General features: G+C 44.9%; 2 protein-coding genes across 15 annotated transcripts; one reads left to right on the plus strand and one right to left on the minus strand.

Moving 5' to 3' along the window:
• The first annotated feature begins 7,168 nt into the window (after window positions 1-7,168).
• FN1 (fibronectin 1) lies at window positions 7,169-80,181 on the plus strand. Of its 14 annotated transcripts, XM_075530063.1 has the most exons (47): window positions 7,234-7,545; window positions 8,517-8,651; window positions 9,784-9,921; window positions 11,559-11,690; window positions 12,800-12,937; window positions 15,401-15,559; window positions 18,138-18,323; window positions 19,333-19,512; window positions 20,091-20,267; window positions 21,493-21,645; window positions 23,004-23,132; window positions 25,059-25,202; window positions 29,548-29,669; window positions 33,079-33,259; window positions 33,418-33,594; window positions 35,126-35,254; window positions 35,356-35,445; window positions 36,639-36,833; window positions 37,823-38,095; window positions 39,955-40,221; window positions 44,998-45,092; window positions 47,021-47,189; window positions 47,661-47,747; window positions 48,491-48,682; window positions 50,003-50,275; window positions 51,367-51,549; window positions 54,781-54,870; window positions 56,116-56,385; window positions 56,950-57,066; window positions 58,303-58,467; window positions 59,023-59,178; window positions 59,869-59,982; window positions 61,924-62,193; window positions 63,676-63,863; window positions 65,310-65,397; window positions 66,245-66,421; window positions 66,922-67,011; window positions 67,246-67,425; window positions 68,862-68,951; window positions 69,967-70,230; window positions 70,321-70,427; window positions 71,366-71,504; window positions 73,773-73,937; window positions 76,027-76,152; window positions 76,829-76,935; window positions 78,814-78,921; window positions 79,441-80,181. In XM_075530063.1, exons 1-47 carry the CDS (start codon window positions 7,398-7,400, stop codon window positions 79,510-79,512), a joined length of 7,335 nt encoding a protein of 2,444 aa, XP_075386178.1. In that variant the 5' UTR covers window positions 7,234-7,397; the 3' UTR covers window positions 79,513-80,181. The 14 variants fall into 14 exon arrangements, with proteins under 14 accessions (XP_075386176.1, XP_075386178.1, XP_075386177.1 ...); XM_075530062.1 differs by having other exon boundaries at window positions 69,967-70,427; XM_075530066.1 differs by lacking the exon at window positions 61,924-62,193.
• A 13,929-nt stretch (window positions 80,182-94,110) lies between these two features.
• ATIC (5-aminoimidazole-4-carboxamide ribonucleotide formyltransferase/IMP cyclohydrolase) lies at window positions 94,111-115,909 on the minus strand. The gene is made up of 16 exons (XM_075529351.1): window positions 115,762-115,909; window positions 115,361-115,487; window positions 111,824-111,900; window positions 111,026-111,092; window positions 109,585-109,673; window positions 108,945-109,096; window positions 108,417-108,573; window positions 106,925-107,050; window positions 106,059-106,166; window positions 105,222-105,307; window positions 103,158-103,247; window positions 101,561-101,689; window positions 98,112-98,204; window positions 96,011-96,193; window positions 94,570-94,725; window positions 94,111-94,349 (listed from the first exon to the last, which is right to left on the minus strand). The coding sequence occupies exons 1-16, from the start codon at window positions 115,778-115,780 to the stop codon at window positions 94,230-94,232; spliced, it is 1,779 nt and encodes a 592-aa protein (XP_075385466.1). The 5' UTR covers window positions 115,781-115,909; the 3' UTR covers window positions 94,111-94,229.
• Between the last annotated feature and the right edge of the window lie 28,270 nt (window positions 115,910-144,179).

Genomic DNA, 144,179 nt, shown 5'->3' on the forward strand with positions numbered 1-144,179 from the left:
GGGAGTTACATCACTCTAATGAGAAAAGAGGTCTCCTGTTATAAAGCAGAGGGCACAGATTAAGACTTTTAAAAGTGCTGATTAAAAAAATAAAGTATCTTATAATATAAACAAAATGCTGATTAGGTAAAAACTGCCTATTCTCTCTAAGCATAATTTAATGCCCTCGTCACCGCGCCCTGTCAATTCTAGATAAGCTGCTCAGACATTTCTACCCACAAGAGTACCCCACGGGGCAGTTTATTTTTACTTCTCACGCTTGTGCTCAAAGAGTTGCAGTTTTGCAAGCTTGGCCATTTTCTCGAAAGGGAGATGGGAAAGATGTCAAGGTAAAGGGACATCTGTACTCAAGACCTCTTTAAAGTGTTGAAGCGCAAGGATGTTTCTTTGAAGACTAAGGTGCGCCTGATCCAAGCTACGGGAATTGAATTAACAACAAACAAACCCAAACTCACTACAATCAAGTCAATTCCAACTCATAGTGAGACCTGGTAGTACAGAGAAGAATAATCCCTGTGGGTTTTGAAGACTCTTTACGGGAATAGAACACCTGATCATTCTCCCAAGTCACCGCTAGCCATGCAGTTAGCACCTCAGTGTGACCGACTATGTCATCCAGGCTCCTGACACTGAATAAGGAAGACCAAAGAAGAATCCAGGTATTTGACTTCAGTGCTAAGAATATTGAAAGGATCACTGGCTGCCAGAAGAACAAACAAATCTCTGCTGGAACAAAAACCAAGTCAGCCACCGACCAAACTTACTGTCACTGAGTAAATTCTGACTCATGATGACCAACCACATAGGGCAGGGTAGAAGTGTCCATGTGGGTTTCTGAGACTGTAACACTTTATGAAAAGTAGAAAGTGCCATCTTTCTTCCCCAGAACAGCTGGTGGTTTTGAACTGCTGACCTTGAGGTTAGCAACCCAACAACTGACCGATGTCGCTGGAATGCTCCTTGGGAATAAGGATGAGATTTAGTCTCACCTACTCTGGACATGTGGTCAGGAGAGACCAGTCCCTGGAGAAGGACGTCATGCTTGGTAAAGTAGAGGGGCAGCAAAAAGGAGAGGGCCCCCCGTGAAATGGTTTGACACAGTGGCTTACACAATGGGCTCAAACATCATAACTGAGCAGTGTTTCATTCTGTTGTACATAGAGTCCCTGTGAGTCAGAACTGACTGGACAATACTTATCTATTGAATTGGAAAAAATACTGTGAGAAAGCTATTCCTTTGGATTCTGTAAGGGAGATAAAAGGCCTGGTGATGGGACTGGTAGAGCAACATTTATCAGACTTGGTTTCATTTCCTCCTGCTTCATCAGAGGCAGGTCTCTTCCCATATTTTAGTTTCTCCATTATTATTACTTTTTATCGTTTTACTGGGGGATCTTACAGATCTGAAATAATCCATACATCAATTGTATCAAGCATATTCATACATATGTAGCCATCATTACTTTCTAGACACTTACTTCCTATTGAGCCCTTGGTATCAGCTCTTTTTCCCCCTCCCTCCCCACCCCCACCCTTGTGACCCCTTGATAAATTATTATTTTCATATCTCACACTGACTACTGCCTCCCTTCCCCCATGGTTTCTGGTGTTCCTCCCCATGGAGGGGGTAGTGGTAGTTATGTGTTGATCATTGCAATTGCTTCCCCCTTCCTCCCCTCCGCTCCCAACTTTCCCCCCACCCTTCTGGTATCACTATTCCCTTTCCTGTTCCTGGATTCCCTACATTGTGAACTCTTATCTCTCTTTTTTAAAAATCATTTTATTGGGAGCTCGTACAACTCTTATCACAATCCATACATCCATCCATTGTGTCAAGCACATTTGTACATTTGTTGCCATCATCATTCTCAAAATATTTGCTTTCTACTTGAACCCTTACTATTAGCTCCTCATTTTCCTCCTCCCTCCCCACCTCCCCCAATGAACCCTTGATAATTTATAAATTATTATTATTTTGTCATGTCTTACACTGTCTGACATCTTCCTTCACCCACTTTTCTGTTGTCCGTGCCCCAGGGGAGCTCTTATCTCTTATCTGTACCTGTGCACATGCTCCGGTCTAGCCCACAGTGAAAGGAAGGACTGGGGTCATGGTAGTGAGGTGGGGATGGAGGTCGTGAGGAATCCTCAAGGAACCAGAGGAATATTGTGTGTTTCATCGGTGCTTTACTGTACCCTGGTTGACTCATCCAATTAATTAGCCACTTCAGTTTTCTCTTTGTTCCTTGCCCCCTGTTGCTTACCTATTTTTGTTTGAAAATTTATCATAAAGGAAATATATTATCAATCCAAAAAGCAAAAATTGTCTTTTTAAATGTATCTCTTAAATTTTTTTAATTGCTATTCTTTCTAAATGGCTGTATCTGATCAATTCTTTGTGTGCTTAGCCATAATTATCAACTCCAATGAAGTCAATTCAATTCAGAGCCCCATAATTGCCCACGCTCTTCATTAACCTACATCAATTACAAAACAGCAGATAAACATCCCGGCACCCCCCTCCCCATAGCAATATATGTGCTTCTTTTTTTTTAAAGTGAAAAAATGAAATTTTCTGAAGCTCTTGGAAAATCCTATGATGGAGACAATTCCAGAAAGAAGCAGGACACAGCACTAAGGGTAGATTTGTTCTCCTACATATGTGTCCTCATGCAGTCACTGGATCTCAGGACATCTGGTGAAGGAAAACCACCGCGGTATTAACGGCAAAGCTCCCCTCTATAAATGTAGATGTGAGGACTGCTGGTGTGTGCTAGGGACACTCTGGAGAGTATCCTTGAACAAAATCAGGAAATAGCCAAAATGAAAGGGAATCATGAAATATTACTCTTTAAATCAACTTAGAAAAGAATCTCACTGAGGTAAAATTTAATACCACAAAGCTGGCCCATTTAATAAGATACCTGACATGATTTTTAGTCACTTTGCCGGGTTGCTCGGCCATGATCACAACCTACCATATATACTCGTGCATAAGCTGAGGTTTTCAGCATGAAAAATGTGCTGAAAAACTAGGGTTCGGCTTATACATAGGTCAGTGGTAACCCAGTGAGGTGCAACATCTCACTGTCCCCACCCCACCTACCCCCCTCCCCCGGCCAAGGTAACTGGAGGAGCACCTGACACTGCAGGGTTTTGAATGTTTGTTTACTCACATCTAGCCAATCAGAGCCATTACCGTATGTAATTCCAGTCCTTTTTTATAAAACAAAGAAGGATTTATAATTATGACCTGGCAGATATTGGGAATATGGATGAAACTGCCATGACTTTTGATCTTCCAAGCAACAGAACTGTGGCAAGTTTAGGAGAAAAACCATTTTTCTCAAAACCACAGGAAATGAAAAAAACCACTTTATAGTTATTCTATTATGTTTGCTTAATGGAACTAAGCTGCATCCTGTCATTATTTTTAAAAGAAAGACCTTGCCTAAAAAGATCAATTTCCAACCAAGAATTACTGTGCATGCACATGTTAAAGGCTGGATGGATGAAGACAGAACAAAAAAAATGGCTGGAAGAAATTTGGAACCGACCAACAGGAGCAGCCTTCAAGAAAAAGCCAGCGTTACTTGTTTGGGATATGTTCAGAGCCCACCTATCGGATGACATAAAAAAATGGCAAAATCTAGTAAAGTTACTTTAGCCATTATTCCAAGTGGGCTTACATTTGTACTGCAGCCTCTGGATGTATCTTTGAATAAGGCTTTTAAAGACCGTGTGCAAAGGATGTGGCATGAATGGACGTCATCTGGTCAAGGCCAACTAACAAAAGGAGGAAATCTCATGAAGCCTGATATAGAGTTAATAGCAAAGTGGGTTCGAGATGCATGGGAAGACATTCCAGAAGGCATGGTGCAACGTGCCTTCCAGAAATGTAGCATTAGTACTGCTATGGATGGCAGTGAAAACTGCTTTGTATGAAAATGACAGCAGTGATGTACACCAGCTGAAGCTCTGCATTGGGATAATGATGATGATGAGGAATCCAGTTTTGAAGGATTTTAACTCTTTCCATTTTAGCTTGGTTGCTGATTGAGCTCAGGGAATAGTACTCTTAAGGTATCATTGTTGATACCTTATTGTTTTTGTTGAACTTAATTTCCACTTACTGTGCTGGTTTACTAATGTTAAATGACTTGTCCTTTTGTTTATGTTTCTTTTTAAAATCAATATTTAAATACATTACCCACTGATGTCTCAATTTTTATTAATTTTATTTTCATTTGTTTTGACTATTGAAACTCACCAATAGCTTCTGCAGTTTCCACCCTAGGCTTATACTCGAGTTAATCAGTTTTTCTGGTTTCCCAGGTAATAATTAGGTACCTCGGCTTTTGGTCGGCTTATATTTGAGTACATACGGTAGTTCAAAACACTTCTCACACTAACAAGGGCTTTTGTCCTGACTCCCAGACCCACCAACCACAGCCAGATTGGTCTTTTTTGATTGATTTGCCTTTTCTTTCAGGTCAATTTTTTTAATTGATATTTTTAAAAAATTAATAATTTGAGGATATTTCCTATTAGAGGGTATGATTTCCTAAGAATCCACCCTCTCAAAGAGTCTCTGGAATTCCCATGGCACTCCAAGGCACTCTCTGGACACAGAGTCAGTGTGCTTTCAGAGATTGCTATCTCCCCAAGTTAAAGGTAAATACGTCGTGACAGGAGATTTTTTTTACAATGAAACAGTACGATAAGCCCTATTATCTTAACTAAGGAAATGTCTCCAGCTTCAACATTTCTAACAACAAAAATAACCTTTCAAGTAAAAGGGTAAACACCCAAGAATTTTTACCAAATATAATCAAAGATCATTATATTTTGGCTGGTGATACATTACAGACATGCTAGTTCTTTAAACTTAGAGAATGATGAGGCTTTGACTCCTGTAAAGAGTACCGGTCTGGCAAACACCCCTATGGTGTCATTCTGAGTCAGCATGGACTCAATGACAGTGGTTTTTGTTCATTTTTGAGACCTTTGGACAATATTGTATTTCAGTGGAATTAAAATATAGAAGCTCCTTCTGAAGGGGAAGGTGAGCTTTCCCTCGCCCAACATTCTCATATGTATATTATTCTAATGTATTTTGAGTTCAGCAAATAGAGCCAGCGATCATGCTTTGGGTTGACAGAATACTTTTCTGACCACACTATTTCCTTCCTTCAGCATCCCTGTATTTTAAGAAAGTTTTGGCTTCGGGTTTATCTTCCTTTAAACTATGATTTCCAGGTATCCTTCCCTTTACAAGGAACACCCAGCTTCCCAGAAATTTGGTAGATATTTTACAAGGGCTCCTTTTATATATGAAAGAGAAAGCTGTTTTGTCAAGTGATGTTGAGAAGTTGAAAAAGCACAAGAGGGGGAATAGAAAACGACTCCACACGGGATTCTAAATTTGGGGAAACCCACAGCCCTCTTTCAACTTGAAATGTTGGTCACCAAGATCCCTCAAAAGGTTATTTTAAGCTACTTGTAGGAAATTGATATTTGCTGTGGTGTGCATGTGTATTTAACTCTTTGCATCCCTTTAAACAAATGTTAGTTTTCATGTGTAGGATATTTTTCAAAGGATGTTGCAGGGCCAGACAACATTTCAATCTTTTTAAAATAGGGGATGGGGGTCAGGAGTCAGAACTGATTTCCACCCACCTTATCAATTTAGCCAGGAGACTTCAAACTTCACCATGGCAGTTTCCTTAAGGCGGAGCTTATTTATTCGAAGGAAACAAACCCTTGGAGAGATAAACACATTTGTCTAGTAGCTTTCCAAGTTGTCAAAGTAACAGTCGACAAGGCAGAGCCTGCGTTTGGTTCGCTCAGGAGTTCCTGAGGAAGATGATCAGCCTCCTCCCTTGGAAAGATCTTTAAAGGCAAGTTAGACTTGCTTTTGCCTGGGGGAAGGTCTGACGTGCTGAGTTGCTGGATCCCACCGGCTGCTTGATTCCCTTTCCCACCTGAGTTTTGAGGGGGGGTCAGGCGAATGTTAAATGGGATCACCCCCAAGTTTTTGGAGTACATAACCGGGGAAGTGTTTTCAAAGGCTGACGAGGGAAGGGTTGGAGAAGGGCTTCTGAGGCCAAATAAATGCATTTGAAAGAAACTCAAGGCAGCAAGTGGTCTGTCCCCCTCCCCCTCCCCCACCCCCACCAAGAGCTCCTCCGATGTGTGTGCTTAAGGAGGACGGCGACCAGGGCCAGAGACCGGAATCCCTATCTCTCCAGGGAGCCGGCCTAACTTTCCAGCACCGCTTTCAGATCGTCTGCTAAACGGACTCTAACGTCTTGGGGGAAAGGGCACCCCATCTCCACTTCGTAAGAATGCATTCCTGCAAGTTAAAAAAGAAAAAACCCACAGCGGCTTTGCCCCTTCCAAAGACCTCATCCTTCCACCGTCCTAGAGCTCCGCCGAGCGCCCCGGCGCTCCTGGCTCTTAGGATGTTGGGGGGTGGTTCATAAAGGGGCGCCCTGGTCCCCTGGCCCCCCTTCCCCGGAGCGCGTCCGGCGGCAGGTATGCAGCGGGGAGGAAGTTTGAAGGGAAGCTAGGGAGCCCCAGAAAGTGAGCCCCAGACACCGCAACTTTGGAGCCAAGAGAAAGAGTCCGGAGCCCGGGCGGCCCCGCCCTGGGGCTGCCAGTCTGGGGTCGCGCAGCTGCAAGCTGGTGGCTATTTTACGAGGTTCTTTTTTTCGGACCTTCTCCCCAAAATACAACCCAGTGAGCGGAGGGTTTTTTCCCCCCAAGTAACGCCACGTCCTCGAACAACCCTCACCCCCATAAAAAGCAGGGGCGGGGGGCTTGGTGAAGGACACTTGCCACCCCTGGGCTCCTCACCACCACCCCCGCCCCTCCGTCCCAACCGCTCCCCATCCCCCGCCGCCTCCGCCAAACAAAGTTGGTCGACTGCAAAGGAAACCGAAAAAAGTTCTCTCGCCCCAAGCCTGGCGGCCGCTCAGCATCTCTTTTGTTCGCCGCGAACCCACAGTCCCCCGTGACGTCACCCCGCGCCCGGGCCAATGGGCGCGCGGTCGGCGGCGGCTGGGGGCGGAGGGGTGGCTCGGGCGGGTCCCCAGTCCCCTCCCCGGCGCCCGGGGCCTCGTGGGGGGCGGTCGAGGACTGGCCCATATAAGCCCCGGCGCCCGACGCCCGGCCGCTCGCACCGCCTGCGCTGGGCAAGTGGAAGCGAGGGCGCCCCGCGAGCCGCGACGTCGCTCTCCCGCTCTTGACCCTCTGTCCCTCGGGCCCCTTCCCGGTCCTCTGCCTCCAGCCTTCTTGCAGGCAAAACCTCCGGTAGGCACTGGCAGGGGCTTTGCCCGCAGGTTGCAAAGGGAACCCAACTTGGCGGCCACTTGCGCCTCCCCAGCCCCTCTGTCATGATGCTTAGCGGTCCGGGGCCCGGGCTGCTGCTGCTGGCCGTCCTGTGCCTGGGGCCCGCGGTGCCCCCCACCGGAGCCTCGAAGAGCAAGAGGCAGGCTCAGCAAATCATCCAGCCCCACCTCCCGCCCATCGGCCAGAACAGGGGTGAGTACCGACCCGTGGGCGCGCACCGGGATGGGACCCTAAAGTTGTGGCAGAAGTTCTGCGCGCGCCTGCCTCTGAGTGCGTGCGTGCGTGCGCGCGCGCGCGATGATGAGGAAACTTCGGGGGCTGGGGCCACAAAAGGCGCTCCGTTAGGGCAGGCGTGAGAGCAGGCTGGTTGGCAAGCCTGGGATACGATCATGCATGTGGGAGTGTGGGGAGGGGGGCTCTCTGATCCCTGGCGGGGGTCTTCTCCATAGTTCGAGTTCACAAGACCCTTCGATGAATTAATAAAAACTTACCTTTCGAGAAAAAAACCAACCCTGCTCCTTACCTGCTGTCCTTATTCCCAAAAGAATGGGTTGGTGATGTTGAAAATGAGGGAGCGAGCTAGCCGTGTTGACACTAAGTAGAAAGTGGAGGGTTTGATTCCAGTGGACCCTTCACGGGGCCCAGAGGTCGGAATTCCTCTTCTAGTTTTTCTCTCTTTTTAAAATTCATTTTATTGGGGGCTCATACAACTCTTCTCATCATCCATCCATACAAGACGCACCCTCCGGAGCTATGGGAAGCTGTTCCCAGGGGTTCTGTTTGGGCCAATTACTACCAAAGGCCATTGAAATTCTTTGCATGTCTTAGAATGTGAATCCTATTGCCCGCTTTTCAAAAAGTCCCCACTCCTTTGATGCAGACCTCTGGCCAGATGGAAATGGCATTGTGTAACATCTAGCTGAGGGTTGGTTTTCTTTTTCAAAGGCAATTCCTCAGTGTCCATGTGCACAATTCGGCGTTGGCACTGTTTGTAGTGAGTTTCTGTGTTTTAATATAGCGTTGCTTTCAATACTCCCGGAAGGCTGATTGTTTGGTTTATTAAGTTTGATATTCAAGCTCATCACTTACTGTGTAAGCAAATTCCCTAATTTGGGGGTGGGGAAAGGGATGGAAACAGCAATTTTTTTTCCCCTTTCCGTTAGCTTCAACTGGCTGTTATGACAATGGGAAACACTATCAAATCAACCAACAATGGGAGCGAACTTACCTGGGCAATGCTTTGGTTTGTACCTGTTATGGAGGAAGCCGAGGTTTTAACTGTGAGAGTAAACCTGAAGGTAAGTATTGGGAGCCAGCTCCTACGTTTGTTTTAATAGACCTAGACTTGGCGCTTGTTAGTGAAACAATATTAGCAAGTAAAAAACATTTGCACTATTCTTCAGTCAACATTATTTGTGATTTCATCATTGTAAACATTTAATAGGTGCCTATCGTTATTTTCAAACGACTTATCTTTAAATCCAGAAAATACCAAACCCATTGCCACTGAGTCGAATCCAACTCATAGCAGTTCTATGTAGGGTTTCCGTTATAGGTAAACCTTTATGAGAACAGACAGCTGCGTCCCTTTCCCTTCGAGTGGCTAGTGGGTTTAAAGGACCAACCTATGCTTGGCAGTCCAATGGTTAACTCACAGCAACACTATTAAAACAAGCCAAAAGATCTATCCCAGATGATTTCTTAGTCTCTCTAAATTTGTCATGAGAAAATGAATAGATTTGTGTGTCCTTCTTCGTAAACAAAGGTGCTTATATAATATTTTATTACACATTCATAGCAAACCTTCATCATTAAAATGATAGGCCAGAAAGCCTTTGGGCACCACATTTCAGAGCGATTTGTCAGCTGCAGTTCAGCATAAAACCAGTCAGGATCTCAAAGTATGGCATCCCTTCGGGCAGGTTTCTGGTAGACTCTAGCAGCTCCCGCAGAGAAGCTCTGATAAGGCTAAAATCAAAGAAGTAGGATTAACAAAGTTGGTTCCTGGTAGGCGGTGGGGGATCTTCCTTAGGATTGTTTGCTTTTTATGTGGACCTTGGTTTGACTTCCTGAATCAGAGATCAGAATCTGAAACCCTTTATTAAGCAAGCTGTTAAGAGTGTAGTACCTTATATGGCTTTTTTTTTCTAAGGAGGGGGCAGGGGGGAGGGGGGAGTTCTATTCTTCCTTACAATAGACATGAGTTTACAAGCACTTTGAGAATGTGTCCAGAGGTTGAAAATGGAAGCCTTCCCAGAATGTAGGATCCAGCCTAGTTTTCTAACCTCTGTTTTTAAACCTTTTAGATGTACCATACTCCCTCCTAAAATGGCTAAAGTGGGTCCCCCCACCCCCACCTTTGGATGGGCTTAGTGAAATAGAAAAGGTTTTACATGTGTGAGGGTCACGTGGGCTTCCGTTTCCCTCCAGCTGAAGAGACCTGCTTTGACAAGTACACCGGGAACACCTACCGAGTGGGGAACACCTATGAACGCCCTAAAGACTCCATGATCTGGGACTGTACCTGCATCGGGGCCGGGCGTGGGAGAATCAGCTGCACCATTGCAAGTAAGGACCTCTGGTATCTTCCTAAGTCCACAGGCGTCCTGCTAAGTGGCGCTTGCCCGACGCAAACGCAAACCCAGTCTGTTGCCATCGAGTCCATTCTCATTTAAAGCAAGTCTGTAGAATGGCATCAATCTCTAATCTTTTTTTTTTTTTAATTATAATCTTTTAAAAAATCATTTTATTAGGGGTTCATACAACTCATCACAATCCATCCATACATCAATTGTGTAAAGCACATTTTTACATTCATTGCCCTTACCATTCTCTAATCTTGACGGAAACCAACTGCCCCAACTTTCTTGGATCGGCCAGCCAAGTGCCTAGCCGTTTTGCCAGCAGGGCTCCTCAAAGTGACACTAACATATCATTAATATGAAAGTCGCCGTTGCCATGCTGGCCACTAGCAATTATCCACAACGGTACATCCCAAATGTTAGTGTTTGTCTCGGGGGAGCTGATGGATATTCTTTTTGGTTACCCTGTGCTCTTGGAACATAGATGTGAGTACAAGTGGAGCAGTGTTTAATCTCTCTGTCTCTGTCTGTCTCTCTGTGTGTGCAATTTGTCCAAGATCTCTTGGGTTTCTTTCCATCCAGTAAAAATAAAAATGCTCAGGGAGAATTAATCTTTTAAAATTACCTGGGGATCTTCAAGCCTGGTGGTTGAGCTTGTGGTTGCTGACTAATTGGGAAGATGGTTATGGACACTGAATCAACCCTGGTGTGGTCTGGTCTTCTTTCTTGTAACTTAGAGACCTCTTGGATCTCAACAAACAAACCAGGGGTCCTTTATGACGGACTCGTAGGTGCAACACCAAATTCTGATCTCCCGATTCTTTTGAAAAATATGAAATGCTTAACTGAATCGCTGTTTCCAAAGTCTCTTAGGGACTAGGCTGGTGCTCTTCAATTCTAGTTTCACAAATGCAGTATTTCTAGTATGACTCAATAGATTCTATTAACATAGCTTTTTTGGTTAATTTTTAAATGTATTCTGTCAGTATAAGTCACTTTAAAGGCTTCTCTCCAAAAGACCAAGTTAAATCTTTAGTGAATGTGCCCAACCATTTTGCTTCACCCACATTGCATGTTAACAATTATCTACGTTATTAGCAAATCTCATGTGTTTACAACTTATTGGGTAATTCAGTCTTTATGTCTTTAACAGCCTAGAAAAATACCAGGAATTTCACATTTGAAACACAAATGCCTATTTGCAATCCCCTCATGAGATTTCTCTGTTAAGATAAAGCATGGGCTCCCCATATACCTGAAAACAGGAGTGTCAGACCAGTGTGGCTGGTTTATTGGCTCAGTCTCAGGTCCACCCCTGAGGCTAGGCTGGGTGGCCATGCCACACAGCCTTTCTTTCCTGGTTAAGGACCCAATTTCCTGTGATCCCTCTTAAGGCTCAGGATTTATGACCTCTTCTCTGCCTTCCGGACATTCTCTGCCTTTTCCCTGTCTTGCTTAAGCAAGACATTTTATTGAACCAACCCAGAGTGACCAGACCACATCACATCTTCCCATATCCCTGTTGAAGAAAATCTGCAACCAAACTGGACGCAACAGGCCACTGTTATTTCCAGTGTTTTCCATCCCGTTTTCTCTTAACGTTTGCTTTTTTATCTTGACCAGACCGATGTCACGAAGGGGGCCAGTCCTACAAAATCGGTGACACTTGGAGGAGACCGCATGAGAGTGGCAGTTACATGTTAGAGTGCGTGTGCCTTGGAAACGGCAAAGGAGAGTGGACCTGCAAGCCCATAGGTGTGTGACTTCTGAGGGCCACTGGTGTGTGAGGACATAGATTTGTCATACTGGATTGAGCTACAGTCAGATCGACGTGGGCAAGAGGTCTGAATTCCAATAAAAAAGAGTGAAGCTATCAGCTCACGTCAAATAATGAGCTACTATGTAGGATTTGTTACAACACTAGTTTAAAATGTGACCAGGTATAGAAATCCCAAACCAAACCCATGGCCATGGGGTCCCTCCTGACTCCTGGCAAGCCCATGTGTATGAGAGAAGACGTGCCACCCCACCCCCACCCCCCGGTCTTCGATCCCGTCACCCTTTGGAAGTAGATGGGCCAGGCCTTTCTTCCAAGGCCCTCTGGGTGGGTTCAAAATGCCAACCTTTTGGGTTAGTACCCAAGCCTGTAAGCATTTGTGCCACCTAGGGGACCGTGCTGGCCATGTCTTTTGTGGCAAAAGCATCAGATGAGGTGGAGAAATCTAGGAAAAAGTCCATTGTATTGTTCAGTAAGTGCTCTCAGATGCCTTCTCGGTCGACGTAGAAGTGATGGAACAGGACAAAGTGGCATATATCTTTATTGGAGTACACTGGACTGAGAAAGTGGTGTGTTCTGTGCGCAATTTCCCTGGAAATAAATGTTGCGTTTCTTTAGGTCTCCATCCTCTGTTGCCCTTACCAGGGGCACGTTTTCTGAAGCGTTTCCGGCTCTAAATTCCACCTTGTTTTCTTATTGTAGCGCATTTTCTTGTCCTGTTAGGCAATGGCCATTCATAAATGAAATCTGGAACATTGCCTATTCGGTCCTCCCCCAGAGTGCCTACATACATCGTTCTGGTCACTGGAAATGCTGGTATGGAACATGGTACCAGCTGAGCCTGCAGCCCGGTGCTTGTTAGGCAAGCAGCCCATCTGCCTGCCAACTCAGCTGGGGCTCCCTTTTGCTCTGGTGTCTTGCTGGGTGCTTAGTTATAGGGCGTGCCTTTCCTTTTGAACAGAGTACCATTTAAAAAAATGTGGCTGGATATTTGCTTACACACTGCTCTTTAAATTACAGGGAGACAGTCCAATTCAAAATAACTTTTTCCCCCCCTTTTCTGTTTTCCCTTCCAATTTTCCTATAGCGGAGAAATGTTTTGATCATGCTGCTGGGACTTCCTATGCTGTTGGGGAGACCTGGGAAAAGCCCTACCAGGGCTGGATGATGGTGGACTGTACTTGTCTGGGGGAAGGCAGTGGGCGCATCACCTGTACCTCTCGAAGTACGTATGAGAGCTTTACCTTGAACGTCTCGTGAGGTAGTGTTCACTCGATTCCTAGATGTACACCACTCGAGTGTGCTTCGGTAATCTGAATGTCAAGGAAATTCCATATCCAATTCTCCTCCATTATTTAAAACTCTTCTAATAATATACTGGGAAAGGGCATTCAAAAAGAGTTCTTTATTCCACAGACATTTGTAAGCACTTCCTTTGGAGAGCAGTGATGTGATGGTGATTTGGAAATTAGCTCAGCCTTCCAAGAGCTCTTAGTAGGTTGTGGAAATGAGAAAGGCTTCGATTTATGATTGACAGAAGTCATTGTCAAGGGCTTTCTTCAGGAGAAATGATGAAAATAGTGCTGTGTGGGGCTCAGGGCCACCACAAGCTGGCAATTTGGGGGGGGAGACTGTGACCAACACCAGCACCCTCATTCAGTCGTGGCAGATCAGATGTGTGTACATGTTTGTTTTTTGTGAGTCTATAGTCACTGCCCGATTCCCTCTAAACCAGTGATTAGAGAGACCAGTGGCAGCCCTTCGGTTCTCCAGTAGTCCGTCAGTTGCGGCAAATGGGCAAAGACCATCGATGTCAAGAATCGATGTGCCAGATACTTAAACTCATAGTATGATGGCATTCAAATGACACATTAGCATTTGACATTAAGAGGGCTACATCTGCCATTGAAAGGTTAGCATTGAACAATTCAAAAGAAGCTGTTTTGTTAGGGAGTTTTAAATGGGAGTTTTGGGGGAATGGGGTAGGGGGAGCGAGAAGGGACCCTTGAAGTCAAAGGAGCTCCCCATTTCCTGATTGTTTTTCTTAATAATTGAGACTTTAATGTATTCTAAATTCTATGCATCTATTCAGTGCCATGCCCTAGTCATTGGATCAGAGGCAGACCCTTCAAAAGGTCGTGGAAAGGTGGAATTAAAAGATGCTAGAATTTTCCACTGGCTTTTTGATGCTTCCTTTAATAAGTAAATGCGGACAGCCATAGATAGCTGTTGTCGTTGAGCAAACCTGAATCATTGTCTTTTCCTTTCGCGTTTGCATCTTAGACCCTTGTGGTTACGGAGCGTGGACGCCGGTGCCACCCTGTCTCAATGAGGCTAGCCCTGGGACTTTTTTTTTAATTGCAGTTTGGGACAAAGCTCACAGAGCAAAGTTCCCAGAGCAAATTAGTTCTCCCTTCAACCATTCAGACACTTTTTCAAACAGTTTTATTGGCATTGAATCCACATAGCACACAATTTAATAGTTCAATCATAGCAAGAAGAGTTGTACAATCATTACCACAACCAATGTTAGCACATTTGCTCTCTCCCCCCATGGTCACAGCACTTTTGAAATGAGTTGTGTAATCATCTGTTGGTTCTAGAGAGTGCTCCCTCCCCCGCTTCCAAGGACATTGCTCCCTCAACCCCCTCACCCTCCCTATCTGCCCTACCCCTGCTTCCCCTGTAAACCCTTGCCTCAGTTCTCTGTGCCTCTACTCCTGTGCTTCACAAACTAGAAAACCCAATAGAAGCAGGAGAAAAAAAGTGATAAGGAAAAAATAGTAATACAGAGATGAAAATACAAATAATGGATACGAAAGAAAAGGCCACTGTGAATATTTAAAAGGCCAGGGAAGAAATTTTTGTCATGGAACAAGCCAAGAAAGCACCCAGAAGAATCCTGTGGGGATCTGACAGCGTCTTAATCAGACTGGACACTGCAGATGGGTTTGGGCTCCCACTGTCCTCCACGGCCTTCTATGAATTGGGTGCTGTGCAGTTTAGGCTCTGATATTTTCCTCTTTGTCATTTCGGATTTTGACATTTTTTAGACACATTTTTAATGTGTGTGACACTAGAACAGCCCTCCTCTCCGCTCCTCCCCAGCTTCCCCACTCACATTCCTCCTCTGCCTTCTTTCCTGCCCCTCCAGTGAGCTTCGTTTGTTTTCCAAATGACCAAAGAGGAACTGCTATGTTTTCATCCCTTCTTTAGGGCAACTGGGGAGAGAGACCCTTGGAGACCTGTGTGCCTTTATTGTTTCTAGTTTTCTAAACAAAGTTCTCTATTCAAAGACAGCCTGTATCCAGAATGATGGAGGGAAAGTGGGAGAGCCTGAGAAAGAAGACAGAGCCCTTTGCCCCAGAATGAATATGGTCCAAAAGAAGAGTAGGAAATTCTTTGTTAAGGAAAAAAAAAAGAGAAGATAGTTGAAGAGGATTTTGACAACGAGTAGTGGAACTATAGGAAGTCAGGCAACTCCCTTTCCAGGTTCCCCAACGTAAGTCCCATCTCCCAGAAGTGTGACACCCAGCAGCACCTGCTGCCAATGTGCACAGACTCATAGGGCGCCTCCCTCTATGCCTTGAGTTGGGTTACCAAGTACAACAATGCTCTGTAGGTTTCGTTTGAGCCCTTGCCAAGCTCAACTTGACTTACAGCTTTCAATGCTACCTTTCTGACACAGACAGATGCAATGATCAGGACACCAGCACATCCTACAGGATTGGAGAAACCTGGACCAAGAGGGACCACCGGGGCTTCCTGCTGCAGTGCATCTGCACAGGCAATGGCCGAGGAGAGTGGAAGTGTGAGCGGCACGCATCGGTGCAGACCGCATCCTCAGGTGAGGCACAGGGCCACTGCTGCAGAACTGGGGCGCGCATTTTGAAACCTGCTTCTGACGCCATTGTTCATTTGAAATACCATTTGAAGATGGTGTTTCCAGATGGCTTTGTGTATAGATTGTTAGAGGTGAAATCGTTTTAAAATGTCAAATCCTACATAGTCGATGAAATGGAATGGGTCTGTGGGTAGAAACAGCTTTAGCTCCAAGACATAAACGTGAGCTCTAATTGAATGCTAATATCATAAGATCAGCACAATTACATACATATGTATGTATGTGTACATAGAAATAACATATGCCTTATGGTTAGGCTCCATCAAATGGATCAGGACTCATCGTGATGTCACGTGATGGACTAGACCTGCTCTGTGGAGTTTTCTTAACAATAATCTTTATGGATTTCCTGGGTGGGTTTGAAATGCTAACCTTTCAGTTAGTTGCTGAACTTTGGAGCATTGAGCCACCAGGGCCGAAGATTATGTAAATATTATCCAAAGTGCACTGTAGTGGAAATGAGAGTTATGCAGAGTTATGATTAATTACACGACTACTTGATTCTTCTAAGAAAGAGAGGGGAAATTCTTCTGTTCTTTTTCCTTGTTCTGACATTCAGCTTTCTCTGGAGTGGAAACAAGCCTTTCTCTGTGGTTTTCTATGCTCTGGCAAACGTTTTTTGCATTCCATAAAATACTGTGTAATAATCTTCTCATGCATTGGCATTCAAAATAGGAGACATTCAGAGGGGACACAGAGATGAGGATGAGTGACAGAGTGAGCCTTCTTTGTTTAAGAGATGCTTTCAGCTGTGGTGTCAGTTAAAAAAAAATCTTTACATCATGACTTGTCTTTTAAGATTCTAAAGAAAGCATGATGAGAGTCAAGGGGGAGCATGTCTGCACTATTCTTCCAGAACAGACCAAGTTTTCTCTGTGAGGTGCAAACATTAGGGCTGAAAAAAAAAATTGAAGAAAAAAAAATCTCACAGCCATGGAGCGGATGCCAACTCAAAGAGACCCGAGAGGGCAGGGTCGAGCTGTCCCCATGTGTTTCTGAGCCTGGAACTCTTCGCAGGAGTCGATAGACTCCTCTCTCTCCCTGTTGGCTTCAAACGGCTGGCTGACCTTGTGGACGATGGCTTCATGTGTCACCACTGACTAATGAATACTTTGTGCTTGGTAGGGTTGGGTGCAGGACTGCTGACCGCAAGCCACCAGTCCCAAGCCTCCTTAGAAAGATGACACTTTCTCCTCTCAGAAAGAGTCAGCATCTTGCAAACTCACAGGGGGCAGTTCCAGCCTGTCCTGTAAGGTCCGCTAGGAATCAGAATTAACTCCATGGCAGTGAGTGAATGAGTGAATCAATCATTTAGTGCGGAATACCCCTTAATGGCTTAGATTTCTCATCTCCTGATGAATTTCCAACTTGCTCTTAGCCCGTCGAACGTGAGCAAAATCAAATTGGATAATACTTTGGAGATCTTTGGCTGACATCCCCGCCATCATAGATCTCAATTTTTTGGAATTATCTCAATTCAAAGGGTTGTCTGGAGTTGAGTATAGATGTTTAGGAATTGTTTGCTATTTTTGTTAAGTCTTTACTAGAAAAGGTTTCCGTCATCAAGGAAGCTTGGGCAATGTTGGTTGAAAGTGGATGGAATTTACTTCTCTAGGGTCTGGATGGTGCTTTCATTGGGACATTCTCAGTTGAACGGTGTAGAGATGGGTGCTGTGGATTTGACCTTGAGATCCCATGTCTGGAAACGATCTTTGGGTTCTGTTGCTCTGCAGCACTTCCAGGCTGAATCCAGTCAAGCAGCCATTCTAGAGACCAGTAATGACTCTGCTCCAACAGGGGTCTTGAGCGTCAAGGGAACGTAATTTTGAAAATGGAAATTAGAGATCAACTTTCTGTTGTCTTACACTGGAAGGGAAGAGGTTTTAAGAGAATTGGCACCCTTTGGAATAAGTTCAACAGAATCATGAATAATTCTGGGGAGAGACAAAAGCACAGAAAGAGCAGGTGTCTAGAGAAGTCGACATGGCTGCCCAAACCACCCTCGGACGAGGTCAGAGTTGACAAAAGAGCCAGGAGGGCTGCTGATGAGAAGTGTCGGGAAGATGAAGGCCCAGATATATTGAGTTTATGGACGCCACTCAGGAGGAGCCAGCAAGACCCTTCATGACCAGAGGGAAAACAAGGCCAGCATGGACACCTGGCCCGGGGCACTTGCAAAAATGACCAGTCCTTCCGTGAGCCTGAGGCACAGTGGTCCGAAATGAAGCTGGAAGGAAGTTGAGTGTTGAGGGTGGTGGAGGCACCAGACCATGAGCTTCCTGAAGGAAGGCTGCCTACTCCGCCCAGGGGCGGCGCTTCTGTGTGCTTGAGAACTAGGATCCCCGTGTTTTCTGACGAGCTGGCAGGTAGAATTCATTTGACAGTGTTTTGTGGATGCTTTTCCACGCTGGAAACGAAAGCTCTCCTGAAATGGGAGACTTCTGTCTTTCCATTTCTGCATGACCCTGAGCTCCTGGCTCCCGAAGTGCAGCTCGGTGACTTCCCTTTCTCATGTCCTTAGGCACCGGAGGCTCCATCACCGATGCCGTTTACCAGCCCCCACCGCACTCGCAGCCCACGCCCTACGGTCACTGCATCACGGACAGCGGCATGGTGTACTCCTTGGGGATGCAGTGGCTAAAGGCCCAAGGAAATAAGCGAATGCTTTGTACTTGTCTGGGCAATGGTGTTAGCTGCCAAGAGACAGGTAGGCATTCGATTTTAAAAGGACTATGGTTGCTGATGTGTTTATGATTTCTTTTTAAAAGATGATATATCCATTTACTACAAAATATGAAACAATGACACACATAAGAAACGTTCATTCTACTTATACCATTACCAACCTGAAATAGCAAGTGGGGTTAGCATTCGAGGGAGCTATTTTTCCCCAGTCTTCTTAGTTTATGCTTTCTCTTTCCCAACCAAAGCCATATATCCAAATGCATTTCCATTCATTTCATTCTGACTCCCAGCAACCCCCTCTAGGAAAGAATAGAATTGCCCCCACAGGCTTTCCTGGGCTGCCAGTCTTTCTGGACACAGTGGAGTAGCTGGTGGGTGCGAACCACCAACTTTCTGGTTAGTAGGCATGCCCTTAAGCCATCCTGCTGCCTTGAATTCCTGTCTTTCCCATGGTGAAGATTAATCTGCTGTGTTTTAGCTTCACTTTTTCTAAAAGGTCAATGCAGGAGGGCTGCTTTCTGAGCAAGCTCATCTGTTATGCATCCTCTAAATATCAAATTTCAGGAGACTCCTGATGGAACCTTTCCATCCCCTAACCCATCTTGCCCGCCGCCCCCCAACCCCCCAAGGTAGTCGTCATTGTGGCATTAATAACTGTCACACTTGCGCTTTCCCCAAGCCTGCCCTCGTGTATTAATAAGCATCATGGCACACACCTAGGCATGCCTCTCCCTCCAGTACCCGGTGAGCTTAGTTTATGGCAATTAAGAAAACTTTATAAATGGAGAAACTGAGACATGGAACCAGAAGTGGTAAGAATAAAAGTCAACCAAACTGAAATGTATCCACCAAAAAACAGTAATCATTCCCGGGACGCATTTTGACTGACTTGAGCTGACTCGTCTCTGTTCACACCGTCCTCTTCCTGGGAGGGCACAAGCTCAGCCTCATTGAGACTGCAAATAGGCAGCTGCTGGGAGGTGATACATGCCGTTCTATTGACTGACACTGCTTTTGGGGTGTGCTCGCAGCGGTCACGCAGACGTACGGCGGCAATTCCAACGGGGACCCGTGTGTCTTGCCATTCACCTACAATGGCAGGACTTTCTACTCCTGCACCACGGAGGGGCGTCAGGATGGCCATCTCTGGTGCAGCACCACTTCAAACTATGAGCAGGACCAGAAGTACTCTTTCTGTACCGACCACACTGGTGAGTAGGGAAACCCGGCTCTACTGCAGCTGGGAAAACTCCCCTCTTCTGCCCTTTTTAGAAGGTTAACCATCTAGCCATTCATGTGGAGGCTGCACAAGCGGTCTCCCCTTTTTTTTCCAGAATGCAGGGTGGACCCAAGGGAGGTGATGTAGGCTTAGTGGCTAGAGGGTCTTTCCAAGATCCCCAGGAAAAGACTTCCCATCTATGTAGTTGGACACATTGGAAGTATGTGATTTTAGACACTGAAACAGCATTGGGAAGTTCCGCAGTGCTGGCTGGAGAAGTCACGGGGTACATGCAGATGCCTGGGTGGCTTTGCTTTATCTTCTGATTGAAATGGTGTTTTATGCAAAGCTGTCATTTCTTTATTTGCCTGGGGAAATGACAAGAGGGTTTCGATCTATTTTGAAGGCGATTGAACATACCCGGGAAGCGCAGCACTCTTCCAGAGAGAGACCCTCTGAATTTCTCTGCAGAGACGTGGCTCTCTCTGGTCCTTTCTGCACTCACCTCCTTCTGACCTCTGGGAAGCCCAGTGCTAACCCTGTTCTCTCTGTTTGTGTCGTGCTGGGCAGTCTTGGTTCAGACTCGAGGTGGAAACTCCAATGGTGCCCTGTGTCATTTCCCTTTCCTGTACAACAACCACAACTACACCGACTGTACCTCCGAGGGCAGGAGGGACAACATGAAGTGGTGTGGGACCACGCAGAACTATGATGCTGACCAGAAGTTCGGATTCTGCCCCATGGCTGGTGAGATGAAGTCCTCCCGGGCAATCATTTAGGGAGGGGATCCAGAAGGAAGGATAATGTCCATTTTTGCTCCCTCTCCCATTGAGACTTCATTCAGAAATAATATAAAATCATATCTGATATATGTTTAAACATATACACTTATCCATGAATATATTTGTATGTATATAGGAATAATGTAATTAAAATTCCACTAAAATAATTTAATGTCCAACCAGCTATATTGTTATAAACCTCACATGTGACCGAGTAGAACAGTTGTGTATATGCTTTTCTTGTTCTGTAACCTTTTGGACACGGCACTCCAGAGCTTACTTCCGCTGAGCTGTTGGGTGGCGTTGAGCACTTGGCCTTTGGGTGAGCGCCCCAACACAAACTGCTTCTGTTATTGACATCCCAAACGACACATAAATGCAGTAAAACATATTTGTAGTGTTTGACGGTATAAATCTTTCAGTAGCTAAATACATTTACTGTAGAACAAATGGACCATACTGACACCGCATTTGGGCCTGGCCAACTCTGTCACTTATTAAATAGCAAAATGACCCAAACACTATGTTTTATCACAGGTACAGGCTGAAGGAGGTAGGGGGTTGGGGAGGGGAGGAAGGTGCTCAAGTTGGTATGACTGGAGAAAAAGGAGCCAATACCTTTTAATCCCAAGAGCGGAGAGTGCTTTTTATTTCCCAGCTCTAGAACCAAAAGCCTCCATTGTCAAGTGTGTCCCTGGGGCACGCAAATACTTAACACTTACCTTTGTTTCTCTCAGTTTAACCCAAGGGGAGGTTGGGTCTCAAAGGACAGCTGGCTCTTGCGTGTACTTCTCTCCCATACCTGCAGTCTCCCTCTGAACCCGAGTCCACGGGGGTGATGAGAAGTTATGGGGCAAATGTGGGGACCCGGGTCCTAGAACAATGTGCGTCCTTTGGGTGACGATGTAGACATTATTATAGTTTAACATCCCCTAATCCTCCCTGTGATGGTTCCTTACAGCATGTCTTGCCTTTGGGCTCGGTTTTCTTCCCCTGGGACTCAACACTCGCACCTCCACCTAGCAACCCCTTAATTCCTCAGAGACACACAAGGCTCCTTTCTCCCAAGTCAGGGTTTTTAAAAGGAGGGCCAACCGGAACTACTAGGCGTACTTGAACTGATAGGCATACTTGCCATTTCACCCACTGCGATCCCCCGTTGAGTAGGTCCCTCTCCTGTTTCCCAACAGCTCACGAGGAAATCTGCACGACCAGCGAAGGGGTCATGTATCGCATTGGGGACCAGTGGGATAAACAGCACGACATGGGCCACATGATGAAGTGCACCTGCATCGGAAATGGTCGTGGGGAATGGACGTGTGTCGCCTACTCCCAGCTCCGAGGTACGCTCGCCGGCGTGCAGTAAAAACATCTGAGCAGGCGAAGGATCCAGAGGCTTTTATTCAGAAACTGGTACTTTGCCAAAGGCAGGGGGAGAAAATGCCATGCTACTCCGTAGGTCTACTGTGCTGGAGGAAGGTCCCATGCCAGGCAGCCCGTGCGAAAGGCTGGCCCAGCAGTTCTAAGATTCACACATGACCAGGGTGTAAGTGCTTAGGCTGAGGCAAAAAAGATGACCCCACAGGTGAGAACACACACATTTCATCCTTGGGATGACATCTGGAAAAGCAGGGCTCCTTTCTGCGCAGAAGAGGGGTGTTCCTATTCTGAAGGGAGAACCTGGAAGGTCCAAGTTTAAGGTCACGAATATCAGGAGAGACCCACCCGCTTTGTTCAGCTCTGTTGTTCCTTTTGGAATGCAAATGTCTAAGACAAGGGAGAGATTGCTTTTGAAAACAACAAACACTTGGGTCTCATCTTTGGGGATTGAGAAGTGAGATTTACATTGAGCTCTGAGCTAGTAAGAAGTCCAGGTAGTTGGAGTGTAGGCATGGAGCCAAATGCGTTCTGTAGGGGAGTGGGCGGCGAGGGTGCCGTTCCGGAGGCGGCAGCACTGGCACAGCTGAGTGGCAAGGCCACGGGGAAGGCCCATGACCAATCACCTCGTCACCCAGCAAGGAACAGAGACCCCGAGGAGCAAAGCCATTTGCTTCAGATCCCCCCCCCGCCTGCCCCCCAGCGTTTTCAGATCAGAATTAGCATACATGCTATGTAGATATGTGAGAGGGCTTCACAAAGTTCCTGAAAAATTGAATGAAAAGATCATGGATTTCCATCCTCCCCAAACTTCTGGAAGCCCCCACATGTCTGCTCAGGCATTTTTACTTAAAAAGCCCATAGATGATGTCATTTTATTACTCAAATGCAAATATCTCCTGACGCATCCAGACGCCAAAGCGCCATGGAGCGCACCTTGAGTGCTTTGTACCGTCTGTGCCTGGGGGTCGGGCCCTCGAGGAAATCTCAAAGCAGGTCCTTTTCCACACGTCTCATGTGTACCGCATCAAGAGTGGCCTTTCCCAAGAAGGTAGATCTTACCACATTCTTCAGACGCAGGCACTCCAGCCTCTACCAGACATTTATTATGAGAGGCTTTGGGGTTTTGGTTTTTAAATAGCAGTGTTCTCACTGACAAAGCCCTGAAAAGCTCTCTGTTCTTGGCCAGTGGAAACGTTACCTCGGTGGCAAGAGGTAGTAATTAGTTGGGAACCACTGCATGCTTTGAGAGAAAGGATCGTCTTTGGTCTCATCACTGAAACTTTACATCGTTCTCCGTCCTTCCCACAATTTCCCCCCACAGATCAGTGCATTGTGGACGACATCACGTACAATGTGAACGACACCTTCCACAAGCGTCATGAGGAGGGCCACATGCTGAACTGCACCTGCTTCGGCCAGGGCCGAGGCAGATGGAAGTGCGATCCCATTGGTGAGTGGCTGCCCTTCCCCCTCCAGATTGGGTTGGACACTAAGGATTGCTAACAGCAAGTTTCTTACAAGGAGAACAACTTGCTTTGCATGTCTCCACTTGGTTCCAGGCTGATCCATGGCTTGCAGACAGCTTAGCAAAGTCTTATTTCTAATCAGGGACCAATTTATAATCTTTGTAAAGATTGTCATCTTTTGTTCACTTACTCATTTCTTTGTGTACTTACTCATTTATGTAGCAAGTACCGATTAGATTATCTTTTAACTCTCTGTCTTCCTGAACTGTTAGAAGCTCCCTGGTTTGTTCGTGCATTCGTGGTAGTTTGTGTTAGAGATACAAACCTCACCCGAAGAATGCAGAAATCCCTGCGCTCACACAAAGCATCCTGGTGGGGAAGGAAGGGCAGGGCTGATAACGGAAAGGTTGGTGCTTCAAAACCACCAGCCACTTCTCGTGACAAGAGGAGGCTGACTGCTCCCAGAGTCTTGAAAACCCTGTCCTTCGGTTCTACTCTGTCCTGTACAGGTGCCGGGAGTCAGAATGAATCAACAGAGAGATTGGACTCTCAGACACTTTACTTTTTTCTTTTTTTGCGAACGGGGAGCTATCTATTATGCTGAATTTTGGTGACCAACACAGCACAGGTTTATTTTAACCGAAAAGAGTTCGTTCTTTGGTTCTGAATCTTAAGGATAGTTCATGTTATGAAAGAGAAGTTTCCTTTGCTGACTGAGCAATACCAGTGGCAAAGGATTCTGTCAGTAAATACCTCCCTCCAAAAATGCTCTATTTTCCTTGGCTGCCCTTTATGCTAGATTTGAGCAAATAGTGAAGGTTGAGCCTTTAAAAAGCTGTGCGCCCAGCACTCGAAGTTTAAGGTAATCCATTAATAGTCTTCCACTGAAAGAGGCAGTTTGGCCACTCAGAAAACAAGTCCTGCCCCCTGATAAGAGCAGTTAGTTTGCCCTGTGATTGCCAAATCTGGGGGGAGAAGCCAGCGAGGTTTTCTTAGCAGTGGCTCAGTAGGTCCTCATAGTTAAAATCTAGTCTATTCAGTTTGATTTAAAATTACTACCACATTAATAGATACGAATGAAATGCTGGCAATATTTTATCCTTAGCATCAACATTGAAAACCACCTCCATTTATGTGGGCTAAAGTATATCTGATTTACCCTTCTCACAAATTCAATTTATTGAGATTTAGCTCTAGGTGGATTCATGTCTAGAAATGATTCGCTGCTTCCTGTTTGAAAAGACTTCTAAAAGCTTGTGGGGGGGGGGGGGAATGGAATTAAAAGATAATGGATTGTTAGAATATCTGTAAGAGCCCCCAATAAAGTGATTTTGAAAGATAAGAAAAAGAAAAGATAATGGAAATATTCTAGAAGCATTGTAAAGTCCCTTGATATATATATATCAATATATATATATATATAAATTAACAAAATAGTTATATTTTTACTTGGAGAACTATATATTAGCATTTTTTAGAAAACAAGTAGCACTTCAAATGAATAGGTTTTTCATAAATACTAATTTCCCTGTAAGATAGGAATATATGTGAATTAAATGCATTTTCAACTGCACCGCATTTCAAGGAGAGATGTATGTTTTTGTTCAAACTAAGAATGAACGTTTTTGCCCACTGCCACTGAATCAAGGCTGACCCAAAGCAACACCACAGCGCAGTACGACAGCTCCACGGTGTTTCTGAAGCTGTGACTCGTTATGGGAACAGACAGCCTCATCTTTCTCCCACTAGATGGTTGCTGGGTTTGAACTGGCCTTGCAGTTTGCAGCACAGTTTTTTACCCACTGCACCACCAGGATGCCTCTGCCTGCTCTAGCATCCAGAAATCAATTCTGTAGCTTTAAGTCTTCAAGGCTGCTTATGTGGTTATTTTTTACTTGTGTACCTTCTAGATCAATGCCAGGATTCGGAATCTCGGACATTCTATCAAATTGGAGACTCATGGGCGAAACACGTGCACGGTATCAGGTACCAGTGCTTCTGCTATGGCCACGGCATTGGGGAGTGGCATTGCCAGCCTATGCAGGCCCATCCAGGTATGTAGTTCCATAGCCGCCAATTAAGAGCTGTCCCCACAGGGTATCAACAGAGCCAGATCGTTGTTTGCCAACGCTGTGATCTTTAACTGGGAGCCTCCTGTCCTTTCCCTGCTTTCTCCTGAGCCAAACAGGCTTTCAACTAGCATGGCATTTCTTCCTCCACAATCAAGTCAAAGGCTGGAGACCATGTCATTTTGTTTCTAACACGGAAGAACATTCCATTCAGTTAAACTACTCTGGCTAATTTCATTTAGAGAAAGTTCCATGAAACATCCATTTAGACCCTTCCTGATTATTGGAATTCCCTTTTGTTTGGTCAGTTGCATCTGGAACAAAGTACACTGGGAAAGAGTTGAGTAATTGGATCAGTTCTCTGCCCCCACACAGTTTAAACACCATCAAATGCTTAGTATTGGATTTTTTTGAGGGGGAGGGGGTTCAGGTCATCGACATAATGCCTAGCTGTAGGTGTTTTTAGTTCGTTTTAAGAAAACGAAGTTGAGCTGGGGGTCTGCTTCGTGCGTCTACTGGAACCTTTGTACAACCACCATCCAAGGGCAGCGTTTCCTAGGGGTCGGTTAACTCAGACTTACAGCGCCGTCTGTATTCAGAGATAGAACGAGAGTTTGAGAGTATCAGAATCTACCTGGGACAGAAACTAAGATGAAGTTACCTAAGCCCCTCCAAAATGTCATAAAAGGGATTTGGTGTCACAGAGACTAAGCAGTTGACCACTCACCAAAGACAGTGTAAAGCAGGGTCCTGGCTCCAGAGTTACATGTGAGGCTCACTTCTTCATTTCCTCATCTGCAAAATGGGGAGATGATGGTTTATTCTCCCCAAGCTCATCCCGGCGTTAACCATCTCACAGCTGTGATCCTCGACACCCACTGCCCTCATGCACCCTTTCTCTGCCTGCCCAGTAGTGGGGTTCCTGCTCGCCTCACCCCTCAGGCACTGCCATGACTGCTGAAGGTGACTGCTTCAGCGGGCTCACGAACAGGGTGGCCTGGCTCTTCAATGGAACTTCTAGGTGTTAGCACTTAGGATAATGTTTTAAGTGTAAGAATATTTGTCTTAGATTTGACTGCAGAAATATTATAAGCTCATAAAAGTATACATATACTCTGTTTTTCTTTTTAAAACGATGCAACCAAAGAATTAGAAACTTCTAAAGACGTGCTGGCCAATTTCTATGTTTATGATTGTTAACAGCCTGGTGCGTTACTGAAAATAAACTCAGTGATTTAGAGACTCTCTTCCCGAGTCCCCCTTCAAACGATGACACCTTCATGGTCCTTGGTGGAAGCCTTTAGATGGACATGCCGTAGATGCCCTCTGGATCGGAGTCATCCTCCAGTGCTGTCATTCATACATCCATAGCACCCTTTTTACACAGTGCCACTGGGCTAAGAGGGGATTTGAGGATCCGGAATTGGCATTTGCTCTCAGATAGGTTGCTTATCTGTGTATCTGACTTGCTTAATGGGTCCCGCCTAGCATGTGGGACTTTGAGAGCGGGGGCGGGGGGGGGGGGGGGGGATAAATAAAGGAACCACGGGTAACCAATAGATTGTCTCCGAGCCCTGTCCTGTTTGTTCCTCCTAAAAAGGACTTGGTAGAGTTGTTCAAACGAACAGAAGATAAGAGGCATTTGGTTTGTCAATAAGCAAACCAGGAAAGCACAGTTCTCAGCAAATTAAATAGAGGAAAAAAGAACTGAGCTGGAAAACTCATAAATGTTTAACTTCTCCAGGGTCACTGTTACTGGAAGTCACTCCTTTTGGTCTTGTTTTTGCCTAATTTTAAAAGTATAGACATTGCTTCCAATCTTTATTTAATCACTATAATTATTACTCTGACCACCTTGAATACGAGGGAGTATGCAGGTTAAAATTGAGAGGCATCACAAGCTGAAACTATAAAGATTTTATAATGGTAAGTGCTAGCATATGCTAGTCGGGTTAATTTTTAAAAGTTATACCAATTAAGCCATCTCAAAAGGGATTATCAAATATGTCAATCTAAATGAAGTAAATGACTTCAGAAATTTCAGCTTTTTTAACCTTTAAATTATACGCAGTGTAAGGTAGATGACATGAAGTGACAATAGGAATGCTTGCAGGTGACTGACAAAGTCTCTTCACTCTTAGGGGAACACTGTGCTAGTTGCATGACATCCCTATTACTGTTCAATAAAGTTCCCTGAAGATGGGCATCTTACAGCGTCCAGTTGCAGTGCTTGAAAGTCTTTAAGAAAGAACAGAAACCTACGGCATTCTGCTTCATCATTTTTGACTGGGCTAAAGTGCATGGCTGAAAGACAAACAGCCAGTGCTGAGCCAGTTGCTGCCTCACCCATTTTGAATCATGGCGGTCCCCCACGTGCAGAGTAAAACTGCTCTACAGAGTTTTCAAGGTTGTGACCTTTTAGAAAGCAGATTGCCAGATCTTTGTTCGTAAACCATCTCTGGGTGAGCTCCAGCAGCCAGCCTTCTTGAGTCCATTCTGCCACCCAGGGACACCTGACGCCCCTAGAAGTCATCTGTTTCTTTTTTCTCCCTCCCCTGTACTCTTCTCCCTGTGGACATGTGAGCATGATTAGATTTACAAATGGAGAGTAAAGGTCCTTTGTGTAGAATTTTTTAAACTTAATAGGCATTTAATCATTTTAAACTTTTTCCTCCCAAAATCCTGACTGACAAACTAAATGAGGTATGTCTCCGGTTTCTCTCTACCTGAGGAAATTAGAGTAGGATTTCTTAAAAGGATCAAATTCTTAAACTTTATGCCAATGACCATACGTAATTTAAGAGACCATACATACTATTCCTGCCTATGTGCTGATTCACGTGGACGAACTTAAAACAGTTATATCTCTGCTAAGTTTGATTGAATATATGTCTTTAAAACATACTTAACATGGGTTAGGGGGCGCAGGGATGGAAGAGATGATTTAAAGAGGGACATGCAATTGAGTTCTGCCAATTGACTAAAGCAAGAACATCTTGCTTTGTTCCGTGCCGTATGTGCCACGTTGGAATGGAAAAATGGGAATTGTATACATGAATTTTGATATTCGTGCAGCTGGGAAAAATGTGTGTGAAGTGAAATTTAGATGCAAAGAATATTTCTGTTAGTCTCCTACCTACTTTGGATTATTCCCTGTGTGGAAACAAGCTTATTATTCTAGAACTTTTGAATTCACACAGATAGGCAAGTTATATATTTGTTCTGCTAGAGAAAATGTTGGTTCCAAGGAGAATTTAATAGCTAAGATAATAAATTAGTCTGAAAACTCTGTAATTTTTTTCTGAACGGTCTCAGGAAATTTCAATCTGTTAGTAATCTGGTGGTGTGCTCTATTAAAAATGTAAATTTGGCTCTATTTGACAGAAATTCCTGGGAGATTATCTCAAAGAGCTTTATTTTTATTTCTAGTAAGTTGGAAGCTTGGTTGATTTGAAAAAAAAGACGGTGTTTAGGTAACAGACAGTCTTCTGCGCTGCAAGCATGAATTTTCCAGCTATTACACTACTATGCTAAGTGAATTCTACACTATTAAGAGATTGGTTCCCCTTCTCATAGTTTACTAAAAAAATTCCAATTATACTTTAAATGATGTTGGTAACAACCATGTACATTAAGATGTGGAAATATTGGATTTACTATATAGCCCAGTATATCATTACAGTTGGTAACTGCTTTTGAAAAAGAAAAAGTTGACCTATTAATTGTTTGACCAATCAGTGGTGTCATTTAGAAGTAGACTTCTGTCATCATTTACCCCAAACTGATAGGATGGTTATGCTGTTGAGAAACGAATAAAGGTCCGTAATAATTGCCTTTATCTTTGTGTGTAAATTTTTACCTAACGTAGAGTTTTGTCTTACATCTTGCTTTGTGGCCTTTGGGATGTTGTTTCATTCTTAGATTCAGTTCTTGATGAGAGTCTTCACAGAGCAGAATTTATTTGGGAAGACTCTCAATAAGTAAATGAAGTTGTCGTCTGGATTGCGTTATTTGCATTAGGGTGGTTTCTTTTTTCATAATTCTTGGAAAATGGAGAAGAGGACAGGAGGAAGGGCATTCTTTTCACATTTGACTTTTGTTTGCTGTGCACAAAGTATACTTGCTTTCTCACATGAAGGGCAATAACTCAGCAGCTGAAAAGACGGTGTTGCTTTGTTTTCTGATGTCAGTACGTAAAAGTATGAATTAACCCAGGTCATTTCTACTATACTCATGATTTTTGACAAGTAAGTCCGTCTCTGGAATGGTGGCCGTCTAGTAGAAGTGAACAAGTGCTCAAAATAACCAACTCCTACCTCTCTGTTTCCAGACTCAAGTGGCCCTGTCCAAGTAATCATCACTGAGGGCCCCAGTCAGCCCAACTCTCACCCCATCCAGTGGAACGCACCAGAATCATCTCATATTACCAAGTACATTCTCAGGTGGAGACCCGTGAGTATCCCACTCAGGAGACACCATCTAAACTTAACAAACCTTAAGGACTATTTCTGTTTTTTTTCTTTTTGATCCGGCTTTTGAGCCTATAGATCTGATCAGCCATTCATATAGCTGGTATACTTGTTTGGTGACCAGCCAATACATGGCCAATCTAATAAACACATAGACTTAGCTTTTTCAGCATTTAGAAGATTTTACTCTTTACGAAAGAAAGACCTCTTTCAAAATGGACTTAGAGATAATGATGTTTACCATTATTCTTTCACAACATGGGAAGAAACGCTAAGGATTTTTTTATAGCTTGCAATCCTATTGAAGGAAATCATTTCCACGTTTTGAAAATTAAAAAATTGGATTGGCATCTCTTTCATTCGACTCACTTTTTGAAGTGATTGTTTTATAAAACCTAAGTCTTGATCCTTTTAAAACAGAGTTATTGAGGTACATGGAGAAGAGACGCATAGATGAAAAGCACAGATGAAAGAATAATCAGTTTCCTTAAAGAATGAGCCTCATGATTTTCTATTGCGTCTTGAAAATGAAGAAATCTTATTACGGAGGCTGCTGTCCTCTGTCTTTTAAGTTTCAGTTTCTCTTACCCTTTACATCCCAACCTGTTATATCCCCCCACATCATGTCTCACTATTTAGAAACAATGTTTTTAACACAGGCAGGAGATGGCTCCTTTGGATCCCAGCTGTTGGAGTAGAGCATTTAAAGAGTTTTAAGTGTTGACAAGCCATGCTGCTATACATAAAGTCTAGGGAAAAGCCAAGCTATTGGAATCATGCCTCTTTGGCAATGTCTGTGATACAGTGTGAGTGGTCGTCTGCAGATTTTGAGTAGCTGGTAGTTTTCTTTCAGGTACCTCTTTGTTTATCAGCTTCTTATCTCCTCACCAATTTGTTTTTACTGTAAACTTAACTTGGAAGTATTGACGGAACCATTAGAATTGGGAGCATTATCACTGATGCGTGTTGATGTCGTGAGATACGGTGAACCACACTCGACTCATACTGGCCACGTGTGAGAGAGTAGAACTCCCCCATAGGGCTTTCTCCGTTGGAGTCTTTCCAGGAACCGATTGCCAGGTGTAGGTCCTGCAGAGCTCCTATAGTGGGTTTGAACCAACAACCTTTCAGTTCGCAGTCAAGTGCTTCATCACTGAACTGAAAGTCTTCAAAGCACAGGATTTCTTTGAGATTTTTAACAATTAAAAGTATTAATTTTCCCTTGATGTATGTTTATTTTCTAGTATTGCTAGTTCCTAACTAATCCAAAGAGTTCACATTTAATAAAATGTGCAGATGATCACTGAATCTGAGCGAATTGTTATGACTATTTTCAGGATCTCTTCTCATATTGGACTCGAGTTAAAATTCCAATTTAAAGACTACTGAGACCACTAACACTTAATCAAAAAATGTAAATGGGTACTTGAATATTTCAGTTACTGAGAAACTGGTTGATTAAACCAAAACCAGATACCGCCATCACATCAATGCCGACTCATATGTTTTTTAAAAAATCATTGGGAATTCAAAATATAGTTTGGCTTACACTGTTTACACTTAGAAGACTCTCCTATTTGAGGTAAGGGCATATCCCTTCCACACACTTGATGCCAGTCAGTTTTATTATTCATGACATATTAAGGACGTTGAACAAGATTAATGTAAACCAGAAGCAAAAGATTAAATAAACAGAAATCCTCTTCTGTAGTCTTGCCCAAAGTTGGTTACCCGCTTCTATGGGGTCAAGAATGAGTCATACAGCCAGAGCAGTTGAACTTTGCATGTGATAGTCTCAGGAACTGATTCACAAAGCAATCTGATGCCTTTGAATGTTCCAACAGGCCAGGAACTTGAACTTTATTATTCCGAAGCTAAGAGATTGGATAGGTGGCCTTTTCCTGCTTCCAACAGGAATATATTTCTCTTCATGGTAGACATGGAAAAAAAAGTTGGGAAAGAGGAGATTTGGGTTTATCGTATAAAGTTACTGATATTAATAATTGATTTGGCAAAAAAGGAGGTGCTCACTGCCAGCATATTCTAACTTTAGATAGCAATAATATATTTGCCTCAGCGGGAAGATGAAGTTTAAGTGGGAAGACGCATATAAAACAGCACAGGGTGGCACATGGTGAGCTCTCAATATATAGTCATTATAATAATAATAATTAATTAATATTTAACATGAACAGTGACTGTTAATGGAAAGCAGGAGAAAGACAAGGCTTTCTATTCCTGTAAAGAGTTAGTCTTTGCTTAAAGTCTTGTCTTCGAACAAGCAGCCATCTGAGTGAGACTTCAACCAAATCCTCATGAAAGAAGCATATCCGTGTGATCCGAGGATTGGCAGTAATAAAATCCAAGTCCAAAGGAGGGAATGGTAGCAGAGATTAAATTCTGAACAGCGGGCTTGTGTAGGACTACTGATGAATTGTGGAATTCCATCATTCATTTGCAGGGCTCACACATGGATGAAACCTCTGATGAATCCCCTTTGGCCCTAGGGAAGTGAACAGCTTTGTTATCAGACTGCGTTGTAAAGTCAATTATGGCCGATGAATTATGACGGGTTAAAATGTATTATCTTGTCATTTGATCTCCTTTTTGACCCGTTTTAAAGTTGTTCAAGGTTAAAAAAAAAAGGAAGGGGAAATCCACGTGGATTAAGTCTTTGGTGACTCCCCCTTGTCACAGAACAGAGATGTGAATAACCTTGCTATTATGCAGTGTGCGTTGGGAATGAATTATTGCAGGTGCAGTTGGGTTAAAATGGAGCACCTTGTAATGTTGTCTCCCTTTTTACCCTTTGTCATTATGTTCTAGTTTTTAATATTTTCTTCTGTCCTTTTGATTGACGTTTTTCTCTTGCTTTGTTATTGTTGTTGTTTGTTTGTTTTATATGTTTTTCTGTATATGAAATCTAGGATCAATCAATTCATAGACAGTAACTGGGTTAATGGTCTTTTATGGGTGTGGCAAGGGATGTAGGGGAAGAGGGAGCTAATAACAATGAGTACTAGACATTAGAAAATGTTCCAGAATTGATTGCGGTGATGGTTGTGTAACTCTTTTAACAAGATGGAGCAATTGTATGATAGGTGAGTTATATGCTCATGAAATTTTTTTTATAATTAAACAATTAGTCTTAGAAATCCAGTGGGGGCAGTTCTACCATGTCCTATAGCGTCACTCTGAGTCAGAATCGATTCAAAGACAGAGTTTTTTGGATTAATATTCACAAAACCCTGTTACAGGCCCAATCCCAAATCCCCATGATTTTCCTACAGAAAGAAGTTCCTGAGTTTTCTCACTCGTCTTTGAAGACAACTAAATTACATCTCTGAATTATGTGGGATTAAAAAGAATCATTTTCTATTTTAAATACTTAGAAAAATACACAAACCCGTTGGAAGGAGGCAACCATTCCTGGCCACTTAAACTCCTATGTCATCAAAGGTCTGAGGCCAGGTGTCATCTACGAGGGGCAGCTCATCAGTGTCCAGACATATGGCCAAAGAGATGTCACTAGCTTTGACTTCACCACCACCAGCACAAGCTCACCTACGACCAGTACGTACCCACATCCTCCAGTTTGCCCAGGTTGGCTCTCTCTTTAGAGAGTGCGTTCCCCGGTCACCCACCATCTTCCCTCTTCGATGCATAGTGCTCGCCTTCCTAAATGTCCTAGGTGGTCCAGAGCTCACTCTCCCCTTCCTGCGGCTCTCTAGGCAACACTGTGACCGGAGAGACGACACCCTTCTCTCCGTATGTGACCACTTCTGAATCTGTGACTGAAATCACCTCCAGCAGCTTTGTGGTCTCGTGGGTCTCGGCTTCAGACACCGTGTCGGGCTTCCGGGTGGAATACGAGCTGAGCGAGGAGGGCGACGAGCCGCAGTACCTGGGTAAGCTGTGGGGGTGGTGCCTCGGGGGCAGGGGGTTGTGGTCGTTCTCAACCTCCCGCCCGGGTGGTGGAGCTGGGGAGGTCAGGGGCATCCAGAAAGGTGGTCACGGCGGTTGAGAATGACTTCCCAGTTCAGACTGTGTACCGCCGGAGGCCTGTGGAAGGGAAGGAATGGACCTTTTCTGGATTCCTGTGGCTTGTTCCTGAGCCGCCCTCACGCGTTCTGGCCCCTGCTGTGAGCGTAGCATGGCTTTGCCTGGGCTCAGGCCCATCCATCCAAAACGACTTCCTTTATAGAACCAGTGGCCAGTAGGACGGATGCAGCTGGCAGGTTCCTCTGTGCCGTCCGTGGTGGTGGGAAGGAGTGCTTTCGTGCATGCTTTCCAAATCCTTATGGTTAGGGAACCTTTTAAAACCTCATTAAAATGTAAATACTGGATACAGCTTGATGAATTTTTATATAAAATAAACCCATATGACCAACACTCAAAGGTCTACGGTCTTGGAAGCCCAAAGGAGCAGGTCTGTTCTGTCCTATCGAGTCACCGAGTTGGAAAGTGACACAGTGGCAGTGGGTGTGCTTTGGTTTGGTTTATGGACAGATGGGATAAGCGCCCTGGAGAAACTGTGGTTGAGTACTGAGCTGCTAATGGAAAGGTTGGCAGTTCGAACTTCACAACCACTCTGCTGGAAAATGATACAAAACACTTCTGTAAAGAGTTAGAGGAGGGATGGGGGGAACCTCTTTTCTGCAAAGGACCCAAAGGATGTTTATGGCATCATTTGCAGGCCACACTGGTCAGACATCTAAGTAGCTCACTCCCAATGCCTGGAACGGCTTCTCTATGGTGACGCGCAGGATGTCAGCCAGTACTTAGGATTTTATAGGCCTTATATGGCCTTAAGCTGCGATGTACCCACCCCTGCTTCGAAACCCTGTGGGATAGTTTTATTCCATCCTACGATGTGTCGGAATTAACGCGAAAGCCAGGGCGTTGGTATGAACATAGAGTTTTAAAAATAATCCTCTGTAGGCCAGAATTAACGTGAAAGCCAGGGGGTTGGTATGAACATAGAGTTCTTAAAATAATCCTTCTGTAGGCTGTGGAGTCTTTTGAGGGGCTGATTAATTCTACCGTGTTTCCCCAAAAAGTTAGACATCTCCTGAAAATAAGACCTACTTGCAGTTTTGCCTCTCGCTGAAATATAAGGCATCCCCCTGAAAATAAGACCTCCCAGAAAATAAGCCCCCCCCCCCCGAAGCTACCTGGACTCTGGACTGTAGCGGCTGGCACCGCCACGCAGCTCACTGTTGGCCACAGTGAAGCTGGAGCAGACAGGAAGTGCGAGGTCTCTTTTAATAAAAAAATAACTGTTACCATATTCTTCTTCATGGGAAAATAAGATATAAAAAAAAAGATATCCCCTGAAAATAAGACCTAGCGCATCTTTGGGAGCAAAAACTAATATAAGACACTGTCTTATTTGGGGGGAAACAGGGTAGTTGGTAATCTTTCCTTTCTCTTTTCAAGATCTACCGAGCACCGCCACTTCTGTGAACATCCCTGACCTGCTCCCCGGCCGGAAGTACATCGTCAATGTCTATCAGATCTCTGAAGAAGGGGAACAGAGTTTGATCCTGTCTACCTCACAGACAACAGGTACACGTGTCCTGCATGTTCTCTGAAGACTGGTTTTCTAGAGAACACAGATCTTCGAAGGTTTCCTGTCTGGTCTCCTCATCTTTCCCTTTCTTCCTTAGCTCCTGATGCACCTCCTGAACCTTCTGTGGGCCAGGTGAACGATACCTCGATTGTTATTCACTGGAGCCGGCCTCAGGCACCCATTACAGGTCAGTGTGTCTGCTCTCCTGTGGATGCCATGTTGATTTTGATGGGGTGGGCAGCGAGGGAGCCGATTCTGACGTGTGGACTAACAGATCACTTAAAATCTCCCACATAATTATTAGACTAGGAAATGTGTGTGCGGGAGAGAGAGATAGTAATGAAGAATGTGATTATTTTTAAGTCTACAGCCCTACAATCCTGTGGCACACACACCCCCTTGGAATCGATTTTACTCTTGAGCCCACGCAGGCACACAGAACAGGAGACCCAGAGTCTCCAAAGCTAGCTCATTGACTTGTGAAACCAGACCTGCCATGAATATTACTTCCTGGTCCTGCACATCAACCCCGTGGTCCCCTGGCGACCAGAACATTGTGAAGTACAGGACTTTTATTGACTGACCTTTAGGAGTCCATCTCCAGACCTTCCTCCTTAGACCATCGTAGTCTGGAAACACGGTTGAAACCTCGGCGACGTTCTAGAACAGCGGTTCTCAACCTGTGGGTCTCGACCCCTTGGGGGGGGTGGTCGAATGACCCTTTCACAGGGGTCACCCAATTCATAACAGTAGCAAAATTACAGTGATGAAGGAGCAATGAAAATAATTTTATGGTTGGGGGGGGGTCACCACAACACAAGGAACTGTATTAAAGGGTCGCAGCATTAGGAAGGTTGAGAGCCACTGTTCTAGAAGATGCAATGAATGAACGGATGGGTGGTGGCTGTGCCCGTCATGCATCGACCAGAACTCATTTTCCTGACAACCTTGTTGTTAGTGTTATTCCTTGAGAGTGAGTGAACGTGCTTTGCTCGTGACCTCGACGGCTTCATCTTAGAGGAGGAGAAACGAGCACTCAGTTAGTTCGTTCCTCACTGGCTTTCATTGTCCGGAGCTCAGAGTTCACATCAGTTACCATGAATCCGCTCACCAGATAGCTTCTCCTGTCAGCACTGACTCAGGATCTTGGATCTCCAGGGGTTACATTTACTGTTAAAATCATCTGCTTGGCCATTCTTACATTTATCTTTATTTTAAGAACTGACAACACAAACAGAGTCTCCAGAATCACCAGTTCTTTCCTCGTTAGCAAGGGCTGAAGTTAGCTAGAAATGATGGGATCTATGATTTTTTTTCCATTTGTTTCATGAAGCACTATATCTTTATTTACCCCCTCACCCCCACCCCATCAATCTGCAGGATACAGGATCGTCTATTCACCATCAATTGAAGGGAGCAGCACAGAACTGAACCTTCCCAACACGGCCAGTTCCGTCACCCTCAGTGACCTGGAGCCTGGTATTCAGTATAACATCACTATCTTTGCAGTAGAAGAAAATCAAGAAAGTACCCCGGTGTTCATCCAACAGGAAACCACTGGAGTCCCACGTTCAGGTAGCAAAGACACCCAAACCACTCTGCCATTGATAGAATTGGTCTCATTGAATTATACAATGGAAGGAAAAAAACGCAGTTGAATGGACAAAAATTGTGTGAGCTATAATTTAACAAAAACTGAAAATTGGTTGACCATTCCTTATCTTACCTCTTTAAGTTCCCTTTAAGAACAAACCTTGTATTTCTTTTAAGATTCTTGTGCCTGATGGCAGCCTCGGGGAGGCCTGGATGAAAGATGAAATTGCTGGGTACCCAAGGAATGTTGTTTTGTCTGTGTCCACATTCCTGTATGCAAAGAATCTCCCAGATTACTCAATCACTGAATGTCTGAACTCTGCTGGCATGAAGTAACTCATCCAAACCCGCTAGGGGGTCTTCCCGATGGAAAGCGCTTCACAGGAAGGTGTCTTTCTGTTTCCCCAGAGATGTAAGCTTCCTTCCTCTGGTGGTCTTCACTTACAAAACATGCCCGTAAAATGATAAACCACAACATCCTTGCCCGGAGTCATTGAAATGGCCTTTCCTGGAGCACCTTTAGGGGCTCTGGTGGCACAGTGGTTAAGTCTAGGACTGCCAACCACGAGGGCAAGAGTTCAAAACCACCAGCTGCTCCTCAGGAGAGAGACAAGGCTTTCTACTCCCATAGAGTTGTAGTCTCAGAGATTCACAGGGGCAGGTGTACCTGTCCTCTAAGGTCGCTGAGTTGGCAGCCACTCCATGGCAGTGAATTTGGTTTGTTGCTTTTCTAGACATAACATTGTATTTGCTGAAATTCGTCTGCTTCCCTCTATCTTCCAAGTCCAAACGTCAAAGCTGTGTAAATGGAGATACAGAACTGTGTGACATGAAGCATGCTCTGTGGTTAAGAGACAAAATGTAGCATTTTCCTGGAACGAAGACTCTGAACTGGCTCACGCATCCAGGACACTGGCTTTTCAAAAATAAGCTTCCGTCAGAGTGATGAGTGAATATCTCTTATCTGGCAGGTCAAGTCCCCCCTCCCCAGGACCTGCAGTTTGTGGAAGTGACAGACGTGAAGATCACCATCATGTGGACACCCCCGGCGAGCCCGGTGACTGGCTACCGCGTGGAAGTGCTCCCCACCAATCTCCCTGGGCAACATGGGCAGCAGCTCCCCATCAGCAGGAACACCTTTGCTGAGGTCACCGGTCTGTCCCCTGGGGTCACCTATTACTTCAAAGTCTTTGCGGTGAATCAAGGCAGGGAGAGTAAGCCTCTGACTGCCCAACAGATGACCAGTAAGTCCTACTGACTTAACCTCTCCCCTTAAATCCTCCACCTGCCCACCCAACCGGGGATGTATAGACACCAGACAGCAACTCCTGGGTCTGCATCTTGTTGTCAGTTTCCGCTGCATTGGTTCCCACTGCTGTCAACTCCACGCAGAGCAGAACGAGATGCTTCCCAGCCCTGCCTCGGCTTCACGGTCATCGTGAAGCCATCCTCAACTCGATGGTTGTGGCTATTGTATGTCTTGCTCGCCTTCCAACTGAAGGGCTCATCTCCCAGCTCCACGTCAGATACTGTTCCCTGCTGGTCCAAAGGGTTTTCGCTGAGCAATTTTCAGAAGAAGATTGCTGGGCCTTCCTTCCTGCACTGTCTTTGTTCAGAAGTTCTACTCCAGCCTGTCCACTGGCAGTGACCCTGCTGCTCTTTGACATACCAGTGGCATGGCCTTCAGCATCATAGCTCACCAAGCCACCACGGTGGGACAGACTGACAGTTGCCTGGGGTGGTTTATGTCTACGAAAAAGGAAACCACTCAGCCAAGTGCACAGTAGCCAAGTTAAGTGTAAAATAAAATCTGCAGGTAGGCTAAGTGGGAACCAGTAAAAGCACCAGGTAGATTGAGTGGGAACCAATTCATTTCTACAATACACCTAGAAGGGGAAGGCACGGAGAGAAAAGTTAATTAAGAGAATCTAATTATATACAGACATAGTATATCTTACACAAAAGTTAAGTTTTTGGTTCCTAACATGGCACATTAGAATTGTTCATGAGAAATCATTGCTCAGATATTTAGTGTTTATTGGGCATCGGGTTCTTACATGAATTGTTTCTAATTCATTCTCATTTTGACCTTAGGCGGGGGTGGGGGGCGGCGGGTAGGTCATATTATTATCCCTGTCGGACCTGTGAAGAGATGGGAGCTTATTGAGAATGTCTGCAGCTTGCCTCGGGTCAGAGAGCAGGAAGTGGCAGATCTGGCTCTGATGGTCTCGATTCTTATCCTACAGTACATTTGGAGCGTTTTCTGGGCCACGTTTTAAATTCCTGCCGGGAAACTGCTAGGTAGCAGGCTCAAGAAGAAAACCTCCTCTTGACATTCTTTCTGATCGTTCTGGCTGATTAGTGTGTGTGTCTCCGTGGAGCTGCGTTTCAGAATATGTTACAATCCTTGTCAACCCTGAGTCCCCAGGTGACACCATAGGTTAAATATTGGACTGATTACCGAAAGGTTAGCAGTTCAGACTATCCCCAAGGTGCTCGGGGATGCGGGGATGGGGCCTGGGGGTTTTTGGAAAAGTCACAGCCTTGCGATGGCTGCGGATCGCGGTTCGACTCCGCACATTTGAGAAGCCACAAATTGGACTCAAGTCAACGACAACAAACAACAAATCTGAGTCATCTGAAGGCATCGGTCACTTCTCTAAGCAAAGGTTCACTCATTCCATAACATTCCTTCCATTCCGATTGGAGCGATTCACGCTCCGTGGGCTCCCTTTTCTGCGGGGTGTGGGCCTCTTAACCTATTTGGTTGGGAGCAGAGTAAGGTTGTTATTTGTTTATAAGGTTCTTGCTAAAGTGTAAGAATAATTGCTCAGGAATGGCGGGAAAGTCATCCTGGAAAATTAGACTTCTTAAAGGATCCTAGTCAAGCAAAACGGGTCAGAGGGTTCTCCTGGTTGATACGGAGTTCTAGCAGAATTCGGTGTGGAGCTCAACTTCATGGCTCAGTGTTCCTGGTCTTTCACTCTCACTGGGTTTTAACGTGGAAGAGGGAACACTTAGAAAATGTCATCAAACTTGAGCATTCCGGTGCCCTAATTACTGATCTGAATAATTCTTGTTATGTTTTATCCTTCATTTCTAGAACTGGATGCTCCCACGCGCCTTCAATTTACCAATGAAACGGACTCAAGTGTCCTGGTAACTTGGGTCCCACCCCGGGCGCAGATAAATGGATACAGACTGACCTTGGGCCAGACTCGGGGAGGCCAACCCACCCAGTACAAGGTGGGCCCGTCAGCCAGGCAGTACCCACTGAGGAATCTGCAGCCCGGCACTGAGTACACGGTAAACCTCGTAGCTGTCAAAGGCAACCAGCAGAGCCCCCAAGCTACTGGAGTCTTTACTACTCGTAAGTTGACTTTTGCGTGTTACTGTTTGGTAATGCCATATACTCCCGACTCAATGTGTGTTCTTCATGAAAAGGTAGCTTGAAAAACCTATTACATGATGGAGAGCTACACTCCCTCGTAAAACTGGATCGTGGCCTCTCAATTGTCTGTTACTGAAACACAAGATGCGGGGTTGGTGGGGAAGCATAAACAACGAAGCATGCTAGTTAGTTCCGTGGAGAGTTTCTTTGAAGCCAGGCTTTATCGCTGAAGGAAGCAGGGTTTTATACCTTGTTAAGCTCTGGGTGTACTTTGCGGCCCAGTACATTGACCAGTACCATACATTTAAAGTATCTAGATTTCTGAAAATAAGATTCTGGGTATTAAATGAGTTTCCCAAATAATCGATAAAGAAATGTTTCCCAACGTGGGTGGTAAGATAGAACGATGCAGGAAGCAGATAGCTAGCCCTTTCTCGTGGACCGTGGGCTCCAATAGAAAGCTGTGAATGACGAGGTGGGGGCTCTGAGTAATTTTTTCCCCTGAAAAGTGGGTGGTAGACCAAATGTGTTTGGGAATTTATGAGACAAAAATCAGCACCTGTGCCTACAGCTTACTAGTTTGAGCCTCAGGTGATAGGCATGACATGTAAGACAGAACGTCTACGGAATGACTGCAAGCCGGGAGATAAAACACGAACAAGGAAATGACTTAGGGATTCCTGAGCCAAGCTGCAGGGAAGCCACTTACTTGCAGCACAGACTAGCTCCCCATCCCCTCCGCATACGCGCAGTTTTCTTAAATGACTCTTTACCATTCCACAGAGGGAATAAACACTGACAATATTTTTTGGTCCTGTGTTTCCTTTTGCCCATTATTTTTGAGAACGTGGTCTTTAATCTCATACACAGCTCAGTAAAGGTCTGTATTTACAAACAGCTTCCTGTTGTGTTCGTTCACATTTACATTACCAAGAATTATGAGACCGCGTATTTCGAGCGAAACGTCATCTGTTATTTTGAACTCCACATTTGGAATTCGAGAAACGCCTAATAGAAACACTTTTTTTCCAGCCTGTACCGCAACTGTAAACTAGGGCTTGTCATTTTCCAAAAGCTCTCATCAAATCTTGCACTTGATTAACATAAAAACACATGTTCAAAGGCATTTGGTATGTGAATGCAATGTAGCTGGTAAACTATGAGATTCATGGCGTTTTAAAAACTAATTTCCTTTCATTTGTAGGAAGGCACAATTTATTTTTTTTAATTCTACTTAAATTTGCTGTAGGAAGTTTGCCAATGAAGGCTTTTCTTAATTAAATTTGTTTAAACTACTTTTTAATCAGAGGCAAATAAAATATGCCTTTAATGTCTAAGAATGTTTACATTAAAACCTTGCAATTTTAGTTACTTTAGTGTTAAGATATTCTAAAACCTTATTAATATTGAGACCAATGTCTTTGTGTTTTTTTAATAAAAATGTATTTGTTATATATGCCCATCACTGCATTATAATGGAGGTTTCAGTCAATGTACCCTTTTAGTGGGTGTAAAGTTTTACCACAACAGATTTATATAGTTGTTAGTTTTTTGCTTTTTTTTTAATACCTTAACATAAAATGAGAACTCCTGGTAGCACAGTAGATTAAGCAGACAACTAACCTCAAGAGTCGCAGTTCAAACCCACCAGCCTGCCTGTGGGAGAAAGATGAGGCTGTCTGCCCAGATAAGATTTACAGAAACCCTATGGATCAGTTCTGCTCTCAACTCAGTGGAGTGGGTTTAACATAAGACATCTCTGATGCGGGTTTTATTGTTGAGTAACAGAAGTTAAAAAATCACCTGTGGGTGTTAACAATAGAGAGGGGTGAAGGCAGGTTCTTTGTAGACATTATAGTTTTGAAGATGTTATTTTATACTGTAGAAAATGTCCTTGTACAACTATGAATACCTTGGAATGAAAGTAGTGATCATCAGAAGTAGGTTTATTAGTGAAAGTTAACACAGTGCCTTGCACATAGTCTATTTTCAAAAAGATATGTGTCGCATATGTGTTGTTTGACTCAGCAAAGACTGATGAAGGAAGCAACAGCTCAGCCACGCTGAGCTCTGAATGAACGGACATATTCAGGGAGTTCTATAACTTCATTTAAGCTTCAAGTCCTCCTTTAGGTTGCAAGCGTCAGGAGGGCCTGCATGTGTTTTCATTGTTTTACGTTTCTATCACTTTTTACTGCCTTACCAGGCTGAATTCTGGGGATAACTCTTCTGGCTTTTATAAGCCGTGCTAAATTCTTCAGAGTCTATGTGATAGGGAAGAGGAACAGGAGGGAGGTTGTTTCTGAGAAAAATCCAGCTTACTGCTTTATAAATAAGGCTCATTGTTAATTTTTTTACTAGCTAGACCAGGCGTCCTCAAACTACGCCGAAGACATTTATCTGGCGCACCGGGTGTTTTTTCCCCATTTGTTTTTTTACTTCAAAATAAGATCTGTGCAGTGTGCACAGGAATTTATTTATAGTTATTTTTCTTTTAAAACTGTAGTCTGGCCCTCCAATGGGTCTGAGGGACAGTGAACTGGCCCCCTATTTCAAAAGTTTGAGGACCCCTGAGCTAGCCCGTTCTTCACCCAGCAAGAGCTGCCAGAAGCCATAGCTCATCCTTACAGTCACATGCTTTGTTTGACTTCAGTTTGTGGGTTTGTGGTTTGGAGATTTTCCTGTCATGGTCTTCCCAGGCAGAGAACACCATCTTAAATCTGCAGAGTCTAGCTGGTTGGCTCAAGCAATAGGAAATAACCAGTGGTAAAACCCCGGGCAGCTGAGGAGAATATTATTGTCAAAAGGTGTGGCTTCCACACATGTTGGGCAAAAGGAACTCATTGCTCCCTGCATTGTTCCTCTCAGGCGGACAGCATCATCACACAGGCGTGGCCTGGGCATGTGGGCAAAGCAGCCCAGTGCTACATGACTTCAAGACACGGGGAAGGCACCCCTCGTCCCCGTTCCTATTCCCCCCGCAAACATCGTTGAAGCAACAGGCGACTTAGGAAGCAGCTCCTTAAGCCGGTAGAACTTTAATTCAGGCATTAGGACATTTCAAAGTGATCCACACACATATTTGATCCCGCACAGTGTTTTAAAAAGAAAGAATGACGCGCATTAAGATCCAGACTGAAAATGCTGTAAGAGTTGCCGTCATGCATCTGAATTCCCACCACTGGGGTGAAACAATTGTGTGGAGCTGAATAGCCACCAGAGTCTCAGTACTTTAAAAACTCCCAGTTCCTATCACTCGCATCCTCCTTTAGAATAAAAGCCTGTACAGAAGCTGCTGCTGGGAGAGTGGAATTTGGAGTGTAAAGAGGAAAGGCTTGCGAGGGCGTCAGACATGTGCCTGGGACGGCTAGCGCCCTTGGAAAGTTTGCATCGGCTCCGCTAACGCACTGTGCCCTTTACAGATGTTAAGTGTCTCGCGAGGCTGGCAAAGCGATTGGAAATGTCTGGCTTAACCCTGTGTGTGCATGCTCTTTTTGCTCCCTTTGTTTTCTTTTATTGACTTTTCAAGGTAATATTTTCACTTAGAGAAAGAATAGTACTGTTCAGAAGCTACCAACCTACTGCCATCAAGTCAATTCCAATCCCAGCAACCCGACCCAGGGCGTCCAGGCCTGTACATCTTGATGGGAGCAAAGCCCAATCTTCCTCCCATCGAGCGCCTGTGGGTTTGAGCTGCCAGCCTCGCTATGATGCATTCCCAGGCTTTCTGGATAGCACCACCATCCCTTTTTGATATTTTTCTAATTCCAGTGCCAGAATGCTAAATTTCTGAATTACTATCAGTTATTCAACATAAATAACACATAGTTAGGGAGTGAATCTTTATAATGTCAATAGGGGCAGATGTTTAGCTTTAGTGTGGCAGCTCTCACCCTAATGAAAAGTAAGTGGCCATTAGTGTGAATTAATTTATCATAAAGCTATTTTTAGACTGCCATATATAATTTGACCTCTACCTCTTGTTCTCAAATTAATGATTAAGAAATAAATGTTAATCGGCATGTGTTGACCAGGTTTTGTCTTCTTAATGGGCTTTGCTGCTAAAGATGTAAGTAAATATTGGTCAATTCCCAACCATGATTAAAAGACACAACTCATAGAATCGAAGCAATTAAAAGGGACCCCCTTAAAAGTGATGCAGCCCCTTCGGGAGCCAGCAGCACCCATATTACTTGTGAGGGGATTAGAAATGCAGACCGCCTATCCTCCCCTTAAATCAACTAAACAGACTAAGCCAGTTGCTTTCAAGTTGATTCCAACTCAGGCTGCACAGGGGTTAACCTCTGGCCTGCTATCTGAAAGGCTGGCAGTTCGAGTCCTCCCAACCACTCCACTGGAGAAAGATGCGGCAGTATACTTCTGTAGAGGTTTCCGACTTAGGAAGCGCAGTAAAGCAGTTCCACTCTATCCTGTAGGGTCACCATGCATCAAACTAAACGCAACAGCACCGGGTGGTGTTCGACTAGATCGCTGGGTATTAATGTCGAGGCGTCTCTGGCCACCTAACCTGGAGCACCGAACCCAGAGACTCATGTCCCCACGTAACCTCTCCAGACTCAGGTCTCCAGATGACTTGAGTGGCTCATCCAGGATAGAGACTCGCTCATGGACTCAGTTCTCACGCAGCGAAGGAGCCCCACTGATAACATTAATTCTCAAGACAAGTACTTGTTTCCTACATTCTGTGCGGTTGTCTGGGGCCCAAGGTTTGAACGCCTTCCTTATGTCTTCCAGTGCAGCCTCAAAGCTCTATTCCACATTACACCACGGAGGTGACTGAGACGAGCATTGTGATCACCTGGACGCCTGCACCGAGGATTGGTTTCAAGGTAAATTGAAGGTGTTTGAAATCTGTTCTGCTATGGCCCTCGGTGGGGAGGGCGGGGTGTAACAGGAAATGGATGCTCAGGAACCAGATGCTTGAGTGTTATTACCTGCGTCATTCGTTTTAAACCCTCTGAGCCCAGTTTGTGTAGAGACAGGACCTAACAATTCCATGACTTACTGGAAAGAGGACAAGAGGCAGTAGCAGGGCATGTGCTTTGCCAGGGATAAAACAAAAGTAGGGTACTTTCCGTTTTTGTTGTTATCTTATTTTCTCTATCCTTTTCCCGGGGAAATCCCAGAATCACACTTGAAAATTTGGGAGACATGTATTTGATACGTTCTTCCTGGTGGCTATCAACAAGTTCCCCAAGAAACCCTCCTGGGACACCAATTAAACTCAGACTCATTTAAAAATCACATTTCCATCCAGTCAGTTTCATCTCAACCCGTTAAAACCCCAGATAGGTGATTCTCACAATCCAAGTGTAAATGTAAGGTCGCCCACTTGATGTCTTGGTTCGTGTTCCTCAGAGCAATACCATAGGAGACGTTGATGACTGCAAAACCATAGAATGCTGCCTCTCCAGGGTACAGCACCCGTGAAACACACAACTTCCCTCTAGCGCTTTGGTGCTTCCCTCCTCCCACTATCATGACCTCAATTCTACCTTACAATTAGCATTAGACCAGAGCATGCACACTGCTACAGATAAGAGCCCAAAACACAGGGTATCGAGGATAGATAACCCCCCCCCCCAGGGCGAACAGTGAGAGTAGAGATATTAGGAGAATTAGAGGCGGGTGGGGGGTGGGGGATTGATCACAAGGATCAGCCTATAACCCCCTCTCAGGGGGACGAACAACAGAAAAGTGGGTGAAGGGCGACGAGGGACGATGTAAGATATGGAAAAAATAATCTGTAACATATCAAGCGTTAGTGAGGGAGGTCGGGGGAAGAAATGGGGAGCTGACATCAAGGGCTCAAGTGGGAAGAGAATGCTTTGAAAATGATCATGGTCATATATGTGCAAATGTGCTGACACACTGGATGAATGCATGGGTTGTGATAAGAGATGTAAGAGCCCCCAATAAAATTATTTGATAATAATATAAAAGAATGCTGCCTCTCTTTGGCATTCAGAATGTAGGAGAGGGAAATCTTTATCATAACCTGAAATCGAGACAAAATCTTCGTGGTGGTTTTCAAAAATAATATCGAAGGACATTTCCTGTTTGAGATAGGCTAAAGGCTACATTGATAATTAAGATAATTTTAATATAGCAAATCCTTTTGTAGATTGTCACTATACCGTTTAAACTGCTGTTAAAACAACATCCTTCTGACCTTCGGAAGCTTTATAACACAGGAAGGATGTTTCTGCAACGCCCTGACAATGTAATGGTAGCAAGAATCTTAACATGATTTACAATTATGGATGCGTTCGTTTTAATTCTTCTGTCGTGCGTCACCTTCCAGTTGAAGCTATGAATACATTTCTTTAAAAGGAATGTCTTTCCAGTATAAAGTGCTAGAGGGGCTGACGCCACTAAATCACAACCCAAAAAATGGAATCAGATGTGAATATCTAATTAAAAGAGTGAGCTAGCAGACTGCTTCTCCCACAAAGCAACTAGAAATGAACCGCCAGGTGGTCCCAGCTCCCCTCTTGACTCCCAGTTTGTCCCCTGAGATGATTTAGCAAGTAGAATGGTATGCAATGCCATTTTCGCTGGAACCACGCCACCCTTTGGAATAGGGCAGGCCCGACCCCAGCCCCCTAGAACTGGGAATTTCCAGCTAACATCAGGCCTTGCTCTCATTCCTTACTACGAGAAACCGCGCTACTCCTATGAAGCAGAGAACCCCCACCTGTCAACAGGGACTTAGCTCTGGGAATATTTGCCATTGGTGTTTCGGTTCCTCTCCTAGCTGGGTGTACGGCCGAGCCTGGGAGGGGAAGCGCCACGAGAGGTGACCTCAGACTCAGGAAGCATCGTGGTGTCTGGCCTGACCCCCGGCGTGGAATACATTTACAGCATCTCCGTCCTGAGAGATGGGAGAGAAGGGGAGAAACCTGTAGTCAATACAGTCGTGACACGTAAGGACCTTCTCCCCAACCCCACCCTTTCGTTCGCTTCTCCTTTTAGCATCACGTTTTAAAATTGGCTTATAGCCCACAATCATCTTTTACTTAGGGTAGCAGCGCAGCCTTTTTTCCCTCCTTCTATTTCTATGTCTACTTCTCAGCTGAAGCAGCGGGTTCGCCTTCTGCTGTGTATTCCGGGCACCAGAAGTGCTCTGCTCTTGCTTCGATGGTTTTAGAACTCTGATAAACCAGACAGAAAGAAGCGCGATCACGTTGCAGACTCGCTCGTGCTTATGCACTCTGTCGGAGAGCCCGTCTCCTCTCCCCCACCGGGCTGCCAGGATACCACCTCTGTTATTGTTACTGATGCTGAAAAGTTAAACCAAAGAGAAATGGAAAGGAAGGAAGGGCAGCAGAGAATCAACAAGTCGATGCTTTGTGTTCTCGGTAAAGACGAATTTCATGTTTCTTCTTTCTGCCTAGCATTGTCTCCACCAACCAACTTGCACTTGGAGGCAAACCCCGACAATGGGGTCCTCACTGTCTCCTGGGAGAGGAGTACTACACCAGGTAAGCTCGAGCCGCATCGCAGGGCAAGTATGTACAATTGCTTCCCAAGACAAGGGATTTTTCTTACCAGAGAAATCAAGGTCAAGGTTATGGATACTCAAGTCTTAAAAAAAAAAACAACAAACCCAACACTTTTTTTTCAATGCCGCATGCATCATCAAGACACATTTAAAGAGTTTTAAAATATGCTTGTTTAAGTCAAAGGAAAGTGAATGATCCTGTGTTCAGCGGGGGGAAAGAAATGACAGAAGCTATCCAAGCCCTAAGGAGCATGAAGCTGGAGGGAAAAACCGCTCTGACAGGTGCCTTTTACTCAGTGATGCTCGGCACTGTCAAACAAATCCTTTTGTGAGCTATTTTCGTACATTATAAGTTTATTTCGTGACGTTTCACAAATCTTTTTTAATGTGCTGCACCTAGGTGGGGAAAATGAACCTTCCCCCGGCCCCCCAGGTGCGGGAAAAGGCCGACGTAGAGCAGAGGAAGGAGATGGTATTTGGAGACGGGAAAGACTTTGGTGGCTCCTTCCACTTTCTGGAACTTTCTTTAAGCTGAGGATAAAAAGAACACCCCCCTCCCCCCCCACACACACATGGTCTACCTGCCTGCAAACCTCGAGTGGCAGTCGAAAAACCAAACATGTTGCCAGGAGTCCATTTTGACTCCGGAGCACCTCCGTCCCTATCCAGTCCTCTCGCTGCTTCCTCCTGGGAGTCTAGTTTCATGTGCTCTGTTTCCCGTAGGCATTTCTGGTTATCGAATCACCGCGACTCCCACCAACGGCCAGCAGGGCTATTCTTTGGAAGAAATCGTCCACGAAGATCAGAGTTCCTGGACTTTCGACAACCTGAACCCTGGTCTAGAGTACAACATCAGTGTGTACACTGTCAAAGATAACAAGGAAAGTGCTCCTATCTCTGATACCGTCACCCCAGGTAATGGAAACGTAAGCCCTTCTCCTCCCGTCGTTTTGATAAGAGCAGGGATTGCCATCTTAATCCCCAGCTCTTTGAGAGTGTGTCGAATGTTTGTAGAGTTTAAGTCTGATCTCCCAAGCACACTCTCCCAAACCCTGATTTCTGACCTGCTAGCTGGAGACATGCTTGCTGTTCGCGCCACTTGACTGTGCTGCACTGGGTGCTTTCTGCTGCGATGGGTGTGTGACGAATGGATGGAGTAGCACCGTGACATTAAGTCTGTCCTGCCCGCTCACGTGGAAACACTACTAAAAACGTGTCATGTGTGTACGCAATACTGACAGGCTCAAAGCAATGTGGTAAATGCATCCCACCGGTACGTGTGTGCCTGATGTTACTGTTCTTGTTAGCGATCAACAGCTCTCTACGCAAGAGCATTTGCTTGTCTCCACAGGTGAGCACTGAAAGGGCGCTAGCACTTGGTTGACATAGACCGTCTTCGCCTTGTGGTTCCAAACCTTTCTTTGTAAAAATTGGGAGGAGGAAAGCCACAGGGTGTCCTTCTTGGGGACTGAGAGACCACCCTGAGGAGACCCAGCTTGAGATTCGCTTTCTCCAAAGGAAGCACGTAACAGCTTGTGCTTCCATGGCACTCTTTGGTAGGATGCATTAACTAATGCTGATTCGTTAACTCTGATTATGAATTTAACAAGACGTTAGCAGGAGCCGTGTACGCAGGCTGAGCTCTCCCCCACCTGACTATGTTTCCGAAAGGTACATTTCACCCCGAACGTTCATCATGCCTAGCTAGCATTAGGATCATGAGATGGTGATGAGTTTTTATAGGAAACTAAAAATTTAGAAAACAACAACAAAAAAATTCATCAGACCTTTAAAAAAATGTTTAACCTTTTCCATGCAAGCTTTATTTTCCTTCTAAAAATCTGGGTGTTTTTTTTTTAAGACACTCAAAACTGGAGATACACCATCAGAGTTATGGGTGTGGGGTGGGCGTTCCTAAACAGGCCTTTGACTTTTAGGAGCCTGAGCAGTTCACCTGGTGTGCGCTGTGGCGGGCCAGCTTCAGAGCGCAAGAAGATCCCGAAAGGAGTCTTGTCACTGTCGGTACTAGACGCAAACTCTTCCTGGTGCCTAGGACGTCTTTTTTTGGATCGTTTGAAACAGAGTGCATATTACCATCATTGCTTTAACAATCCGTTTTTACTACTTATAACCTGATATACACTGCTTTTATTTCCCCCCTCCCACCCTCTGTTTTGCCTCTGTTTTCCTTTTGTCCACCCCCTCCCCACCCCTCTTTGCTTTGTAACTCAATAGAAGTGCCCCAACTCACTGACCTAAGCTTTGTCGATATAACCGATTCGAGCATCGGCCTGAGGTGGACCCCGCTAAACTCTTCCACCATTATTGGGTACCGCATCACAGTAGTTGCGGCGGGAGAAGGCACCCCCATTTTTGAAGATTTTGTGGACTCCTCAGTAGGATACTACACAGTTACAGGGCTGGAGCCGGGCATTGACTATGACATCAGCGTCATCACGCTCATTAATGGCGCAGAGAGTGCCCCTACTACACTGACACAGCAAACGGGTGAATTTTGAAAACTTCTGTGTTTGAGACGTGGATAGTGTTGCATGCTGCCCACCAGCCGCTCTGGTGAAAGTGGATGTTTCCAGGGAGAACCCAACGCTTGCCAAAGATTGCACATCAGGGATGAGGAAGCACATGCGCATGCTAAACTGATTGCATGGTGCCATGGGCAACTGGTCCTGAGTGCACCGCAGGGCCGCCACTATGAGGAGCAGCTTAACAACATAGATATCCTATCAGCTCCACACAAGATGGCAACAGTAACTCAATGGGCAGCCCTCGGGCACTTTCAGTATCGCACATTCATCTTGAATTGTATCGAGCGCCAGTTAGCAGCAAGAAGAAATATGATTCCAGAATGTACCCTTGTGTCCTTCCTTCTCCCTTGGATGAGCTGGGCCAAGATCCTGCTCTGTGGCGGACTGAAAGCCCGCGGAGCCTTAGCTAGAGGGGTGGAAGTTGGCCTGAGGCAAGAGCGAACTCTGCTTTGGAGTCTCCTTGCCGTCTCGCAGTATGATAAGAAACACCTCTTTCACCGCGGTCCGGGGGCAAACATGCAGCATTATAAAGGTTCTCTGCCCTGCATGGTAAGAAACATGCCGAGAACCCATTGCATGAACCCTTTGCATTGGGGAGTAGAAAACCCTGAATGGACTTGTAGTTCTCCCAGTAGCTGTAGACCTACTACCTCAGGGGGGACTTAGGACCGACTGTGTGCATGTGTCTGTTTGAAAAGTAGCGCTATGTTTGTCTGCTGTGTGGCAACTTAAGCCTCTCCAGCCTCGGGTTCAAATCGCCTTTGGTTGCGATTGACGATGTACTTGCTGTTAATGCATTGGAAACTAGCTGTAAATTTTTCTTGTACAATTGAGAGAGGGTGGCAGAAAGGTGAAAGTAGCCTAACAGTACGGTGCGTGGTGTTTACTTTTTAACAGTAGTGGACCATGGTTTAGATTAGAGTTTGATCATTTGCATGATCCATGACTCTTCCTTTCATGCATGACATACTGGTTAACTTTCCAGTTATTCTTGTTGTTAGCTTTCCTTTTTAAACGACATTCACTCAAGTCCTCCTTCACATTTGAACGCAGCCGTCCCTCCGCCCACCGACTTGAAATTCACCAACATCGGTCCAGACACCATGCGCGTCACCTGGGCGCCCCCTTCGTCTATCGAGCTGACCAGCTTCCTGGTGCGCTACTCTCCCGTGAGAAACGAGGACGATGCCGCGGAGCTCTCCATCTCTCCTTCAGACAATGCGGTGGTCTTAACAAGTAAGCAGGCAGATGCATCTGTTCACGCATCGCAACTTCGAGCGTGCTGAAGGGAGCCCCGGGGGCTGCTGGGGATTGGGCGTGGGGCTGCAGACTGCAAGGTGGACAGTTGGAACGCACACTCTCATGGGAGCAAGACGAGGCTGCCGGGTCCTGGAAAGAAAGCCCCTGTAGCAGGGATGGGGAACCGTCTTCTGCAAGACACCATTTGGATAGTCACAGGATCCTGTGTGGGCCGTGTTCGTCAAACATTTAATTACGTAGCTCACACGAAGGGTGATGGCACTAGGAGTCCCAGTAATGTAGGGGTTACGTTGCACTACAATCTGCAGGGTCAGCGGTTCGAAACCACCAGCGGCTCCTTGGGAGAAAGACGGGACTTTCTCCTCCCGTAAAAAGTTATAGTCCCCAAAACTCACAGGGGCAGCTCTACTCTGTCCTTTAGGGTCCCAGTGAGTCAGCATCGACTCGATGGCAGGAGGGGGCAGAATGTGGTGATGGCCGGAGCCGCTTCTCTCGGGTGAAGTGTGCGACGTTAACTGGTGTTGGTGATTTTCAGGCCTTAGCTAGCCCAAGGGCTGGGCATTCTCCACCCCCTGCTGTGAGTTGGCATTCACTTGATGGCAATGGATTTTAAGCTTAAGGAAGAGAATTCTGAGTTCTCAATTAGCAGCAACTGAGCAAGTGGATACAGCAGAGACACCCACGTCGCGCTCAGGTCACGTGTTAGTGCTGCACTTTTGAACGCGTGGGCTGCGGAAGTAACAGGCAGGCGCCCTTCGATGTGAGTATGGAGAGATTTTTGTCTTGCTCGCTCTGGCCACGTGATCCTCCCTGGAGAAGGACATCATGTTTGGAAAAGTAGAGGGTCCGTGAGAAAGAGGAAGATGCTCAAGGAAGTAAGCTGAAACAAGGGGCTCCAACAGACCTCCTCTCCTCTTGCGAGAATGGTCCCGGACCAAGCGATGTTTCATTATTGAACTCGGGTAGCTGTGAGTACAGACAGCCCCAGACAGCAGCTAACAAACAAAGTCACATTTTGAAAGATGCTATACTGGTGGCCACGTTAGTAACTTTGTTATTTTCTACACCGCTTAAAAAAATCAGTGATGAAAATAACCCGCAGTGAAGTTCAAAGACTTCGAATCCATCTTTCAAAGACACACAGGAAAAAAATTAATGTCAAGCGGAATACTATGACTAATAGTTAGTGAGAGAAAAATAAATCAAGATTTGGAACTTGCTATGCCACCGTATCTGTTTTATTCTCATTTTTTTTATTAAGTGGCTGCAGGTAATCTTTTTACCATTTGAACACTTACACATTTGATTGCTTGGGATGGTTCTGGGTGTTGTTTTGAAGAAAGAGCCAGAAGTTTCACTTGTACTTCAGAAAGAATCTATTAGCAGGATTTCTCAGAGGGCTAAGGATGTGAAAACCACTCACATTAAAAAGCAACAACAGTAATTTATGGAAATTGTCTCTTTCTAGTTCCTGCCCTTTCAGGCACTTTTTATTAAGGCAAGTCACTTTCCCGCAACAAAGTGTCATGTTCCGCTTCAGTGTTGTTCCCAGTTTCTCTCACTGGACAATCTATAGGGACAGCAAATCATTCCGCGTAAGGGAAAAATGACTCACACTTATTTGTGTTACCAAACAATGACCTTAAAACATCTACCTTTCAAACAGATTTTAGAAGATAAGACTCAGAGGCAGGCAGCAGAAAACATTCAGTACAATATACTTACTGTTTTGCTCAGCCCTTCACATGGTAAGAACTGGAAACCCTGTGGGTAGCTGATCCAAGCTGTGGTATGTTCAACGGTCTCGTCTGCATTTGAAAGTTGGACATCGAATAAGGAAGACCAAAGAAAAATTGAGGCGTTTGAACTACGGCGTTGGGAAAACTATTGACTGGGCGATGGGCTGGCTGCCTAAAGAACAAACAGATCTGTCTTAGAAGAAGGACAGCCAGAATGCTCTTTAGCACCAAGGATGGTAAGACTACGCCTCATTTTTTTGGACATGTTGTCCGGAGAGACCAGTCCCTGGAGAAAGACAACATACTTGGGAAAGTAGAAAGGCGGTGGAAAAGAGGAAGACCCGCTACAAGATGGATGGACACAGCAGCTACAAGGTGGATGGACACAGCAGCTACAAGGTGGATGGACACAGCAGCTACAAGGTGGATGGACACAGCAGCTACAAGGTGGATGGACACAGCAGCTACAAGGTGGATGGACACAGCAGCTACAAGGTGGATGGACACAGCAGCTACAAGATGGATGGACACAGCAGCTACAAGGTGGATGGACACAGCAGCTACAAGGTGGATGGACACAGCAGCTACAAGGTGGATGGACACAGCAACGGGGCTTCCGCCTGAGAAGAGTTGGGAGGCTGGCACAGTGCCAGGCAGTGTTTTGTTCCTTGTTCGTGTAAGGTCTCAGTGAGCCAGTTCCGACCCTAGGGCACCTAATAGCAGTAGCAATGACCTGAGCATGCAGAACTGCTTCTTGGCTGGGGGGAGTGGCATTCTTTCCGCAGTGAAAGTTAAGAGTGACAAGCACCAATCTCGGCCTGAAATAAGCACTGTGTGATGATTTTGGACAAGTCTTTTATAAATTGTGCCTTCGTTTTCTCATTTGTAACATGAGTGTAACTGAAGTGAACTCACACTCCCGGAACTAATGGATAGCTTCGCTGCCTTGAATATGGCTGGGGTTTCCTGAGAGTATGCTGATATCAGACCTGTCACATTTACACTTTCAATTTATTACGTCATTATATGTGGGGAAAACTGCTCAACAAAATGAATGAAACTACCTCAGAAGGCTGTCATAAAAAATAAATGGCAACCCACAAAACAGTCATGATGGATCCTCAACAGTCTAGCACCAAGTGAGTGGTAGAAATATAACTTTTAGGCTACAACAGTGTTTTATTTATTTTTACGACAAATGGAATCAGCTGCCTATACATGATGCCGGGTCTCAGTCACGTTCATAGAGTGGGCCAGGTGACAGGACTTTGAGATGAGGATGGGCAAGGCCACCCCTTCCTCACCTCCTAATTCCAGATCACCTGGAGGGACAAGCACTGCCCCAGGCATAAGCAGGCCAATGGACTGGACACGTGGTCATTCCCTCAGGAGCCGTAGTGCTGGGAGTGTTTTGATTGTTTCTGCTTGCACGTGCGAGGTTAACAGAAGTCCCACTTGCCTCTCTCAGATCTCCTGCCTGGGACAGAATATTCAGTCAGTGTCTCCAGCGTCTATGAGCTGCACGAGAGCACTCCTCTGAAAGGAAGGCAGAAGACAGGTGAGTCATGGCAGCGATGTTCTTATCAAGCAGGTTTAGCTGACCAATTTAAAAGAACAAAGAGAAACGCGATTTCTACTCCCCCGATGCGGCTGTGTATTTCCAGGTGGTGTTGCGACTTTTTGATCGCTGGTCTTAAAAAATCAAAGATACCTTCCTCGACTCTTGAGTTTCTGTTCTTTGCTTCCACAGGGGACAAACGATAGGCCCGAAGTGGTATTTTCCTTTGTGAAAAAAATATCCCCAAAGGAATGTCCCATAAGCCCCGCCCCTCTTTTGAAAGTGATAGTGGACCTCCTTCGGAGGTTCTGTTAGATGATTGGCCCAGCACTGTCCTCAGTGTCGCTGTTTTCCCTCTCTGCTAAGCTGCCATGTTTACCCCCACCTCATCTCTCTCTTTTTTCACTTTGATGGACTATGCATGTCCTACATAAAGGAAGTTGAATCAGGATCATAAATATTATGTCCTTTTAAAAATATGACTTTTAAAACTTTTACTTTCAACACAGAATGGCTTAGTGTGTTTATGAATTTACTTACAACCCAGTGGTTTCTCCAAGGGAGGTGTGCTGTCTCAGTTTGGCTTGAGCATGTGGCTGACTAGAGGAAATGGACGAGATGACTGCAGTGCAAACTTGTTTTCAGTCCCAGAGATCTCGCTGAGTGATTTGAATTTGAGATTAAAGCTGACTCTTGTTAATTTTCCTGGCATGTAATAAATTCTTAATTTGCGAGGAATTTTCTGCCCAACCGTCTGTTCGGGATAAGGTCTGACGTTAGGTTTTTGACCTTAGTGTTTGGCCTCGTCACGCCTCTTTCTGAAAAATCCGTGTTTTCTTGCGGGAACGCATCTTACCTTGAGAGGTACATTGACAGGACTGGAATCCAGGGGCATAGTTGACCGCTGACGCATTTTAAAGTGACAAATTCCCAGGCTGTCTGAAATACCTACCTCCAAATGTCATACAGAAACAGACTACAGTAGCTCATTTAAGTAATTTGGATTGCTGGACTTAGGAAGAGAAAACGCCAAGAAGGCTTGCCTTGGCCATTTGAACTGAGCTACTGATTTTGAAATGGTTACGTAGCTTAGAAGCAACATGTCATCGCCAGCTGTTAGGAGAGATCAAATGGAAAGAACCGAAGCATTCAATGTAAGCTATTTGCCTCTTCACCCTTTTCCGCTTCCTAACCCTGGGGGTGTCGTGTCCCTTCTTCCCCTCCCGCCCTCACGGCAACAAACAGGTCTTGATTCTCCGACTGGCATTGACTTCTCTGAAATCACTGCCAACTCTTTCACTGTCCACTGGATGTCTCCAAGAGCCAGCATCACCGGTTACAAGATCCGCCATTATCCCGAGCACACGAGCGGAAGACCTCGGGAAGATCGAGTGCCCCCCTCTCGGAATTCCATCACCCTCACCAACCTGCTACCGGGCACCGAGTACGTGGTCAGCATCACGGCTCTCTCTGGCAGGGAGGAGAGCCCCCGGTTGGTTGGCCAACAGTCAACAGGTAACTCGTGTTCTCACCTGCAAGGCAGCTCAGGTCTTTGCTACTTAAGAAGTCTCACCTTTGCGCTGGAACGTCAACCTCTCTTAGCATAGTGTGGACGCGGGCATGGAGAAGAAGTGAGAGGATATATGGAGGATGGTCCCCCTCTTAGACGATGTTAAAGAAGGTAGTTCCTTTATCGTAAGAAGTTTCTCACCTGATGCAACTATTAGAAACATATAACTCACATACTTATATGTTTCTAATAACTGATGCTTCACTCAAAGGGCTGTGTTGAAACTTTGCCTTAAAAATGAGTACGGTACAGCCAAAGAACACTGGAAACTGGGACAGGCAGAAATTGAGAGTTGAAGGGGGAAAACAATCCTTTGATAAGTTGAAAATAATCATTGTATCACAAATGCAGTGATCTTTTAACCTTTACTTTGAATTGTTAGACATTTTTAATTCTCCTAATGGTGGCCAATAGTCACATGATTAAATGAAGCGGTCGTAAAGGCCAGTCTCTGGCAAGTGAAGGCTTGGGATGTTAAAGATCGAAACATGTCCTCATGTGTTTTGCAGTTTCTGATGTTCCGAGGGACCTGAAAGTTATTGCCACAACCCCCAACAGTTTGCTGCTCAGCTGGGATGCTCCTGCCGTCACCGTGAGGTATTACAGGATCACCTACGGAGAAACAGGTGAGTGGACAAGAGGCCGCTGCCCCCTATGTTCAAGTCAAAGTCTGTTGGAGATTGGTAACCTGAGACCCCCGCCGTAGAAATGTCATTACATCAACTTTGCCGGTTCCACTCAGCACGGTTTAGTATTTTCTAAGAATATATACAATGTAGGCTGGTGGTAAAGTCAAGCAGGGCAACGGCGAAGCAGTCAGATGCTAAACAAAAGGTTGGCAGTTCAAACCCACCAGCCGTTCCGTGGAGAGAGCTGTGGCCGTCGGCATCTGTAATGATGCACAGCCTTGAGAAATCTTTGGGGGCGTTTCTAGTCTGTCCTAAAGGGTCGCTAGGAGTCCACTCAGTGGCAAAGGGTTTAAAGGGAAAATCAAGATCAACGTCCTTTGCGCCATACAATGAGGACTTCCTTGCGTGGTGCAAATAGTTAGCGCCCTTGCTGCTAACCATAAGGGTGGTGGTTCGAGACTACCCAGCGATGTCTCAGAATTGCCTACCAGTCAACTTCTAAAACGTCACAGCCATGCAACATGCTCTGGAGCACACCTTACTCTGTCATACGTGGGGTCACCAGGTGTCCAAATGGACTCCTTGGCCATTGCTTTGCTTCCTAGAATTCAATACGAGGGCAAGCTAGGAGCCCTGGGTGTCCTTGGATGGCTTTGAAACCACCAGCCATGCCGCAGGAGAAAGACGAGGCTTTCCGTTCCCATCAGCCTATGAAACCCTCAGGGGGCAGTTTGACTCGATCCCACAGGGTTGCGCTGAGTCAGAATTGACTTGATGGTATTGAGCTTGAGGGTTTTTTGAGAGGTGGAACTGAAGAAGAAATCATTTCAAGTAAGTTCAATATACTCGTATCATTAGGGGCGCAGTGATTTTTTTCCCCCACTTTACTTGTTCATACGAATAAAAAGATTAAAAGCAATCAAAAAACACGAAGATACAAAATATGCAATCCCAGGCTTGAAGGTTAGCGTCCCTCCTCCCTCTAATATTAATGTAAAAACTCGTTGACATCTTAATGCTGAAATGGTGAAGTGGCATTAACTCCACCTTCCTCTCCGTTTGGCACGCACTTTCTAAGGTTTTCCGCGTGCATAAACACACCTTTCTGTTCAGGTTCTACAGCACTTTCCAAAGGGAGCACGCCACCAGGCTTGACTCTCAAGCTGCTCTTGATCCGTTCATTCACTTAGTCAGCAATACCTCTCACACTTTACCCACCCCCTTTTCCTATAGGAGGAACTAGCCCCGTTCAAGAATTCACAGTACCTGGGAGCAAGTCTACAGCCACCGTCACTGGCCTTAAACCTGGAGTAGATTACACCATCACCATATATGCTGTCACTGGCCGTGGGGACAGCCCAGGGAGCAGCAAGCCTGTTTCCATTGATTACCGAACAGGTACAAACTCCTCCTTTGGGATGTCACAGGAGGCTCATTTCTTCAGATAGTGTTGTCCTGGTCTCCCAAGGTGTTTCCTCACGTGGAATTGGTTTGATGTTCGCTTTTTCATAAAACAAAGCAACCTATACTCCAAACTGAGGTTCCAGCCAGATATAAAAAGGAAGCACTACCAAGGCAGGAATGTGTGCCTGTTTTGTGGATTGATGTTTTATTCCATGTGTCTGCCACCGCAATGGGGCATAGAGAGGGCTCATGCTCACTAAATAGTTGCGGAATGAATGAATGAATGAGCTAGGAAATCAAGAATGTCCACATCTACTTGGAAAGTAACTCCTAGTGATTGACAGCAGCTGCCTTGTGAAGGAATCCCTTGGGTGTCTAGCGTTTTATCTCCAAACCTTCCAAACAAGGCCACCTTCATGTTCCTGTAAAAAGAAGCTCCCGAGAGAGGGACTGGTAGGAGCTGCTCAGGCAGAGATGGCTCAGGAAAAGAGGAAAGGCCGTGTTCACACCATTGGGGATTCACTGGTTTCTTTTGACTTTTCTCTGTAGAAATAGACAAGCCATCGCAGATGCAAGTGACTGACGTTAAGGACAACAGCATTAGTATCAGGTGGCTGCCTTCAAGTGCCCCTGTAACCGGTTACAGAGTGACCACTGTTCCCAAAAATGACCAAGGACCATCGAAAACCCAAACTGCAGGCCCAGGTAAGCCCAGGCAATATCTCCCATCCAGCAGGATCAACAAAGTATGAGAGCCAATCATCTTTTGAGAATAATTTGTCACCTGTCACGAGCCCTGAACATTTCATATCAATAAGGCAACATTTCCCCAAATTTGCATTCGGGGTTCAAGATCATTACCAACCTGTTTCACAGGAGATGCTTTAGGAGATGTACATGTCTGCTTTTACATGGACAGCTCGTTCTCTCTCCAGTGCTCTGAATGCCCTCACTCAGTAGATACATCTTTGAGGTTTCTGACACGTGTGTACCTTGAAGAGTGTGGCATGACATTTTCCGCTGCCGTTAGCTCTGCTGTTTTTATATAGTTCTTATGAAACTGAACTCTGAAGGCACTGTCTCTGAAGTTAGGTTAATTTTCACTTTTTCAAGAGTAGGACCGAATAGTTGAAGGCGGCAACATAGCAAGTTTTAGAGTCTCGCTTTTGGTGCGGTTCTATTCCAGTGTTACCATCTCTGTGGAAAAGGAACATGTTTGTCCTAGAGGAAATAGATGTCTGGTCTTACCTAGTTTCATAATAATTCTGCAAAGACTTCTGATCATTACAGGGTGCCACTCATTTGCTATCAGATTTCTACAATCCCTTGAATGACTTTTTTAACGTTATTGTGGATGATATGGATATTACGTTTGATTTTTCGCTCCCTTTGCAGATCAAACAGAAATGACCATCGAGGGCCTGCAGCCCACAGTGGAGTATGTGGTTAGTGTCTACGCTCAGAATAAAAAAGGAGAGAGTCAGCCTTTGGTTCAGACTGTAGTCACCAGTACGTAACTAATACTCCTTTTCCACTTTCTACGTCCACTTTTGTACCTAGGTATCTGGATGTCATTTGCTTGTCTTTGCTGTTGTGCCTAAGTATAGCCAACCAACCTGTACAAATCTGTACCTTAGTGGAGACTTGCATAAGCATTTTTCTTCCAGCCAATCCACTTAAAGGGAAAGAAGCTATGGACCAACTAGACTTCATTGCTATGCTTCAATTTTCTTTTGCCCCAATGGCCTCAGCAAAATCCTATTTGCCTACAGCAAATATATGAAATATTTTGCTATGACCTTGTTTTCTACAGCTGGATGGTAAAGTTGATTGAAATGCTCCTCAAGTAGTTGTAGTGATATTTGGGATATTCTGATGATGACACTGACATTTGGACCAGTATTTAATGCCAACACCTAGATAGGAGAACCTGAGTGGAGAAGAGCTTAAGAAAGATTGGAACAATCAGAATCTAACACCGGTCAAACCAACTTTATTGATTCTATAGAAGAATCTTGATCAAAGAGGGGAAGTGAAATTTCACTCTTGCAGAAATCTAGACTTTCTAGAGACATCGAGGGTCGCCAGTTCCTCCAAACTATTGCCCTGAGATAATCTTTAAACCATAAAATTAAAATGTCCCAAATCTTCTTTAAATCAACTTAGGTGCTGCTGGATCATCTCTAGCTCGTAGTGACTCATTGCCCAGCAGAATGAAACACCGCCCTGTCCCATGCCATCCTCACAGGGGTTGTGTTTGAGTATATCCTTGCAGCCACTGGGTCAATTCGTCTTGTCCAGGGTCTTTCTCTTGCTATTTTATGTTATCAAGCAGTATGCTCTTCTCCAGGGACTGAATTCTCCTGATAAAAATGTCCAAAGTATGTGAAATCAAGTCTCTCCGTCCTCAATTCTAAGGAGCATTCTGGCTGAACATCTTGGAAGACAAAATAGTTCTTCTTACAGACCAAGTTACTATCAGTCTTTGCCAACACCTGAACTCAGATAAGGTGTAATGCAAATTTCCCCCAGGTTTTCCACCTCCTTTGCCTGTCTTTCACATGCAGATGAGGCAAGGGAGGGTACCCCCTTGGGGTCCCCACCTCAGTCCTCTTCTCTTTAGAGTGGTCAGGATAGCACGTTTGGCAATTGTGGTAGTTTGGCTTAATTAATTAAAAATATCTCCCTTGAGCATTATGTTCTTTTAAAGCAGCGGTGCCCAACTTGTGGGTCGCGACCTCTTTGGGGGTAGACGACTTTTTCACAGGGGTCACCCGATTCATAACAGTAGCAAAATGACAGTGATGAAGTAGCAACAGAAATAATGTTATGGTTGGGGGAGTCACCACGACACGAGGACCTGTCTGAGGAAGGTGGAGAACCGCTGCCTTTAAAGGAATGTGTGCAGGGGATCAATTTGAGCAGAGCAGTTAAAGGAAACTGCTTCGTGGGGAAGGAGCAGTTCAGCAAGGGAGAGTTAGGGTGACTGCACACCTCACTGACTTGTGTAAGTAGGAAGGGTTGAATTGGTGTATTTCTGCTATGAGTGATTTTCTGCTCCAAAAAATTTAAATAATTTTTAAAAGAGGAACATAAACTTTACCACTTCCAGGCTATGGAAAACCCCGGTCTAAGAGACTAACAGCACAATGCAAAAATAAATATTGGTAGAGATCTGGAAATCACGTTAAATGACCCACCATTATGTGGATGTTTTTCAGAATGGGCATCTCGTGCACGTCTACATTTTAATAAGTGATGGTACATGAAATGTGTTCTAAAGCAGATAATTTTCGGAACTTATTGAGTAATTTTGCCTTTGATAGCGGGGTAATTGGAATTTGATCCATCAAAGAGAATGGTACCTGCGAAACTGCTTTGCATGTGATAAAAATGCTTATTTCACTACTTGCTTTTCACATAACCTCTTACCATTAATTTGCCTAACAGGCATTGATCGCCCTAAAGGACTGACATTCACTGATGTGGATGTCGATTCCATCACAATTGCTTGGGAAAGCCCACAGGGGCACGTTTCTAAGTACAGGGTGACCTACTCAAGCCCTGAGGATGGAATCCATGAGCTATCCCCTGCACCTGACGGTGAAGACGACACTGCAGAGCTGAAAGGCCTCAGGCCGGGTTCTGAGTACACTGTCAGTGTGGTTGCCCTGCACGATGATATGGAGAGCCAGCCCCTGATTGGAACCCAGTCCACAGGTATATCGTGAATCGTACACCAGGCTGCTCATGGGAACGGCAGCTTTATGCTCGATGAGTGAAATATACTTGATCGGGTGACTGATTCCCTTCGAACCCCAAACCCAAAGCAAACCCCAGCGCCGCCGAGTTGACGCCAAACTGTAGCGATCCCGTAGGACAGAGCAGAACCTCCCCATAGAGTTTCCATCTGTAATCCTTATGGAAGCAGGCGGACACATCTTTGTTCGATGGGGCAGTTGGTCGTTTCACACCTTCCAGGTAGTAGCTGCCTCTTCAAGGACGGCACCCCCGGCCTCCTTGGTTCCTGTTGAAGCCGCTGTATTCTGACGCAGTTTTCCTAGGGAACAGCGTAAAACTGCCCCTTACGGCCACAGACAGCCTCACCTTCTCCCGTGGTTTAAGGCTGATAGATTTAAACCGCTGCCTTGCTGTTAGTTGCCCAGAGCTCAGCACGCTGCACCACCAGGGCTCCTGGATTCCAGGGAAAGAGGGGTGAAAGACCTTATCCAAAGAGAATGGAAATAGACAACAATGTATACGTGAGATATACGGTATAAGGGAAGGAAGTGTGTGTGGTTGTATAAAGAAGGCAAAGAAGTAAGACATGGGCAGAGGACACTCAAATTGTGGATCGTTGCCTAAGCTGTGACTTTGTAGAGGACCCTGAGAAAGGCCAGGCGTTAGGCATTCCTTCTAGCTCTCCCTCTAAATCAGGAACCGAACTGGGGCGGTTCAGAGCAGCACGATTGATTCTGAGACCACCTGGCGTGACAGCTTTCCTCTGCAGTTAACCTATCAAGTGCGGGCGGGTTGTATCATTTGCTGAAAAGCTTAGGAATCAGACGCAAGGAAGCAGTTGACGGGGCGAATGCTTTCCATGCTACTTTCTCCTCCTCTGCTTTGTTTCTGAAGCAGAGTGGAATGCTAAAGACGTGTCCTGGTGACAACATAAACCCTGGAGGTGACCATCTGGGTCATTGCGCTTCACTTCTCTTCTCTGCTTCTGTTGTAAGCTGATCTCCTTCTGCGGCTGCACCAGAGTCCTCCTGCCTCGAGTCCAAACAAAAAGACAGCAAAAGCATCGGGCTGTCTTTTTTGGAGGGAACACATTTGCCATGCAAAGATAATTTATCTAGAAAGTGGGCTAGTGTACACATGGAAAACCAGTATAAGGCTAGTAAGACAATTTGACGTCTTATGATCTTGTTTTAAGAAAAAGTCATAAATCTAAAGTTCTTTTGCATCCTGGTGTTTATCAAACAATTCCCAGTGATTCTGAGAATCAGAGATACAAAAAAAATTTTTTTCCCCAGCAAACACTTGATTCAGTTTGCTTCTCTTGTCACACTTTCTTGTATTAAGGGATCAGGGTATGTACCTGACCAAACAAGGATATTCTGTTCTACTTCTTTGAATTCACTTTGTTTCCCTTTGCCCGTTTCCTGTAAGATAACCTCTAACCAATGACCATCCCAACAGCCATTCCTGCACCAACCGGCCTGAAGTTCACTCAGGTGACACCCACAAGTCTGAGTGCCCAGTGGGTAGCACCCGATGTTCAGCTCACCGGATATCGAGTGACAGTGACCCCCAAGGAGAAGACTGGACCAATGAAAGAAATCAACCTTGCTCCTGACAGTACATCCGTGGTAGTATCAGGACTCATGGTAAGAAGGGACTTTCTTTCATTCCAATAAAGACGTAGGGATCGCACGCCATGGCTATTGCTGTTAGTTGCCATTGAGTTGGTTCCAAGGCATGGCAACCCAAGTACAAGGGAACCAAAGGTTGCCCAGTCTCCTGGCATCTTCACAGTTGTTAGTGTGGCTGAACCCATTGGTGAACCCATGGGGTATTGTGAATGCCCTTCAGCCTACGGGCCTATCGCCGGTGCCAAATTGGGCAATATTCTGTTGAGATCCTGAGGATTTTCACTAATTTGCAAAAGTAGACCACCAAGCCTTTCTCCTTACTCTGAAAACTCTGTTGAAGCAGGTGACCCTGCTGATATTGAAACACCTGGTGCCATTACGTCACCACCATAGCCACATGTAAGTTATCGCAATGCAACAAGCTGGCATACACTCTGGAGCAGCGCTTCACAACCTGTGGGTCGCGACCCCTTTGGGGGTCGAACGACCCTTTCATAGGGCCCGCCTAAGACCATCAGAAAACACATAAATATTTCACAATATATAATTACATATTGTTTTGTGATTAATCACTATGCTCTAATAATGTCCAATTTGTAACAATGAAAATACATCCTGCATATCAGATGTTTACATTACAATTCATAACAGTAGCAAAATTACAGTGATGAAGAAGCAACAAAACTAATGTTATGGTTGGGGTCACCACAGCCGGAGGAACTGTATGAAAGGGTTGTGGCCTTAGGAAGGTTGAGAACCACTGCTTTAGAAGGTAGTGGAAATGCAATTAAAAATCCGTGAAAGGCACAACCTGGGTAAGGGAAAAACCTGTCAAAGAAGCAAAACTCAAACATTTCCAACTGTTGGAAATCCAAGGCTCTTGCACAGTTCTTTAAACACGTTCTTTATTTCAAAATACAGTGTGCCTGAGTGGGCGGGGATCCGTTTACGTATCTAGACACTGAATGCATCATTTCCTGACCTTCGTTACCTCTGAAAGGAAGATGCTTCCATTTGTACCACCTTGACTCTCCCCTCTGTAAAATATTTTGAATCCTTCTCAACATGAATGCAGAATATGAACCAGAACCCTCAGGGATTGATATGTAAGGCTGCTTCAGGGGAAAGTTAAAGAAGGCAGGATGTAGCACTGAACAAAGCAGTCTCTCTTTGCTTCTCTAGGACTGGTAAGAGTCATGATTCACACCATTCAGATCATAAAAATACTTCATCACCTGAAGTATTTGAGCTATGCTTTCCTTGGCCTTGGCCTCTCAGAATTTTAAAAAATATCTTTAGTTTAGGCAAGAGAGGTGTTCAATGCAGGTGTTTGCCCTGTTACAGGTTTTGCTATCCCCCCGCCCCCCTTCTTTTATAACCCCTGTTTTTCCTAATGCAGAAGTGAAAATTCTCACGCTACATAGGCTCCCTTTGCTAACCTTCCCGTGCTTTCATTCCTAGGTGGCCACCAAATACGAAGTCAGCGTTTATGCTCTTAAGGACACTCTCACAAGCAGACCAGCTCAAGGCGTCGTCACCACTTTGGAGAGTACGTAATCCAAGATTTCTCTTTTACAGACACAAACATTGAAAAGTGATCGATGATTTTCTAGCTCACTAAAGTAGCAGTTGCATGATTTGCAGTTTGGAAGTTGGCTTGATCTCCCATCATTTTGACTTATGACTGTTGCCATCTCTGCTCTTCGAGAAGGTGTTCTCTCTACCCTGCTGCAATGTTATAATGTAGGTGTTGGGAACTAACACCCAATGCCTGCTCCGCTTTGTTTCTATCCAATTACTTTGGCTAGGCTACACCGGGTTCTGATAGGTCTGAAAAGCATGGTAAATATTGGAGCAGATCAGCTCTAGGTTCTACTTCTGTGCCATCTCAGTAACCCACGCAGAAGTCATTGGAAGTGTGTGAGCTCCCTCCTCTGTGAAATGGGATGTTACTGTACTGGATTTGTGCAGAGAAGAGCTATGAGGCCATACTGCCATAACAATACGAGCAAGACAGTATTTACATGTCATTGCTGGAAGGCCATATGATTTTAACTCTTCCCACGTGTGATTTGACATGACCATAAATTGATCATTTTTGTTTAAATGTATTGAGCTAATAGTAGGCACTGTGGGGCCAGGCCTGGAGCCCACTGGTAGTATCTGTAAAATTTTTCAATTCTTCAGGGAAAAGGGTGTGATGGGTGAGTATTTGGCTGTTTCCCAAGCACTGTTGGCCTTTCTCTCTGGATGCTATGGGCCCAAACCTGCGCATGATCAGGCAAGCATGTTTTGCAGCTCATGGAAGTGGTGCACCACAAGGAAACATTTTATAATACCAAATCTTCGCATCTCTGAGCCAAGTAGGTCCTAACCAAGTGTCTGGTCCTGTGCAGATGTTAGCCCTCCAAGACGGGTCCGGGTGACAGACACAACTGAGACCACCGTCACCATCAACTGGCGAACTAAGACGGAGACCATCACTGGCTTCCAGGTCGATGCCATGCCAACCAGTGGCCAGACTCCTGTTCAGAGAACCATCAGTCCAGATGTCCGAAGCTACACCATCACAGGTGGGGGATCCTGCCCTGACATAAACTAGGTTCCTTATGGCCCCACTTAAACGGGCTGATAGTCAAAATTTACTTTTCATTTGTGTGATTATCCATTGGTGTTTTTGGAAAATATATTAGCCTATCATACCTCCCTCCAAAAAAAAATTTTAAAAAAGATCCCAAACTCATTGCTGTCCAACTGGGAAAAACGCTCCTGGACAGGATGGGGCTGTCCTGTAAGGCTTCCAGAGCTGTAATCTGAAGACTTTATAACCAAAACCTTTCTCGGCTTAAACATGTATTTTAGCAAATGTCTTTGTCAGCATGGGGAATTGTGTTTTGAGTTAGTTTCTCATTAACAGTTCCCATCCACATCACATCGTAATTTATAGTTCACGTGGGGACCATTTATGTGGCCTACGTAAACATAGATAGAGGAACCGTGAAAATTGTCAGTGAGTTTGAAAGTTGCCCTTGTTGAGCAAGAACAGACCAAAGACATCTCTTCTCAAACCCAGGTCTGCAGCCCGGCACTGACTACAAGATCTACCTGTACACGCTGAATGACAACGCCAGGAGCTCGCCCGTGGTCATTGACGCCTCCACCGGTAACGCTCCTCTCTCAGAAAGAAACCAAGGCCGTGGGTGTCTGTGTTCAGTGACAGGAACTCCAGAAACAAATGGGAAGCAGATGGTTCCCTATGAAGGAGCTTAGCGAATCGTTCCCAACATTCCCAAGGGCTGTTACGAGGGCAAGAAGAAGAAGTGGGGAGTAAGCTTACTCGAGGGACCATTTTCTTAGAAACTTCACATTTGCCATTTGTCTTTTCCATTTCCTTAAGCCATCGATGCACCATCTAATCTGCATTTCCTGGCCACTACGCCCAATTCCCTGCTGGTGTCATGGCAACCACCTCGTGCCAAGATTACTGGCTACATCATCAAGTATGAGAAGCCTGGATCTCCTCCCAGAGAAGTGTCCCCTCGGCCCCGGCCTGGTGACACGGAGGCAACTATCACGGGTAATGTTCCTTTCCTGCCGCCCCTCTCTGCCTCCTTCCCTACAGGACCCCATGTCTGTCGCCCCTCCGACCGTGTCTTTCATACTATGCCATGCGAACAGGAGGCCAGACGTCTGAGAACTTGGGGAAAAAACGAGCTGTGTCTAGAAGCGACAAGGCCCACTGCACCTCAGAAGGGATTCATCCGTGACAATGCAGTCATGTCAACAAGGCCACGATGACCTCATTAGATGACTGCTTGTTGAAAGCTTGTCCCTTTATGTAGCTATTGGGTCAGTGTTGGGAGAAGACTTTTTTAGACGCAAACCCTGTCATCTCTCTGAACGCCCTGTTTCGCTGTGGTTGTCAGGCACTGACGAAATGGTTCCAGCCTGTAGGGACCCTCTGTGCAACCAGGGGGCGCCCCGCCCACGCCGGCAGCAGCTTCACGACTGTGGCTGTGAAGGAACCCATGGTAGTAGCCCCGGTGTGGATCCATCTCTTTCGAGGGGCTTTCTCCTTTTTGCCTGACCCTCTGTTCTACTGAGCGCGATGTTCCTCTCTAGGGACTGGTCCCTCCTGGTCACAAGTCCAAAGGATGTAAGAGAAAGTCTCACCCCCCTCTCTCTAGAACACATTCTGGCTGTCCTCCTTCCCAGCCCTGTGTTTCTTCTTCAGAGTACCTCTGTTATTCTCTAACACTGTGATCCACACAGCTATCTCTTCTCCTGTGGCCGTCTTAATCCATTGTCCATAGACACTTGATGATAGCATGGCTTGGGTCGGGCCACCTGAGTCCTCAAAGTAATATCTTTACTTCTCGACATTTTCAAGAGACGTTTAGCCACAGGTTGGCTGCAGGACCTTATGTAATCTCCCTGACTGCTGCTTCCGTGGACCTTAATTATGGATCCAAGTAAAGCAACACGATTGAGACCAGGAATTCGAATCCGTTTGGGAAAAAGTTGAATTGGATAGTTCAGCCCTGACCATGTGCAGAGAGGCCCCTTCTCCTGCCCAGCCACATATCTTTAGGTCCATTGAGCCTGCCTTTGAAGGATGTGTGTTTCTTGGGCCCAAGTAGATTCATGAGTACAATCTACAGTGATCCTTCCCAAATGTGTATTTCACTGGAGGTGTACAGTGCTGATACATTTCTGAGAATTCAAAAAGACCAGTAAGACCACATGTTAAATGAATAGCCTCCAAAAATTAGCATAAATATGTTTATCCACATGTCAGTTTGGGAAGTAAGGCTCATACTTTGCTACATAGCCATTGTACGTAGAGTATTGGGGCCTTTCATTGAAGCGGGTTGGAAAAAAGTAATAGCAAGTTTACCTCAAGAGGCCCACAGCCTTTTGGAGACTTCTCGGCTCCCAGCAGCCTCCGCCGAGAAGACCAAGTTGCTGAACTGATTTCAAGCACAGAGCACAGTGCTTCTGTCCTTCCCCCAGGTCTGGAGCCAGGAACCGAGTACACCATCCACATCATTGCCCTGAAAAACAACCAGAAGAGTGAGCCGCTGATCGGGAGGAAAAAGACAGGTAAGAGCGCCCGTCCGCCCAGTTAATGAGGAGGAAGGCAAGACAGGACTAACGTTGAAGGATAGAGTTGGCAGTATGAACAGCTTCTCGGGTTTTAGTGCATTTCTCAAAGGGTTAGCTTTGCAGGGTTGTTTGTTTGTTTGTTTCCCTGACAGCTTATTAACATATGCACTGCAGTCTTTGGTAACAGACTGCAGCGTTTGGACTTGGTTTTGTTTGTACGGCCATCGCATCAGTCGGTGGAAAGTCTTGTTATTCACTTTGAAACAACTCAAAGCCCTTATAAAAATGAAAGGTGAACTAGTTGCGCTAGCTCCTCCACGCTTTCTATTGGCTGTAAATTAAGAAAATAACGAAGTGGAGAGAGAAATGCTCCCCATCTGTCTTTAGTCGTTCGTGGGTTTCTGAAACGTGGAACTAGACAACATGCTACTCGTTCATCCCGTTTCAGTGTCATTTTAAAGAAAACGGTCTTTTTCTGAGGCCAGGAGAGCTGAAGGAATAAGCATGTGTGTTTTTTATGGTCCCTTTTTAACCGTTTTGAAAGCATAACCAACTGTTGGGTCAAATCTCTGGACATCTCATACTCCCGACACCAGTGGGATTTGCCCGAGGGTCTCTGCTTCTTACCACTAGCTTCGCAGGTGGCAAGAAAAAAGGAGGGAAAGAAAGAAAAGGCCCTGGAATGTGTGTGTGTGTGTCTGTGTATTGTGCTTTGTTTTTATGAGCAGAAGCTTGTGTGGGGCGCAGCGGCTCAAAGCTTTTGGGGTATGATCCATTAATTCATACTCACACTTTTTTTTCTTTCTAAACTATGAAGAAAACTTTTGAGAAACATCATAAAGATTTCTTTCTGGGGAGAAAAAAAAAGTGTTTTTGTGATCTGGGAACTGCTAATTGACCAGGGGCTTTGCTCCGATGGATAAATGATCATTGTTACTTGAATTGATGATGATGGCTAATTGATGGGAGCTTAACTTGCTTTGCTTTTTTGGCTCTAACCTTCCTTGGCTAGATGAGCTTCCCCAACTGGTAACCCTTCCACACCCAAGTCATCTTGGACCAGAGATCTTGGATGTTCCCTCCACAGTTCAAAAGACCCCTTTCATCACCCATCCTGAGTATGTCAATGGAAATGGTATTCAGCTTCCTGGCACTTCCAGTCAGCAGCCTAGTCTCGGGCAACAAGCGATCCATGAAGAGCATGGTTTTAGACGAACCACACCACCCACCGCAGCCACCCCTGTTAGGTGGCCAAGACCAAACTCGCCGAATGTAGGTGAGGACATCCAAGTCGATCACGTTCCCCGGGGAGACTCAGACCACTTGTACCCTCTGGTTCTGGGACTCAATCCAAATGTTTCGACAGGACAAGAAGCTCTCTCCCAGACCACCATCTCTTGGACACCAATCCAGGAAAGTTCCGAGTATATCATTTCCTGCCAGCCACTTGGCACTGAGGGTGAACCCCTACAGGTAACTCCTTGTTCTTTTCTGATGGGGCACGGGTAGGCTGGTTTGTTGCTGTAACTGGGACGCTCATGAAACGTAGTGGCGCTTCAGGGACCTCTTGGGAAGGGACGGCATGCGGAAGCCCTGGTGTTGGTTTTGTTCTGTTTTCATTTTAATTTAATCTCAGTTAAGCTTTGGGGCATGGCCCCTTGCAGGCCATTAGCTTTTCCTCACTGGTGGAGTCTTGGCAACCCTGCTCACACATCTGTGGCTCGGGCATGGTATGAGCAAGACAGAGCATCCAGGGAAAGGAAGAAAGAGAAATATTCAGCCTGAATTTATATGTGTGTGTGAGGAAGGCTAGCACACCATCCTATTCGCTTGCCTTTGAAGAAGCCAGTATACATATAATCGAAGGGGAAAGAATGTAGGTGAAGCGGTATGTGCCAGTTTCGGGGCTCTTAACCAAAGCGTCCCCTCTCGTCATTTACCGAGCGTCTCGGTTTGCTATGGTTATCGTGTTTGCGTTTCGAGAGGGTGACGGTATGTTTAAACTCTGACGATGCCGCGGAGACTTCTCAGTTCGGAAGTATGACCTTAAGGTTTTTCCCACTGGCTGGGGCCTCCTGTCCCCAAGGAGCGCATGACTGCCATCAAGGGTAGCGTTTTGAACCATGTCTCCACTTAATGCGAAGGGGACATGGCCTGGGTTTCTGGATTCTCCCTGGTCTGTTGCTGCCATGGGGTAAAGAGGAGACCTCCTGAGCGAACTCTGCAGCACCCTAAGGAGAGTTTTTGGCAGCAGAATTTGGCAGGTAGAGATGTGGTCCACACACCCTCAGCCCATGCTGCTTCTCCGTTGGTTGGGATACCTGTACCCTTTTTTTTCATCTCCCATGCCTTGTTTACACGTCAAGAACTAATGCTTTCTCCCTCCACCTTCCATTTCTCAATAATTGCAGTTCCGAGTTCCTGGGACTTCAACAAGTGCCACTCTGACGGGCCTCACCAAAGGGGTCACCTACAACATCATCGTGGAGGCTGTGAAAGACCAGCGGAGGCACAAGGTTCGGGAGGAGGTGGTGACTGTGGGCGATTCTGGTATGTGAACTCCCGCGGTCTTCGGACATCGGCTCCACTCGGGGCCACACCAGAGATGTCTTTCCTGGGGGCCTGTTCCTTTGTTGCTGTTGCCGTTTCACATGGGGAACCCACTCCACACACCAAGGCAAAGGACGTGAGCGACTTGACATTCTCATCTTTGACCTTTCAAGGGGCCCTAGTGACTTTTCAAAATGCACAGGGACGGAGACTCTGAAAGGAATGAACTTCAAGTAGTATTGGGGCCAATGTTTCCAAGTCCTGGCTAATGTGTGTCAGGGTTGACAAAGGGACAAAAATGTTCCTGACTTGGTTTTCTGGGGCCTCTTTACCCCACAATTCTCCTCTCTTCTAGTGACTTTGAACAATCTGAGACTGGTCCGTTGAGTCAAGGGAAGTCCCCATTTGTTTTCTGAATACAGAGCACTACCCTCAAAGCCCATTTCTGCCCCCCAAAGCACCCTGATTCCTGTACTATTTCAGGGGTTTCCTTCCCCCTGATGTGGTGTAAGTTGAATATATCAATAGAGGTTCCATGGTCTTCGATTTGGAAGTCCTTTGAAGGCAGCACCAAGGAAAAGGAGTAAGGAGTCAACCAAACTCTGGCTCCCCAGCCTCCCGACTGGAAGGTTTTTGGTTCCATGTGAGCAGGGTGTGTGCACTTGGCCTCTGGGAAGGATGGGCTTTCTTCCTGGAGCCAGTTCCTTAACAGCAGCTTCCTCCCTCATCTGGAAGCTGGCTGCTGGTGTCCAAGTGTAAGTTCCTCTGACGCAGGCAGCTGATGATTTATTGGCAGGGAGGAAGGACGATTCATTGTGGGCTGTTGGCTTTGCATCTGTGCAGTAATGCCTCACATGGCTTTATGAGACTAGATGCCACATGAAAAATATTTTCAAGAGCACTTTTCACATCGGTTTCATCTGGGTTTTTGTTTGTTTTTTAGGGTTTGTGTTTTTTTCCCAATTGCATCTATCTAAATGAGCCTGGGTAGGATGGTACCTCCGGGCTATTGGTGGCTCTTGAAAACCCTAATAACTGTTTCAGCTCCTTCCACTTTCCCTTCCAACTCTCTCGTCCCGCAGCCAGATGCCGCAGTGTGCTCGGGTTTTCCTGGCTTGCAGACATTTCAGAACGGCCTACTTTCCCAACAACTATTTTCTTCCAGGGTGGTGCTTTTTAAAACATCAGGCATTTCAAACTTCTTGCTTTTGCGCTTTTGATTCTTGCACTGTTTAAAAAGAGAGAGAAATAGCCACAGCTCAACTGGGATTCAAAACCACAGTAAAATAGTTTAAGTGTTTAGAGAAGAGCTTGAGCTTTGTTTGCGTCGATGGTTTTACAATAAGCCCTTCTAAAACAAAACCAAACAAAGCCAGAATCTAAAATTCACATGAAGCGAGTTGGTCACTTCTTCCTAAGTCCCCCAAACCATAGGCTTCCTCAGAAATGGGAATGGTTGGTCGCCTTCATGAAGGTGAGCAGACTTGCCAGGATGACCCTCTGCACAGTCTAGGAGACTCCTGCGTGTTTGTGGGAAAAGGAAAGCGCTAAGCTCACATGATGATGATAGAGAAAAATGCCCAGACTTGTATGACTGGTAAAAGTGTATCCTCTCTCATAGCCACTCTTAACTTAAGGAGCACTTCTGATGGCTCAGGGGCCCTCTTGGGGCTGTGGGTTAGGAGGCGGGCTGCTTCCTGCAGGCTCTGAGAGTCAAACCTCCAGCCGCTTCAAGGGGGAAGATGGGGCGGTCTGCTCCTGTAAACAGGTATGGAAAACTCTGTGCAGACTCTGAAGCCATGATCTCCTAGAACCTTTACAAGATCCCTGAGAGGTCTGGGTTTCGGTACTATTCCTACTGGGATGGCGCTATCCCCTCTTACAGGTGGGGACATGCTACCCATCGATCCAGATCCTCACCGAAGGGGCCTCTGGCCATTCTCCTCATCCCGGCCACGTTCTTCACTCACTTAGATCCCGTGGAGATCTTCTCAGAATTCTAGAAAGTAGATTTACCAGAAGTGAATACTTTTAACAACTGCCAGTGAAAAGAATGGGCTTTCTCTTAAGCAGCCTGCAGGCCAGGGTCCACCGGGAGCCTTGAACATTGTTTTCAGAGCAGTGGCTACGGAAGGACTAGATGGGCTTTTCTTCATGCTGCTGGCATTGGGGGCTGAGAATTCAGTGACTGTGTGCGATCAGTTCATTCTCTTCGGTGTGATCCCGCCTTAATAGTACTCTGTGTTTATTTTGCTTTTCTCCATGTAGTCAATGAAGGCCTGGCCCCAAACACGGACGAAATGTGCTTCGACCCCTACACGGTCTCCCACTACGCCATCGGAGAGGAGTGGGAGCGGCTCTCGGACTCGGGCTTTATGCTCTCGTGTCAGTGCTTAGGCTTTGGCAATGGTCACTTCAAATGTGACTCATCTAGTGAGTAGCTCGCTTTGTCCATCCGCTTGCCGTCTGTCTCTCCCTGCTCCGTGCATTCACACCAATGTGCCAAGGAAGCATGTTTGGGCAGACACAGGCTCAGCCAAACATGTAGCAAACAATGCAAGACTGTTTGACTCAAAGTAATATTTTGCATCAAAAAAAAATGATGGGAAATTTTACTTGGTGGGTATTGCTTCATTTTCAGGATCATATGCTGATACAGCTCTTAATTAAAAATTAATATGTGGTCTAATTTAACTTTGGGAATTATCTGTAGAGGGAATTAATAAAGTCATATTCATAAGAACCATTTCTAATGAAGAGAATCAGAGACAAAAAAATTCCAAGACTCTTTCCAGCATTGATCCCGAATGAGGTTCGATGTAAACATGTCATGTTTATACTCTGTGTCTGTCAACAGGAGTCAAATATACACACTGTACTTATGCACACAGCTCACGTGTCCATACACGCTTATACACATAGCTTAAACCGCACTTATACACACAGCTCATGTGTCCACACACGCTTATACACACAGCTCACGTGTCCATACACACAGCCCACGTGTCCATACACGCTTATACACACAGCTCACGTGTCCATACACACTTATACACACAGCTCACGTGTCCATACACACTTATACACACAGCTCATGTGTCCATACACACTTATACACACAGCTCACACGTGTGCCTTGAATATTGCCAAGTCACATAAAGGGAAGAGGAACAGGCGATCTGCTTGTAGATCATTAAGAATCAACTTTAATCGAAAAATATCTGATTTACAAATGTTAAGGAGATTTTCATTTTCAGTTGGTTTAAAATGACCAGAGAAATTGTTTACTATTCATTTATTGAAGATTTAGTGTCAGAATATATACCTTTTTCTGATACTTCATATTTAGGAGATCTAGTTATTATTGACAATAGATTTCTCATTATTAGATGTTAACTATGATGTCTTATAAACAAGCCTCCTCTAGACATCTCTAGAAATCATATTCTGAGGAAAGAAAAGATAACAGATTTACTGGTTAAATTTTTCAAAACAAGTTACTTCAACTGAATATAATTTAACCTTGCTGAGTTTAAGCACTAAAAGGCAGACAGGCATGTTTGGCTATCTGCAAATGAAAAGGCAGCGTGGGAGAGTGTTATATGCGATTTGGGGCTGGGGAATTGTAAGAATCGGCATCAATTTGGTGGTATTTAAGTTGTGAAACGGACCGACTTTACAAGTGAATGTGAAGGATGCAGACAAGCACTTGGGTGCCATTGTCAAGCACAACCTTCTTTGTTGTACCTTCCATGTGCTCTGGTCCGATGTCATAATTGCCCCAGTGCCCTTGCTTAACACCGATGGAACAGTTGAATTGTTGGTCAAATGGAAAATGTAATAGCTTGTGTTGTACAAACCCTATATCAGGTGTGTTTTGTTTTAGGACAAACCTGGAAGACTAAAAGCCTCTTAATGGTACTTACTAGTTAAAGAGATGTATCTGTTACTTTTAAGATATTCGCTAGGACCACTCTTTCTCTGTTGGGTGAATAACCGTTGACTTATCATTGTGTGTGTTTTTTTGTTTTGCTTTATCACACAGGTTTACCCTTTCATTTCTCCCACTTACATAAAACAGGTTCCGGCAGATAGCAACCAGCTCACCTTTCCTTCTTGGTTAATGGAACCACTTTTTAACCAGAGCCTCTGCAAATCCAAAATACAATTGATTTCTCATCTATCAGCTAGTCCTGTGAGCTCTAACACAGAGCTAGTCCTAAGGAATTACTCCAATCCTATTCCGTTTTCCAAAAGTTCAACTTCAATAGTGAAAATTCAAATGAAGATCATGGACTCTTCTTTGGTTACCTGAAAGCTTGTGGTGGGATAGATCGTCTATTCGAATGTTCCAGGAAATGGCACAAATCACATGTTCAAATCTACCCGACATGGGGGTTTGTCCTAGGGCCCACTGTCTTTGATTTCCCTTGTCCCTCGTTCCCCTGAGACACATCCCCGGGCACTCAGCCTTGGGAGTGAGACCACAAATAACTCTGCCTCTCTGCTCCCCACCCCACAGAGTGGTGCCACGACAATGGTGTCAACTATAAGATTGGTGAGAAGTGGGATCGGCAAGGGGACAGTGGGCAGATGATGAGGTGCACGTGTCTTGGAAACGGAAAAGGAGAATTCAAGTGTGATCCCGGTACGTGGCGCTGGCTCTCTTTCGCTGTCTGATTGCGTCCCCTCCCTCTCGCTACGAGACTGCAACGCTCATCCGCAGAAAGGAATGGTGGCCCTAGGTCTCCGTCAGCCGTGAACAGCGGGTTTGCGAATCTGTTGACTTGGGGACTCAGAGACAAGCTTCACAAGTGGGGCATGATGGCCTGTTCTTACAGGCACTTTAGCACTTTCCAACCTGAACACTTTGCCCATTATCTGCATTTTCATGCTACCTGGAACCTTTATTGCTGGGTTCAACTCTTAAAAGATGAGCTCCATTATTCCTCCAGATCAAAGAGTTCAAGAAGAAAGAAAATGTTTTGAAACTGGTGGGAGTAGCGAATCTTTTCTTAATAATTCAGTTGAATTATAGAATGTTAAGATATCTGTAAGAGCTCCCAATAAAATGATTAATTTAAAAACAAAAAGACAGGAGCTCCAATTTCCCATTGAACCCTTTCCAGTGTGCTAGATGTTCTTGGAAGAGCCGCCCTGGGACCTATAGGCAGTTCCTCTCTTCTAAGTGACTCAAGTAAACAGGTCAGATTAGAGGTGGGGAGGATACAAGTTTAGGACAGAAACAGCAGCTCCCCTTGTAGAGTGCTGAGGTCTGCTTGGTTGTTCGAGGCCTTATGCTTTTGAATTGTACCCACATGTAGATGCAGCATCGTGTTTCGATGACGGGAAGACGTACCTCGTAGGGCAACAGTGGCAGAAGGAATACCTTGGGGCCATCTGCTCCTGCACCTGCTTCGGAGGCCAGCAGGTAAGACCAGGCACATAGCTCCTGTGGTTGAGATAAGGCAAAAAGGGCAAGTTCTTATTCCGATGGCTGAGTACTAGCCCCATGGATCGTACTGGTAACTGGGCTAGCCTGGAGTTGACGAATAAGAAATGAGCCAAAGAAATGAGAGAAATGGCTCTGGCTCTTGAGACAGCTAGACAAACCAGATTAGCACACATTGCGCGTTTCAGTTCATTCACAGGGTCCTGAGTGCTTCTGATAAACAGAGCTCCAAGCAGGCTGGGGTCCTCAAGACTGGACCCATGAAAAGAAGGGGAAGCTAGCTGGGGGTTCGGCGGCAGAGGACTGCTTGGGGAAGGGGAGGCATCAAGGGGGCAGTTAGGAGGCCAGGCAGAGTACACGTCCCTCATGAGATGGGAAGAGCTGGCACCCCTGGGCTCAGGGAGTCACACCCTCGACTGGTGTCTTGTGGCGAGATGTTCAATGGGGAGAAGCGGATTTTGTAGGGCCCTGGAAATCCTTCCCTTCCAGCAGTGCTTTGCAACCACTTCTAATCCGTGTTCTTCTTCGTGTGACTTGAGATTTCCAAATACAGTGACTCTTGTCGCTCCAAAGCAAGGGACCATAATACAATCCCTTGTTTTGAATGAAGACTTGTCCTGCCCAGCAACTGCCCAGATGCTGACACATGCAGAGCACACGCCCCGTCCCGTCCCGGGGAGCTAGACTCACTAGTGGATGCATTTGGCATTATGTTATTACAGGTACTCAGCAAGGTTAGGAGCATGATAGGAAATGACCGCTAGAAAGATTAATCAGACACCAGGAGAAGGGCCTTCAAGGACTGGGCTCAGCTCCCACCTGAGGACCTGGAAGTCCATGACCATGTCTCTGATCTTGCTCCGCCGTGTGCCTGTAGGTAGATGGGGAGGGAAGTACGACAGGGAGTTCATTCTGACAAGGGGGAGGGGTGTGAATGGGCACCTCTCATTAACACTTGGAGAAATGAAGTTCCAAGAACTCGGCAGCCTGTGGTAATGTGCTTCATCTAGAAATGTGTGATGTCAGTAGATGTGGGGGTCATTGCTTATATACACAAAGCCGTGCAGGAGTGCTGTCTACTCTAGTTTCAAGGACTCTTTTTTCTGGTATTGTCTGGGGATTGGGAGAAATGTGCACTTACATGGAGACGCATTCTTAAAATACTTTTATAGGACTGTGTAAGAAAACAATTACAGTATATGGGGGTCTTTTGTGGTAAGAGAAAAAGCCAACACATTTTAGACACCCCCCCCAAAAAAAAGACTCATAGAACCCCGAAGCTTCAGGATCTCGTGGCTTGGAGCCTCTAGGTTCCGATCGCTCCTGCAGGGGCATCTGGGGTCTCTGGCTCTCTGAAAGGCTTCCCCGCACACTGGCCTCACCCCCGAGCAGGCTCCCTACTGCTGGTGGCAGAGCTTACTGCCAGCAGCTCCGCAAAGGTTCCAACAAAACACTCCAGGAGAAATCCCAGGGCGATGTGTCCCTGGCCTAGCTTGCTCCCACCCCCCACTCCCACCTCTGACCAGATGGCAAGACCCATCGCGCCCCAGAAGTAGAGCTCATCAAGAGAGTAGTCGCGGTGCAGTAGAAAGGACATGGTCAAGAAGAAGAGGAAGAGGAAAGACAAGTAGCAGTAGACTGAGGACACTGTACGATGAGGGGGGTATGGGGGAGTTAAGCCAAAAATGGGTTCCAAGAGTTGAAAACTGCATGAAAGCATCGTTGGCGTATCCCCGGTGATCACCTGCTGCTAGCGTGCCATTGCGTAAGAACTGGTATTCTTTGCTTCGAGCACGGAACCTGGATGCTCCCCTCTCATCACAAACCCCACTTGACTCCGTGCCCCTGTTCTCCCAGGGTTGGCGCTGTGACAACTGCCGCAGACCTGGGCCTGCTGCTGGCCCTGAGGGCTCCAGAGGCCCTTCCTACCACCAGCATTCCCAGCGCTACCCTCAGATAAACACTGTAAGTGCTCTTGCCTCACAACGGTTCCGCCTCCAAGTTCAATGACACTGTAGAAGGTACCCTCCTTCTGATGAGCCAAATGCTTTCTCTCTCTCTCTCTCTTTTTAAACTGTGACCTAATATTGGTAAGCCTTTGACTTTCTACTGCTTGCCAACATCTTGTTAGGTTCTTGAGGCCAGATAGCAATTGTCTCCTCCTTGGAAGTCATTGTGGGAGACCCTGAGCACCTCAAAGAGCTCAGGGCCCCCTACTGGTCGAATGGGTAGGGGCTGGAACCCACCCAGAGGAGCCTCGGGAGACAAGCCTGGCAATCAGCTTCTGAAAGATGATAGCTTTGAAAACCCCATGGAGCAGTTTGACTGTGCACCATGGGGTCGTCATGCATCAGCATTATGAACACACACCCCCCCCCCGCCAAGCCACAGAAGTCATTGTCAAAACCCCCTCCCCGGTGTTTCTACACACCTTACACTGTCTGTCAGTAATTATTGTTTTTCCTTCTCCTTCCATTTTTGCAGAACGTCAACTGCCCGATTGAGTGCTTCATGCCTTTAGACATCCAGGCTGACAGAGATGACTCCCGAGAATAGTGTTACCAACCCGGAAGAACAGGCCGAATCTCTGCCCAGAGCCACCCGGACTGGAGCGGAGTTCCTGTTTGCTTCTTTCTTAAGCCCTTTGCTCCGCAGTGACTTCTCCAGCTTCAGCTCCACTAACAGCTTCTCCAAGCCTCACCCTGGGAGTGTTCTGAGACTTTTCTGATGAACGAGGGTGGGGAGGTTGCCCGCTCTGCTCCAAAGTATTCGGTTCCCCTCAGTATTCTGAAAGAAAGGATTCTATCTGGGAGTGTGGTTGGAGATCCACAGGGAAGCACAGGCAGCCCACCAAGATGCAAACTGTACTGAAATGATGTGACCAGAAAGTTAAGTAGGAAAGTTACCCAGACACTTCCGCTTTCACTGATCCGCCTGGCCTGCAGCACCATGGGAACGCCATGCCCTTGCTACTCTGACCTTAGAACAGCCACAGTGCTCATCTTTCCCAGATGATTCTAGTAATTGCCTAGAAATATTCTCTTACCTGTTATTTATCAATTTTTCCCAGTGTTTTTATATGGAAAAAATTGTACGGAAGACATTTAGTATGCAGTTGATAAGAAATTTGGTATAATTATGGTTGGTGATTATTTTTATACTGTACATGCCAAAGCTTTACTACTGTGGGAAGACAACTGTTTTAATAAAAGATTTACATTCTAACCCTGACGGCCGTGGGTTGTGCGTCACATAAGGAAATGTTGGGGGGATGCTCATCCTCCTGGGGGCCCTTTTCTCCTCAGATCTGCAAACACTTGAAGCTCTCTGGTGGGCAAGGCTCTCTAAGTCTGGGTGGTGGAAGTGTAAGAATTCCTGAGTCTGTTGCGTCAAGAGGAAAAAAGAAAGGAAAATGAGACCACAGCATTGTTTTTCCTGGTTTTTGTTTTTTTGGCCTTTCATCTTTTCAGTTAGTTGCTTCCGCCCCACCCCACCCCCTATAATAATCCTTTCTGCCCTGCTGCCCTCTTTTCTTTAACTACAACTGCACATGTTCAAAGAGATGACTGGCAAAGAAAAGAAAAAGAGGATCAGTATGCCAACCCTACTTGATGAGTGTCGTAGAGAAAAGTTTTTCATATAGGGAAGCCTGTTAGTCTGGTAGGAGAAAGATAGGGCTTTCTGCTCCATTTAACAGTTACAGTCTCAGAAACTCACGAGGGCAGTTCTGCCCTGTCTTTTAGGGTCTTAATAAAGAGCCCTGGTGGTACTGTGGGTTAAGCAATGGGCTGCTAACCTCAAGGTCAGCAGTTCAAACCCACCATCTTCTCTGCAGGAGGAAGAAGAGGCAGCCTGCCCTCCTACAGAATGACAGTCTTGGAAACACTGCCTAGTGTCTCTTTGGGTCAGGATCGACTCAATGTGTTCTTAGTATAATGACATGCATGCATCTTGTCTCCACGCATGTCAGGTAACATTTGCAGCATAAGGAAATCTCTGAGTTGAACAATTATTGGCCACCTACCCTCTTGATATAGGAAACCAAAAATACATGACACCCTTTATTGTGATACTAACTGCCCTGTGGTTCTCTGGAACGGAACCCACAATTTCTCTGAAGTATGCTTGTATGGTATTGTGCGTTAAGTGTGGAGCTATTGACAGTAAAGTCAGTGGTTCAAACTCACCAGTCACTGCACCGGAGAAAGATGAGGCTGTTTGCCCTATAAAGATTTAGTCTCAGCCCTGGTGGCAGAGTGGGTTTGAAGTTGGGCTGCTTGCCACATTGGTCAGTGGTTCAAAAGCACCAGCTAGCTGGACTGTGGGGAGAACAAGAAGGCTGCCTGCTCCCATACGGCTTGCAACCTCAGCAGTCCAGTCGGACAGTTCTACTCAGTGCTACGAGTGCATTATGAGTCAACTCGATGGCAGAGGGTTTCGTTTGGGGGTTTTCCTGTGGTGGGGTGGGAGAGGGTGTGTAGGGGAGATGAAGTCACAAAAAGGACAGTGCCTGGTGATTTTAAAGTGTCACAATGTGTGCATGTAGGTGATGCACTCGAATGCTCAAGAGTTCTGAGCTCACAGGTGCCCCCGTGCCTACAGGGCTGGCCGGTAGGCTTCATTTCAGCTCCTGAGTTATCAGAAGTGTCTGTTGCCATCGACTCTCTTAAAGTGAACGCAATGCCATGTTCCTGGACATGGGTTAAAATCGGGGAAACTTCAATGACGTAACCACAAGTTTCCCTCTTGCCTCTGCTGCTGCTGCTAAGGTCCCCCGAAAAATGTCCCAGGAGCCATTCCTGTGCAGCCAGTATGGTCCCTGCCATCCACCAACCACTGCCATAGTGATCCTGAGTCAGAGTAGACGGTCCCCGTGGATGTCCAACATTGTACATCTTTACGGGAGCAGAAAACCTCATCTTCTGTGAGTGACTGATGGGTTCAAATTGCTGTCTCGTGGCTAACAGCCCAACTACACCCAACAATGCCACCTGGGCTCTGCCAGTCCAAAGAATCATGCACAAAACTGATCATCTCTTTGTGAAAACCAGGGGCCGCCTCATCATCTCACAGCCCCGCGTGTCCTGCGGAGTATCTTCCTCCCCCAGGCGGTGAGTGCATGTGACTAATAGACTGAGTGACACCAGTATCCGTGGATTGGCTGTCCGCACACCCTGGGGCAGGCCTCCTCGGCCACCAACGGGGGAAGAGCTGTGATCAACACACTCACACGGGGGTCATCAGTGGTTGCCAGAGAGAGAATGGGGCTCAGTACAAACCCACAAGCCGTGAGATACCCCAGGAAAAGCTTCTACAGGCTGGTGCCCCCACCTTCACAGGTGGTAGGTAACTCAGCCATAAAGACATGTCTCAACTCAACTTTGCTTATGCGTCTCTGTGTTTTGCACACCGAGAAAGGCAAAGCTTCGGGATGAACCCAAGTAAGCTTCAGACCTATTGTTTCACTGCCACTTTAAAAACAATCCCCCTAAAAAATGTAAAATAAAGATTTTGGTGGGGGAAGAGACAAGCCAAGCTACAGGAGCCGAAACAAAGAGTCGACAGAGAAAGAAAGCTTTCCGCTAGAGCCAGCACCGTGAACTCTGTCGTTTAACCTCCTCACGGAGAAAATAAATGCATGTGTGAAGGCCAAATCCACATGTTTAAGTAATCCATGTGGACTATATTCATGATCCATGGACATAATTCATAAACCATGGACATAATCCATGTGGACTATAGTCATTAAAGGGAATGCAAGCCCTTTTGAGTACCCATACACGGAGGTACAAACTCACAAACTCCACATTTAAGATTTAAGAAGAAAAACATATTTAAAAAAATGAAAATTAAAAAAATGATTTAAGAAGAACTGCAAACACCACCATTTCCAGGATGCCTGTCGGATCCCCCTGAACAGTATGTTCAACTGAAAAATTCAACGATTTCATTGACACCTACATTTAAATGAAAAGGTTGGTGCAGCTTTAATATCACGATGCAAAAAAGGAAAATCTCTTTACTGTTTCTCTGAAAAATTGCTGAGAAAAAAAGTACCTATAAGCTCTTTCACGGTTCTTGGTTAGTTTTCACTGACACGCTATTGCTTTCACTGAGAATTGTCTTAAGCAGGCTCAGGTTGAAAAGACACAATTAAATGACCAGCTTAAATTTGGGCTAGAAATTGAGGACTTCAGAAAAATCAGAAAGAACTAATAAATACTATAAAATTTTAAAAATTAAACAAGTTTTAAAATGTTGTCCTGCTTTATTTCACTTGATCTATAAGATAGATGTCTGTGTATATATATATATATACACATATATGCATGTAGAGAGTTGTATATCTATATTGTTTTCAACTGATGACTTAAACGCATTATGCAAATTATTTTGTATAATATTATCACTAGAAGCTTGTCAGGTACAGTTTCAATGGAGGTGAATCCATCAGGTGGAAATCATAAGTACATAGGAAATGACTTTTCTACGTAATTATATTTCCATAGAAAATTCTATTCCATTTCTAGTACGAAACTCATTAACGTGATTAAGAAACATTACATCAGCACGTTAATGTGCAGAAATTGCATCCTATCTACTCAGTTTCCATTACTGTGTGAGGGGAAGTGGCAGGCAACAATTAAAAGTTCCCATTGAGAGGGATACAATGCAGCCCCGGAAACAAAAAGGAAACCCACTCCTGGGCCAGCTCACATTTGGAAAAATGGAAAAATGACCCTTACAATGAGCTTGCAGTGCTGTGGACTTGTCGGATGAAGAAACATCCTTTTACAGGATATAGGCCCTGGTGCGTAGTGGGCTACACATGGAGCTTCCAACCACAGGGTCAGCAGTTCGAAACCACCAGTTGCTCCACAGGAGGAAGATGAGGCTGTGTACTCCAGTAAAGAGTTACGGCCTCGAAACACACTGGGCAGTTCCACGCTGTCCCGTAGGGCTGCTGGCAGTCAACCGGACTCAAGACAAGTGAATCTGGCTGTTTGGTTTTAAGGCACATAATTCTAGCTACTCAATAGCAGTGGTTTGGTTTAGGGCAGGGATTAAGGGACCATGGTGGTGCACTGCTTAATAAAGCATTTGTTTAATAAAAAGATCAGCGTTTGAACCCACCAGCTGTTCCCAGGAGAAAGGAGAGATGGCAGTTCGCATCATTTCCCCAAAACTATGTATTTAAAGTTTTTTACAAAACAACTTATCACCCTCAAAGTCCTCTCCATGACACTTAATACATTTGTCAAATCTGTGATTCCATTCTTGGAAATATTTTTCAAACGCACCGGTTTGGATGGTGCACAGTACCTCCCTCGTGTTTTCCTTCACCTCTTCTATGTCATCAAATCGCTCTCCTTTCATGGTATTCTTCATTCATGGAAACAAAAAGAAATTGCACAGAGCGAGGTCAGGTGAATCAGGCTCATGGGGCCAGAGAGGTATGCTGTTTTTTGGTTTTGTTTCCGCCCCCCCCCCCTCAAAAAAAAGATACTGGCAAACTGAGATGGCTACATGAGCAGGAGTATTGTTGTGGTGGCAAAACCAATTGCCCGTCTGCCACAAATTGGGCCTTTTTTTGTTGCACACTGTTATTCAATCTTTTCAGAACCTCTAAATAGAAAGCTTGATTTACAGTCTGACCTGGCAGAATGAACTCCAAATGCACTAGCCCCCCTCACATCAAAAAACAAATGAGCATCTTCTTGATCTTTGATTTCACTTGAAGAGCTTTTGGGAGGCCAGGTGACAATGGCGTCTTCCACTGGCTTGATTGATGTTTGCTTTTGGGGTTGTGAAAACAGTACCAGGTCTCATCACCAGTAATGACCTTGTGGGGAAAGTGGGGTTGTTTTGGAGCTGTTCTTTTAAAGTACAACACGTTTCCACTCGATGCTCTTTCTCCTGGACAGTCAGAACCCGAGGCACAAATTTTGCAGTGTCCCATTCCCACATAACTTCCCCATCTTTTCAATGGTCCATCGTTGGTCTTCAAGCACATACACACAAATTTTGTTGACATTTTCATCTGCTGGGAAGTTGATGGACATCCAGAACGAAACTTGTCATCAATTGGCATTTCACTTTTTTTGAAACAAGGAAATCACTCATACACTTGTTGCCATAGCACTGTCCTCATAAGCTGTATTCAACATCACAACAGTTTCTGTAGCATTTTTCCCAAGCAGGAAATGAAATTTCACAGCCACATGCTGGTCTCTGAAATCAGCTATCACACACAACAAAACAAGGTTCGAGTGAAACTGCTTTCATGAAAAAATTCCCTGTGACCAGAGAGAACCTTCCCAGGCAATGCCACTGGGTGCGCTAACAGAACAAGTTGCTGGATGCTCTCCTGGAGGGGGGAAATGCATGCTACAAAAGTTCCACCCAGCAGAGTTTTGGGGGTTTTTGGGAGGTGGTATCCCCTTGTATATTGGAAACTCCATAAAGTAGTTCTCCTCTGTCACATAGTATAGCTGAGCCAAAATGGACCACACTGATGTGTGTTTGATTTTGGTTTATGGCACTTCTAAGGAGCCCTGACGGTGTAGTGGTTATGGGTTGGGCTGAGGTTCACATGGCAGGCCGTTCAAAGCCACCAGAAACTATGCTGGAGAAAGACTGGCCTTTCTAGTCCCATAAATAGTTATTGTCTCTGAAACCCACAGGGCTTGCCATGAGTCAGTATTGACTTGATGGGAGAGAGTTTGAGAGGACTCCCTGGATGGGGCAAAGAGTTACCATAAGGATATGATCAATAACTGACAGAAAGCTAAGTGGTTTGTCCACACCCCGAGATGCCACTGAAGAAAGGCCTGGGCCCACCAGACCTTGAGGATAATGATCCCAATTAGAGCAGCCAGTCCACAGAGAGGACCACATGGCCAGCCTCATTATGAGACATGATGCCCCTTACTGACTCATAACCCTACAGGGGGCAACACCAGAGACAGAGTGTGGGAATTGCACCCAATCTGATCCTGCCACACTGAGGCAAAACACTAAGGGGGTGCAACAGAACAGCAAGGGAATGGAGCGGTGAGGTCCCCAGGGAATGCTGAAGGTGGACTTTGGGGCCAGGGCAAGGTGCCCCAACAGACTAGACTAGAAAACACTCCTCAAGGCCAACAAATGATCCTTGAACTAACTACAAGCTTTTTTTTCTTGTTGTGTTTTGGGTTTGGTTGTTTTTTTGTCATTGATTTGTTGTATATTGTTACTTGGTTTTTCTCTCTCTTGTTTGTGCATGTTATTATCTCCGTAGGTCTGTCTAAATAAGATAGGCTGGATGAACAATCTGGAGGAGAAAACAATGGGACCAACAATTCCGGGGGGACATGGGAGAGTGAGAGGTGGGGAAAGGAAGTGGTGTTAACAAACCCAGGGACAAGGTAACAACAAGTGATCCAAATTCGTGGTGAGAAGGGTGTGGGAGGCCTGGTAGGGCATGATCAAGGGTAATGTAACCAAGAGGAATTGCTGAAACCCCGGTGGGGACTGAGCATGATAGTGGGACAGGAGGAAGGTCAAGGGAAATTGAGGAGGCTAAGGGCATTTATAGAGGTCTAGATAAAGACATGTACATATGCAAATATATTTATGTATGAAGATGGGGAAATAGATCTATGTGAATACAGGTTTATTATTAAGGTAGCAGAAGGACATTGGGCTTCCACTCAAGTACTCCCTCAACGCAAGAATACTTTCTTCTATTAAACTGGCATTCTTGCTCACCTTCCCAACACCACAGCTGAAGACAAAGGGGGTGAATAAGCAAAAGTGGTGAAGAAAGCTGATGGTGCCTGGCTATCAGAAGATATAGCATCTGGGGTCTTAAAAGCGTACAGGTAAACAAGCGGCCATCTAGCTCAGAAGTAATAAAGCTACATGGAAGAAGCATACCAGCCTGTGTGATCATGAGGTGCCGAAGGGATCAGTTATCAGGCATCAAAGAAAGAAAAACCATATCATTGTGTGCTCACCTCCTTGATACGATCACTGAAGAAAAATGGGTGCATGAGCAAATGTGGCGAAGAAAGCAGATGGTGCCCAGCTATCAAAAGATATAGTGACCTCCATCCCTTGCATAAGGGTAGTGGGGAGGAGATGAATCACTCAGGGTTCAGGTATCAACAATGAAACTCAAAACCTTCCTCTAGTTCTTGAACGCTTCCTCCCCCCCAATTATCATGATCCCAATTCTGCCTTGCAGACCTGGTTAGACCAGAGGATGCACAGCGGTGCAGTAGCGATCTGGAAACACAGGGAATCTAGGATGGATGAACCCCTCCGGACCAGCAGTGAGAGTGGCGACACCGGGAGGGAAGGGGGTGTAGAAAGGGAGAACCAATCTCAGGGATATGCATGTAACCTCCTCTGGGGAATGGGCGATGGGAAGGTGGGTAAGGGGAGACACCGGCAGTGTAAGATAAAATAAAATAATAATTTATAAACTATTAAGGGTTCCTGGGGGAGGGGGAAGCAGGGAGGGAGGGAGAGGGGAAAAAAAGGAAAATGAGCTGATTCCGGAACCCAAGTGGAAGGCGAATTTTGAGAATGACGAGGGCAATGTATTTACTCAATTGATATATGTATGGACTGTGATAAGAATTGTATGAGCCACAATAAAATGATTTATTAAATAAAAAAAAAGATATAGTGTCCTCATGAGGGAGCGGGGAGGGAAGGGAAAAAGATGACCTGATGCAAAGGGCTTAAGAGGGAGCAAATGCTTTGAAAATGATGAGGGCAAAGAATGTACAGATGTGCTTTACACAATTGATGTATGTATGGATTGTGATGAGTTGTATGAATCCCTAATAAAATGTTTAAAAAAAAGATATAATGTCTGGAATCTTAAAGGCTTGAAGGTAAACAAGTAACCATCTAGCTCAGAAGCAAAAAAGCCCACATGGAAGAAGCACACCAGCCTGTGTGATCACGAGGTGCCGAAGGGATCAGGTATCAGGCATCATCAGAACAAAAAATCTTACGATAGTAAATGGGGGGGGGGTGCAGAGTAGAGACCCAAAGCCCACTTGTAGGCCACTGGAGATCCCCTGGCAGAGGGGTCTCGGAGAGGAGACGAGATAGTCAGGGTGCGATGTAGCAACGATGAAAAATACAAGTTTCCTCTAGTTCCTAAATGCTTTCTGCCCACCCCACTATCATAATCTCAATTCTACCTTGCAAGTAGATACAGACAGAAACTGGAAACACAGGGAATCCAAGACGGATGATACCTTCAGGATCAGTGGTGTGAGTGGCGATACTGGGAGAGTAGAGGGAGGGTGGGTTGGAAAGGGAGAACCAATTATAAGGATCTACATGTGATCTCTGCCCTATGGGATGGACAACAGAAAAGTGGGTGAAGGGAGACGTCGGACAGGACAAGATATGTCAAAATAATTTATAAATTATCAAGGGTTCATGAGGGAGGGGGAAGCGAGGAGGGAGGGGGGAAATGAGGAGCTGATGCCAGGGGCTTAAGTGGAGAGCAAATGTTTTGAGAATGATGAGGGCAATGAGTGTACAAATGTGCTTGACACAATTGATGTATGTATGGATTGTGATAAGAGTTGTATGAACCCCTAATAAAATGATTTTTAAAAAAAAAGAAAACCTGAAGTGGCCGTTTTACTCTGCTCTGCATGGGATCCCTGCCAGTCGGGATCTACTTGATGGCAGCTGGTTGGTTTGTTTGGGGAGGAGGTATGTTTCTGTTTTCTTAGTTTTTTGGATGACACTTGCATTTAAAACATGAGCTATTCTCACAATCTGTAGTCCCACCCCACCTTCCAATTAAGAGTTAAACTTTAATTAAAATCTTATAAATATATATAGAGAAGTTACACATGTAAAAGAGAAAATTCAGTAAGTAATAAAAGAGCAAGTAGAAATGGTGTTTGGGTTGAAATCCCCAAGTGGGAAATTCCTTTTCAAACACTCCTCAGTAAAGCCAGGCATTAGATAGTAAAGCAAGTTTTACGTTTCCTTGAATTCCTTGTTACTTTTTCTTTATAGAGATATGCAGGTTGTAACAATCCAAGGAGTCAAATTTATCTCTAAAACAGCTCATGTGCAGCTCCTCAGGGTGGGAATCAGCATCTTTGGGAGGCTGTGTCAGGTGGCCCCCGGGAGGCCATCATCCATTACCACCCTGTAGTCACCTGAATGGGAAGAGTCTCACCTGTGTGTGAATCAGGCTACCACCACACAGGGGTTCCCTCACGATGTCCAACCCGCAGTAGAACACAGGGAAGGTCAAGGGTCTTCCCGGTGAGCTCTCTTTGGAGACACTTACTCAGCTGCAGAAGGAAGCAGTACCTCATCCCGGAGGCCATGGACCAGGACTTCAGGATGAAACCCGCCCTTCTGTGTAATTCAGCAGTCATGGTCAGAGGCTAAGCCAAGCACTGAAAGCTATTTTTGACTTAAAAAAAGAAAAGGTGCTGCTTTGGTGGAAAAATGGGAAAACTCGTGCACTGCCAGTGGGGATATAAAATAGTGTATTTCCCATTCCCACTGTGGAAAAGTCTGACAGCTACTCGGAAAGTGAAATATGGAGCTAGCACATGACTCTGTAATGGGCCTCCTCGCTGTGCCCGGGAGAATGGAAAGTCCCAGCTCACACAAATAATGCAGCAGCAATGGTCACGGTGGTGGCATTCACAATAGCCAAAATGCAGAAACAACCCATCGGCAGATGAATACACAAAATGTGGCAGGACCACACCACCTGGTTTGGCCCTAAGAAGGAATGAAGCACTAACTACTGCACATGCTACAGTGCAGTAGATTTTGAAACCCTTAGGGAAGCATCCCAGAACAAAGACCACAGATCCCATGACTCCACCTACAGGTAGTCAGTCCTCGACTTACAATGGGGTGCATTCTGAGGACCCAGTTGTAAGTGGAGTCTGACGGAAGTCAAGGGGCTCCACCCCTCTCCACTTAGGTCTTTAATGCTGCCTTTTACTGCCAGCATCGTTATAACCAAGCTCTGCAGGTCTGAGAATAACAAAACCAGCAAATCGTGCCCTGCAGCGTGGTGTGTTGCACATATTACTGAGAAGATGTACAAATAAAACTCTTAATGGTCTGTAAGTGTTCAGTAGGAGTCTGTGTCTGAAATGTTCACAACAGACTAATCCACGGAGTGTAAAAGTAGATTAGTAGTAGCCAGAGAGGTATGAATGCCAAGTGCTAATGGACAAAGGTTTCACGGGGAGATGACGTCGGCGTTCTAGAACTGGAGGTGATGGCTGCTCAACTCTAGGTATCTACTAAGGAGCGGAACTGTACACGTAAAAATTATTTAAATGGCGGGTGTTAGGAGCATTTTAATTTTTTTAAGAGAAATGGTGCATTGCTGTTTGTCATCTTCTGCTTATTGGTAAGGCTTGAGGGGTGAGAGTAGCTGAACGAGTGCTAGAACTTGGAAACATTGTGACTGACTTGGAAACACAAAATTTCCCATAGATTTCTTAGTGATTTCCATACCTCAATTTCCTGACTACCTCCCATACCTCCATATATGCAAAATATGATGAAAATGAGTGGCATTTATACCAAAAGGGTCTATCACTTCCCCAGTGGTGTCGGAAGTGCTCTTACCTATTTTGCCTTCTATGTACTCAATGCAATCCCAGGGAAAGCTATTTCAGAGATTAGTGTGGTTCCTGGGACTGTTACAACCTACACACCACCTGAGGTATGTAAAGTGGCTCTTGCATAGAACTCTCAAAGATGGAAATCAGCATCCTTTGGAGGTTGCCTGAGGCACCATGAGACCCTTCTCACCTCCTTGGTAGTCACTGGGGTTGGAAGATTCCCTCACCTCTACCCTCCTCAGGCCCACAGCAGGGTTCCCCACATAAAAGGCATCATTAAACATACGATTCTCCCAATCAGATCTTTTTGGAAACCGCTTTTGTTTTGACTGGACCACTTCCACCTTCCACCTGAAGTCATTGCTTCAATCGTACTTCGTTTCAGGGTTGTGCCTATAAAGCCAGGTTTCATCTCCTGGATCAAGAATTCCAAGGAATGCTTCTGAACACTGAAGCCACTTTTTAAAAATTTCCACTGCAGGTCTTGTTCTTATGTGCTGCTGATCCGATGCAAGGTTTGGGCATTCATGGAGTAGGAATGTCTGCTCACCTTTTTCAGTCCGAACTGTGAAAGTGACCCAGTGGAGATGCCCCATAGTGTGGGCTATTGTTTCTGCTGCTAAGTGGTACTCTCCAACTGGGAGACAGAGGACTGTATTCTCACAAGCTGGTGTGGCTGATCCACCACTGAAGTTTTACCTTCTCTTCCCTTCTCAAACAAGTTATCCATTTAGAAAATGATTTATTATTATTTAAAAAACAAATGTTCCAAACCATTCACCATTCTACAGTTCAATCACATCAAGCAGTACAGTATGATTGCTACCACAATCAATTTCAAAACATTTTCTTCCTTCTCGAACTCCTTGACATCAGCTCCCATTTAGCCAGACACCTCACTACTGTACCTCCCAGTAACAATTATTCTACCTGTTGTCTCTAAAGGTTCATTTGTCCTGAGTGTCATACCGAAAACCAGAGAAACACAGAACAAAGATCCAAGGCTACCCATGATGACAAAATACATCATAAACAGATCCCAATATGAAACAAAACAGAAAACATTGAAAACCAGATCAAGCCCAAAGTATATCCGAAGGGAAGTCAAATGACAAGGTTTTGACCATTCAAGTCAGGTTTAGCATTTTTGTTTCCTGTGTAGATTTTGTGTATGTATTTTGGGCTTCCACTTTCATCCACAGCCTTCTGCAAACCACAATCTCACAATTTAAGCTGATACTACTATTCACTCCTTCTGACTTGGATTATAAATTTACAACCCTTGGACCACCGATATTGGTGTGCTTCTTCCGTGTGGACTGTTGATGTCTCATTTGTTTGGAAACAAGCTTTTAATATCCGAGACTCTATTTGGAGAGCTGGACACCATCTAATTTCTTCACCACATTTTGCTACTGAACCCCTATCTCCTGGGTTTCCATCATGAGGGTGAGTTTCAAGGGCTGTCTTAAGAACTAATTTTTCTTAGATTGGAGTTAACGTTAAGTGTGAGCCCCAACTCCATTTCTGTATCAGTATTTTTTACCTGCCTCTGGTCCCCCTTAGAGACCTCGTTAGTTTAGGGCAGAGAATCTTGTGGATCATCTCCCTGGAGCCTAAGGATCCTTTATTAGTATCGTTGATTAATCCATGGAACTGATTTTAAAATGCTGTATGTAAACTAACGGTTTCTTTTGGGCATGATCCCCATAAACTTTTTGCAAAGCATGGTTCACCTTCAAGTTCCATCACAAACAATGCTGTTCTTGTTTCAGTTTTAGCAGAACTCATGTTGCTGTGATGGATTCTTTGCAAACGAATGTCTTGTCCATATTGCCTCAAACTAAGACACTTACACAAGTTAGTACAAATTTGTTTTGGTGCAATTTTTTGGTAATCCAATTTTTTCATGTGTTTCCCACAAAGTTTTGAAGACAACTCATATGTGCATAAGTACCAAATCAAAGTTGGTACATTAACTGAACCCCTCACCTTATTCAGATTTCCAGAGTTTTAACCTAAACTGTGCAATAACCCTATGTAATAATTCACTGGCATGACTTATAAGGCTCCTCTTGGTTACTACTGTTTTTTCCCATTTCGCTTGTCCTTGGTGGCTTGGGCAGTTTTGAGCAGTCCTGGTCAGGTATTATGAAGTACGTCACTCAATTGAAAGAAAACGCTCCCGCAAAACGAGATGGAGATGACACCAAGGGTATTTATTAAACACGAGGGAAGGAAAGGTCATTAGGGACGTCAGAGGGGCTCTGACAGTGGCCCTTGAATGCAGAGCATCTATCGCGAATGGAGGAAAGAACAAAGTAAAAGGGATGACACATTTTAAAGGGCGGCAGGAGAAGACAGAGTAGCAGGCTAAAACGTGCAGACCCGGAGCCAGAACACCAAAAGGCAATGACACAAGTGTTATTTCTCAAGCCAAGAAAGGCACACACCTTGAGGTACGATACTGAAAGAATCTACAAGCAAACTGTGGAACAAGGGAAGCATTAAAATCCACCGATGTGCCCATTCTAAAAAGAGGTGAACTCACAGACGCTGAAATGATCACACAATATGATATGCAAACAATGTTTGGCTGAAAATGACTGTGAAACTGTTACAGCAGTACAAACACTACCAAGAATGGAAAGCCTTCACGATTTAACAGTGGTTATGAAAACCGCTACGAAGGCCACAGAAGTCTTTGCAGTAGAACAAAGGATACTGCGTGGTTTAAAATCAGGTACAGTGTACTTCAGGTACACACCATACTTACACAATTGGTATTTGAGCAGGCTCACTAATATGAAGAATACAGCACTGGGGTTTTAAGGAAGAGACTAATAACCTGCAGCAAACAGGTGACAGGTGCGGGCTTGCTTGGTGAAAGCAGAGGATTTGAAGCACGAACCGAAGACCACAGACTACAGTGGCTCAGTATGAGTTACACTCCATCATGAAGAAAATACCCTTCTAATTGGTCCAAGAAGCAAAGCCCCACCCCATCAACCAAGTCCTTGTAACCCTGTTAAGGAGAGCAGAACGCCTATTCCCGGGTTTCTGAGATGGCGAGACTTCACAAGAGCAGACAGCCTTTCTTGGGCAGAAACACGCCTAGCTGATGTTACCCTTTACCTGGAAATGCCAAGGTCCTTGAGCAACCCCAGTGAAGGGCTCAGCCCGAGGGAAAAGGAATAATCTCCACATAAGGGGGTCGGGTCAAGGGCAGACTTATTGATTCTGACCCTTGCAGGTTCAGACTGTAAACCTGCTGTTGGTTTGCTGTGCAAAGCTGACAGCCAAGCTTCTCAGAACTGTAATGAAAGAAGCACCATGGGAAATCTCCGTGGGGAAACTGAGGTGCTTTCAGACGTTTGTGCTTGGCACGCCGGTTGTTCCATGTTTCTTGCATCGGCAAGGTCTGAGATGAACGGAGTGACTCACACACAAGCGCTTGTGTGTGAAGGTTGTCAGCTTAAAGATTCTGTTAGTTTTTTATGGCAAATTAAACACAACCAAGATGTAATCATGGATCCAAACATTAAGATTTAATGTTTTATTTTGGGGAGGGGGGAAAAAACACATGAAAATTTCTGATTGTTCAGAGCTATATAAACAAACTACAAAAGAACAGCACGAGGTGGATCAGTGATGAAAGAGACGGAGATTGGTATGAGCCAGGATGATCCCCAGTTCATTGCAGGCCTCAATCACAACTTGGTCAGCAGCAGAACCGGAAGGAGCGGCAATGTACGCCACACCACTCTGTGGGTCAAAAATGGGGCAGGTCATTCAAAGCCAGTGTTAGAGACCAACATTTGCTAACAATGATTCACACCAGAGACTCATTCTCTTAGCCAGAAATGTCAGTTAGTGCAATGGGTACCCCTATACATCAAATGGGAGAATCGAAATGATCTAAGCTACATCATGGTTCCTGTGATGTTTCTACGTAAACATGTCAGTTGCACATTTCCAAACTTACCCTTTTAGCTCTGTCTACATTGTCCCTGAAAGGAAAGAAGGCATCAGAACTGATGGAAACTTCACTAAGCGTGTCCACCCACTGCTTCTTCTCGGCCTCGGTCAGTGGTTCAGGGACTTCCTCAAACAGCGCCTTCCACTTTCTCAGATCTTCCTCCTGCGACAGAAGGAAAAGGTTACTCCCTGACCACCTGCGAGGAAGAGGTGACCAGAAGCCAGAAAGCACTCGGGCATTTATATCAAGAACAACTCCTCTTTCACCCCTACATTCCCATTTCTGGAATCTCCTTTCTTTCATGCTCGTACAGAGGGAAAACGAGTGGAAATTTCTCAAATAATTACCAAACTATTTTCCTTACTACATCCGTTTAATGCAAAGATAGCTTGGTCTCTGATGCCCTAGCTACCTGATACCTACTGTGGACAAAGGGGGCAGTGCTTCAAAAAGTACAGAGTAATTCTATTTTTACACGAACAGTTTGAAGCCCCCCGCGTGCACTGTGCAATCTCCTTCGATCCAGGAAAACAAAGAGGGGAAAGCAAAGCCCATTCCCCGTGGTTTTCCAATGAGTCTTCCATATTCAAATTCAGGGAGCAACAGAGCCACGCCTGCCTAGAAGTTCGTCTCCGGAAAGCAATTCATCTCAGAGACAAACTGGAACACAGTACACAAGGTCTGTATCTTTCTAAGGGATGTCTGGCATTTCCATGGTGTGTGACTTTCTGGCTGTGAAGACACACAATTACTTGCGTTCACCCACAAAGACCCTTCCAGGACCATCAACAGGATTTTCAAGGACAACGGTAACAGAAGAATTCAAAAGTCAGAGAGAAAAGGAGTTTTACATACTTTTAGGCTATTAGGCCTGTCTGTAGCCTCCTGTTTTTCTAAGTTTGACAAGATTCACGCTCCCCAATGAACTTAATAGATAGAGCCAGGTAGGTCTTATCCCCCGCACGCTCACGTCCCATTGAGGACAGACTATGCACAGTCACTGGGTGACACATTTCTCTTCGGACAGACTCCCAGGGACTGGGGAATTTAATACTCTTACACACCTTCCTTTAAAAACAGCGAAAATGTTGCCAGAACATGGAATGTGACAGAAATGTGTTCAGCTGCTGCTGACACTTGTAGGAAACTGTGGTAGAGAAAAACTCGCCATGAGTATCTGCCATCAGGCACTCGTGTCTAACGTTTAATACACACCTATCAGGCGCCTAGGATCGTGCCTGGCAGTGAAAAATAGTCCCTGTCATCAAATGCTTATGACAAAGAAAGCACAAATAAATTAGACCAATAGTTGTAATTCAAAAGAACTTTTTAGTTTCAGGAAAAAAGTATCCTTTCTGTCTGCATGGAGTGATGGAGTTAGGTCTGTCACACAGACAAAAGATTAAGCGCATTAATATACTCTGCCTGTAACCGATGTCTCTCATACCTCGCCAATGGTTCCAGTAACATATTGATCGATGGCATTAGAGATTTCCGCCCTCTTCACTCCGGGTTTAAACTTCATGGAAAGCACTCGCGGGTGGTGTCTAAGCCACCAGGAGTTTGCCTTGTCCCCTGCAAGGCGCGTGCAGTGAATGCGGGACTGCTGCCCAGCGCCAATGCCGATGACCTGAAGAACAGAAGACACAAACGGAACACCTGACAACACGGCCCCCAATGGCTCTTTGTCCATGGCCCTAAGAAAATACCAACTCAAACAACACACACGGGGCTCTCACGGTGGTAAAAGGGGAGGGCGAATGGTTATGGCTCCATTTTACTTTGCTGTGATTCAGAAGTATGCCTATTCATGTTCCAGAAACTTCTAGACTGCAATGAAGTTACATTTCCCGTGGTCCTAGGGCTCATTTCTGATGGTTATGGAACCCACAATTAAAATGGGACAAAACTCTTAAGATAGCCATAGAATAAGATCATCAAGGCTATTTGAAAGGCCTCACTCAGCCAATAACTTCCTTCTAGGAACTGGTATAAAGATCGGGCCAGGTGATCCTAAGAGGTAAAAAAGGCTAGACAGGAGGCGTCTTTCTTCCTCTCTAACACTGGGTTCTAGTCTGAAGCAATGTCCTCAATGTGGTTCTCTGGGTCTCCTTCCTGTAGCGAGACACAGCAGTGCGTGCTTCCCACAGGTCAGGAGGAAGCGTTCACGCCGTGTGGTCCGCACAGAGCTTTCGCCCAAGGAGACCACTAACCTACATATTTCCCCAGACTGTTACGCTGGCGACTGGCAGGCTTTATCACCTGGCTCACAATTGGAAGGGGTCTTCCAGGTCACGTATTAGCCCATACCCCTTTTACCTCCTGGTAGACCCAGAGCAGTAAACCAAGCTCTACTGACACAGTGGGAAGCAAGGGGGTTTATGCGTCGACTACTACTGTAGGAGGAACTAATTCACTGAACCCTACAGTTGAGGAGACCTTGGTAATTAACTAGTTCAAGCCTATACTCCATACCTCACGGCACAGGGAAAGATTATCTCGCTTAACCTCATATAGCAAGAAACATTCACTATCTTTTTTTCCTTCTTAATATCCACTATCTTGATGGCAGTGGTGGACAGGCGCTTGTGTAATTTGTCATATTTTCACTTAAAAGGGTGAAACTCGGGGGGGGGAAGAGGGAAGGGGGAACTGATTGCAGTGATCGATGAATAATCCACCCCCCCCCCAGGGGGATAAACAACAGAAACATGAGTGAAGGGAGACAGTAGCCAGTAAGACAGGAAAACAAATATAATTTATCAAGGGCTCACCAGGGGTGGGGAGAGGGAGCTGTTGTCAAGGGCTCAAATAGTTAAGTATATATTTTAGAAAATGATGATGGCAACATATGTACAAATAGGCTTGCTATAATTGATGCATGGAATGTTCTAAGCACTGTAAGAGTCCCAATAAGTTTGTTTTTTTTTAAAGTGACATTCACTCTATAGAAACATTTCAATACACCTGACTTGAAAGGGTGGTGCCCCTCCTAGTCTAATCGTTCCCCCACTCACTCAATGGTCTCTTGAGAAACGCGCAGGAGGCACCGCTGTGGGGACACCCTGCAAGCTGCTTACAGACAGGCTGGCTGTACCATTCGCACTCATTTTTCACAGGAGACAAAATCCCCATGGGAAGAAAATGAACCTGTTTTGTTAAGAGCAGTTTTTTATTGCTAGGTGCCCGAGAGTCAGTTCCCACTCAGTGACCCTACGGACAACAGAAGGAAACGCTGCCTGGGCCTGGCACTTCCCTCCCAGCTGCTGCTCCATCAATCTACCTCGTGGAGAACAGCCCTCCTTTCCCCAAAGGTGCCAACTCGCTCTAGGCAAGAGGCAACGTGACTAATTTCAGCTCTCGGTGCCAAAGCTCCTCTGCGATCATTAGTTTCAACAGTTGGCTAAGTTGCTGAGAAAATGTGGGCAAACCCAGATGAGACACGCTTGGCAAACCTTCCCTTCCAATACCCGAGGCAGATGGATCTTCTGACTATGATTTGGTGAAGCACAACAGTCCCCATGGGGTAGGTCTGACAGTGGACGTACCTGGCCGTTCTTGGCGTAGCACACGGAATTCGACTGCGTGTACTTGACGGCAATGGTGGCGACGATGAGGTCTCTGAGAGCAGACTCCGGCAACTGAAACAAACCCACAAGGGCTTTCAAATGAAGTACCTTCGTGTCATGTAACGTAAGAGACCTGCTGGGGGCTTCCAGCTCAAGTGACAGAATGAAATTAACTGTCCATGTTACCATGCTTGGTTAAGATGGTCGAGAGGCAGTGGGCCACGAACACTCTCAGAAACACAATGGGGCAGTTCTACTGGGTCATGTCCGCCCCGCGAGGCGCACTGGACAGCACGAGAGTGATTTCGTTTGTTTTACTGGAATACAGTGCAATGCCTGTGGCCCAGCAGGTGCAAACGACCGCACTCTGCAGCAACTCGGGGCTTCGCTACCAACGCCTATTGACGTAACACGCAGGAGGTAAAATAACCTCTCTCTCCAGTACAATCTATAGATCTCGGACAACACTATAAAAGCCCAGGGCTGGAAAATCGCCTGTAAACACTTCCCATAGATATTGCAAGTAACGGTGACACTGCCATCAAGTAAATGCTGAGCCACGGTGACCATACAGTCAGGGTAGGACTGTCCCTGTGGGTTTCCCGAGACGCTTTATGGGAGTGGAAAGCCTCCGCTTTCTCGGGAAGAGGCAATGATGGTTTCAAACTGCTAACCTTGGGGCTGGCAGCCTAACACGATGCCATGTATGCGCTAGGAAATTAGCTTAGGAAATAGAAGCTCGCTGAGGAATTGGTTCCTTCACGGTTCAGCTACTGAGTTAAAAAGCCATCAAAATGGAAACTCTTGCTCCGGACAGATTGGTCAGTTACCAAAACTAGGAGAAATGCTGCAGGCGTGGGAAGTTGTTTAATGTGGCTCTTCCAGCCAAAGTCTCTAACTGGCACCAAATGACCTTTCCCATCATGGTTCTAGTAGACGGTGGGGAAAGATACTGGCAGGAGCGAGTAAGGAGGCAGAGAAAGGCCTGCTGGTGCATGGCTGGTGTCAATACAGAATGCCGGACGGTTTGTCACAAAAGGAAACATGCAAATGCCACACCACCAACAACTGCATGCGTGCTGGTGCTTTTACCCCAGAGCAATGAGCCCAACGTTCATCCAGAAACCCACACGAGAATGTAGTTAGCAACCTTATTCATAATAGCAAAAACCGCCCAAATATCCTTCACGTGGCAAATAGTTAAACTACATATAGTCACTACAGAATCTTGCTCATCAACAAAATGAATGCACATGCCACATCTGGATGAAGCTAAAAAGAACTATGCTGAGTAAAAAAGCCAGCCTCCAAAGATGATAAATGTACGCAGTATGACTCCATTCTACAGTCTCTTTGAAATGGCACTGGGTTTGGGGTTTTTTTGGGGGGAGGGTGGTTTTCCAAAAAAGGTTAATAGCGAAAGCCATTACTAGATGTCTACCTGTTCCAAATAGAATGTTAGTGCCCTGAGTTTAAGATCAAGGACTATTAAAAAAATGCCTGGGGATAGGAGTGCCAATCTTATACACATGATACAAATGAAACACAGCATTATTTAAAAAAAAGCAAGGTGGGGGGTGGAGACCAACGAACTGAAAAATGTTCTTTCAGGACTCCAACCTTCTGGACCTAATCTAATCTTCGATAACAAAAGTATCTTAAAATGGGCTGGGAATGGGACAGGTGATGACAAAGGATAAGACAATCATACTGGTCCTTATTTACCCATTGCCAGGTCAACACTCCCAGGGAAGTAGAAGTCAACTTCCTTAAAGGTCAAGGCCTTGAAAATCCTGTGGGGCATGTCTGCCCTGTTCCACAGGGTCACACCGTGGGTCAAAATCAACTCCCTCAGGGTCACCATTAATTTCCCAAGATAAAAATGCAAGAATATCCAGTATGTGATCAAGCAAAAGTAAGCAAGCACGCATGTGATAGGAACAGATGACTGATTGTCCGGGTAAAGGTCTCAAAGTCTGTTTTCACCCTATCTAACTCCACACCCTCAGGCACAGCGCTTCACTTCCCGCTTGTTACAGTGGATCTGAGCCCCAATAACATGACCCCCCACAAAAAGCAAAAAAGAATGAAAGAAACCAGTCTTTTAGGCAGGAGCAAACAGACAAGCTGAACATTAATCGGATCAAATACTTGGGCAACAATTGGATTGCAGACGTAAAGACTACAGAACGTGGGTCCTGAATATGTGCTTTTACCGTCGCCATATTTCCCCACACTGCACGCAATCAGCGCAGACAGCACACGGGGTAAAGGTGTTCGCAGCACACTGGGGAAGAGAGTGGTTCTAGGAAGGAGTTCAGTAGAGCAGTAACAGGAAGAAGACGGTCCACCTTTACCTTATTTGCTCCGGAGCCAAGTTCCCTCTCTCTCCCCTGAAGGAACAGAACAACTCACCTAGATGTGCGCATACAAGGCCTAGCATTCAACCAAAACGAGCAGACACTGGCACACGGGAGCAGAACCTCCAGCACACAGCGGAGAGCATGCCAAGGAGCAAAAACATCCTTCAAGGCTCTACAAAGGTGTTTCAGAAACAAATCCCAACTCCACCATTCCCATGACATGGAACACTGGGCAAATTTCTGCACGGTCTCCTATGCCACTTTCTGATGTCTACATAGAGATAAACAGCAGTCGTCATCCCTCACGGGGCAGTCATGCAAACCAAATATCTGCAGGTCAGATAACAGCATGTAAAATGGAAGAAGTACTCCTCTAAGTACATGTACACAGATTGCCACAGTCAAACAAAGATGTGACCCAGACCTACACTGATTCAGCAACACATCTGTAGTGTAAGGCACGCAAAAAAGGGCAAGTTACAGGACAGAATAGTGTCGAATAACACCGTCCCTTCTAGTCGTAATTCCTTACATTTTAATTCTAGACTCTGCCTGGGACCGTAATTCCATTTTTGAAGGCGATCAGTGCTATGTTAATGGACAGCACTGCCACCACCCTGTTTCCCTGGAGGTTTGGTTTTCTGAAAGACAAAAACTTCCATGAAAGCTATCTCATACACAAAAATTCCAGAACGTTCCCCATTGGAGTATTCTAGATCTTGTGTGGACCAAGGACTGGATCCTTACTGCTGACAGATCCCCACTTGTGATAGCTTGGCCACTTCCCTACTAAACTCTTGGCTGGAGTGTTGCTGGTGTGTTCTGTGTGGCTAGTATCAGAGGGCAGTATCGAAGGGAGAGAGGGTGGAAGGATGTGTGACCTCTGCCGCAAGGTCACAGGGAAGGTCACTGGATATCAATGAAGACAGTTAACAGCATTCAGCACAGAAGCTGGTAATGCGGTCTCTTAGCTTTATGAACACGGGTGGACCTGGCAGCAGAAGAGGAACCCGCCCACTGTATACCCATTGGTCCTAAAGGCACCGATCACAGGCTCAGACTTACTTCTTTCTTCTTGGTAACAACATTGCTAAATAATGACCCGTCGATGGTGCTGTTGTTTCTCTTCTGGCTTAAACGCAGACCAAAGAGAGTTCGAACTTCATTTTCATCTGGTTTGTAGGAAGGGTCCATCTGAGTTAGAAATGTAAAATTTTACAAGACTGCAGTTACACCTCTCAACTTTTTCTAATATAGGCACTAAACAGGGTTACATGGAGCAGCCGACAGCAAAGCAGCACCACTCTATGCCGGTCTCCACGGTCACAATGCAAATGTCGGGATCACCCTGCCTTTCGGCTTTTTATGTCTTTGGTTTGGAAGGCAGGCAGGGTTACTAGTTGTTACTACAAATTCATCCAAAATAAAACCAAGTGCTTACTCACAACCTACCAATAGCCAGGAAAATTGAACTGGGGGGAAAAAAAAGTACTTAGGGATTGGAAGCAACCTCTATGAGATTTTAAATCAACAGTAATTAATACGACGGTTCTGATAGTTTAATAGAGAAAAATACACGTAAGGAAAGGTCACATGCATGTATCTTGCAACAGAGACTCCAAATGAAAAAGAAAAAGGTAAAAAATTAGACCTACAGAACTACAAGTATCAGCAAAAAAGGTGAACGTTATCAAACGCAGAACAGGAACACTTTGTAACAACACCGCCGCTCCCAGATGTGCTAAGATTGACAGATCACATCAAGTTGATCCAAAGTGCGTAGAGTACAACTGCCCGTAGGGGTAATATTCACAGGTGCAGCTACCCAAGTCTTTCCTCCCCTAAAGCCACTGGTGGGTTCGAACCACCAACCTTTCGGTTAGCAGCTGGGCACTGAACGGCTGAATCACCCCAAACAGAAAAATATCATGATTTCATGTGCAAAAATCCCAGCAACGTAATCGATAAACAGGCAACGAGTAGAGACAAGACACAAAAAGGAAATAGACTCAAACGTGAGAAGACGTCATCTCACTTGTAACGAGAAGTTGAAACTAACCCAGATGTCCCTGCAAGTGCAGAGAAGACCCGGTTTAAGAACACAGGCTGGTGCTGGCAGCACGCAGCTGCACGCATGCGCTCTTGGGGCATCCTGTTTGTTGAACAGCCTCTTGGAGGACGAGCGGCCCTAGGTCACCCCTGGACCTGCCTATGCTGTCACTCCAGGTGTGCACACCAGCTCTCTAGATAAGATGCCACACAGAACACACTGATACGATTGTGTAAGGTGCATCCATACGCGGGAAACACAAGCAAATTATTTGCTTCGTGCACAAATTTTCAGGAAAAAGCAAAAAATCCAAAACAAAAAGCACCTAAGAAAAAAGACAATCTGCAGCAGAGGGGGCCATGGGGAGATTTTTCACGACATGCCTTTGAACTTGAAAACGGACAAGCACACTGCTCATTAAAAAATAAATTTACTTAAAAATTAAGGTCTGGGACACCATTTTTAGCCCTCAAATGAATAATGTAACAAGACTAAATAAATGAAACTCAGGACTAAGAAACTATCATACAGAGTGAAAGTAGAAGGGTCGCCATCCTGGGGAGTCACAAAATGTAAGAGCTAATTACTTTCTCAAACACAAAATGTACCAACCTGAAGCACACAGTAATTTCCATTTTTCTTTTTAGAAAGAATTTTCAAGGCTTCTACTTCATATCCTGGAGCAACAATGCCATCAGATACCTGCAAATATATTGAGGATTAGTTCATCTCTATTAAAACAGGAGGGAGGGGAATCACAGCAGCATTTGCTGATCTGACTTCGAAATAATACTGTCCTTACATAACACAGCTTCCTACACCTACTACCACCACCACCAATGGTGACGCACAGCTTTCTGTCCATTCTCAAAACTGACCACATCTCAGTTGCCATCCTCTCCAAGCTCCGCTAGCTGTGGTTCAGCTCTAACCACGATCCTCTTTCACAGCGCTTCAGCCTGAGTTCCCCGGGGGGAAAGGGGGAAGACATCCCCGTTCTCTTCCTGGGGCGCTGGCTTGTATTGAAATGGGGCCATTCTAGCCTCAGCTCTAAGTGACGTGTGGCAAGCCAAGTGATTCGACAGGAAGACAAAGGGATTCGATTAACTCATGCATTTACATTTTATAACAAAGTTGCAGATATCACAGCCTTCCACCCAATCCTTGCTGTCAGCTCAGTGTAACTTGGCATGTGTGGATCCACTGAGGCGGGGGTGGGGGCCACATTTACATTGTGAGGAATAACCAAAAAAACAGACCTCATCTGAAGAACACATAAAGCAGATACTGTATACACTCGTGTATGAGCTGAGTTTTTCAGCACATTTCTTTAATGCCGTTTCTGTGGTAAAATTAGGTGCCTCAGCTGACATCAGGGCTGGCTTATACTCAAATATATACGGTAAACAGGGTCATCCCCAACCCCTTCATCTCTGGCCCCACTCCTGCAAGCTATTGAGCTACCTTCTTTGCCCCCTTTTCTTTCTGTGCTCCCAGGCGGCTTTTTAGAATGCATGCTTCTTTGGCGTTCAACTGGTGAGGCTCGGTCTCTCTGAATAGTTTTTCTTTTCCCCAGGATTTACAGGAAGGTTCTCTTACCACCTCAGGCGGCATTCTACGCTCTTAGGAAACAATTGCTCGGCCTTTATTATAACTACTAAACGAATGAAAATGGATGAAGTATAAATAAAAACAAGTTTCCCTGAGTAGCCAAATATCAATTTGAAACCATTTATCACATGTCAAAATTATCAATCAGTCCAAGGATGCATGTTCTACACAAACAAGGACGTTCAAATTGATACACGTTAATGAGCCTGACACTGGTACAAACCCCAGTTAGGTTATGGCTTTGGTGAACAGCAAAATGGAGTTACTTTTGTTAGGTGTCAGCTAGTCAAGCCCACGTTTGACAGAATTACTGTCCCATAGGTTTAAGACTGTTGATTTTTATTGGTTTTATTGGAATATAACTCACACATCCTACAACTCAACATTAAGTTCATCCACAGTAAGATGTATAATTATTCACTCAGTCACTGTCTCTATACTTACTCATTTTAATGGGGTGCAAAGCACATTTTTCCCCCATGGAGGCACTGCGTGGGTTTGAACCATCAATCTTTCGGTTAGAAGCTGAGACAAGGTTTATTGTCCCAACTTGGCCAATAAACACATGAGGGAGTAATTGAAGGGCAGAGAGATAAATGTCTCGTAGAGTCTCGCCTTTCTAGTTCTCAGGTCTTTTGCTTTCTGATGGTAAGAAAGACCACGATGCAGCTGCCTTAGCCAGTTCCCTGCTTCAGCTGGCAAGGTTCCCTTCCTGCAAGATATCCCTGAGGAAAAGCCACACGGATTTACCCCGATGCAGCCCTGGGTGCTGGAACAGTTATGTGGAGACTGCTGCCAGCACTGAGATGCTTACACACTGACTGATTCCATTTTCTTCCTGCAGTCGGCGTCACTGTGTGTTTTGTCAGATTGAGGGGACTTTGTAGATGGGTGTCGTACATATGGGCTAATGTTAAGATATAAAACTCTCTCTTATACATGAGTTTCTGTGGATTTGTTCCCCTACTTTATCCAGACTAACACAGAAGCTGAGAGATTAACTATTGCTTCATTTATAGATGGATAGAAAGATATCTCTCTACTAAAGATAGTCTCTCTACTAACCTCTCTGGAGATGATCTTGGCAGTAGGGACATCACAAACATCAGACAGTGCAATGAAATCACCAAATGAAGACATCCTATCAGCCCCTGTAAGTAATTAAAATAAGTGATTATCCTCATGGAGCAAAAACATTTGAAATCCCTGCAGGAACACACAAATCCATTTCTGTATATCTAATCTTATTTACATAAAATTTAAAGCAACAGATTAATAGCTCATTAACTGAAGAATCAGGAAAATGGTATTCTTGGGCAGAGGTTGGTGAAATTTCTGTAGGTCAGGTGCTCGGTCTCTATTTCAACCATGCAGCACTGCGGCTGTGGCCCCACAGCAGTCCGAGTCCATGAAGAAGCATGGCTACCCTCCAGGGACAGGCCTTTTTAAAACAAGGTTGGATCAGCCAGATATGGCCTAGGGCTTCACTGTTGATCCTTGTCCTAGAGGGTACATTGTAGTACCTGCGTTTTCAAAAACCTTCCATTTTATAACAAAGTTATAAAGTGTTCCAACTTAGTTATAAAATAAACTCAAGAAATGAGATGCTTCTAGAAAACGGAATATGGAATTCTCAAATCTAATAGAGCAACCACACCACTGTAGTCACAACATTGAAAGTGTAAATGCAAACAGCCTCCTCTGGAGGTCTATGCCCCAAATTCCAGCGATATTTCCCCACACTAGATCCGAGACTAGCACAGACTGCTACAAATGTATCTACCAGACAGTAACTAACAGCAATAAGACATTAGAAAAATGAAATAAAGATTACTATTTTACTTAAGATAAAATATGGTGTTAATCTCTAAAACCAAATGGCCCTGTTGGTCTCCGTCTGACCTCTTGCTCTGGCGTACGCGGTAGCAATGGGCGTGAGGGTGGGGTAGAGATCGTAGACCATGCACACTTTGGCCTCATCTTCACTGAGTGGAAACCCAACAGCAGCACCTGGCGGAGAAAGCCACAAAACAGGAATGCAAGCAAGCTCAGGTTGTCACTTGTCAATTCTCTAATCAAGGTCAGATGTTGCTTAACATGGAGTCTATGCAGCACCACAGCCAGCGCCCGTGCCATGTGAAATAGCATCTGCCTGGCCAGAGCTCTCAGCACTCCGACAGCGGCGTGGAGGCCGGCACTCCGTACTCTGCTCTCATGAGATCCCCTGGGTCCTGTTTGAGATCTCATGCCCGGCTTTGCCTCCTCGCTCACGAAATGCAAATACCCGAGGGAACTAATCATGTGTGGACCTGGGAGCACATTGGAGAATGCAAGTTATGATGTTCCTGTGACCACAGAGAGGAATGCACTGTTTACCATGGCTACTACAAGGTAGAGACAACCAAGTCTCTACACCGGTTTTCATTTCCAATCTTGGGGGAACACGGTCATCCGGGGATCTGGCACTAAAGCCACCCCATTTCCTTTCCTTACATTTTCCCACTTCACTGCAAAGGACTGGTCACCTGACCTTCCTGCCTCTGGATAACTTCATGCCATTTTCATGTGTGAGTGACATGCACATACATAGCTGGACAGGCAGATGGACTTTCAGGCTACGGTTACTCAGCTTTCGTCACATCCGACTAGACTGATACTGTTACCAGCAGACTGGATACAAATGGCCTTCCAAGTTGGTATTATAATAGTCAGCCTTCTACACCTGAACAAGAAATGCGTTTCTCTAAGTTCCGGGGCACAGGGCTTACCTGCCGGGCTGACGTGTTTGAAAGAGGCAGCGGCAGGGAGGCCTAAAGCGTCTTTGAGCTCCTTCACCAGCTGCCAGGCATTCAGCGCATCACACAAGTTTATAAATCCAGGGGAGCCATTTACAACTGCAGGTAAAAAAAGATACACAGGCATGATCAAAGAGACGGTGCCAGTGGAACGAACGGAGTTTTATATAAAAAAAGCACACTACTGACAGGGATGGAACCCTGCGGAACTAACAATATTTAAAAAGACTGCATCTCCAATTTCTCGTAAGCTCGTAATTTGGGCAAGATTTTTTTAGGTGATGATATTTCTCATGAAGAAATGTGCATCTCAGGTTCACCAAACACAAGCAATTGTGGCCAAATAATGAAATATGAACAGATCTGGTGGGTAAACAGACACGTGGGTGAAGGGAGACAGCAGATAGTGTAAGATAAAAAAATAATAGTAATTTATAAGTTTTCACGAGGGTGTAGCAGGGAGGGGGAAAAAAGGAGTTGAAGCCACGCGCTCAAGCAGAAAGAAAATGCTTTGGAAATGATGATGATGGCAACATATGTACAAAAGTGCTCGATACAATGGATGGATGGATTGTAAGAGTGGTAAGAGCTCCCCAAAAATGATGAAAAAAATAAATATAAAACAACTTTATATTTGTATTTGTTTTACGTGTTATCATGGCATTTGAAAACCAGTCACAGTTCCAACAGCACACACACGCCATGACAAACTGACAGCTGGGTGCGTGGGGGGAGGAGGGGTTGCAAACTTTCACCGCCTCCCCATGGATTCTGAGCTCTGAGACTCTGTGGGCGGAGTCGAACGGTCCCTGTGGCTCTCGAGACTAGCTCTTAACAGGACATGTCAGGTCTCAGCAACGCAAAGGGACAGAGCTACTCTGTCCAACTGGGCTGCTATGAATGTTGCCTGGACGAGAGCAGGTTTGGTTTTCTCAGATTAAGAAAAGGCCAAAAACACCCGTTCTGTTGTGAAAACAAGAACAGAATCTCTTAGCAGGAGATTCTAATCTCTGTGCTTCTTGGGCCAGTTTTCCACAAACAGCTGTCTAAACATCAAAAGAAACACACATCAAAATAAGAGACAATGAATCAAAACCTCTTGCTCAGGGTTAATGAAATGCTTTCGAAAACGTATATGGCAACTTTTTTGGACCTCAGAATGTAGAGGGGAAATAGAAACTTTAAAAGCTACCTAAGCTGAAAAATTACAGATAGCATTGGTTTTAGAAGTTTGAGCTAAATGTGGTTTCTAATCAGTCATTCAGGGAATGTGTAGGGAATGTTACCAACGGGCATCTCAAACTTCAGAGGGCTCTAACAGGTGTTTTGTGATAATTTTACATTTTAAATGTAGCACACCTCGGGCACAACATGGACGGACGGGGTGTACACGTACACACACACACACACACACACACACACACACACACACACACACACACACACCCACCCACTGAAGCTTTACCTGTGAGCGGAAGTCTGGGCTGCAGTGTGTACAACTGAGCAGGAGTTTGATGAGGGTTCATCCCATACCTCAAGGGCAGCTGAGACACTCCTTTGCTGTACTGCCTCCTGAAGTAATCGGAAATGGCTTCATCATACTGGGCGGTGTGAGTGAACGCCTGCAGCAAGAAGGGCAAGCTTTATGTAAGCAACACCAGCAGCCTTTTCCAAAAAGCAGGCCAGAGAAACTTGTGATTCATAGCAGATAGTGGCCCTGTCCCCCAACTCACACCCCCTGTCCCCGCAACAAGATAAAAGACACCCAGGAACATGAAATAGCTTGATGAATTATTAGCCCGATCAATTTTCTATCCATCTTTTCTTTAAAAAATATTCAAAAATGTGGGGCCTCTTTGTTTAAACGAAAGGAGAATGAGCATATTCCAGGCTAAGGTTTGGGCGGCGAGATGACATAGCATCAACTGGTCTGGCCAACACTGCCTGCGTTTACACGGCCGTCACCTTACAGCACTGGACGGTGGGGCCCTACCTTCAAGGCTAGCTGGCGCCGAGTCTCCACGGAGGTGTCTTTACTGTCAGAGCTCTGCATCTCCCGGGACACCGCTGCGTAGTCCTCTGGGTCACACACGATGGTCACGCGCGCGTGGTTTTTGGCTGCCGCTCTCAGTAAGGTGACGCCACCTGGAAGAACAAGCAGGGACTCGTGCTTTCTCAACCAGACTTCCATGTTCACATCCATCCATTAGCCCTTCCCAACAGTCATCGTGCAGATACTTCCACTACAATCGTTAACTTTACAAACAAGGAAAATCAAGCTCACAGCCGACAAAGTTCTGATGAATTGGTCATCCATGAGCACGATCTAGAACGAGTATTCTTCCAGAGCCCTCAAGACTGAAGGCAAAAACAAAGGTCATACGTAACGTGAAGTCGCCCACCCTGCACTGCACTCCGCCAGTCTGGTAAAGCAGGTTTTCCAGCTTTGATGGCGGAAATGGTGACAAAAATCTTGGCATCTCCGTCACCCCCAGTGGCTCCAGTGGCCAAAGACTAGAGATCTGCTTCCAGAATTATGACAAGAAAACCCTCTGGGGCAGTTCTCCGACGGTCTCACGGGGTCGCTGCGAGTAGGGAGTACACGACAGCACCTCATGGCGGGCCCAGCTTACCAATGTCAATTTGCTCCACAGCTGCCTCCGCAGTGACATCTGGAGAAGCCACCGTTTTCACGAATGGATACAGATTGCAGACCACAACTCTGAAAAGAGAGGGATTTAGCGGTTTTTAACAACTCAGCCCGGTTGACAACAACCAAGAAAAACGAAGCCAGCAGCTACTAACAAAAACAGCGACGACTGAGACACGGCGGTGGGGCGGGTGCTTCAGAATGCAAAGGATGACGCGCCACAGGGCCCGGCCCGCCCACTGCCCCAGGAGGCAGGTCATCAGTAGGCAGAGGTGGCAAGTGCTCTTGTTGTGAGAGAACTTCCACAAGTCCGTCAAAAATGGAACTTTTAGAAGGGAACCTATTGTTCCCTCTAAGTTCTCTCTGGTCTGCAATGGTGTTGCCTGGGGCAGCCTTAGGTACCCAGTACGTTCCTGGCAGCACTTCTGGGCGGTGCAAACTGTGTGCACAGGCTCGAGTCCACTCAGACACCATAGACGCTGTGGACCTTGGGGTCAGCAGCCCGAAGCATAATCGCCATGCCACCAGGCCTCCTTGGGGCAAGACAGTCCACAAAGACAGCTTCAAAGTTCTACCACAAGGAAGTGACCTCATGTCTCACGGAGTGGACCTCAGGGCAATCCTGACCGTATGGCTGTTTGGGTGGTAAGCAGATCAAAGGTGGTACACAGGAGAGAAAACGAAAGCATTCTCCTTGCAGATGGGAACCAGCTAAGGATGGCCTGTGTCATCAATACTGTACTGTTTTAACCGCACTAAGAAAGGAGAAAGGGAAGTTAAACACATCCAAATTGCAAAGAAATAAAACCCAGTATGTACATTCTATGAAGCTATGCATAGAAACCCCCGAACACACGGCACAAAAATTCCTGGACTTGATTCAGCTGAATGACAAGGCCACCTGATCCACACACAAAAGTCAGGCAGATTCCTTTAGCTAACAGAGCACTCTGGAAAGGAAAATGATACCATGTACAATGGCCACCCACAAACAAGATTGGAAATGCTGCAATCATCAGCTATTAAGAGATGCAAAACAAAAAAATGAGGTATCTCTCACCCCATCCCAGTATTATATCCTCCAAGTTCACCCATGAAATGCAGCGTTTGCAGAAATCTCACTATTTTTTAAGTTGCCTGCTACTGAGTGCAGGCGCCCACACCTCCAGCAGCCATCTTTTCCTATTGTGAGTAGCAAAGTTCAAAAACAGGGCGCAGACAACCTCTAGAACACAACAAAAGTTGGCAAGCCTGCGGAGACCAGCAACCTTAAACACTGCTTGTAGGACTGTAAAATGGTACTGAATGTTTACAGTGAGTGACAGGAAACAAAGATCACTGCTGATCTTGGATGCCAGGTTTAACACAATTTTTATCTTTGGTCCACAAAGTGTCCAGCCCCAAGGTCAATTTAAAAATTTTACCTTATGAGATTGAAATCAAGTCTGGCCATGTCCGCACTATCTTCTGGGATATGACGAGCCAAGATTCCTAGTTTAACAAAGTTAGCGGACAAATTAGGTTGGAAAACCATGCCAGGAAAGGGCTATCTTTCCAATTCAATACCCTTCAATCAAGTCAAAACCACTAGTATTGTCTAACCCAGAGCAATTAGAAAACATAGTTATATGTATCAGTCCCTGGTACACCGTTTCTTGGACAACAAAATGTAAAAGAAAATACTAAGAATTTTCACACAAGTGTTGACAGTTTCATTATTACCAATGGTCCATCTGAGGAGTTTGAACTTAAAAAAAAAAATCATTTTATGGAGGGGGGGGTCGTACAACTCATCACAATCCATACATACATACATTGTCTTAAGCACATTTGAACATACGTTGCGATCATCATTTTCAAAGCATTTTCTTTCTACTTCAGCCCTTGGTATCAGCTCCTCATTTTCCCCTCCCTCCCTCATGAACCCCTGATAATTTAAAAATTATTATTACTTTTTAATGTCTGAATCTGAACTCTTTATTCCGCCTACTTGTACTGCAAGTGGAAATAAGTGAACAATGTATTTATTTCTTGTCACTGTGGTTTACCTGCACTTTGCTGTCTCAGATGAATGGGCAGAAACAAAACACTTGGTTAAACAATTCTTTCTGAGAGTGAGTTACACTGTGAGGCACATGGGCATATTTAAATTACCAAAGAAGTCTTTTTCATACTACACAATGTAAGTAGTTTGAATTCAAAGGGAGCAACCAACAACCTACCTGCGTGGACTGCGGGGTGCAGGGTTTTCACCCGGCCCCCTAACATTTCCGGAAACCCTGTCAGCTCAGAGACATCTCTGAAAACAGACAAAGAGAAAATTAACCCGTTCCTAGTGAATTGGCATTTTACACTATTCAGCACATTACAACACCAAGTCTACTGTTTTCATTGATTTTTTTCCAGTCAGAATTAAGCAAAAAAAAATTTTCCAGCTCAAGACATGCTTTATAAAGTAGGTTCCCAAGAATTCTACTTACTGCACCTTAAAAAAAAGACGATTACATTTTCAAGCAGACGAATTTCTGAATCAGTGACTAATAGAGTATCTTACAATTTCCAGAGAATTCATAGATTGAACCATAAACCATGCAAATGAGATATAGCCAACAAAACCATTTACATAATTAAACCCAAACCAAACCTATTGCTTTCAAGTCAATTCCAACTCATAGCAATTCTGTAGGACAAAGTAGAATTAGGCTGTTTAGTTTTTAAGTCATTGTATTGGGAGCTCTTACAGCTCTTATAACTTTCCATACATCAGTTGTATCACACACATTTGTACATATGTTGCCAGCATCATTTCTAAACATTTACTTCCTATTTGAGCCCTTGGTGTCAAGCTCCTTTGCTCCCCACCCTGGTGACCCTTAATAAATTATGAATGACTGTTTTCATATCGTACACCGACTGATAGCTCCCTTCACTCACATTTCTGTTCATTCCCCTCCCCCGGGGGATTATGCATCGATCACTGCAATCGGTTCCCCCTTCCTCCCCTCCTCCCCAAATTAGGGTTCATAAGGCTGCAAGTCTTTCTTGCCAGGAGCAATGGTGAGTTTGAAGCTCTTGGTTAGTAGCTGAGTGTTCTAACTACTGAATCACCTGGCACCCTGTTAACATGAGGCATTAAAAACATTCTTACTTTTTAGACACAGACCAGAACAGGGATGAAAATTTAATTTCATGGTAAACATACACATGAAAGGTTGTATAGTGTTGTAAGGCTTTTAAGCCCACAAATAAACTCCTTTTGGATCAAAGCCATGTAAGTATCAAAATTAAATGTATGGGTCCTTTCCCAATATCAAACAGAACTGATAGCGCTGGCTATGTAAAACTTACAAAACATTGGAAAACAACTGTGGGGGGGGGGGAGCAAAACACTAGAGGTGAGTTAAAAAGATAGCATTGAAATATTGAACCAATTACTACCTTGACCTCAGTTCTCAGTACCCATGAAGACTTCCTCTGGCAGTATAACAGACAAATGCTAATGTGAAAAAATGTTGATGTAGGGAAGTGAAAAGAGAAGGCAAGATCGTCTTCTGTTACACTAAGAAATAAGGCTTCTGCTTATACAAACACGGAAAGGAAATGCATCACAATGCTCATTAGCATTGTAATCTATTTGTACTACAGTCTTTTATCTCTCACTGCCATCAAGTCGGCTCTCCCTTTAGGTTTCTGACTTTTAAAACTTTCACAGGAGCAAACAGCCTCATCTTTCCAAGTGACTGCAGGGTTCGAACCACTGACTTTGAGCTTGGCAGCTCAAGGTTAATTACTCCCACAGGGACCTACAGCGTATACAGCAAACCTCCCCACAAGGCAACAAAAGCGGACAGGTTCCCTTCAGAGCTTATCTGGGCTGAATGTGTCCACTCTGAACAGTCACTTTTCATTTCCTACTATTCAGTAGTTACCACCCCACCTTGCCCACCGCCTCCCCAGACTGCCCGTTCCTTAAGGACAAGAACGGCATCTTGACTTCCCTTTGTTTGGCACATTCCCTGTCCAGTATGTTGATAGGTGCCAGAGTTAATACCAACTTACCGTGACCCAATATATAGGCTAGTGTAAAACTGACCCACAGGGCTTTAAAGGCAAACTGCCACACCTTTCTCTCAGAAGCACTGGTTTGAACCAGTGACCTTTCAACCAGCAGTCAAGTGCTTAACCAGTGCACCCCACAGCTCCCTCGCTAGCATCTACAAATAGGTTAAGACAAGGGAGCGAACAATAGATGTATACTTTCCCATGATGCCCTCATGTCTGGTAAAGTGTGAGGGCAGTGTAAAAGAGAAGGTCCTCAACAATACGGAATGAAACACTGGCTTCAATAATGGGGTCAAGCAATGGGGGGTGGCATGGAGTGGAGACCCAATGCCCATCTGTAGACAACTGGACAGCCTACAGAGGGCTCACAGGGAAGAAATGAGCCAGTCAGGGTACAGTACAGCATTGATGAAACACACAACTTTCCTCTAGCTCTTTGGTGCTTCCTTCCCCCCACTATCATGACATCACTTCTACCTTACACATTGGGTTAGACCAGAGCATGCACACTGCCTGAAACACAGGGAATCCAGGACAGATAACCCCCCAGGGCCAACAAGCAAAGTAGAGATACCAGAATTAGTGGAGTGTGGGGGGAGAAAGGAGAAATCGATCACAAAGATCAATCTATAACCCCTTCTCAGGGTGACAATCAATGGAAAGTGGGTGAGGGGTGAAGGAGGATGAGGTAAGATATGAAAATAATAATCTATAACTCAAGGGTTCGTGAGGGAAGGGGAAGAAATGGGGAGTTGATACCAGGGGCTCAAGTGGGAAGAGAATGCTTTGAAAATGAGGATGGCGGCATATGTGCAAATGTGCTCGACACACTGGGTGAATGCATGGATTGTGATGAGATGTAAGAGCCCCTAATAAAAGTATTAAAAATAACAATAGTAATAATGGGGTCAAACTAAGAACAATCGTGAAGATGACGCAGGACCATGTGTTTCCTTCTCCTGTCCATAGGCCTGCTCTGAGGCGGAACTGACAACAAAAACAGTGACCCCAAGAGCAGCATTTAAATCCTCACTATTCAGTTTCACTTAATAGTCAAAAGAGATCGCATGAAATTTAAGTTGAGTTTTTCTAGCAGGGAAAACGGCCAATGAAGCTATTTTGTTCAATTAAGTGGCTAAGAACCAGGGTCCGATGATCAAGGTTACTCAGGTTCCAGTCCTACCATCGCCTTGTTAGCTATTTTGAGTCTGTCCCTGACCCATGGTGACTTAATGCATAACGAACAGGATTGATGATACAATAAGTTTTCGCTGGTCCATTTTGGGAAGTAGATTACCAGTCCTTTCTTCCTAGTCTGACTGTCTACAAGCTTCGCTCAAGCAGCGCACAAGCGTCCGATTACAGGTAGTGGCTGCACCAGGTGCACTGCCCTGCCGTCGAGGGGATCACGACTCACGGCGACCCTCTAGGACAGAGTGGGACCATTCCGGGACTGTCGATCTTGGCAGGAGCTGCCTGCCTCAGGTCGCTCCCCACTGAGCCCCCACCCCCTCCACCAGCGCCTGCCCAAGTCTAAAACTGTACAGAAGTTTCTGGATCTCTCTCCGAGCCTCACTTAGCTACTTTCCACAGTGGGTTTCTAGTAGAAACTTTCTGCCCACTTAGGTCACTGCTCATGGAATGAATCTGGCCCTCCTTGCTGGCGGGATCGCCTTACCAGGTAACGCACGCCTTACCTCACGGCCAGGCCGGCGTCGCGCAGGGCTTTAGCAGTCCCTCCGGAAGCAACGAGGTCCAAGCCTACAGAAGTTAAGCTCCTGGCAAACTCCACGAGTCCGGTCTTGTCGGAAACGCTAAGCAAGGCTGAAAGAGAAGACACAATGTAACTCTCACGAGCACGCAGCAAATGTAACTCTCACGAGCACGCAGCAGGATGCTCTCCAGGGCCCGGGCCCGGGCGCGGGCCGGCTGGTTCCCACGCGTCTGCAGGCGCTCGGGCCCGGGCGACCCAGGCCTGGCGGCGGGGCCTCGGCAGGTCCCACACCGGGTCGGGGGCGGGCCGGGCCGCGGAGGGTGCGGAGCTCCGGGCCGCGCAGTTCCCGCCGGGCGGCCGCCGGGGCCGGGGTGCGGGGCTCACCGAGCTGGCTGGGGGCCATGGCTGCGGGCGGAGGGTCGCGGGCGGCGGGGACAACACGTGCGCAGGAGGCGGGCGACCCGGTCGGTAGTGCTCCGGGAGGGAGGCGGGGTAAAAGAGCCGCTGCTCAGGGTCACGTGACGCCGCCCCACCTCACCCACCCCTGTTTCCCGCCCCCCCCGCCCCGCCCTGCTCAGTTTCAAACCCGGAAGCCGCGCCTGCGGGCTAAGCGCGAGCGCGTGCGCGTCGGCAGCCGCTCTCCCGGGCCCCGAGTCACGGAGTCCGCCGGGCGTGGCCGCCACCGCTGTGTCCCCACCCGCAGGCGAGGCCAGCCCAGGCCTGCGGGCAATCCCTTGATCTGTAAAGGGTCAACATGGCCCCGAAAGCAAGCAGCGACACGAAGGAGAGTTCTCAGCAGAGAAGGGCCCCGGCGATCCCTCGCCATCCCCAGGTTTTAACAGATTCAAAAATGAAACAAAGGCGTACCTATTAAGGGAGAGTTCGTGAAATCGATAGTCGAGTTTTAGATGCCGCACTAAAAACACCTGGAATCTCTTGTAAGACTATGCGTTCTTTACAAATCTGAAAATAGGATTTTATCGCAAACCTGCTTGAGACTGCAGATAACTTTAAAAGGGATCCGAGGTGGGAGGAGCAGACTTTTCTAAATTCTTTAAAAACAAAAAAAGCAACACCAAACACTTTCATTTCTTTTTAGAATTGGACTATTGCGATGAAATACTGCTGGGTATGCACACCTCAGTCTATTCCTGATTAGCATTATATTTTTAAAATAACTCTGCTGCTGCTGTTGTTAGGTACTTTGGAGTTGGAGCTGACTCAGCTGCCCCTTCAGTACAGCAGAATGAAACACTGCCGGGGCCTGCGCTGTGCTCAGAAAGGCTCTCCCCTTTGACAGCCACTGCGTTAATCCATCTCAGTCTTTTCCAACTGCCCCTCTGCTTGACAAAGCAAGATGTCCTGTTCCAGGGACTAGTTTCTCCTGAAACATGTCCAAAACCTGTGAGATGCAGTCTTGTCAATGAGCTAGTGCCTAAAAGCAAAGGCACCCCTGACAGAGCCCTGGGTTCATCCTAAGCCTTAAAATCAGTGCCACCTTGATCTCACCCTGTATTCACTTTGTAGACACCAAGCTGCCAGAGGATGGTGTCCTTGAGCAATGTCCCCGGTGATGGGGAAGACAGGGAGGGGCAGACTACATAGAGTAAGGTGTGGAATACAAGAAACGAAGACGGAATAAGTGAACATACACCAAGAAGCTCCCGGCAAGACCTATATCCATTTCTGGCCCGAGGGATCAACAAACACACCTCCTGATTGTCTAGACCATAGCGCATTCACAAAGGTTTTGTAGGAGTTACTGCTTATATTTATCTCACCCACTGGAAGAACCAAACCAATGTCAACTCTGCATAAACAGAACAAATCTATGGATTTTCGGATTCGGTCAGACAGCCTTGGTGGTGTGCCAGTCGGTTGCCTATCTCTTTCCTCTTTGATGCCTATGTTCAGTGAAACTTTGTTTACCCCCACAACTATAACCAGGTGATGACTTCCCCCTAGGACACCATCCTCTCTTCTGTCTGTCGGTGTTTGTTCTTCTGTGGTACTCTCCATAGTCTTCCCAAAATGATAATCACTTCTCCATCTTCCTCAGCCTTTGCCCTGATTGCGCTTCCACCGGAGGCATGGCTTGGGCGTGGAGCATCTTGGTCCTCAAGATGACCTTTGCTCTTTAACATGTGAGAGAGGTCTTTTGCAGTAGATGTACCCAATAAACACATCACTTAGTTTCTTGAACGCTGCTTCCGTGCGCATCGACTGGGTCTGAGCAAAAGGAAATCTCAAGCCACTTAGACCTTTCCTCCGTTTATCATCATGTTGTCTATTGGTCCAGTTGTGAGCATTTTTGTTTTCTTTCCAGCCAGTTTTAATCCGCCTACAACGCTTTATTGTTTATCTTCATCAGCAAGGCTTCAAGCCCTCTTTACTTTGAACAAGTAAGGTTATTTCCTGTGTATGACAGGCTATTTATGAGCCCTCCTCTCATCCTGTTGCTATGTTCTTCTTGATATAGTGCAGCTTCTGAGATTATTTACTCAACATACAGATTGAATAAGTATGATTAAAGATTACAACCCTACGCAAACCTCTCGTGATTTTAAACCGTTCACTATCACCTTGTTCTTTTCAAACTGCCTCTTGGTCTCAGTACAGGTTCCCCATAAGTACCATGAAGTGTTCTGGCATTCTCATTCTTTGCAAAGTTGTCCATAGTTTATTAATAAGTGACCCACATAGTCACATGCCTTTGCACACCAGTGAAACCCAAGTAGACATCTTTCTGCTATGCTCCACTTACAGCCAAGATCCATCTATGTCAGCAGTGGTAGCCCAATTCCATGTCCTATTGAATCCCACGGGAATCTCTGGCAGCTCTCTTTCTCCAAAAGCTGCAACAACTTTTGAAATATCTTCAGAAAATTTTGTCTGCTTGTGATATTAATGTTATTGTCTGATAATTTCCAACTTTCTTTGGAGTGGGCACAAATTTGAATCGCTTCAGATCAGTTGATTAAGTAACTGTCTTCAAATTTCCTTGCATAGACCAGTGAGCTCTTTAAGTGTTCATTAGCATATTCTTAAAACAACAACAACAATGTGCCCTTTGGTCCAAACTGCTGCTTCTATGAGGATTATGGATCCAAGCCAGATGAAATCCTCGACAACTTCAATCTTTTCTTCATTTATCATGATGTTGACTATTGGTCTCTGCCAGGGTAATCCAGCCCCTAGCACATCATTATGGGTCCGGTAGGTGCAATTATACAGCAATAATAAGTAAGGATTATAGTAAAGTCATAGAGAGCATGAGAGATAGAAGAGAGAGATTGAAATAATGGAGTCAGACACAATTCATAGTAGCAGTGTTCACCTTCAGCTCTGGTTGGTGATCCATGTGGAGAGAGCGAGGGATCTTTAATGTTAACGAAGGCTTTTATATTCTCAAGGGACATGCAAGCCCCCTAATTGCAGGTGAAGACATCCTTCACAGGAAAGGATTGTACTGTAGGTAATACAGTAATGGAAGGGGGTGGCCTAGGGGTATCCACGCAATAGGAAGAGGAGGGATTGGGGGTATACATGTGGCAAGATGGGATCCTAGATTCAGGATGGCAGCTTAACTTTGGATGTCACAGAGGGGTTTGATCTGTTCTCTGGCTCTCCATAAGAACCATTATCAGTAGGGTGTAAACCCCACCTACAGGAACCAAGCTAATGGTCACAAGCCTCAGGGAGCAGGCCCACCCCAGCAGTCTGGCGGCTGATTGCCTCAAGGAAAATAACTTTTACCATTAGCTTCAAGCAGTGTCCTAGTCTAACATATTGGGGAGAGATGACTTGGGAGAAATCTTTCTGTTTCCCACAGGTCTCATTGCGAAGGTTTTAGACATTGAATAAAGAAACCTAAGCACAATCAATGCATTTGAGTTGTGGTGCTGGAACACAATATTGATTGAAACATCAACTGCTAAAATGCAAGCCCATCTATCTTAGAAGAAGTATGGCCACAGTGCTCCTTCGAGGGAAGAATGATAAGACTTTGTCTTTCATACTTTGGACATATTATCAGAAGAGCCCAGTCCCTGGAGGAAACCATGCTTTGCAAAGGGAAAGGGCAGCAAAAAAGAGGAGAGCTTTCGATGAGATGGATTGACGCCAAGGCTGCATCAATGGTTGCAGGCAAAAGACCGATTGTGGGATGGCACAGGACTGTGCAGTATTTCGTTTTGTTGTGCACAGGACTGCTATGGGTCATAACCAACAAGATGGCACCTAACAACTAAACACTTTACGTGGATTAACCTCTCCCTCTAAACACCCACATGGGCTAACCTTGTTCTCTCAACACCAGCCAGCTGGTGAGTTCGAATTTTGTGTTTAATGCTGCCCTCTGAACACCATAGGAACAATTGAGAGGATGGCACAGGGGCGGGCACTGCTCCATTCTATTGTGCATGGGTCACTTTGGGTCAGAACCAGCTTGGTGGCACCCAACAAACAACAGCCTTCACTTTACCAAACAGGATACCTTTTTTCAGGGACTTCTCGCTTCCGATAACATGTCTAAAGTACGTGAGATGAAGTCCTGCCATCCTCCCTTTGAAGGCACATTCTGGTTGTACTTCTTCCAAGACAGCTCTGTTCTTTGGGCAGTCCATAGTCCTTTCAATATTCTTGCCAGCACCACAATTCAAATTAATCATTTCTTCTTTAGTCTTCCATATTCAATGTCCAACTTGCATATGGGGCAATTGAAAATGGGGAATAAAAAATGGAAAAGAACCGAGGAAGAAGTAACCCAAGAGTTTGGTGCTGTTCTTCAACAAATTATCTAGAAATATTCAATTGGACAAAGATAGCTTCTTCAACACATAATGTTGGACAAACTGGAGTTCCATATGCAGAACAATGAAACAAGGCCCACATCGCTCCCTGTGCACAAAAACGAACTCAAGGTGGATGTGAAGTATAAATGGCTAACAGACAGGGAGATGCAAATTAACCACAACGAGATACCACTTTAAACCCACGATGCCAGCCCAACTCAAAAAAACAGAAGACAGCAAATGCTAAGGAGATTGGAACTCATGTACACTGTTGATGGACTTGTGAATACGCACAGCCACTGTGGAAAATGATACGGTGACACTTAAAGCAACTGCGAAATTGAAATCCCATATGATCTATCAACATATCCCAAAGAAATAAGAGACACACACGAGTGGAGGTATGCTCTCCCTTGTTCATAGCAGTACAGTTCACAATAGCAATGACTGGAAGCAGCCCAAATGCCCAGCAGTGGAGGAATGGATAAAGAATCGACGGCACATATACACAGTGGGATACTCCACACCTCTAAAAACAGTGATGAAAGCATGGCATGGAAGGGCCTGGAAACCATTATGCTGAGTGAAGTTAGTCAATCACAAAAGCACAAGTATTGTATGAGTCCACTACTATAGTGGTCAAATCTTAGAGACCAGTTCCAAAACAGCATCTGCCTCCTGGCCCTGAACCATGCATACCCCGCTTAGGCACACTTCAGAAGAACACCTCAAGGGAGGAGATGTCACATCGGCTGGAGTGTCTGTCACTTGGCTGGACTTACTAGAAAGTCAGTTTGAGTCCAAGGGACGGGAGCATCCATCTTTCAGAGGAAGCACTGATAGGTCTGTTGTTGGGTGTGGTGGGTAAATGGGGAGGAGCAACCTCATGTTGGAAAGGGAAACTGAACAATACGTGTAGAGAACCTAAGGGGAGGGTAAAGCTCACTCTGTGGTCCTGGGTAGACACCTTGACTATGTTTCTACCCAACTCTCAGTGAACCATACCATGGACTGGGCACTACGATGACCTTAGACGTTGGCCTTACAGGGAGCATGGTACCCTCAAAGGGCCACACTAGAAGGACTCGGCATGGAAGCTTGACTGAATGAACTGGGCCCTACCTCAAAACTACTTATCCCTTGGACTTAGGAATGAAATGCCATGCTGGGAGAGAATGCAAGGGATAGGCACCCCAAGACTGTGGAAATGGCAGTCACTGGACCATGGGTGGGACCCCTGGCTTGGTGGATTTCCAATGAACGAAGACCCCGAAACACCATATATTTGGTTCCTCAATTCTTGCCTTGCATTAATATGACAGATTTTCATCTGAGAGGCAAGGGTCTACCCTTATAAGAGATGATGTTGGGAAATTTTCCTAGCACCAAGCCCTATGTTCAATGTAAACAGGTCAATCCATTAAGAAATCAATCTGTACAAAGCAACACCTCATGGACTGCAGTGCACGGTTGGACTATACTCGCATAAACTCCTCCTATCAACTGTGCTTTCAATTCTGTCACTGAATAAATTGCTGATATTATCAACGAAATCACCTTATACCCTAAGGGGCTGATTGACAATGGTTTTATTTTTTGTTTCTTTTGTTGTTGTTTTTTTAATGTTCTGTTTGTTTGCTTGCTTGCTTCTTTGGTTGTTGGTGGTGTTAATCTTTTTGTTTCTAGCTTTGTTTATTGTTTTTTCATAATATTGTCACCAAAGTAAAATAGAATCTTGGATTCTCGGCTTCCACATAATTCTAGCCGCAATTCAAGAACAGTTAGATCTTATAGCATGACCCTGCTGGATACTCACTTTCACGAAGAGATCACAGAAGATAAGGGTGCTACAGCAAGGGGAGGTGAAGAAAGCTGATGGTGCCTATCAAGTGGAATAGTATCTGGAGTCTCAAAGGCTTGTCTTCAAATAAACAACCATCTAAGTGAGCCAGCAACTATGTCCACATGGATGAAGCACACCAGTCTGGGTGATCCAACAATGACAACAACAACATCCAAACAAGATGAAGGGAAAAGTAAAAAAGTTTAAATTGTGAACATCCAACTTGTGGTAGGCTATGGAGGATGGTGGGAAACCGAAAGCCATCAGAAAAGTGTCTCTTCAGATCGAGCCTCTGGCAGATCCCCTTTAGTCACAGGCGAGGGACTCGAACGGCTTTACTATCAGACAGAGATTATTATAAACTTGATGATGTTCGACTGAACCACAGTACAATATGATACTTGGTCAGTTGACCTCCCTCTTGATCCAACCTGAATTTGCTCTATGCTCAGATACCTCTAGATTGTTCCAAGAAAGAAATTTCTTCTCTGGCTTTTAAAGTATTGTTGGTGGCTTTTTTCTTTCTTACTTTTATTTTTACCTTATTATTGTTTTCTTCTTTCTGTTTTGTTTTGCTTTTGTTGTTTCTTGTTTCTGTTAGGTCTTCCAGAAGGAGTGCATGCATAGAAACAATAACATACATTTATTGGGAAGGGGAGGGGAGAAGGGGAGGGGAGAAGGGGAGGGGAGAAGGGGAGGGGAGAAGGGGAGGGGAGAAGGGGAGGGGAGAAGGGGAGGGGAGAAGGGGAGGGAAAGGGGAGGGGAGAAGGGGAGGGGAGAAGGGGAGGGGAGAAGGGGAGGGAAAGGGGAACTGGAGAGTGATCAGTCTTGGGAGGGGGAGGGAGTGTCAGAGTCCATTGTGATGATGTATATATAACTCTTTTTAGAAGCGGATTTACTATGGACGTGTATGATATGTGCATTTTATATCAAGAAAACTACTGAAAAAAGAAAGAAAAGAAAGCAAACCTGACCGACTGTTACCATGGGAGAAGGAGGAGGAGTTTTTGCTTAGGAGACATTGAGGTCATTTTAATGGCGGTGGAACAACATGGAGAGGATGGTCAACGGCACTGAATTATACATGTAGACGTCACACTGGTGAATATTCCTGTTGTGTATATTGTCAAAATTGAACAAAAACCTACATGAATAACAAGGAGTATGGAGAAAAAGAAAATGTTCTACAACTGATTGTGGCAACGATCGTACAACTCTTCTTTTTAAATTATTTTATTGGAGGCTCGTACAATTTTTATCACAATCCATCCATCCATCCATTGTGTCAAGCACATTTGTACATTTGTTGCCATCATCATTCTCAAAACATTTGCTTTCTACTTGAGCCCTTGATATCAGCTCCTCATTTCTCCCCTCCCTCTGCATTCTCCCCTCCCTTATGAGTCCTTGATAATTTAGAAATTATTATTTTGTCATATTTTACACTGTCCAACGTCTCCCTTCACTCACTTTTCCGTTGTCAATTCCCCAGGGAGGAGGTTATATGTAGATCCTTGTAATCAGTTCCCCCCTTGTACCCCACCTTCTCTCCGCCCTCAGCACTGGTCCTGAAGGGATCATCTGTCTTGGATCATCTGTGTTTACAATTGCTCTCTGTACCAGTGTCCATCCTCTGGTCTGGCCAGATTTGTAAGGCAGAATTGGGATCATGTTAGCGGGGGAGGAACCAGTTAAGAACTAGAGGAAAACATGTGACCTCCTCCCTGGGGAACGGGCAACAGAAAAGTGGGTGAAGGGAGATGTCAGACAGGGCAAGATATGACGAAATAATAATTTATAAATTATCAAGGGTTCATGAAGGAGGGAGCAGCGGGGAGGGAGGGGAAAATATGAGGACGTGATGCCAGGGGGTTAAGTGGAGAGCAAATGTTTTGAGAATAATGAGGACAATGAATGTACAAATGTGCTTTACAGAATTGATGCATGCATGGATTGTGATAAGAGTTGTATGAGCCCCAAATATAACGATTAAGAAAAAAAGAACTGGAGGAAAGTTGTATATTTCATCGTTGCTACCCTGCACCTTGACTGGCTCGGTTCCTCCCAGTGACTCTTCTGTTGGGGGGTGTTCAGTTGCCTACAGATGGGCTTTGGGTCTCCACTCTGCACTGACCCTCATTTACAATGATGCCTGATACCTGATCCCTTCGACACCTCATGGTCACACAGGCTGCTGTGCTTCTTCAATGTGGGTTTTGTTATTTCTGAGCTAGATAGTCTGTTCAACTCTGTTTGATATGGTTAAACTGTATGATATTTGGATTGTACGATATTGATATGTGAATTGTATGATATGTGGATGAAATGCCAATAAAACTGTTTAAAAAATAAAGAAATAAAAATTCTATCCAAGGAGGTGGGGGTAAGAGTTTGGTTTTGTAAAAACCAAGGATGAAGATGAATAGGCTGTTAATTATCTTATTTATTGCTGGGAAGCAATCATAAGATCAAAACATGCTGCTTATAGTGAACCATGTGGTCAGTAGTAATGTCAATGGTAAGACCAGTCTATGGAGTGTGTGTGTGTGGGTGGGGGGGCAGCCATCCTAGGGGAACCCTGGAAGAGAGATGGCAAGGAGCCTTCTGACAATTGAGGGACTTGAGTCGGCAGTTTCTACAGTAGAAAGACATATGCCCCTATTTGAAAGGAAATTCACAGAGCTACATAGTGGAGGAGGTAAAAAGAAAACTTTCATTGGAACCAGAGAAAAATAAGGAATGGATGCATGGATACATATGATCAGTTAAAATGAACAAACTTGAACTCACAGCCATCTATCATTGGTGGCACCAGGTGAGATAGTTTATTGTGCCAGCCTGGCCAATAAACACAAGTGAAATTAATTGAAGGGGGGGAGAGATAAATGGTTCGGTGAGCCTCACCTTTTTTGCTCTCGCTCTTTGATCATCGGACCAGCGTGCAGCTGCCTTGCTTGTTCTGTGCCTCAATTTGCAGCCTACACTACCTGTGGGACGCCTAGCCTGTGGACTGTGTCGCTGTAAGTTGAGGTCCCTTTAAGACCACATGATTGGAGTGTACATCTCTTGAGCTGGGGACTGACTGTTGGTGACCTGGCTGACAGTTGGTGACCTGCCTTGCTCTTTGCTGCCTATGCTACGATAGCCTAGCTCTCTCTACAGAAGACTACCTGGAAACCCTCAAGACTTGAAGGACTGCCAGTGTCTCACAACTCTCTCTTGGGAGTGAGTTGCACTGAGTCATTTGTACTGCTTTATAATTTAACTGTTCATTTCTTGTATTATATATCTATTTATCTGTATATAATTTAATAGTTCATTTCTTGTGTTACATATCTATCTATCTATCTATCTATCTATCTATCTATCTATCTATCTCTCTATAATTACTAGCAATCTGGTTTTATCTCTCTAGAGAACCCTAACACACAGAGAATTACTTAAATAGTTAATAGCGAATAAAATAGCTAATTAGTGTTGGTTTGCCAATTAACTGCATGGTCAACAGTTCCACCCTACCAGGTGGTCCACGGGAGGAATAGGTGGCTTCTCTTCTCATAAGGATTTACAACCTTGGTACAAGCGGTACATCAACCAATGAATCAGAGCAGAAAACCCAGGCATATTTCATCAGCCTACAGGCATCTAATCATTGACAAAGGACCCCTTAGGACCATCCAAGGGGAGAAAGACAGCCTCTTCAACCAATGGTGTTGGAGAAACAGGATTTCCGTATGCCGAAGAATGAAAAAACAAACAAACAAACAAACAAGTGTAAACCCTGAAGCTCTCAGGATCATCAGTGAGAGGATCATTAATGGAATAAACGTAAGTGCCCTGTTGTAGGGTGTACAAAGACTCCCAAGTGTAATGGCGGAGGCACATTCATTAGAAGACAAGATAGATGATTGAGGCACGCTGAAATTACATCACTGATGCACATCACAAGACCTCATCCGGAGAGTGAAACAAGAGCCCATAGATTGGGATTTTTTTTTTTTTGCTGACACATTAGGCAAAGGGTTAATTACCAAAATATGCAGCACTTTATAACAGCTCAATAAGAAAATAACAAGAGACTCAATTAGGAAGTGGGAAAAGATATGAACAGGTAGTTCACAAAAATGAAGTACAAATGTCTAACAAACACATGAAAAATTGCTCAGGATCAGGGAGATGCAAATTAAAACCACAATGAGATACCACTTTTCACTCACAATGCTAGTTGAAATCCAAAGAACAGAGAACAAAAATTGCTGGAGAGGATGTGGAGAGATTGGAACTCACACACACTGTGGAAATCGTTATGGTTGATACTTAGAGCAACTGGGAATTGAAATCTCATAGGATCCAGCAATACCATAATGCATATACCCCAAAGAAATAAGAGACACAACACAAGTGGAGATATGCTCTCCCGTGTTCACAGCAGCACAGTTCACAACAGCAAGAGACTGGAAGAAGCCCGAGGGCCCACCAGTGGAATGGAAGAATGGATGAAGAAACGATGGTACTGAGACAGATTAGTATGAGCCACTGTGACACCATCTTGTTGACTGCGGAATGACCTGTCTCATTCCCCCTTCCATCCTAGTGACTGATTGTAGAATGTACTCTTACGTTCTTGCAATCAGAACATTGTAATTAAAATAATATTGTTCCTTTTGATGCTGTAACCAGGATATTACTATTCTTATTTTATTAACCAGGATGTTATCATGAATGCTGTACCCTGTAACGCTCACTAACTCCAAAGAATCATAACATGAATTTGGCTTTCTGTTTTTGTCACACCCTCTTGCTTGCTCACTCTATACAAAAGACCATAATAAATGATAAATGAGTTTTGGGCTTTATAAACTCACTGAAATGTCCACTCAGGAATGTCAAAGAGTCACTTTTAAATCCCCAAAGTCTGGTTATAACCGAATAAAAGATTCTTCTAAATTTCAAGACATTATGGTGGCTGTCACTTACTTGAACCCGTGACAGTCCAAACACACAATGGTATACTGTGCACCCCTAAAACAGAGCGATGAATGCATGAAACCCCACATGCCATGAAAGGACCCGGAAACCATTATGCTAGTGAAGTAAGTCAATCAGAGAAGGACAAGTATTGCAGAAGTGCACTACTATCAGAAGAACACCAATTTAACAAATCTGGGGAACCAATTCATGAAAAAAAGTGAAGGGCTACCTACTGACCATGAACCATACACCACCTCGCTTTTGTGCACTCCAAAACAACCAGCTTGAAGGAGGAGACCGCACCTTGTCTGGGGTCACTCCTTCAAGAGGAGGAAATGGGAGATGACCATCTACTGGAGGCTATACAACATCGAGACAAATCAATGGAAGAAGAAACTTGTCTGAAAATCAAGCTAAGACCATTTGGGGGAAGATGCTCATCGTTCTCTTGGTGAGTATGGTGGGGGCTTGGGGAGAAGTAACCACGTTGGGAAGGGATGCCAAACAACGATTGTAGGGAACCTAGGGGGCCAATGGACCCGACATGATGCTCCTGGGTAGACACTATGAATATGCTTCTCCCCAATCCTCAGTGAACCACGCCATGGACTAAGCACCATGATGACCTTGGACACTGACCTTGCAGGCGGCATGGCATAATGCAGAGGCAACACCAGAAGGGCTTAGCAGAGGCCCAGCTGAATGAACTGAGCCCTGCCACAAAGCAGCTGCCTGCGCCCTTGGGCTGAGGAGTGGGGGACTTGGATAGAAGAGGAAGCAGAGTCGCTGCCCGCATGACTGTGGAGGTGGCAGGCATTGGGCCAAGCAGTGACCCCCAGTTCATCGGGGTCCAGTGAAAAGGGACCCAGGAATATTTAGTACCTTAATGCCCATCTCCCAGTGACATGACAGGCTTTGATTTGTTGGGCAGGGGACTGAACTTGGAAGAATTGATCCACGATGTTCCGTCCTGGCACCAATCCCTCTGGTTAGGGTAAACAGATCTCAATCGAATGGAATCTTGAACTGTGTAGGACAACAACTCATAGGTTTCGAATCAAGGTAGAACTGTGTGCGAATAGACTCCTGATACCAACAGTGTCTGTGCTGACAATGTTGTACTTTCTTTTTAAAATCATTTTTATTGGGGGCTCGTACAACTCTTATCACAATCCATACATCCATCCATTGTGTCAAGCACATTTGTACATTTGTTGCCATCATCATGTTCAAAACATTTTTTTCTACTTGAGGCCTTGGTATCAGCTTCTCATTTTCCCCTTATCTCCCACCCTTCCTCCCTCATGAACTCTTGATAACTTATAAATTATTATATTATTTTTTCATGTCTTACACTAACTGGTGTCTCCTTTCCACCACTTTCTGTTGTCCATTCCCTTGGGAGGGTGTTATAGGTAGATCATTGTGATTGGGTGCCCCTTTCTCCCCCCACCTTCCCCTTCCCCCTCCTGGTACAACTACTTTCAATATTGGTCCTGAGGGATTTATCTGTCCTGGATTTTCTGTGTTTCCAGCTCTTATCTGCACCCATGTACATGCTCTGGTCTAGCCAGATTTATAAGGTAGAATTGGGGTCATGATAGTGGGGGAGGAAGCATTAAATAACTAGAGCAAAGTTGTATGTTTCATCGGTGCTGTACTGCATCTTCACTGGCTCATCTCCTCCCTGTGGCCCTTCTGTAAGGGGATGTCCAGTTGCCCACAGATGGGCTTTGGGTCTCCACTCTGCACTACCCCTCATTCACAATGATAGGATTTTTTGCTCTGGGTCTTTGATGCCTGATACCTGATCCTATTGACACCTCATGATCACACAGGATGGTGTGCTTCCTCCATGTGGGCTTTGTTGCTTCTCAGCTAGATGGCCGCTTGCTTATCTTCAAGACAATGCTGTACATTTTTTTGTTTTATTGCTCTTTTGTTTTCCTGCCTTTAGCTTGTGTTTATTTTTGGTTGTTTGCTAACTGGTTGGTTGGCTTGTTGCTGTTGTTTGTGCAGTTGGGCTTATGGGGTTTTGATTTTGTCATAATTTGACACCAAGGGAAACTTGAGTTGTGCACATCCCATGGACAAGTAGGTGGATTCTGGGCTCCTACTTAACTCTGGCTCCAATCCAAGAACAGTTCATTCCAATACCATGGCCTTGCTCGATACTCAGCTTCATGAAAGGATCATTGAAGGTCAGGGTGCTAGAGCCAAGTGTGGTGATGAAAGCACCAGGGGCCCAGCTATCATTTGGAATAGTGTCTGGGGTTTAAAAGGCTTGTATTCAAACAAGCAGCCATTGAAGTGAGCCGTCTACTAAGTCCGCATGGAAGGAGCACACCAGCCTGTGTGATCCAAAGATGACAAAAACAAAATTCAAATACAATGAAGGGAAAAGTGTCAGAGCTAAAATTATGAACACCCAATTTGTAGAAGGCTATGGAGGACAGTGGGGGCTCACAACCCATCTGCAGCATATCTAGTCAGATTAAGCCATTGGCAGATCCCCTCTCACCACAGGCAAGCGTCTTGAATAGCTTTATTACCAAACAGAAATCATTGTAATCTTGATTATGCTGGATCTAACTTGACCCAACCTGAATTTGTTCTAGGTGCAAGTATCTCTTGCATGTTCCATGACAGAAATTTCATCCCTGGCTTCTTCAATATTGATGGCCATCTTGTCTTTCTTACTCATTATTTGTATTTTTATCTTTATATCATTATTATTTTATCCTTACCACTTGATTTTGTTTTTTATTGTTTCTGTGGGGCTTTCCAGTTTGTGAAGCACAGAAGGGGTGGATTCATAGAGATAATTGCTGATGCAAGGGTTGATAGGGGATTTAGGGAGGTGGTGGAGATGTGGAGGGTGAGGGGATTTCAAGAGTAAACAATGAAAGCTGACGGGGGAAGGAGCACTAGAAGGGATTGTGATTACACACTCATTTTAAAGGCAATTTACCCATGGGTGGAGGGGGTGGGTGGGTGGGAGGGGAGAAAAGAAAATGTTTTAAAATCGATTGTAGTAATGATTGTATAATTCTTCTTGATATGATTGAACTATTGAATTGTATGATATGTGGATTATATGCCAATAAAATTAGAGAGAGAGAGAGAGAGAGAGAGAGAGAGAGAGAGAGAGAGAGAGAGAGAGAGAGAGAGAGAGATAGATTTATTTATAGCCTCTGAGACCCACTGGGGTAGTTCTCCTCTGTCCTATAGGGTCGCTATGAGTTTGTCAGCTAGTTGTAGGAAATCCAGATACACGGTGTGTATCTGTGACCTAAAGGTAAGGACATCTGCAGAGCAAGACAGGGGAGGGAAAGGGGCTGGAGATGACAAGAAAGCAATACGTTTCATAAGTCAGCTTTTGGAAGGCGAGAAAGCCAGCCAAGGAAAGTGAGGAAGAATGACAGGCTGTCTTGAGACCCTGTGAAGCTGATGTTGGTGAATTTATAGAGGTTGCCCTATGATTATCCTCCAGCAGCACAGCAGACCTAGTGAAAAGGCAAAGAAAGCAGGTGGACCAATGCATCCAGGATGGAGGCTTTGCCAACAGAATGAGAAAAGAGCAAGAGGAAAGGGACATCAGAATCTGGGCAACTCTGACTTGCTGGGCCATGGAATAGGAGAGAAATAAAGGCAGGAGAGAGCCATGGAGGGTTAACTGTTAGGGCGAAGACCAGTTATGGGTTATGGCAAACTGAAAGGAAGAGGGGGTTGTCATGGAGAGTCGACTTTAGGTCCCTTTAGTAGGTTTTTGTGTTGACAATTTTCCGGATGGGAAAGTGGGAAGTGAGGTGACCTGGAGGGAAGGTCATTGGTGGACCCAGGACCCTGTCAATTTCCATCTCTCACTCTGGAGGACTTGTTAATAGCACCAACTTTTACTTTCAAAAGTTTGTTCATCTGGGGTGTAAATGCTATAGTCCAATGAGATTTTTGTTGGTAATACTCTCACGAATAAGCATATAGTTCAACATTTGCTACTAATTCTAATAGCACATTTAGTAGAATTGCTCAAGGGCAAATCTGATAGCTGATGTCCATAAATTGGTAATCATATTTTAAATGTTCTGCTATTCTTTTCATTTCGGAAGGCCCCAAGTATTTCAGGGACTTAATATTAACACTAAAGGACCAACTTTCCCTCCTGTAACAATAATTGATTCAGGCAAGAATAATGTATTTCATAGATTACAAGCAAAGAGCCTTGGTGGTGCAGTGGGTGAAGCATTGGGTTGCTAACCACAACACCCGTGGCTCAAACTTCCCAGTTACTCTGCAGGAGGAAACGCAGTTTGTCTGCTTCCAGAAAGATTTACAGGCTCAAAACCCTTCAGGAGGAGGTCTATTCTGCTCTATGGCAAATCTGCTGGATGGCATTGGCTAGTTGATATTGGGGACTTAACTATGTAGCTACATAGCTATTTGAATAATAGACATTCCAGGAAAAGAGTCGTCAGAAAAACCTTCATACTAGTTTTAATCTGAAGCTCTGTATCTGGTCATCTGCCAAGTAGAGCAGTCCATATTGGAATTGGGGGCTTTATGTTTTCCTGGGTGTTCACGCTATCCTATTCTTTCCAAACATTATTGTCTTTTTTTAATTTTTTATTTTTTTATTTTAACAATTTATTAGGGGCTCATACAACTCTTATCACAGTCCATACATCATTATTGTCTTAAAATATTTGCTGATCCCGAGGTCTTTCTGTTCTGCTCATTGTTCAGTCACCTTTCTTTGTAATGGGCACAAATACAGATCTCTTCCAATCAGTTGGACAAGTAGTTCTCTTCCACATTTCTCGGCATTGATGAGTGAGTGCTTCCATTGCATTGTCAGCTTGTTGAAACATTTCCGAGGGCATTCTGTCAGTTCTTGGAGCCTTGTGTTTCACTGTTACCTTCAGGGCACCTTGGACTTCTTGCTTCAGTGTCTTTGGTTCTTGATGATATAATTTTCCTTGATGGTTGGATGTGAACAGCTTTTTTTGGTACAGTGACATGGAGCATTCACACGTTGTCTTTTGCTATTTCCTGCATCATTCAATATTTTGTCCTTTATTACTGCAATCGAATGCTTGAATTCTTTCTTCAGTTCTTTTAGCTTGAGGTATGCTGTGCATCAAACTATTGAACAATATCATTAATATCATATGCAAGTAAACTTTGCTGAAGATAACTCAACAGCTGTTGTAGGACTACATTGACAGGGAGCTGCCAGAAATTCAAGCCAGATTCAGACGAGGATATGACATGAACATCATTACTGATGTCAGATGGACTTAGCTGAAAGCTGAGAATACCAGGAAGATAGGTAGCCATTTTTTTACTGTCCAAGGGGATTTGAATCTATAGATTGTAATCAACTATGGATAAAATTGAGAACAATGGGAGTTCTAAAGTACTTCACTGTACTCATGCAGAACCTGCAGATGATCAAGAGGCAGTTTTTTGAACAAGAGAATGCTGTGTAGCTTGAAATCAAGGATATGACGTTAGAGCCATGTCCTTTTCCCATACTTATTCAATCAATATGCTGACCAAATAATCTTAGAGGCTGGACTCTATGAAAAAGAACATGGCGGTAGGATTGGAGGATGGCTTATTAACAACCTGGATATGCAGACGATACATATTTCTGAAAGTCAAGAGGACTTAAGCACTTGCTGATAAAGATCAAGGAGTGCAGCCTTCTGTAAGGATTGCAACTCAATGTAAAGAACACCAGACTCCTCACAACTGGGCAACAGACAACAGTATGTTCAGTGGAGAAAAGATCGAAGCGGTCTAGGATTTCTGTTTTCTTGAATCCACAGGCAATGCTGATGGAAGCAATAGTCAGGAAGCAATCGTGCGTTGGGCATCTGCTGTGCAAGAGCTCCTTAAATTGTTGCAGATGAAGTTGTCACTCTGAAGACTAAAGGGTGCCTGATTCAAGTCCACGGTATCTTCCATCGCCTTATCTGCATGTGAAAGTTTGACAATAAAAAAAGAATCGAAAAAAAAATTAAAAAAAAAAAGAATCGATGCATTTGAATGATAGCATTGGTGAAGAATATAAACAATGCATGGGCTGCCAGAAGAATGTGCAAGTCAGTAGTGGAAAAAGTACCACGAGAATGCTTCTTATAATTGAGGATAGAGAGACATTGTCTGTGTGCCATCGGCATGCTCTTGGAAGAGACCAGTCCCCGTAAAAGGACATTATGCTCGGTAAAGTAGAAGGTCAGCTTCATGGAGGAACATGGTCAAGGGAATGGATTGACCCAGTGGCTGCAATCATGGACTCAAGCATAGCAATGACTGTGAGGGTGGCACAAGATTGGGCCGTGTGTCCTTCTGTTGCCCATGGAATCATTATTGCTCAGGACTAATTGGATTACACCTTTGTAGATACCAATCTACAAAGTCATCTTCAGACTCATGAAACACAGGCAATGAAGCCAAATGCAGGACGATCATACGCCAGTGGGTAGAAAGTCTGTGGGTCCAGTGGCGTTGTGAGCATCTCAGTGTTGGCAGGGATCTCTCTATGGCTTTGCCGGCTTCTGAGGTCTGGTTGCATCCATGTGGCTTGTCTTCTGCAATGTCTCCCAGGGTGTACCAGAGAGAGAGAAGTGTTTTACGCCTCCAAGGAAGAAGTATCAGATTTCCCAGAATTCTGAGAAGGCCATGCCCACACAGAAGTTTCATTGGCTATCTCCAGATTGACATCCTAGACTCCACCCCTACACTCTTAATCCTTAAACGGACACCAGATTAAGTGGTTACCACAGCGCCTAACAACAACGGATCTGACTGTCCGTATCTTCTGCCACCAATCTTAGATGACTCACGTGAACCACTTGCGAGCACTAGGGAAGGAGATAGCTACTGAAACACTGCGGAAAGCACCAAGAGTTTCCTTAGACCTCCTTTACCGGCTGCATTCTACTGTTATGAAGACCTTGGAGTCCTGTGGGACATTCCTCCCGGCTGATGAACCAATACTGATACATTGTTTAACTAACATCCATTGTTTGCAGGAGGGTTTGCTCTTTGCTTTGCACCGAACTTTCTGTGTCGTCGTGTACACCTTCAGCATCATACTGAATTGACCCACTGCCCTGTGCTCCACTTTATTCACATAACCCCGGGGCAACAACCACAGACCCTTCACTGTTGTGCCTACACGTTTGCCTTTTCCAGAAGGCTACAGCGCTGAAATCATAGAGTATGTGATATTTTCAGACTGGTTTCTTCCCATTTGACCACAAGCATTTAAGTTTCTTCCATGTCGCTCCATAGATTGATAGCTCATTTGAGGGTTTTTAAAAATCATTTTATTGGGGCTCATACAACTCTTATTACAATCCATACATACATCAATTGTGTAAAGCACACTTATTCATTCGTTGCCCTCATCATTCTCAAAATTCACTTTCTGCTTGGGTTCCTGGCATCAGCTCATTTTCCTTTTTTCCCTTCCCCATCTGTCCCCGCTTCCCGTTCCCTCACGAACCTTTAATAATTTATAAATTTTTTATTTTATCTTACCTTACACTGCCCAGTGTCTCCCTTCACCCACTTTTCTGTTGCCCATACCCCAGAGAGGGGGTTATATGTAGATCCTTGCGATCGGTTCCCCCTTTCTAGCCTCCCCTTTCCCTCCCAGTATCACCACTCTCACCGTTGGTCCTGAGGGGTTCATCTGTCCTAGATTCCCTGTGTTTCCAGATCCCATCTGTACTGCTGTGCATCCTCTGGTCTAACCAGGTTTGCAAGGTAGAATTGGGATCATGATAGTTGGGGGTAGGAAGCGTTTAAGAACCAGAGGAAGGTTGTGAGTTTCATTATTGCTACATTGAACCCTGAGTGACTCATCTCCTCCCCACTACCCCTCTGCAAGGGATGTCCAGTTGTCTACAGATGGGCATTAGGTCCCTGTCATGTCCTCCCCTCATTCACGATTATATTATTTTCCCCCCTGCCTTTGGTGCTTGAAACCTGGTCCCCTCTGCCCTTCATGATCACACATGTTGGTGTGCTGCTTCCATGTGGGTTTTGTTGCTTCTGGGCTAGATGGCCGCTTGTTTACTTTCAAGCCTTTAAGACACCAGACAGCTATATCTCTCGATAGCCGGGCACCATCAGCCTTCTTCACCACACTCACTTATGCACACATTTGTCTTCAGTGTTTATGTGGGGAAGGTGATCACACAATGAAGGTTTTTGTTCTTTGGTGTCTTCTACCTGATCCCTTCAACACCTCGTGTTCACACAGGCTTGTGTGCTTCTTCTCTGTGGGTTTTGTTGCTTCTGAGCTAGATGGCCACTTGTTTCCCTTCAAGCCTTTTAGACCCCAGACGCTATATCTTTTGATAGCCGGCACCATCAGCTTTCTTTACCACGTTTGCTTATGCACACGTCCGTCTTCAGTGATCATGTTGGAAAGGTGTATATCATGTAATGACCGTTTAGCTGAGCAAGGTGCTCTTGAATTAAGGCAACACATGAGAGGAGGCCCAGTGCCACCTGCTACCCAACTACTAAATCTATAAATATATACACATAGGTATATTTCTCCCATAATCATAAATATAATTACATATGTACATGTCTGTATTTAGGCTTCTATGTATGCCCTTTGCCTTCTACTCCTTTACTCTATTTCCTTACACTTTCCTCCTGTCCCACCACCATGTTCAGCCTTCATTCTGGTTTCAGTAATTCCTCTCAAGACCTTGGTCACTCCCTACCAGTCCTCCCATCTCCTCCCTGGCTCATTTGTTTTTAATCAAGGAATACTTCTTCATTGTATGAACCTGTATAGCTTTGTATCTAAACAGTGCTTTGAGGGACTGTCCTTAGGGATTACAGTGACATCTTAAATGAGGAGAGTCTACTTCAGATTCACACTATCTTCATTCCATGGCGGTAAAGATGAATTGTTCCACTTTGTCTCACCTCCTTCGCCCTTCTTTGTGCTCTTATTGTCATATGTGTTGGGGTGGCTATATAGGAGTGCTTCAGTTTCAACTCATCATGGGCCCTCCTCACAATTGTTCTACCTGAGACCATCATTGCCGATCATAGACACCACTGTTATTCAAGATAGTTCCTGAAGTGTCCTTTATAATGATGAATGCGGTGCCTTTCCTCTTAACTTTGTCATTCTCAGTGTAGTAAGCCATGTGACTGTCTGATTTACAATGGCCAATGTCAATCCATTTCAGCTTGCGAATGCTTGGAATTCCATCATATTACCGCCACCCTAGGGACTAATAAAGACAGACTAGGGCTGCCACCACAACCGATCACAAATGTGCTGCCTTCAAACAATAGCTATTGATCCTCCCATCCTTTTGGAGGCCAGACAATCTGTATGTAATCAAGGTTCTAGTAAAGCTGTTGCTCCTTCCAAGAACTGGAGGGGGAGAACCCTACCGAGCCTCTTCCAGGTTCTGGTAATTCCAAGAATTCCTTGTTCTGTGGCTACATAGCTTCAGTCTCCACCTCAGTCATTACATGGTCTTCTTTTCTGCAGTGGCGTGTGTGTGTGTGTGTGTGTGTGTGTATACACACACATTTTTTTCTCCCTAGAATTCATGAAAGTTCCAGACACTTGAGATTATTGTCATATAGAATTTTGTCTGCATACACTTAGGATTTTGGTAGAGACTCTCAAGATGCATTCTTCTCATCTTCTTCCTCTTTCTGACCTACTCTTACTTCTGCACAAAGGGTGAAGGAGAATCAAGATGAACATCAGCCCAAAGCCAAGACCTGTGATTTGGAGGGTGTGCCCCCTAGCCCTCTCCTGTTCGTCACCAATTTGGACACTAAGAGTCCCTCATGAGACACTATTTCTCTGCTGGGTTCAAAAGTCTATTGCCATGGCCACACAGAACTCCCAAATAATATTTTAGGGAATTAGAATATTGATTCTTAGGGAAGTTACAATTTTAGATCAGAAATGCTCAGGATATATAGTTCTTCTGGTCAGGAACACCTCTTATCATCCAGACCTGTAGGAATACTCTCTGTCCTTGGTTTCTCAGTCATGTGCCCCCTTGTCCTGTGTCCTGCTTTTCCAATGTTATAAGGCTCTTTCGGTGCTTCCAATAAATGTTCAAAAGGCAAGCCACTCTACCATAAGCCTTAGCCTGAGGCACTTGGCTCTAGCACCATCAGTGAGCAAACCTAGCTTCCACAATTACGTGCCTGGAGGCACTGCACTCCACAAGTGAGCCGTTTGCCCAGAGACACTCTGCTCTACCTGCTCCGAGGACCAGCTGCTCTGTCTCCTGCTCTGGATCTTGGTTCTGCAGCTGCAGCTCCTCTGGTGAGCCTCTGATGTCTGTTTTCTGGAACAAGATGGTTTAGTGCACAGGAATCTTGGGACCAGATCTTGATACTAGTGAGATCCCTCTTTCTGCTTCTGAGATGGCTCATTTTAAACCTGGTGGCATAGCAAAACTAACCAAGTTCCTCGTTAGAGTTTCATACACCTGGTTTGCACTTTTCCACCCAGTTATTTGGTGGGAGTTACAAAGACCATGGTCAGGAAAGTCATATCACATAATTTACTGCACTATATGTAACCTACAGGGACAAATATATATTGTCCTGTTGCACTTGTTTAGATTATAAGTGTAAATACCTCTTATTCTAAAATCTAAGATTTTGAGTTCTATGATAGGCTATGTTTATGAACACCCCCAACCCCTGGTCAGTGGTGTCCCACTTTTCCAATGTTAAAATCTGGTCACCTTATAATAACCGGAAAAATGAAATTAAAACTTGATTTAAGAAAACATAGTGATCATTAGGAAATAAAGGAAACTAGAACATGGATTGGTCTAGGAAGTAGGTTATCCTTATGATGCTATTGAAGGCATATGCTATTTCAGACAAGATTTACATTTTAAAAGTTTATGCACTCATTCAGGGTTTCTATTTTTAAACTAACAAAGTTGAGATTTTGGCAAGTAACCCTTTAGTAAAACAACAATATCACACGGTGATGTTTTTTCAGCTATCAAGTCTGAGGGGAAGGCATGGTTCACCCATCTCCCTAAAAAGCCTTAAAAACAGAATGCTGACTCCTGATGAAGCCTCTGTGGGTTTCTGAGCTGGGAACTGGTTTTGAGAGCACAAAGCCTCATCTTTCTCCCACAGAACAGCTGATGGTTTCCAACTGTGATCTTTGTTTTCTGGAACTAGCTCAAGTATGATGAAAGAATTGAAGCCCTTTTCTATTTATTTTTCCTCCTCTTGTAACCACTTGGACCAGTGCTTAGATCTGGTGTTGGTAAAAGAGCTAGAAGACTTTTAAGACAGTGACCCTTCTCTCTTTAAAAAAAAAGAGAAAAGGTTACATAAATTTATTTTGGTTTGTGGAAAAGGAAAAACACACTCTGTGCACCTGCACAGCCAACTCCTAAACCACAAAGCCAGTGGTGGAAGCATCTACGTCTACACTTTGTGCACAGTTACAGCAATGTCGATGTGATCATCACTTTGTGCACAGTTACAGCAACATCGATGTGCTCATTGCAGGTGACGAACAATTATCGCTCACTACAATGCCACACATCATCTCTACTTTTTACACAGTTCATTTATTTAAGTGAGCACATTTGCTCTGAATTTGATTTATGAGACATGAAAAATCAACTATTTAATAATGCATCATAGTTTCAGAATTTGAAACTCATGTCCTAAGTGTTGGGGGAGAAAAGTTCAATTTGCAAGGTTTAAACTCTTCATCTAACATCTGAAAAAAATCCATAAGAAAACTAATAGCAAAAGAAAAATAGTTTGGATCACTCAGAAAAATAAAAACATGATAAATACTTGGATTTTTTTGAGCAAAAAATAAAAAGTCTAACTAACCCATCAGAAGTAAGAGACACATTAAATATGCTCAATGATTAAATGAAACCAATTGTCATCTGTCATCTGTCTGCTTTATCCCTAAATAATCTAGTTTAGGATTGAGATTAACTATCAACCCTGAGTGACCACACATGACATCTATTTGTTTTTCAAGTTGGGTGTCAAAATACCTTTCAAGCAGAAAAGCAATTTGGGAACTGTATCAGGGTAATTTACTATCTTATTGTTATCATTAGGTATTATCAAAAAAACTAACAGAACTCACTGCCATTGAATTAATTCTGATTCATGGAAGTGGTATATGAGGTTTCAGAGCCTGTAAATCTTTATGACATAAAATAGTTTCATCTTTCTACCAAGGAGTAACTGGGGTTTTGAACCACTGACTGCAGTTTGTAGTCCAAAGCCCAATATAGCACCACCCAACCCAAATTCACTGCCCTCAAGAGGATTCTGACTCAAAGTGACCTTATAGAGGGTTTCTGAGACTATAATTATTTTTAAAATCATTTTATTGGGGGGCTCTTACAGCTCTGATAACAATCCATACATCAATCGTATCAAGTATATTTGTACAGATGTTGCCATCATTATTTTTGAAACATTTACATTCTATTTGAGCCCTTGGTATCAATCAGCTCCTCTTTTTACCCACTGTCCCACCCCAAGGATCCTTAATAAATTATAAATTATTATTATTTTTAATATCTTACACTGACCGCTGTCTCCCTTTCCCCATGGTTTCTTCCCCTGCCTCTCTCCACCTTCCCTCCTACCCTCCTGGTACCGATACTCCCAATTTCTGGGGTTTATCTGACCTGGATTCTGTGTGTGTCCTGAGCTCTTATCTGTATCTGTGTATGCTCTGACCTAGCCCACAGTGGAAGGAAGGAATTGGGGTCATAATAGTTGTGGGTAAGGAAGCCTCCATGAACCAGAGGAATTTTGTGTATTTATTTAATCAGTGCTATACTGCAACCTGGTTGACTCATCCCTTCCTTGTGACCCTTCTGTGAGGGGATGTCCCATAGTCTACAAATGGGTTTTGGGTCTCTGTTTCGACTCCCCTCATCCTCAACAATGTTTGCTTGGGGTCTTCTGATGCCTGTTAGCTGCTCCCATCAACACCTCATGATGACCCAGACTGGTGTGTTTCTTCCATGTGGGTTTGTTGCTTCTCTGCTAGATGGCTGTTTATTTAATTTCAAGCCTTTAGGACCCCAGATGCTAGACCTTTTGATAGCTGGGCACCATCAACTTTCATCACCACATTTGCTTATGCACCTATTTTGTTTTCAGCGATTGTGCCAGGAGTGTGAGCATCACAAGATGTGCTTGCATTGAGGGAGGGCTTGAGCAGCAGCCCAAAGTCCGTCCACTACTTCAATGTATTGCCATATGAGTGTATGTACATAGGCCATATTTACATAAGTGCACACTTAAGTTTATCCCTGTATTAGTCCAGGTGGAATAGAGATACAAATTCATAGACACTTATGTATGTATAAAAAAGAGCTTTTATAAAGAGTAATTGTATATTAAGAAAACATCCCAACCCAGTCCAGATCAAGTCCATAAGTCCGATATTAGCCCATACCCGATACCTCTGTAAATTCCTCTTCAGACTCATGCAACACATGAAATGATGTCTAATGCAGGAAGCTCACAGGCCAGTGGGTGGAAAGTCTAGTGAATCAGTGACAGTGAAAGCATCTTAGCACTGACATGGGTCTCCACGTGGCTCCTCCAGCTCCAGGGTTCTGGCTCTAACAGCATAGCTACATGTGACTTGTCAACAGGATGTCTCACAGGGAGAGTGTGTCTGGCCTCCATTGTACCTCCAAATGAGGTCATCAAGCTGTGACCTGATTGACAGGCTAAACTCCACCCCTTCACTCCTAATAGTCTCAAGTTGACACCAGATTATGTAACTACAAGACCTCTATCCATAGCTTTGTTTCCTAGATCTTTCCTGTTTCCTTTTGCCTTCCTCCTGCCCCATCATCATGCACACCCTTCTTCTGCCTCTTAGTAATTCCTCTCAGCTAGATTGCTGTTGCTCCAACACCCTGGGATCTCTATATCCTCCTCATTATTGATTTTTAAATTTATTTTTATTAAATTCATTTTATTAGGGGCTCTTATGACTCTTACCACAATCCATACATACATCAATTATATAAAGCACATTTGTACATTCATTACTGTCATCATTCTCAAAACATTTGCTCTCCACTTAAGCCCCTGGCATCAGCTCCTAATTTTTCTCCTCCTTCCCCATTCCCCACTCCCTCATGAACCCTTGATAATTTATAAATTATTATTTTGTCATATCTTTCCCTGTACAACATCTCCCCTCACCCTCTCTTCTGTTGTCAGTCCCCCAGGGAGGAGGTCACACGTAGATCCTTGTAATTGGTTCCCCCTTTCCAAACCACCCTCCTAGTATCGCCACTCACACCACTGGTCCTGAAGGGATCACCTGCCCTGGATTCCCTGTGTTTCCAGTTCCTATCTGTACCAGTGTACATACTTTGGTCTAGCCAGTTTTGTAAGGTAGAATTGGGATCATGATAGTGGGGAGGCGGAAGCATTTAGGAACTAGAGGAAAGTTGTATGTTTCATTGTTGCTACATCGCACGCTGACTGGCTACATCCTCCCAGAGACCCTTCTGTAAGGGAATGTCCAGGGGCCTACAAATGGGATTTGGGTCTCCACCCCTCACTCCCCCACTCATTCACTATGATAAGATTTTTTGTTCTGATGATGCCTGATACCTGATCCCTTCAACACCTCGTGATCAAACAGGCTGGTGTGCTTCTTCCACATGGGCTTGTTGCTTCTGAGCTAGATGGCTGCCTGTTTACCTTCAAGCCTTTAAGATATCAGATGCTATATCTTTTGATAGCCGGGCACCATCAGCTTTCTTCTCCATATTTGCTTATGCACCCATTTGTCTTCAGTGATCATATCAGAGAGGTGAGCACACAATGATATGATATTTTATTCTGATGATGCTTGATAACCGATCCCTTCGGCACCTCGTGATCACACAGGCTGGTGTGCTTCTTCCATGTGGGCTTTGTTGCTTCTAAGCCAGATGGCTGCTTGCTTATCTTCAAGCTTTTAAGACCCCAGATGCTGTATCTTTTGATAGCCAGGCACTATCGCTTTCTTCACCACATTTACTTATTCACCCACTTTGTCTTCAGCGGTTGTGTCAGGAAGGTGAGCATCATAGAATGCCAATTTAATAGAAGAAAGTATCCTTGCATTGAGGGAGTACTTGAGTGGATGTTCAATGTCCTTCTGTTACCTTAAAACTAAACCTATAAATACATGCACATAGATCTATTTCCCCATCCTCATATATAAATATATTTGCATATGTACATGCCTTTATCTAGACCTCTATTAATGCCCTTTGTGCTTTGCCTCCAAGCTCTTTCCTCTTGTCCCACTATCATGCTCAGTCTTCATTTGGGTTTCAGTAATTCCTCTTGGTTACATTATCCTTGATCATGCCCTACTAGGCCTCCCACACCCTCCTCACCACTAATTTGGATCACTTGTTGTTCACTTGTCCCTGAGTTTGTAAACACCACTACCTTTCCTCCTTCTCCTCTCCCATCTCCCCCCAGAACTGTCAGTCCCATTGTTTTCTCCTCCAGTTTGTTCATCCAGCCTATCTTATTTAGACAGAGCTGCAGAGATAATAACATGCACAAAAACAAGATGGAGTAAAACCAAGCAACCACATACAAAACAACAACAACAACAACAACAAACCAATGACAAAAAAACACAACAAGAAAGAAAAGCTTGTAGTTAGTTCAAGGACTGTTTGTTGATGTTTAGGAGTGTTTTCCAATCCAGTCTGTTGGGGCACCACGCCTTGGCCCCAAAGTCTACCTTCAGCATTCCCTGGGGACGTCACTGCTCCTTCCCTTGCTGTTCTGTTGCACCCCTTTAGTGTTTTGCCTCAGTGTGGCGGGATCAGATTGGGCGAATCATTATTGCTTTTAATTGCTTACTTGTTCCCCTGTCTATGGCGTTGTTTGCTGACAGATTCCTTCCCCCACCCCTTCATCCCGTTAAGTCCCTCTGGAGCCCTCAATCCCTTGCTTTCTTAGCCTTGCTTCCCATGCCTATCTTATATAGTTATGCAAACCAACAAGAACGTAGATAATACAAAAAGAAAACAAAATATTCAATAAAAAGGAAAATAATAACTAGCAAAAAAACTGAAAAAGCATAGATAGTTCCAGGTCTGCAGGGCTGTAATTTTTTTATAGGAGCAGAAAATCTTGTCTTCCTCCTATGGAGCAGCTGTTGGTTTTCTTAATTCTAAATTTTTTTTTTAAGTATAGAGTTCATGACACCCAAAGCTTAATCAACTTGGGCTTTTTGATGTGGGATTTTCAATAAACATTTAGGAGAATGTCGAAACAAAGGCATACTCCCAAATGCTTATGCAAAATAAGCATTTGTTTATTAGAAGGACCATTGATTCACCATGGAACTGAGCAGCAGGTGAGTGCAATACAGAGACTAGATTTTATAAGTAACATAATAAAAAATAAACATGGGCAAAGAATGTACGGATGTGCTTTATACAATTGATGTATTTATATGTGTGGATTGTGATAAGAGTTGTATGAGCCCCTAATAAAAGGTAAAAAAAAATAAAGACAGAATAAACATGATTGTTTTTTTCTTCTCTCAGAAAACTTTAATCTGGTATTGGCCCACAAGAAAGAATCTGGAGAAAATTATACAGATGGAAATATATGTTTTTAAAATTTTTATAAGAATATTGATTTGAATTTTTTAAAGCTAATGCCAGTCAGAAAGGGATCAGAGGACCCCAGTCAATGACATCAATGAGACTGGACAAAGGGAAGCCTGTGATCCCTATTCATTGATGGGCTTGTTTTTCCACCAAAAAGTGAAGCTTGCTAAGATGCTAAGTAGAGAGAGAAGACTGTGGATAAAATGTAGAAATTTAGGCCTAATGAGGGCAAGGAAATTGAGCCATTTAATAAGGAATGATCCTGGAAAATTTAAGTCATTCCTGTTAAGATGATAATTTGTCTTTTTTCTTAATGTGATGAGTTAATGGAGTTCTATATAAAACACTTAGTGAATCCAGAGCAAGGAACCGCCTCAAAGGGTAATGGGATGCTAAGAAGCTGTCTTTCTAGCCACAGACTCCCAGACCACCATGGCCGTTGTTTTTATAGGTACTGATGAGGTGGTTCCGACCCAGAGGGAGCCTGAGCATCGCAGAAACCCTCCC

Source organism: Tenrec ecaudatus, chromosome 13, assembly GCF_050624435.1.
Source record: "Tenrec ecaudatus isolate mTenEca1 chromosome 13, mTenEca1.hap1, whole genome shotgun sequence".
Taxonomy (NCBI): Eukaryota; Metazoa; Chordata; class Mammalia; order Afrosoricida; family Tenrecidae; genus Tenrec; species Tenrec ecaudatus.

Bases quoted from the DNA above. Each gene is read 5' to 3' on its own strand.
- FN1 (XM_075530062.1), top strand. From the start codon at position 7,398: ATGATGCTTAGCGGTCCGGGGCCCGGGCTGCTGCTGCTGGCCGTCCTG. The intron at 59,179-59,868 runs GTAAGCCCAGGC...CTCCCTTTGCAG, and splicing joins AACCCAAACTGCAGGCCCAG to ATCAAACAGAAATGACCATC. The intron at 62,194-63,675 runs GTATATCGTGAA...CCATCCCAACAG, and splicing joins GATTGGAACCCAGTCCACAG to CCATTCCTGCACCAACCGGC.
- ATIC (XM_075529351.1), bottom strand. The intron at 108,574-108,944 runs GTAGGGCCCCAC...TTCTTGCTGCAG, and splicing joins GGCGCCAGCTAGCCTTGAAG to GCGTTCACTCACACCGCCCA. The intron at 94,350-94,569 runs GTAAGTTTGGAA...TTTGACCCACAG, and splicing joins ATGTAGACAGAGCTAAAAGG to AGTGGTGTGGCGTACATTGC.